This window comes from Astatotilapia calliptera, chromosome 7 (genome assembly GCF_964374335.1).
Source record: "Astatotilapia calliptera chromosome 7, fAstCal68.1, whole genome shotgun sequence".
NCBI classification, from domain to species: Eukaryota; Metazoa; Chordata; class Actinopteri; order Cichliformes; family Cichlidae; genus Astatotilapia; species Astatotilapia calliptera.
The window spans coordinates 64,523,646-64,666,809 of NC_137428.1; the positions used below are offsets into that span (position 1 = coordinate 64,523,646).

A 143,164-nucleotide genomic window follows, 5' to 3' on the forward strand; every position below is an offset into this window, starting at 1 on the left:
GTCCTTCAACCTTCATCTCCTTCAGTCTCTCACAAACACCCCGCCTTGTTGTCGTCCAACCTTCGTTTTTTCCTGGGCAGCACAGCAGCCCACAGGCTTTGATGAGAGGTCTAAGCTAAAATGTCACAGGGATTAACAGGTTTTGCCTCCTGCATCCCTCCGGATCAGTTCTGGCTGCCCTCTGTGCCTCAGCTTCTTCCCCCCCAAAACAGGTGCGGATTGGCATTTCTTTCTGCTCCTCTGTGTCCTATTGAATTTATTTCCAGAGAGGGAGGTGGAGGGAATAACATTCTTCCATGTTTATAGATGAGTAAAAGAGGAAACAGGGTATGAGGAGAGGTCAAGTGAAAGGATGAGGAGGAAACAGGAGATCAAAATCCTTTGAGCAAAATATTTGAGTGAAAATTTGTTTTCTATATTTCAGTTCAGCTTTGATTATTCACTTATTTATATCATTTTGATAAATATTGAATCTTCCTTTACAACAGATGCACAGAAACAGATGTGTGCCCTCAGAATATAAATGCAAAATAATGGAAAAGTTGTCATTTAAAACTCGACTTTAATTTTTACATTGAGTCGCTGCACAGAAGATGGACGCAAGCACTCTGCAGCTGTCTTCTGCAGCCATCCAAATACCGTTGTCTCCAAATGAGTTGTCTCCAGAGATGTGCGGCTCAGAGGGGCCTTCACATAGATAGAGCTGTTGCCATATTAAGCGGCAACAGCAGTGTTCTCTCTGATTGCTTCTGCAAAAAGTTAAATAGACCTAAACGCCCACACAAGTCCACCCTCTATCTTTCCACAAAGATTTTTGTCAGTTGTGGAGCACTGCTGCAGTGAATTAAAGAGCAAGCTACAATCCCATGTGAACAAGTGAAGAATCTAAATACAGAAACTGTAAAAATAGCTCTGCTGTCAGTGTTACGTTAGCGGTGAATGTATCAAAGTGTGAATTCTTCAGTGCTCTTAGTCGTGAACGGTTTATCTGAGGAGAGGGCACGCAATATCAAAGGACATCATCAATGTGATCTTTGATGTGCTGAATATCGTAGCTTCTTTTTAAAAGTACCAACTTCTTTCATTATGTAGTCACTGAAGAAGCTCCGACAGCTGAAACCGGAGTGACTTTCTTAGTCTTAGAGTCCATCTTTTATCAAGAGTGAATGTGTATCTTGGTGCTTTCCAGGAATTCAGTGCTGACAGAAAAATCACACAAAATAAAATTCAACCAACTGAATCATCCTGTTTTTGTGTTTTTGAGTATGAATGTGCTTAGAAAGAAATCTAGGTCATTTCGCCATCATTAATATGCCAGCCAGGTGTAGCACAAAGAGGATTAGAGGGAAATAATGCCAATAGGGCTCTCTATGTCTGCCTCTCCTTCATTCTATCTCTTTCTCTCAAAACCAAACAATCACACTTAAGTGCTCCCCGCTGTACCTCAAAGAGTATTTCCATGACAAGCAGTCAAAATTTGCAATAAAATATTTCTGTATTATACCAAGCTTCAAGGATGAGCTTGTTTAAAACCCATTAAACAAGAAACAGTTCCAAAATTTAACTTCTGACATTGCATAAAATCATTAAAGTAAATTTCAGCACAGACACTGTATAGTTTCCCTGCTCCTAAAACTCACAGGTAGGAGTTTTAAGCAGCAAACTTCGCCTGAAAGACAATCATGAGCCAAACTGTGCCATTCACAAATGTGAATCACTGTATATCTCTGCAAGTTTTCAATATAATTTTGGCCGATCTAGTTGTTGCTCTGCACCCCATTCTAATGCCAAACACACCAGTGCAACTCCACTGCACCCGAAGGTTAACTAGCTAACACAGATGGGCGCAAATACGAAGCTTGATGCAGAAGGCAGAAATCGCATCCGTCTTCGCTGAGTGTAAAAATAGGCTTGCGTCATTTGCCAAGACACAACTTCTGTTTTGAAAGAACATACTCTCTGGCATTATTATGATCTTTGAATAAACACACCAGTAGAGATATGGAGCCATAGACAGGGAACACACGTTTGCAAAGCCACAAACAAACATGAATCTACAGCAAAATTTGTGTTCAAGCCTGGTTCCAAAGGATAGCTCTGTAAAGTGGGAATGGTTTGTGTCACGTTTTCTAGTGAGTCTACATGCTCAACATAGCTATAGTTTTATTCATTTGTATATATCTTTTTAAATGCAACTCTAATTCCAGCATCTGTCACATTCTGGCAGGTTATGAAGTGTCTGTGTGGTAGTCTTCTTGTAAAACTAATCCATTTATAGTTTGTGCTTTATTTTTGACTCCTGTCATTTTCTTGCATGAGTCAGTAAACAAAACAAACACAGCTCTTCAAAGGTGCATCCAAATGTCTCCGTCCAACATGTCATGGTCCCTTGGTCTCTGACCCGGTTGTTTTAGTTTTTTGTGAGCTCAAAGGTCGTTTGACCATCTGTGTTTGTGTTCTTCATGAGTTCTTTATTCTTTGTTAGCACCCAAAGTTGATCTATATTAAGTTGATCTCTATATTGCTTTGTATGTTGAGTCTTCAGTTCTTGTTAGTTTTTGGTTACTGAAGATTTTGTGGAGTTTGTTTTCAGTTAGTTTCCTTTCAGTTAGTGATTCCCTTGTTTAATTGTGTCTTACTTCCTGTTTTATTTTGATATCTGCTGGTCTTTTGTGTCTTGTGTCCATTTTTACTTCCTTCCTGTCATTTTCCAAGTAAACTTCAGCTGTGTCTTTTTACTCCAGGTGTTTCCAGGGGATTATGGTTTGTGATCCCAAATTACATCTTGTGTACATGTAGTTTCAGTCTCCTCTTCAGCCACAGTGTGGTTTATGCTTCTATTTGCAGACTTTGTGTTATGTAATTTGGTTTCCTGCCAAATAAAGGTTGGTTTTAGTTTGTTCTTGCCTGTCTGTGAGTCCTGTGTTTGGGTGCTATTTCTGCAAACCTCGACACACTGATCATCTGCCAGATAGAGAGGAAGAACTGTCATAAGTTTGAAAGTGGCTTGAGTTTATACCTTCCTCAGAAATGTAAAAAAAAAAAGAATATATTTTGGACATAAATGATTATCTGTAGCTTATGTAGTTTAGTCATAACATAAGAAATCTAAAGTGTTGGTCTTGCAACAATATTAAATTTTACAATTAAATAAGAATGGTCTCATATTCTCAGTGTGTTCTTCCTGAGGTCATGTTTTGTTTTTAGCAGTTTTACAAGAAGCACTTTTTACTGTTTTTTTCCTATCTAGCAGGAAGACAAAATCTCTAAAGATTCATTCTCAGAAAATTGAAGTCAGTAACTATCATCAGTGAAGCAGATGTCTGAGGTCTTAGCGGGCCCCGTCTCTAGAGATGAGAGGAAGATCTACTCTGCCGACCACTCAGACCAGTCCACCTCCCTGGATTTATTTCATAAGAGGCAAAGGAAGTGAAAACAAAAGGGAGATGCCTTCAAAAAGCAAAAACATAGGACGAAAAAAAGAAATTAGCCAGGCAGGATAAAAAGCACAGAGCATCCTTAGAGGGAATCCAATGAAAAATCAGGTGGACTTTAAGGATCTTGTGCTTCTGATAAATTAAGCAGAAAAGAAGATGGGGGGGTGGGGGGCATCACTAGGAATGCAAAACTGGGTGGATGAATTGATGCATTGATGCATGACCACTACATGGTGCCATGGTTGTTACTGTTGTCTCACAGCAGAGATGATCTGAGTTCAAATCCCCTCGTTAGCTGGCGTCTTTCTGTGTGGAGTTTACTGAGTTTACATGCTCTCCCTGCACCTATGTGGTTTCCTCCAACTACCTTTCATAGTTTAATTACAGAATCTAAACTGGCCATAGGTACGGATGTAGTGTAGAATCAATATAGATGTGAAATCAGGGTCTTGTTGTGTAGAGCAATCAATGCAAATCCATTCAATAATAAAAGATCACTGAAACAGATGAGCAGGAGGAGGCCGCCAGTTTTACAGAAGTAAGATCATCTCGACAACAAACTTTCTCACCTTATTTCTCATACCACCATTCTTGTTTTTTTTTAAACTCACTCTTCAACTTTCAGCCAATATGAGCAGGACTGCAACTAAAGAACATTTTCTCAGTTAACTTAGTCATCATCTTTCAGTCATCAGAATCATCTCATCATCTCATCTTCATCAAGACTGGATCATTTAGCTGAAATCGGCTCTGTTTTTTCACCAATGCCTTCCCACCAGTGCTCCTTTAAAGCGCTTCTGTTTTCACAACAGACGAATTCTTTTTTACCCTGAACTCACACTGCACCAACGCTATCTGTGCCCACCTGCTGCCTTTTGGACTGGTTTGGATATTTAAATATTCTCGTCTCTGTTAGACTCTCCAGACTCCCACTGCTTTCTGGACTTCTAATTTTCTTCCAACTTTCTTTAACTTTTGTAGCAATATTTTCACATTTGCTTTTTTTTTTCTCTTTTGAGTTACTCTCATCTCATTGTGCAATCCCCTCACTTTTTCATGTGCTACTTTCTAAACTACTTTTTAATTAAGTAATCATCAGCAGTGATTTTTTTTTCAGATCCTTTATAGCAATAGCAGAATTAGCATGAAAATGTAAAAAATGTCCCAAAAACACAGTGTATCCACAATAGCTAATTATATGGTAGCAACTAAATGCATTTAGCGATGTAGACATGATCAAGATGACCTGCTGAACTTTAACTCCTCCAAAAAGAGAAACTTTCAAGTGACTGACTGGTCTCTGTCTCTGAACGCACCATTCCACATAAATCAAATCAAACTCAAACTGCTTCTCTGAGCATGACAGTAAGTTCGCTTTACTCAGATGGCCTCCACAGCAACCACATCTCAGTTCAATAGAGCATGTTTGGGATTTGGTTGAAAGGGACAGTTTGCATCATTGATGTGAAACAGAAAAATCTGCATCAACTGTGAGGTGTTAGCATCTCATTATAGACTAAAATTTTAGCAACTTTTTGAATCTATGCTGCAAAGAATGATTTCGTTCTGAAGACAAAAGTGGTACCTGGTAAAATCAATGAGCTGTAAATGGGCCTTTGCTCAGTATCTGTTTTTTAGGAACTAGACAGAGAAGAACAGGACATACAATGAAGAGGAAAAAGTAAAAATAAAGGGAAAAAAGAAAAAACATGCATATGACATTTTAAAGTTTTTATTAATGTAATGATGTGTTCAGATATTATTATTTCTATCAGTAGTTTTCCTTATCTGCCATACTGGAATCGACAAATAAATTTTTTTACCCATACGTTATCTTCTTGAAAACTGTAAAGTGTGATTTTCTTTCTTTTTGCAAATTTGCAGAAAAACATCAAGGGTGTGACCTCAGTGGAATTCATACAGACTTCTTCTTTTTCCTCTGTTAAATGCCACAGGCATTGCCCCAGTTGGAAAAAAGAAGGGGGGATGGGGGTGCTGTACCGTTTCTCTTCATTATATTATTTTATATTGTATTATATTATTACAGTCTATAGTTTAGCCATTTATCCTGTGTTGGAGTGATAGACACACTGCAGCTCTCGGCACATGGTATAACCAAGCTTTTTAACATCCTGAAGAGCACACAAGGACACGCAAGGTCTGAGAGCAGAGGATGATAATGTATTGGTTAATGGATGTATCATTGCTAGATGTACATACATTTTCCACTTGTAATGATATACTGAGACCTCTGACACCCAAGCAGAAAGGAAAATGTTCATCAGAAATGGAGGCTGCTAGAAACTCTCTGTCAGCACAAGCTCTTTGGAGAACATTAATGCCTGCAATAGCCCACAGAGTACCATCAAACAAAGTGACCTGTGGGAAATATTAGCATTATGGCCCTGCTGAGTGTAGCCTCAGCAATCATAACCCAGAACAGATCACAGCCTTATTTGTCCAGAGACAGGACACAGCAGGGGTTCAAGCTGAGTGCCCTATCATGGCTCATTCACCAAAAAAGACTCGAGAAAAATGTGGAGACCAAACTGGCAGGATCCCACAGAGCGTGGAGCATTGTGTGGATTAAGAACATCATAAGAGGAGACATTTGGGCTGGAAGCAGTATAACCAGAAACCTTGGGCACAGACTAAATCTATGAAAAACTAAAAGCTTTTTAACAAGTAAGTTTGGTTGGCTGTGTGTCTTGTTTTTTTCTGAAATAATCGAGCCAAGGGGGGAATAAAAATCCTTTTGCAATTTGCTATGCTGGCTGCTGAGAGAGAGAGAGAGAGATCAAGGACACTGAACAAAGAGGCAGAGAAGTAAGCAGGGAGAAAAGACGTTCTTGTGTTCCACTTGCAGTGAGACAGCAACCTGTTCAGCACTTTGTAGCTTGCAGTCACTTGCTACTCGGTTAGACTGTAGAGTTATACCATCAAAGAGTTTGCTGGGGCTGCTTAAAAACGACTCTCTATGGCAGGTATCAAAGCTTACAGCGCTAATTAGCTCTCAATGTGTAGTTATTTGCTGCAGGAGGCAAAACTTACATAAACTTCTTGGATTTACATTTTTTATCACTCATGTTGAGGTTAATTGCTCATTTCATTGGCTTTTAAAGTCAAATTTACATGCAAAACCCCAGGGTGAGGAAAAAAGGTTGGATTTGTACACTAGCTCACATGTAAACATGCTCACGTGTAGTGAAATGCATGTTCGGTTCTTTTCTTTTGTTAAAAAAAAAATCCTATCTAGTAGGTAACAGTATACGGAGCTTGACATTTGCTCATACTTTCACGGAGGTTTTATATATCCAGTATTGTTCCTTCAGCTTCTCATAGTGTGTATTCATTATGTCCACACAAAGAAGTAGATACACAGCTACACATGTGAAAAGAAATTAGGGCTGGGCATGAGGGAGAAATCCAAATTCAAAGTAAGAAAGAAGGAGCACAGTTCATCAGTGATACAAACACAATGCTTTATCTCACACAGCAGGTGTGTGGATTACCTTTTAATTGGATCTTGGTGTGAGACTGGAAAAGGCAAAGGCCTATTGTAGTCGCTGCTGAAAGGGGGATGACAAAGCAAGAAAAGGACAGGGAATGAGCAGAGGAAGGGAAGTGAGTTACAATCTTGCATGCTTTTGGGAACACACACCCAATCACCACAGGAAGAGTGTGCTAAATGCAACCGGCACACTTTTATATAGACCTAAACACATTCAGGTATATAAGCATGAGCACAGGGCTAGCGGTTCTTCCGCTTGTCCTATTAAGTCACAATATAGGATATTAGCTGTATCACTGTATCAGTTGGAAAGGATGTGCCTTTGTCCCCTCTTATCCACTAGAGTTAAATGATGTTGCACCTAACCCCACGGAAGTGGGAGCCCAATATCTGCCATTTGCAAAACTATACTTTCACATCTCTATTGGTGTCTACTTAAAGCCAGGTGCAGTTCACCTCACCTTTACATCACTATCATCATACTATCAGAGCTCCTCCAGACCTCCGGGGTCAAAGCAGAGCACACAGAACAGCACATGTGAGAGAGGCAGATGACCTCTTCCTGCAGCTCGTCCACCTTCACCTCCTCCATGAGCTCCACCAAGTATCCTAAGGTGGCTCAGGGCTTGGCAAGGAGCGCAGAGGGTAGGGATCTTGCATGCAAGGAGATCCTCCTTCATTCTGGCATTCTTAGCGCTAAATCTTTGGTATTATGAGACAGGCAAGGAAGGACTATCTAAAAGAGCTGTCTTTGCTATAAGCAAAAGCAGCATAATTAACTAACATCAATGATTAGCTTCAACAACCATGTCAAATCCCCTAATGTAGAGCGCAAAAATAAAGTTTATTACCTACTGCAGACTTCTCAGCACTTAGTCAGGCCTCCGTTCTTTTTTCTCTTCTCCTTTCAAAAAAAAGGAAAAAGAAACAATTGTGCACTTAGGTTGCCTGTTTGTACAATATTCTGATAGTCTTACTGTGGATGTACTTGACTCACCTTTAGAGCACTCTGGAGTTCAATGTAAGACCTCTGCTGTGGTGGAGTCCTTCAACCAGGTACAAAAATCCCCCCAAATCCCAGAGGGAGAGTCTGTCCCAGATTTTGAAGTGAAGCTACGGCCCATCACTGCCCAAGAGGGTGAGGTGAACCATTCTTTTCATTCCACAACAGCTTGAAATTTTACAAAATGCCCTTTGCATCTTGCAGAATCTCTCCTCACATTATATTGCAAGCAAGTGCCCTTGAGACTATAAGAAAAGCGTGCACCAGCCAAATTTAGACACTTGCCCATGATTTGCCTGGAAACACTGGATGACACAAACAAAACTCTACTGGGAAACAAAAGTTTCATGTGATGTGAAAACTTTAGGTAAACATTTTTTCTTACTGAGCGAAGGTACTGTGGGCTGCATCTGATAAAAGTCCTAACAAAGACCTCACCAAGGACAGAAATACTGTGATAAAGACTTTATAGTTCTCATCACCTCTATTGAAAAAGCATTTGCTGCTTATGCTGAATACCAGTGCCTTTTTAGCATAAAATCTACGCGTTTTAATCTGATTCACTCTACCTCTACCTGTAAATTATAGATTAAGAGAGCTGCAGAAGTTCGCCCATCACAATATGCAGAATACTGCAGAGTAGCCAGGCTATTATCATTCATGGAATGACCCTACAGCTACTTGTCTCAAAAGGAAAGCAGAAAATGATGATCCTAAATCATTTAATGTTATGGCAACTGTTATAGCAAAATATAAATCTTAACCTGATCTGTCTTTTTGTCATTCATAGGTGACAATGCTGCATTCAAGGCAAATGTGACTGGGAATCCACAGCCCAGTGTGAGCTGGGAGCGAGCTAGTGGGTTCCCACTGTCTGTGGCAACAAAATCTTCCCATGACAACATCGACAAACAGCATATACTGAAGGTTTGACACTGTAAAACTACATGAGTTACCCTTGCCTAATTGAAATTTGATCTACAAAATACTAGTTAGACCTGCCATGATGTATGAAAAAAGGACCGGAGGCAGATCTGGAGGTCGCAGAGGTAAAGATGTTAAGATTTTCATTAAGAGTGACTAGGATGGACAAGATAAGAAATGAATACATCAGAGGTTCAGCTCAGGCTGAATGGTTTGGAGACAAAGTTAGAGAAGTGTGTCTGAGATGGTTTGGACATGAGCGGAGGAGGGATTGTGATATATTTGACCAGGATGTTACCAGGCAGGAGGAAAAGAGGAAGATCGCAGAGAAGATTCGTGGATGTAGTGAAGAGGGACATGCAGACTGTTGGTGTGACAGAGGAGAATGCCCTAGAGATAGGATAAGATGGAGGCAGATGATGGGCTGTGACAACTCCTAAAGTGAGCAGCTGAAAGTAGAAGAAGAAGAAGATTAAATTTCCCCCTTTTTATGTGATATTTTAAAACATTAAGGGATTTTGTTCACTGTCATTGTGTTGCTGCTGACTAATGTTAAGCTTGTGTTATATCTGATGAGCATCCCTGTTTAATTTTAGTCATCTAACACTATACATGTAAGTAGTATTTACTGTAGCTTTGCATGTACTTGTGTACTCTGTTTTCTCAAGTTTTTCACTGAATGTTACTCTATTGACAAATAAATCATGCCATTATTTTTTTTAAGTTAAGACTGTAATTTCAGCATCATTATCTGGAAGTGTGAATTCAGGGTTTAGGGTATCTAGTAAAAATGTGTTGCTTTAAAAGGTGAAATACTCTTTCTGGGCATGGTATCTCTGTACAGCCTATCATTTAGCTGAACAGCTCCCCGTTTTGGTGCTGTCAAGTGAGATGACACACCATGCATCATGAGGAAAAGTAGATAGGACGGGGGAAAAAACTCTCACTGAACCTTTTATCTATAACCACTCCACAGTGGATTTAGTGCTTTCTCTGTACCAGCCGGGGAGCTTAACTGAAGCTTAAATAGCTATTATAAAGCAATTAACTTGTGGGTGCTGACATATGCATCTCCCCTTGCCATCTGTTTCTCTGGTAAGGGATGACTGTTAAGTTCCAATACTGTGTGTTGAGGAGTTATTCCTATCATGCCACTGCCTTCTACTGCTTAAAATGAGTACTGCAGTGGGATAAAAATGACCTGAATGACAGTGTGACAGTTTGAAACGTCTCACTGTAACTAGACACGTTGCTTTTTCCTTCATTAGTCATTTACCTAATGTCTAATACCTTCTCTCCAAATTAGATCAAAAATCTGACCTTGGAGGATGCCGATGTCTACAAGTGCACTGCCTCCAACAAGCACAGAGATGCTGCCTTCTCCATATCACTCAGTGTTACAGAAAGTAAGCCAGCCATATCGTACAGCATGGGTTGTTTGGAAGCCATCAGCACAGTTTGCCTCCAGTTTTCTCCTAGTGCCACAGGTGAAAGTTGCTTTCTCTTTGTTTCCAGAACCACCAATGGACTTCAAAAAGATGCTGGAGGAGCAGCAGGAGCACACGCATGTTGTCTAATACTAGCTGTGACACTCCTAGAACCTGTCAAGGTGTGATGGAGCACTCTCTGATCAATTGCCAGATATATGTTTTTGCATGTATCCAGAAATACCCACAGGACAAGATCTAAAGAGTTTCTGGTGGGACTGAGGAAGATTCTTTTCAGCTACTATCGCACATATTCCTATTCTATGTCATGCATGCAAACAAGCATAGTATATACCTGTATAACTGCTTCCTGTGTAACATATTTCTTCTTTTGCAGAGGTATGGAGAAGAGAAGAAGAAGCCACCTACAGAGGAGGAGATGTTAAAGATCCTGGCTGGAGCTGACAAGAAGGACTGGGGGGGATCTGTGCCAAGTATGGCTTCAGCAACATCAGAGGCATTCTCAAGAAGTTCAAGGAGATGAAGAAGAAAGTGGAGGTGGAGGTAGACCTGTGATGCAGAGAGCTTGCACACATGACACAGGATCAAATAAAGATGAACAGGTTTGGGATATGATATTTTAAAAAAAAAAACAGCTTAAAATAGAGCAAGGGAGAACTGAGAAAAGTTTACACAACTTGGCGACAAAGTTAAGTTAGTAAAGCAAAAGTCAGCTGATGTGAAGATGGGAAATAATTCAAAATGTCATTATTTAAGTATTTCTACATTTGATATGTTTTACAAGATGGTGCGTGTCTTGAAGCCCATCACTGCCAAAGTTGACATCGTGTTCAACACTGTCTTGGAACTGAAGGATCCAAACATCAGGATCAGTGGTTTTTGGTAAAGCACATCAGTTTTCTGGTTCAGTGTCAAAGTCTTCTTATTTATGAATGTTACCATGACATAAACCACTTGCGATTTCTCCCCTCATCTCAGCGTTGTGCTTGCAATTCAGGGCGCAGAGCTGCAGTGGGTCCAGTACTCTCATGGGAAATATGAAGTGAAACTGATGGGAACTAAGCACATGCTATGCATTTCTATTGCGTGCACCTGAGTGACATGGGCACCTACACTCTGCAGGTTGGAGACAAGAGACTTTCGGCATGTGCAGAGTGGAACTCGGGACTCCTTCTCACTGCTCATAATACAGATTTTATTGTATTTACTGTCCCCATTTACATACTCCTTTTTACATGCTTTCTTTACATTTGTCATTACTTAACACCATGTCATATTTTATCCCCTCCATTCAGTGTCAGTATTTATTTGACCCAGAGATCAGACTTTCTCACTTAGTTCATATTACTCAAAAACCCTCATGTCAACCCCCTCCCCCCCAGATCCATAGCTAGTTGGCTTGGAATCCTTGGATATGTTTACTTGACTGATCAATAAAAACCCTTCTTGTCTTCTGCTTTATCTCATTCAAATGAACTGCTTAAAGTCGTGTCTGACTTAAAGCCAAAAAAGAGTAAATGAGCGACAGACTGCTGTGTTTGAGGTCCATCTTTCCAAGAAAACAGATCGACCCCTAATCTGGAAGGTTAGTGTAGTTAGTGTGTAGTTCAGGAAGAGAATCATAGAATTTAATTACACTTTTACACTATCATATGATATCGCATATAGGATGAGACTGAAAATGCTTTTTAAAGATAGTTTCCTGAATTTCTTAACATCTCAGTTACTCTGTCTGTGAAGGTTCTCAGTCATCCAGGTCATCGTAGTCAAAGGAGCTTGCAAAGAAAAGCGTCTGGACTTCTTTAAGTTGCTTGAAGACGTTTCACCTCTCATCCGAGAAGAAAACGACTACAAGAAGACAGCTCCTTGGAGGACAGGACCAACTTCACACCCGATCAGATCTGCACACTGTTAGACCTCTGCCTCACCACTACATATTTCAAATACAACGAAGGCTTTTACAGACAAAAACATGGCTGTGCCATGGGCTCCCCCGTGTCACCTATTGTAGCCAACCTTTACATGGAGGAAGTGGAAAGGAAGGCTCTTGGCTCTTTCAAAGGAAGAGTACCCAGCCACTGGTACAGATATGTGGACGACACCTGGGTCAAAATCAAGACACAAGAAGTGGAATCCTTCACTGCGCACATCAACGCTGTGGATAAGAACATCAAGTTCACCAGGGAAGACACAAAGGACAACTGTCTGCCTTTCCTGGACTGTGCTGTGCACATTGAAGAGAACGGCAAACTCAACATCGAAGTTTACCGGAAGCCCACACACACGGACCAGTACCTCCTCTTTGACTCCCATCACCCTCTGGAACACAAACTTGGAGTAATCAGGACCCTACACCACCGGGCAGAACATGTTCCCTCTAAGCCTGAAGGGAAAAAGAAGGAACACACACATGTAAAGGAAGCACTCAAAACGTGCGGCTATCCTAAATGGGCGTTCTTAAAGTCAGCAAAGAGGCACAGAAAAGAAGACCAGACACCAGCGAGGGAGGATAAGAAGGACAGACGCAACAACATTGTCATCCCCTATGTAGCCGGTGTATCAGAGACACTCAGGAGAGTTTTCTCCAAGCATGACATCCCAGTGTATTTCAGACCCAGCAACACGCTCAGACAGAAACTGGTTCACCCGAAAGACAAAACGCCAAAACACAAACTTAACAATGTGGTGTATGCTGTACAGTGCAGCGAGGAATGCTCAGACCTCTACATTGGAGAGACCAAACAGCCACTTCACAAGCGCATGGCACAACACAGAAGAGCCACCTCCACAGGACAAGACTCAGCAGTCCATCTGCATCTTAAGGATAAAGGACACTCTTTCGAGGATGCCAATGTTCACATTTTGGACAGAGAGGACAGATGGTTTGAAAGAGGAGTGAAAGAAGCATCTATGTCCACTGTGAGCGACCATCTTTGACGACACCAACTCTCTGCCATCTATAATCTATAATCCAGTTTTGAGATCCCTTCCCAGACGCCTTAACGCCCACTCACATCCTGGGCCATCTGACCTCAGGAATTCGCATGATAAGGTGGGGCCAGGTTTCACAATGAACTCACCCGAAACTCTGGCTGATTGGGACCCACGCCCAGTTTCCCACCTTGGCTCAGGGAATTAGAGGATCATCAGGGGGTCCTTTTGTCCCTCTGTGGGGGGAAACTCCCACTAGGTTTATATCTGGGACTCTCCACCATTTGACCTTAGAACTGAAGAAGCTTCTCGGATGAGAGGTGAAACGTCTTCAAGCAACTTAAAGAAGTCCAGACGCTTTTCTTTGCAAGCTCCTTTGACTATCTCAGTTACTCCAAAAAAAAGGAACCCACAGATACAGCATACTGCCATTGTTTGAGGAAATATAAAACACTGGAACATAATGTGGAAATAGTTTTCCCAGAAGTGTTTTTTGTTTTTGCAGGTAAAGGAAAAGGGGAGGGAAAGAGATGAAAAGTCTGATGTCTCTCTGTATGAGGATGACCTCACCTACACCTTAAAGATTAAGGATATGAAAGCCACTGACACTGGAAACTAAACAATCAGCACTGGAGACCTCACTGCCACCTTGCTGCTTTTTATTTGCCAACACGAAGAAAAAAAACTAGTTTGTCTTGTTTTTGTTGTTTTGTTTTTCCCAACAGAGCTGTCTTGTTGGAGCTAATATTTCTAGGGAAACAAACCTTCACAGTTGAGATATGAGCTGCCACTGCCTTGTTTTCCTCCCCTGAGATTAGAAGCTTCGCTCCTTCGTAGCTATGCAAAACAACATCATCTTCCCTGTTTTTCAAATGAAGATGTATGGGGAGTGCAATAAATCCTCCCTCCTAGTGCTCAGTTGAAAGTAATCCAACCAAATCCCTGCTCACAACAAGCTCATTTATTACAGCTCTGCCTAACAAGACATTTACTTGCCCAAGGTGCAAGTTGGGGCATGTAAATATCTTTACAAGGACACGTGGCTGTCCTCTGGGTTTGGACCAAGAGAAGCATAGCAATTGAGGTTGTGTTAATTATAGTTATTCATGAATATGAGTACGCTCTATCTTTTTTTTTCTGGGACTGAATATAAAGAACAAGCCTAATAAGTGCAAGAGCATTTAAATTCTGTTCATACTTTCACCTTGTAATCATCAGTGTCTGTGCTTCTACTTCTAAAATTACTAAAACTTTGTAAGTGTAGTATGCTAATAAAGTCCACATTAGCGCTAAAGTGCCTCTCTTATTTTCATTCTTCCTCTGTTTTAATTCTATATAGGCATTCCCATCAAGTTTACCAGAATGTCTGTGTGCATGAGAGAAGCACAGCCCGCCTGGAGTGTGAGATGAGCTCCAAGGACGTGCACATTCACTGGCTGAAGGATGGGTGTGATATCACAGCAAGCGGGCGCTACATCTTCATGCGTGAGGGGAAAAGGGCTGAGGTTATTATAGAAGAGTGTCAGCTGGCTGATGAGGGAGAGTACTCTGTTGTCTGCACTCAGGACAACGATGCACACGAATATGTCAAGTCTGCTAAAGTCACTGTGGCTGGTAAGAATTCTGCTCTATAGAGAAAAAGAACCCTTAAATTTTCTTGGACTATAAGGTGAAAGTGCATGTGTTCCTCCACTGATCAAACAATGCAGTAAACTGCAGTTACAGCAACAGAGAAATAGAAAAATAGCACAGTGCTGTTCAGAACAAAACAGAGTGTCAGTGCCAAAAAAGATGCTTTGTGGAAACAAAACACAGGCCTATTGTGTGTATTATTATAGTACTGCACAGCCACAGAGTAGTGGTGAGAGTAAGTGCTCCAACTGTTGAACTGTTAGCCACAGATTCCTATCAGGCAAGCACCCGGTGCTCTCCCTTGCAACACTGCAGTAGAAAGACTTGCGAGTATGGCGATCTATCTTCTTCACTCTTGTGTAACTTCCCATATTCTTTTGTCTCTCCCTTGTTGCACTCCCACACATCCTTCCTCCTCTTTCAGGCTGTTACCCCTGCAGAATTTTTATCTGAGCAGACTCCACCATGTTCACAAATTGCTTACTGCTCTCAAATTCTGTAAGTATGTTTTACAATAGTCATGCTCGTGACTTCCACCTTTCAGCTTCTGACAATAAGATGGATCATTTTGGATGTAAAATACTACTAGCATATTTTAGAGAGTAAAATGGATGTTTCTTTTGCAGATTTCAGCTAACGTTTTTGAATCAGCCAAAGCCAAGGCAATGGAAAAAACTGTAAAAATCTAACAACACAGCATAACTGATTAATAATTAATTCTATGAATGTTAATTCTCTCTAAGTTCTTTTTCTCTGTGTGTTGCCAGAGTGTTTTGCCTCACTGAAGAGTGGTATGTCAGATGTTCAGTGTTCGACAGGGTCCCCTGCAGAGCCGAGTGTTGTTCTTGCTGATGAGAAGGTGGATGGAGTATGGCTGAAGGATGGGGTGGAGGTAAGAGATAACGCAGAACTGGATAAAAGACTTGTTAGCTGTTAATCCTGAAATGTAAATTTGGCAATTTTTTTTTGCCTTTTTCATCCATCCTTTTGTGTTAAATTCAACAGTTTTCGAAGCTGAATGGAGTTCAGGTGGTAAAACAGGGAGCTGTGCACAAACTAATTTTCTCTGGTGTGAATGAGTCCCATGAGAGCAAGTACACATTCAGAGCTAAAGGGGCTGAAAGTGAGGCTGTGCCCAGTATTGCAGGTTAGTGCAGTGGTTCCCAAACTGTTTTGCTAGGTCCCCCTTTGTTTTACAAGAAAAATCCTCGCTCCCCCCCGAAACCCCCACGCACAAACACATCCTCCAAACACACACGCCCATGTTTTTTTTTCAAACTCCATTGTGGTTTATTTCTATGGGGAACAGCTGGGACAAATCAGACCTAATGAGACAAGGGGAAGCAAAACTAGGCACACTGCACAGGGACTTTCACAATAAAACAGGAAACAAGATTCTTTATTTGTCACATGCATAGTTATACAAGTACAATACTCAGTGAAATGTATCTAAACTTACAGCATCTGGTATTACAAAGGCAAATCAGATCCTAAGCTTACCTGGTATAAGGATGGTGTGAAGGTTATGGAGGATGAGAGGACCAAGGTGGAGAAGACAGATAATAGCACCTCATTGGTGCTTAGCAGGTGGATTAAAATAAAGGGTGTCATGCTGTATCATATGCAGATACAGTTGTTTTTTTATTTACTTTGGATGTTTACTTGATGCGTGAGAGAAGATTAGTGGCGCATTTATGCGTTGTCTCAAGAGCGACTGTGGTGCTGCTGTTACTGACGTGCAACTCATTGTGATTGGTGGATGAAATCACACAATCATATTAATTTAAAGCACTTTTTGAAATGGAGGTTTGTATTTAACTAACACATCGCTTTCTTTAGACCGCCCAAAGCCTCCTCAAGGGAAAGTTGAGTTTCTTGAGCCGTAAGAGAAGTGTATCAAGATGAAATGGAAGGCTCGAAGTGACAACGGGGGTAAGCAGGTCACCAGTTTTGTGATCGATCGCTGTATGGTAGGCAAGAGGTCCTGGAACAGGGTTGGAGAAGTGGATAGTAGCATTAATGCCTTCACTGATGATAAAGTGGAGGAGGGCCATGCATACTAGCATTGCATCAGAGCCATCAATGAAGAGGGAATGAGTGACCCTCTGGAGACAGAGGAGGCCATGGTGGAGAGCCCATAGGTGAGCACTAATCATGATCAAAATCAGCCCAAATAGGTCCAACTAGAGGTGAAAGGTAAAGAGAAATGCTTTATGGTTTACAGTTCACTGCAGTTCCACTTCATTGCCATGCTAAAAGTTTCATATCCTGGATTTGAGATGTCTATTGACATCTGTTTAAAATCCACTTATCCAGAGCCTCCAGGTACAGCATCACAGCCTCATGTGTCTAATTTAACTAAGAACACCATGACAGTGAGTTGGAGTCCTCCAGCCAGTGATGGAGGAGCTTCAGTTCACGGCTACATCTGTGAACTGAGGAGAAATAAAGGCTGCAAATCCATAAGGAGCTACTCACTGGTCAGGCTTGGAGCAGCGTGCCAAGCCAAGCAATCTCATGCGTCACTGCAAATTTTTTATTGAAATCAGTGGTACCGTTACAAGCCGAAGTGCCCATTTTAGCATTTTATCTAATAACTCCTGACTCCTAACCTAGCTTCCTTACTGATGCTACATTCACATCTATCACATTCAAGCCTTTATTACTGTTTCTAGAAACCAACTTCATGGTGTGCGGATTGGTGGAAGATATGGGGTATGAGTGACTAGTGTAAACAGGGCTGTTGCAGGCACTCCCAGCAACGTTTCTAATCCCATGCCGGCTAAAAATCCAGCACGTACGTCTTCCCCTCACAGTGTGTTGTTTATTTTCTTTCCTGAATCAGCAGGATGGAGCCCATCGGTATGTAGGCTCCCATATTGAAGCTTTGAGTTTTGAATTTGTGTCTTAACCACTTAGTCATTTGCTTTATCACCTATTTTACTCTAAATGGATACCGTGCTGTATTAAAAAAAACTTGAAATTAGCAACTTATCCAGTAATTTGGAAAATGTTTACTCAGATCAAAAATTAAGTGTAAAGTTTTGCCATTTCTAATGTATGGTTTTGCTTTTTTTATGCCCCTGTTGGCCATTAAAAAAACCTGAGCAATTCACTTTATATATGTGGAGTTTATGTTCCTTTTATTTCTGTACCTAAATATTTGATTTATTCAACAGTATACAAATTTAATTTTCCCCTGAAGCAGCTCCCGGCCTAGTGAGGAACCTGAATGTATCTGATTCCACAAACTCCTCCGTTTCTCTAAAGTGGACTCCTCCATGCCAAGGAGATGAGCCTATCAAGGAGATGCTAAGACGTGGAGGAAAGCCACTAAGATCCCTGTCTCCTGTACTGCCTTCACAGTGGTGGGACTTCAGGAGCAGATGAGGTACCACGTCCGTGTCTGAGCTGTCAATGAAAAAGGGGTGGGGGAGCCCACTGAGCTAGCAAAAGGTGTATTGGCCATAATCGTGTGGTTTTCCAGGCTGGAAAGGCAATTTGCCTTGACTTCAGCTTCACTGTAAGACTTCATCAGTGAAATAAAGTGGCTAATATTTAACAGTTGTCTTTCTCTTCAGGAGGATGTAATAACTGTACCTCGAAACACAAACCACAAACATCCAGTCAGACACATTTATATCCAAGATGGCATTCTCACCACAGGAAGACAGGTCATCACAAACACCAAGAATCACTCCCAGTCATTCACTTCTTCCACTCAGCAACTTGACTCTGGCATCTGTTCTCCTGAAGAATAACTATGGAGAGGCTCACTATAAAGTCCATGTCAAGGTTATAGGTAAGTGACGAATGCTTCATTATTTACTCCCCACTTTGTCCTTCTTTAATGATTGTATTCTGTAACAAGAAGTCACTTCAGATCCATTTTTGCTGTTTTGATAGCTTTATACAAACTTCCAGATCTGTCAAGAGAAATTTACAGTAATTTCTTCCTCTTGTTCTCCTGCTGCTGTACTCAGATGTTCCCCAACCGCCAAACAACCTCCAGTTGGTGGAGGAGATCCTGGACACAGTGGCTCTGCAATGGGATCACACCCGTGACCTGGCTGATGAGGATCAGGCAACACATTATGTACAGCTTCCTGGTTTACTGTGACCGAGTGTGTTTTCATTAGCAAGTACACTGTTACTGGACTGCTTCCAGGAAGGAAGTACTATTTTTAGGGTCACTGCACAGAATTCAGTCGGTGACAGGGATCCCTTAGATTCAAAGCAACCTTTCATCATCGCCAAGGAGAAAGGTAACAGTAGTTTATTTCTCAGTCTCAGTCACGCTCTTTACTCAGATTTATTTATGTCTGCTGTGTGTTTCCAAGAGAGCATCAACAGCCTTCAGGGGAAGGAATATGCATTACCTCAAAGTCATGTTAAACTTACTTTCCTGCTGCCGCTGAAGGACTAAGCCGTTCTCAAAGGACATGACTGCAACATGAGCTGTGCCTAACAGGGGCTGCCAACTCCACTGGTATGAAAGACATGGCTACTGATGTCAGCAACCATAATATATGTGAAGCAAAATTTAAAACATCTGTGCGTACAATCTTTGTACACACAGATGTTTACTTCTGTTGCCCACAAGTAAAAAAATTCTCCCCTTTGTAGGCTTGCTGGTATCAAGGGGAATCCATGATCTCTGATTCCACTCACTTTTGGCACCGCACAGTTAATGGAGTGTGCACTCTAGTCATCCCCACTTGTGGAGCTCAAGACAATGTAGAATACACTCTGGTGCTGGAAAACCCTCTGGGGATGGTCAAGTGTACCTGTAACCTAGTAGTGTATGGTAGGTTCTACAATGAGAGAGGGTGGAGAGTGAAATAATTAATAATTTATAATGATATTACCTTACTAAATATATATCTATATGTTAGGACTTTCAGATAAAGATGACAAGGGTCTGCTGGAGAGCTTCCTGACTAATCAGAAAAACAAAGAGATGCTTATTTTGGAAGGAGTCTTCTATAATTGGCCACTTCACTTGTTCTTACATTGCTGTTGGCATTTTCACTCATTTTGGTTTGACTAAGTTCTGTATATCACTGATTATAACTGTTAGGCATGTTGTAGTTTTCTGTTTTCATTTTTTTCAATTCTGGTAATACTTTTAGCAAACACTAGAGGTCAGACTCTCACTCTTCCTTCAGGAGTGGCTAAATGTTTGGTATGTTTGGGGGTTGCTCGTCATTAGTCAGCTCATTCAGCCAGAGAGATTGTCTTTTATCTTTAGCTCACAAATGCTTTTCTGTCTTAAAAATAAGAAAGAAAGAAAAGAATAGAAAAAAAATGTTTTTTTCTTCCTCCTTATAGGTGTCCAGTTCTTCCAGAATAGCTTGTTTCACGGGACTCCGCATCAGGCCACCTATTTAAAAAAAACCCTCCAGTTTGTTGCTCTAGTTTTTGTGTGACCTTAAGATTCAAACGAAACTAAGTTAACTCACGGTACATGTTGCACCACATCCACAACAGACAATAGTGTGAGAATAGTTTTCTGCCAATTATGCAAAAGGCCACAATTTAAAGCTCACTTATCCCCATAGCTTACTTTGCGGATCTGTATCATGTAATTACAATGACCTGTGCTTGAAGGCAGGCTGGAGCCGTTGTCAGATATCTTTCTTTTCTTGCACACCCAGCATTGCTTGGCGTATTGGACTGTGCTTTAAAAAAACAAAACAAAAATCAAAGTTGCCTCAAGATGCATTTCAAACAAAAACAAGAACTTGTGTACCTCAAAGTGCTACAGGGCCTCAGGTACAACTACATTTTTAGGACAGTCTGCACGGATCCGTTTTCACTTCTTCGTTTTTGGTTGTCTTTTGTTTTGGGGTTTGTTTGGCTTTGGGTTTTTTTGCTTAGTTTTTTGTGTCTTTTGGCCAGTGACACCAATCTGCAGCCGATTTGAGGTCAGGTGATCAACTTTGCATGCCAGCTGCTTGGCCACTGCTTGCATGCTAACTTACTGTATTGCCTTACAATGCAATGCCTGTATAAAGGATGTGTATGAATCCAACAGATTCTACTTTCAACCATAACGTCCACTTAGCCACAGTGTTATCCATTCCTTTTAAATCCAGTGCTTTAAAAAATACCAGATTACTTTTAATCTGCATATCCGACAGTCTCTTTAAAAGACATTACCTCAGAGTGGACTGCTGCTGCTTGAGACTGAGTGTGGTCTGGTAAGGAGCTGTCAGCCTGACAGAGAGGGGTTACAACCCCTCTCTGTCCTTGCGTCACTATTGCTGGCGCCCACAACTCCATTTGTATAGACCCACCAGAGGACTGGCAGTCAGACTGCCAGGTTCAAATCAATTAAGCACCAAAAGGCACTAAACTGACGTCACAGGTACCTTCCGTTTCTCCCCTATTCAGCTAAGCCACAATAAAGTTGAAATACCGTGGAGTGAAACTTTGAATGGTTAGTCTCGGCATTTCAAAGAAACTAAAGGCTGCTGCGCTCAAACGGAACTTGATTCTTGTGCATTTCTAATAGATTTCTTTGATGTTTTATTGCATCACATTTTCATTAATGTGATTAAGTTTTTTTTTTTTAAAAAGGACTTTCTTCACTCTTCAGGAGTGACATTATTTCATCAGTTTCATGTATATTTCTTGTCTCACGAGGTCTGTTTTTATAAGGGCCATAAAAGAGATACTTTATTTCTTAGAAGACTGGACTTCTTTGATGGCAAGACTTTGGCTGCAAATGAATGGGACACATTTGAAAAGAACTGGCACGGATTCAGCAAGACAAAATTCTTAAGATGTCTGTGTGCATGTTGAGGAAGAAAATACAGACAAGGTAAGGTAACAGGAAGCTGAAATGGAAGAGAAACAGAGAGCCTTGTCGGTAGAACTCTGAGTTTTCACAGGGTTAACTGCTGTTGAAAGCACATTTCCCTCGGCCAGACAATACTGCACAGCAGCTACTAGAACAGAGCTCTCTGTTGTCCTCCAGTTCATTCTGTCTGTAATGGCACTTTACTGCTGAGGACCATCAGCTTCAGTAGAAACACAAAAAAACCAAAGAGTTATAAACATCTGCTGACATTTTCAATGCAGTGATCCTAGGAAACAAAAACAAAACAACAACAACAAAGAAAAAACAAAAAAAAAAACAAAACACATTTTGCTGAACTTGCATTGTAATTGCATTTATTTCTCCAATAGTTATTCACATTCATAGCAGTTTCACTACAGGGAAGAAACTATTTCATCTCTACAGTCATGAAAGAAAGAAATCACAATAAAGTGAAAAAATCAAGGACAACAAGGTAAAGCACGTCATTGAATTAAAAGAAAAGTGAAACATTCTTTCAATAAACGGAATTCAAATTCTGCGTTGCAAGGGACCTTAAAACAAGAATTAAATAATCTGTGGGAAACAAATTTGGCTTTTCCCCACATTGACAGGCAAAACATTTTGGGTTTTCATTTTCTGCAAATGAAAGGATAACACTTTAAAAAAAGATTTATACATCAAGGTAAGTAACACTTAATTAAAATGAATGTCTTTTAAAGAAAACACATGATTCTCACATGCTGATTTGTCACTTTCAAAACACTAACTTTTCGAGAAAAAATGAAAGGAAAAATGAGCATATACTTTAGAGGATACAGTACACAATAATCCTTTGTTAATAACACTTTCACTGCTAGGTTTAAGGAGAGATCAACTGGCCTTACTTTGGGTACAGAAAAGTGCAGAATATGGGGAGGGGGAGGGGGGTAATTTTACAAAGATGTTTATTTCCACATATTTCTCTTAAGCTCATACTGATGTTGCAGGGCTGTCAGCTGTAGTAAAAAACAAAACAAAAAAACATTGGTGTTGATGTGGAGGAGTCACATCAGCCCACTAGTCATGCATGATAAATATACAAACTTTACAGCTATCCGTTTTGAATGAAACCCACTTCGTAATCATGAGCACAGTGCATTAGCAGCAAAGTCTTCAAATCAACAATCACAAGAAACAACAGCAAAAAGAATTCAGCAAGAAAACTTCTAATCAAAGAAAAGTGCTAACCTATTCAGAGGACCAAGTGAAACCACAGGACTCACTGTGGAGACCTCTGACAGCTCTCTCTGGTCCCTTTTATATGCGCACACAAAGCTTTGAACAACGGGCCGTTGACAGACTAAGGTAAACTGATGCGCCTGCTGGCCTGCCATCTGTGGGGGAACAGGGTGGTAGCTAACAGCTTCCCCTCTGTGTCATATTTCACCTTGTAATCTAATTCAAGCTACAATATCACCCAATAATAACCTTCGTCCTCAATGAAAAAGCTAAAAGCAATCCTGCACCAGTGGTGGTGGTGGTGGTGGGGTGGGGGGGGGGGGGGGGGGTGGGGGGGAAGAGAGATTTCTGTCACCTGTGAAACAACAACAGCTGGTTTGACACATGAGAAACCTCTAATGTTGACAAGTTCCACTCAGTCAAATGAGTTCAGTTTTGAATTATAATTTAAGCTTGGTTTCTGGAGCCCAAATCAAATAAAAGCAGATACTTTAGAGAAGAAACAGTTTGGCCAAGAAGAAATATTTCAAAAATAAATGCTCTGTACTGTAGGAACAACAGTCAGGAGGCTTTGTGTAGCAAAGGACAAAGAAGGAGGTGCCCACAGAAATTGCCCACATAGTAAGGATGAGTAAGACTGCTTGACTAAGTCCCTGCATGGTTTACTTGAGGCCACGTACTAGAGTCTGTGTTGGCTAGCATCTCTACTTGCACTCCACTTTCTTTTAAGACTGCTATCAAGCTTCGGTGGACGGCTTTTAGCACAAAGGCGGCCGATATTAATTGTTGACAGAACGTGCTCCATCGGTGATGAAAACAGGGAGAGAACTGCAGAGTCAGAGTCTGCAGTGCTGGGAGGACAAATTAAAACACGCAACAGAAGAAAAGTGGTCACACGACCAGACTGATGGAACATTTCTGACTGACAAAGCAGAAACATTGTGCTGACAAGCATAGTGACAGGCTGAAAGAATATTGAGGAACTTTCTGGCAAAGCAGTAGTCAAGAATAGCCACTTGTGCCAAGTGTCTTTCTTGGTCAAAGCAAAACTGCGATACTGATATTGATAAAAACCTTGATGACAGTCAACACCATTGTCTGCCTGCAGATCTGTCATGGTGGCTAAGGTGATGCCTAAACACCTTTTGAAGTGTTTGAATGTGTGTGGGGTTTTTTGTGGTATGTTTTGTTTTTGTGCGCATGTAGCTGCTGACAGCTGTTGGGGTCAATGACCCAGCAGAAGAAACCCATAACATGGGCTTGTATTTTTCCACGGTTGCTTCATAAACAATATATACACAGCATCACATCTGAGAGTTTCATTATTAAACTAGCCTAAAGTTCTTAACTGACAGTAGATCTGCAGTCTGTTACAAAGCTGCAGTTCTGAAGAGGCGATGGGCATGAAGATGGTTTTAAGAGCATTGTGATAATACAATAAAAATACCCAGTAGTGTGTGTACTTCATAGAAACTCTGTTGGTTCACAGCATTTCGGGCCTCGAGTTGGTTCTGATTTGCCACAAGAACACACAGATGTTTAAGCAACAGCTAAGAAAAAAAAAAAAAAAAAAAGCAGTGTACGCACTCTCACACATATGCAGACGCTCAAAAACACGTGCAAGTGTAGACATCTGAAGAAAAAGTTGCAGTGTAATTCTTAAATATTCAGTAAGACACTGAGTTTTAAAATAAAATAAAAATTGCAGGGGACAAAACAAACGAGAGGTGAGAAGCAGAAATATGTAAGAGATGAAAGACAAAATAGGAGCCAGCCTGTTAGGGATTAGCTGTGGTGGATTTTGCAGGATTAAAGCTGATGAAGTGTCCTGTGAGAGGGAATTATTGGGAATAATGGGATAACTGTTTCCTCACATGACATGCCAGTTCCCTTGTCTTCCCTATTTTTTTCCCCATTTTGGTTTTTCAGTTTGTTTTGGCTGCCTTAAGGACAAAGCGCACACTTTTGTGCATGTATGCGTGCATTTCATTATAAGCGAGTGAGCCCTTTCCCAGGGCCCTGACAGACACACACAGAGTTGATAAACAAAAAGATTCCATCCTGTAACATAGCCCTTCTTTTCAGTCTTCATAACATTGCTATTAGGCCAAATAAGCGCATGTCAGCTGATCCATTCTAGCAATAAGATCCCCATGAACTTTTTCCAATAACTAACACAGCAGGAGCTGTGGGTGTCAGGTGTGTGTACGTGGTAACATCTGCACCTGCGTTTCTTAAAAAGCTGCTGGTGGGGAAAACAAATTCCTGGTGGACTTAACACCAAAAGGAGAAGCAGGTGCACACTACACAGCAAGTAATAATGTGTGCAGTAGTCTGCTGTGACTATGGTATTTAGTGTGTTCTCTTTGTGACAGCGGGACACTGACAGCAGTGTGAATCTCAGGAGAAAGCTAAACTTCTTCCCCATCCAACATAAATGTTCAGTCATGAAACTTACAGTACACACTGGTTTGTTGACACCCAAATTTCCCTCCCTGAATTTCAGCCTTATTGGTTTACTTTTTATCATTTTTTAAGCTGTGCATCTAGTTATTCGAGGACATCATGGAAGAAAAAAATACTTTAAAAAATACGTTGATGATGACTTATGAAAGTGTAGAGGGGCAGGATTGTTATAAATAATATCAAGGGGATGGCAGATAACGAAAACAGGTTTGGACAAGCTTTTAGAATAGCACCCTTAATTAAGGGGAATACAGAGCAACAGAGAATGGAAAAAATATGTATATGTCGGTATTAAAAAAACCCTCCCTTTTTAACAACAACAAATAACAAACTAAATGTTAAATAGTAATGCTGGACAACATAAAGCATACGTCTGTGCTGGGAGTGTGAGGTGTGTGAAAGGACTGTGTGCCAAGCGAGGTAAAAATCAAATACATCAACGCACACAGACCCCATTGCTCTCCCATACACACTCCTTGAAGGTGCCCAGTGACATGCTTCCATTAGCCAGTTAAAAGTATGTAATACTCTCTACATAGCAGGTTAATATTACTGCACTTATCACCTTTGTAACTAGGTTGAAAGCCATTCTATCTTTAGAGGAGGCAGGTAGGACTGTTGTTGGGTGAGGCAGAAGATAATACTACTGTATCTTCTTGGTTAGAGGACACATGTGAGATTACAACGCTAATGGGGCAGAAGGGTGATGTAAAGGCTGTAGTGGCCCAGCGGTGTTTGAGCACCACACTGAGATGAAGGCTGGGGGCTGGGAACCTGGCAGTGAGATGTGTCCATAATCACATGGTTTGGAGACTGCTGCAACTCATGTTCTCTTCCTGGCCACCTCCACGTCCTGGCACTCAACAGCTGACAGTGCTATGAGCATCTGGGCAGCGTAGTAGGTGGCCATGATGATGGCTCGCGAATGGGGCACAGGGAAGCAGAACTTGTTGACTGCAATGGTGAGGTCGGAGACCATGAAGAGCACGGCACCCAGGCAGGCAGACAACTTGGTCCAGGTCCACAGGTCATTCGCCAGCTGCAAACCTGCGATGGCCCTCCAGCCCATGAAACCAATTAGGGCGATGTAGACGGCCACCAAATAGGTGAAGGGGCCAGAGAGGTAGGGGTACAGCAGGATATAGCACAGAAAGGATACAGCAGTGATCACCAGCCCAGCACGCACGTTAATGGGCTTCATCCCAAAAGCAGAAGAGTAGAGTATATGGGTAATGGCAAACATCAGAAGGCCTGTAGAATATTAAATAATACATGAAATCATAATAATTAGGTTTTAATACAAGTTGCTTCCATTGAGTTTTATTTAGTCTTTCTAATGGTTCTGATTAATGTTTTCAACGGGCTCAAAAGGCCAAGAAGCCAGGGGGAGTCAGGTGATAAAACAATTCCTGAACCAGGGGTTATGTCTGTTAATATTTGATGGCTGTTTACAGAGATGTTTTTAAATGGACACACCTAGACATTTATTGTTATATGGTTGAATTACATCTGATGAGATAATTGTTAAAATGCAGAGCTTTTCCTCACCATGGACAAAGTAGCCCTGCTCCTGCCAGATGAGAAAGGCATCACCCAGAGCAGAAAAGATTAGACCAGCCAAGATCTTGCGGGCACTGGAGTGAGCACAGAGAAAGGTGAAGCCATGAGCCAGCAAAAACACCCACAGGCAGAAGATGGGCAGGCATTTGATCAAGGCGCTGAACCAAGATGGGCTTGAGGTGGGCAGCCACAGGACAAAGTATACACAGGTTGCTTTGAAGAATGGCACCAATTTAGGGCCTTCACTCTTGACCTGAAAGTAAAATGAATAGTTACATTAATAACTGAAATATAGTTGCAAATACATGTGATGCTCTTATAATCATCGACTTAACCTCTTAAGCCCCAAGCCTACCTGATGTCCTGCCTTTTGCCCCCGTATCTGGGGGCGTTGGGGCTTACGAGGTTAAAATAGATGCATTTTCTGTTTGAGCTGCATAGTGTTATATTTGTGAATAAAGGAGGGAAAAAAACAAGTAGTGAGATTTAAAACTGCTGACTTTGTGTGGCCATTAGTTTCTTGCCGTCAGCCATACGTACACGTGTCACTGAAACCAAACTTTGTGGGAAAAGGCTGTCGAAGGAAATGAGAACGCTCCCAAACTGTGACTCCTAGTAACCTTTAAATTTCTCCTTTTTGCAACTAATTTTATTATTTTGTTTTTCTTTCTCGTCTGGTTTACCTTCTTCCTCGTATATGAAGTTACTGAGAACTGTGAAGTGTAATCATCACTCAAGTTCCTCTTTCCAACTGTGTTACCAGTCATATTTATTTTTGTCCAAATAGATGAGGCACACAACACGCATACAAATCCAGAGTATGAAAAAGTTTCACAAAACCCCTGGAATGATGAGCCACCGGTGATTCTGAGAATCACTTTTGAGGCAGGCCTGTGGGATCAAAAGGCAAAAGAAAAAAGAAAGTGGGTGAGGTGGAAGGGAAAGGCACTGAGTGTGGGTTCACTAGAGGTGAGATCGCTGGACGAGAGAAGAGTATATGAATAAGGCGGGAAGAAGAGGAGGAACAATGGGTCATAGTGCAGCAAGGAAAAGTTTCAAAAGACTGGGCAAGAACTGCTGGTTTGATGTCCCAAAGGGCTATTTTACAGCGTGTTTTTTTGCATCCTACCCTGATATATTCAGTGGTAAGCAAAATGATGTAAAAAAAAACCCAAAAAAACCCCCCCAAAAAAAGCCCTGGCATGGTTGCAAAGTTCAAAAGAGAAAAAAAAGGAAAGAAAGGGCAACTAGGACAAAGAGAAAGGAAAATAAGAAGAAGCACAAATAAAGAAGCCTTAGGGGGAAAAACAAAAAAAAAAAAACAAAAAAAAAAAACAGTGAATGAGCTGGTGTACCACCATTCAGATGACAGCTGGATGTAGTAGCAGAGGAGGAGTAGGATAGAGACTGAAGGATCTTACAGTTTATTTCTGTGAAGGAAGGTAGAAAGGAACAGACCAGAAATGCACAATTCTTCAAAAAAGTAACAGATCAAATGACAGTACAGGATCAACTGAAGTGTTCAGTTTATTTTAATTCAATTTTAGTTGTATACTGCCAATTTGCAACAACAGTAGAATGAACGAGACTTATATAGCAAGGTAAACCCCTACAATATTAACTGGAAAACCCTAATGATCAGACGATTCTCTGTGCTGAAGCACGCGGAAACATGGAGAAGGAAGAAGGGGGTGAGGTTTAAGTGACCGAGTTTAGGTGACACCAAACCTACTCTAGAGTACCTGATAGACTACCAGCAGGAAAACAACAGGGATCTGATGCACAAGTTCATACAGTCATGACCATATTGAGCTAAAAGTAGGACAGCAAAATAACTATTGCCTGGGTTCTCCAGTATTAAAAGCAGGATGCTGAGAAGATCATTTGCATGTCCCCTGAAAGCATGCCAGACTAGGAAGGCACTTTGACCATTTTTCTAAATGTAATCAACAGTCTGCTTCAGGGAGGATGCAACAAACACATTACTTCCAAGGGCTTGTGTGGTGCAAGGACATCCATTGAGAACGAGACAATAGAGGAAAAAGGCAGTAATGTATCTGTCTAAATTTCCTGAATTATATGGTCTCCAGGAAAGCCCTTGCTTGGAAACAGGTTTCCATCAGGTAGATATGCCAGGAGTGTGTTTTAGCACTCAGTTAGCTATATGTTTATCCACTGCTTACATGTGTTATATGATCCTCCCAGGAGCTCTGCAGACCTACTAAAGCTTCATACACAACATTATTTGATATTGTTCCATAGTCACAATATAAGTTTTAGCTAATTATATATATATCCTTAAGATGTGATTGCAGAGTGTATGAAGATACCTAGCACACGCACACAGAGCTTCTGGATACCTAGTGGTCTGCGTGCCAAGATTGGACATTTACTTTTAAACTCACCTCTTAAGCCGCTTCAGCATATGGATTACAATACTAAAATTACCCCTGATTATTACTTCAAATTCTTGCATTATAAAGTACTTTTAGTTAGATGTATCCTGTAAAAATAAAAGTTGTTTCAGTCATTTTTCTTTGAATATTTAGGTTTCCTACCAAAATGGCCAAAAGAGAAGTAACAATACTTGCTCTGCCACTTTTTCACTCTGACAAGATTAAGATAAATTTCAGCAGTTTTGTTTTCTGCTTTCACAATACATTTAAGATTAATATCAGTCTCCTCTAGGTACAAGTGTAATGCTGTTTTCCACTGCCATCAAACCAGGGCTAGGTATATAATGGGAACTAATGCACTCCTTTCCATTATCCACTTTGCTGTACTTGTACAGTGAACCTATCTATCACATTAAGGCCACATAGGTGGCGAGGCAAGGAGACGGCCCTGGCAACACTCCCAGACTAACCGATATGAAAATTCTACTTAAAAAGCCAGGGTTGTCTTACTTTAGGACAGAGCACAAGAAAACACCACATGCCATATCTGTTACACTCCTGGGACTCAAGGATGACTTTAGGTATTCTCATTACACATATAGCAGTTAGTTCTTATTAAATAAGGTCCAGTGAAAACAGTTTACTATGCTCAATAAGGCAGTGTCAGTTTGATTTCTATCTACAGACAAGACTAATGATTGGTTTGGCACTTAAGAAAGGAAAGGAAGTTGGGAGGAAGTCAGTGACTCCTATAACCTTTAGTCTGTTCTATGCTGGGTTTGAGATATTTTTCAGTTTCGTTTTTTATTCTTTGCCATCCAATCATGGCATGTACACGCTAAACAAAATCCTTTAAGAAGGAGAAAGGCATAACTAAAATAGGATTTGAAACATTTATAACATAATCCTTTAAGTCTTCTAATACAATTAGGCTTCAATTTTGTTACAGTGTTCTATAAAAGAAGTTTCATTTTGCAGACTTAGATATGAATCCAGATTATGATAGTATCAGGAGTTCAAGTATTAATTTCTGTCATATCCTAAACAATTGCTGCTGTAATATTTCCCCACCCCCATTAAAATGTGATTGCACAAATTTTTCCATCAGGAAAGCATAATTGCTTGTGGGAATCCATAAACTGCTTTATACCAGTTTTAATGGGTTTCTTGCTCAGATGATCAGCATTGTTCTCCTGTTCAGTTTCTTGTACTTGACTGAAATTGGTGGAGTTATGTAGCACACTATCATCTCAACTGTAAACCAGTCCACTCTTATTCGTGGAGGCGTCAGTTTGTCTGTGGGAGCACTGAAGACAGGGACATTAGTGATGGCTGTTAGTCCTGTAATAGCCGGCTGTCGCCAGAAAAAAAAAAAAAAAAAAAAAAAAAGGAGAACATAATACCTCACTTAAGAAGCAAAGAAAATGAATCATTTCGTCATCATTTATCTGTCTAAATGATCACATTATAAATAAAGGATGTTTGCAAAAGTGCAGGACCATATAAAGCTGAACAGCTACACACACCTGCTCCTGTCCTCTGTTAAACAATAATACTGTTAATGATTGACTATATTTGCATGATTAGTCAATACACATCGACTGACCTTTAAAAGGCACCTCGTATCCTAAACCAAAGAAAAGACAATTTGTTCTTTCTTTTTTGTGTCCTTTTGAAGTACAGAAATATGGCGCCTCTAAAGTCTGCACAGCTGGCATGTGAGTCTTATGACAATGTTATTTCTACGAAGCATCACACAACTCTGTTTTTTCCATCTTTGAGCTGCTTTAGCTCAACAAAGATGACTTGAAGACATTTGGGGATGCAGACTAGAAAGGAATACAACCTTACTGCTGCACTGTATGACGTCTTGAGTTCCTGACGTAAGAGTAAAAACTTCAGTTTCTGATAAAAAAAAAAAACAACAAAACAAAATCCCCCCCACTGTGGGCACTGGATGTGCTGATGCCTCTACAGATGATCAATATAGCCAAAAATAAGCAAATCAAGTTAAGGCAAGCAACGTGAGTCAAAGTCTTTGGGCAGTACAGATTGGTTTCAGACTGCATGTGCTCTGCCTGTTTGAATGGTTCCTTGACATATCTAGATTTAAAAATGTTCATAGAGTCCCTTATAAGGACAACATTCTGCTCACTGTTGTAAAACTGAGTGTAGTACTGTGTTTAAAAAAAACATACCAAAGAATCAAGCAGGAACTGTTGAACTGCATCTAAGTAAAACTGAATAATAGCAGCCTCCAGTGGGACAATAATCACGTTTACTTCTGAACAGGTACTGGCAATTATCAGACACTAACACACCAATATATTATAATTTTTCAGCATCAGAAAAACAACCCTGAATAAAAGCATACATCTTTTTCTCAGCAATGTTGGGACCCTAATAGAAATAAAGGAAAACCAGGACCTGCACAGTATCTTCATCACTAAGGAAACTAGTCTGTATGGCAGGCATTCCTCCACACAGGCTTACACACCCGGGTTTTCTACAGGCCAACTTACAATGAACCGTCCTTCATGGCCCCAGCAAAGGGGGTAAAATTTCATAGCAGCTCTGCTAGAGCAAGATGATGCTCCACCTGCTTAAATTATTCATGTAGTTATCAGCTTTTTTGTCAAAATGGACGATTTCCAGGTGAGGTCCATTATTGAGCCAATAGATACGCCAAACAATAAACTCTATATAAAGCACAGCTACAACAAGGGAGATGAAAAGAAAGCCAGAATCGACCACAGCTCGGCGCATGCGTTACTGGAGGGTAAGGAACGGGGGAAAAAAAACACAAAAAAGGTCGTGGCATGACAGCTTTTTCTTTTTTGTCAGGGATAGCCTTTCGAAATTTGTGTATGTTCAATACCGAGAAGGAACAAGCGAGCAGCGTCGCTGCTGTGCCAAAAAAGGGAAACGGCTAGACGGAAACAAGAAAGTTTCTGCCTTGTGTCTGCACAAACACATACAGAGGGACACTATTTAATGACGAGAAAATGAGATAGCTGCGTGAGTTACCGCGAGCACCTGAGCGAACGGTTTTTCATTTAGCAGACGCGCTTATTTACTGGCAATTAAATAATGAACCAGAGAGCATGCGCTGGCCTTCCGAGATAAAGTATGACAAGATATGAATAACAACGAAAATGCCCCAGTAAATGCTTGAATAGCAGCTCGAGGCAGTCGACAATGCACACATTAAGGATGTTATCTTCGGAAGTCTCGTTATTGTATCACTAGCTTAACTAGCCGCTGTTTATTCCTGAATGTTTTAAATGGCCATTTGAAACTGGTACTTACCACTGTTACTGGAGAAACCATTTCTCCCTCGGTGCTGCCCGTGCCGCTTAAAAAGGATACACTGATTCGTTTGAGTCTTCTTGTTTATGTTTTACTGAGGAAGGCGAGATGCCGATTGTTTTTGTCCTCGATCCTGTGGGCGGTCCGACATCAGAGAGGCAGTGACAGGCCTTTCAGTGTTGACCAATAGGTGCAGAGACTGGTCTTAGAGGGCGGGATTAGGCGTCAGGCGACGCCCTGATAGGAGGAGTCGGGGTTCCTTTTACATACCGGAGCAGATGGCCTTTATTTACATTCTACGGAAATGGAGCTTGATTTGTCGAGCTTGGTTTTTGATTGCACATTGACAGTTCAGCGTTAATTGATCATATTGAGCGTTAGAGATGAGAAAACATTACTGCTGTATGGATGATGAATTGAAAGCTATTAAGCTATTAATAACCACTTTTCTGCCGGAGCATTTTCAACTCTGACACCTTACGCTCCTCTTTTTTTTTGTTTTAATTCAAATTCAGTTTTATTTAGTGCCAAATCACAGAAACCGCTGCTTCAATTTGCTTTAAGGTCATTGTCTCCAAACCATACGCCATGACAGGCCTCACTACTTTCTTGTCAACCTTCACTGTTGCTGCTGTCCTACTGTCACAAACCACTCTTGTCACTCCTCCCCACCTGCTCCAACCTGTGTGCGCTCCCTTCTTCAACTTTCTTGTGCACTGTCAATTGCTTTTTATGGCTGACCCCAGGTATTTAAACTAGTCCACCTTCACTACTTCTACCCTCTTGCATTTACTGTAACACCTCTCTTTCTCTAATTCACACATGTATTCTGTTCCAACTTTCATTCTCTTTTCCCTGGAACATACCTCCACCTCTCCAGGATCTTGTCCACCTGCTCTCACTACAGATCACAATCTCACCCACACTTTGAAGTCATCTATCACCCCTACCACCTCACTACAGTCTGGCTTCATACATGTTCTCCACCACCTTCACAGGCATCTCTGCGACTACTTATGTGATACCAGTTTCTCATTTTCTCTAGCTCCACAAAGCTACAGTGCAGCTTCTGATCTTCTCTACACTTCTCTATCAACACCCTCAAAGCAAACATATTTTATTTATCTATCATTTTTTTCTCCGCTTGAAGACATACTGCTACTCACCGATTGTCAACTCCCTTCTTAACCAAGCTTCCACAACCGTTTCCTAGCTAGCTAGCTGTCGTGGCTCATCAGCTTTATGCCTCTGTAGCAGGGGCGATTTTAGCCCATTTTGGGGGGTGCTTCAGCACCCCCAAAATGAATCAAAGCACCCCCAAAGATTTCTTACTTTTTTAAAAGATATTTGCTGTTTGTGGGACACACTACTAAAAATATAAAAAGCATACAGTACTTAATTGAGATGGAACATTTTAACAACAAAAGTATAGATAACCCCTCCCCCCTCCCAAAATGGTTTGTTCCAGCTCGGCTCTCCCCTGCTCTGGCTCTAGCGCCGTTGCTGTGCCAGAGCGATAGTGGCTGCAGCGGAGGGGAGGTGGAAGTTCCTTGCAGGACATATTAGCTGCATTTAACTTTCGGTTACTCTTTATATAGTTAGGTAGGGGTCAGGCCATGTTTCTTTTTAGCTGAAAAACATTACACCCAGGTAACCTGCAGTGTTGAAAACTTGTTTTCCAATGATGTTTGCTACCCTACAAACCGTCCTCCTCTGTAGTAACATCAGCGATATTTGACTGTCCTGTTGATCTCATTGAAATGTATATAGCCTATTTAAAATCTAAAACTTAACATTGTCCGTAGCCTGCCGTTGTTACCACTGTTGCTACAACTGTTTGAAATGTAATGAGAGAAACTGTTTTTTTTGTCATATGTGTATGTACCGATATTGAACCCTAACTGAAAACCTAACTAGCTAACTGACTAGTTAGTACCTTGGGTAATGTTGGATCAGTGTTTCAATATTTATATCCTTTATTAGATGTACATGTGGTTTGGTTATTTGCCTTTTGGTTGAAAGTACACTGAGAGAGGACTTTTTTATTAGTGATCTTAATAGTATTTTTTTTTATCTAATTGAATACAATCTATTTGTGTATGATTGTCAGTCCAAAGAGGGAGAGAGGAAAGAGGGGAGCATGAGGAGAAAGTACAAGGTCAGGAAGAACCAGGTAAGAAAACAGACAGGGAGTACTAACAGGCAAAACAAAAACTGTTAAACTGGCAAAGAAAAAAACCCCCAATTAATTTTACTCATACAATCTGGAAGTTGTGTTCTCTCTAGATTAAAGCTGCTATACAGAATCTGCAAAACAAACTGGGTTGTCAGCCCTGGCACTGCATTACCATATTGAGCTTCAGTCAGAGGAAGTCACGGTTGCCAAAGACTTTTTGAAGCTCAAGAGTGAGGCTGGTGCCATTCCAGATATGTTAACATTGTACAATCTTCTGGATAATCAGATCTTCCCCACACTGAAAACTGTTATTCAGGTTGCCCTAACAAACCCAGTTAGCAGCTGTGGTTGTGAGAGGTCTTTTAGTGTCTTGAGTCAGCTCCATACCTGGCTGAGAAGGACCATGGGTCAAAGCTGACTCCAGCACCTGGCTGTGATGTCAGTTGAGAAAGAGATGCTTGAGAGACTTGACCACCAAAATGTGATAGACAGATTTGCCAACCTCAAGGTGAGGCGACATAGGTTAAAAGAAAAGAAAAAATCTGCAGAGCCATAGTAGTATCTGCAGTAAAGATCTTTTCATACATTATACCATAGGCCAAGGTGTCTCAATTTTCCTAATTTTTTAATAATATTTTGTACATTTCAAGGACTCTTTTATTTTTGGAGTGTATTTTTTATGTATCTGTATTATATTATACATACACTTTAAAAGTGAATCTCTGTCCAAAAAATGCACTCAGTTTACTTTTTACTCACTATGAGCATCATTTTCATCATCAGTTTTTTTTTAAATTCCAATCCATTCTTCTTTAGCAGCATATTAATAACCTTTATCAGATTTGATGGTTTTGTTACAGACTTGTCAAAAAAGTGTTTTGCTTTTCTTTCACAAATGTGGGGATTAAATTGTGTTAAAATGTACAAAACAGTGATGTCATGTTTTGTGACGAGGACCCAGGCACAGAGAGACTTGATGAATTTAAGAATCTTATGATTTAATAACGAAATTTGCAGACTTGCACAGAGAGGGTAAAATTATGATGACTGATAATGGAGATGAAGACAACAGACGATGAGGACAGGGAGGAACAGGGGTTTAAATGCACCAAGGAGACAGTCAGAGGGAATTTGGGACAACTGGAGACATTTAGGGATGCAGGGACTAAAAGAGACAAGGAAGAAGTCTCATCGTGATGAGTAAAGTTTACCTTGCCTGGATGGGCAGCTCTCTGGGTGCTCAGCACCCCCAAAGCTCTGATCCTTGAATCGCCCCTGCTCTGTAGTAACGACACCTCTGTACGTACGTCACACTCTTGTTTTTGAAAAACAGTACCAATACACTTCTTCTCCATAGGCATCCACTCACTCTCCAAGATTGTTGTATTATCTTTTGTAAGCCTGTCCTCTTTTATTACATGATTTTTATTGTAAATATTTCCAACACTGGAAACAAGTTGTAGCATCTCTTATTTATTTATTTGACGAGGAAAGAAAAGACACGTGGAAACAGCTCTGTTGATACCTCGCATCAAATTTCTAGTGTTCTAGATTTCCACAGTAGTGGCGACACCATGTGGTCTGCAGCTGTCAAAACGTGTTCTGGACGGACATTGCGTAAGGAAACTATGGGGCCGAAAACGGAAGTGCTCCTCATACATGTATCCGGCAAGTGTATGGAGGAACTTCTGGAAGTCCCGTTATGCGAACAGACAGTCGGTTCCTTTATCCACGATCAAGATGGATCACCGCTTCTCAAACAACGAGTTTCTATAAGACTGCATCTTATAGTGTATATAAGATGCAGTCTATGGGTTAGGAGGACCATGTGACATTTTCAGAGTCATCGTCCTGTCTTCAGCGGACACGCGTCAACAAAAATAAATATTTGTATTTGGAAGTTAATTTGTTGGGTTATTATTTTGTTCGTGAAAATGAATCAAAAACTCGCTCACATATAAAATATTACACGAATACACTTCGGACTAAAACGTTTTCTGACTCGTACTCCCACAAAGCCGGATATACGCACAAGTGAGTCATCTTACTTCCGTTAGTAGCTCTTCGGACCTTTAATTTTCGTTCTACCCAGCTGCTAGTCTCTACTAACACCCGGCGTCGGTTGTGCTCGATTTATTAATTTTTTTGTTATTTGGAGGTTTTTGTCCATCTGTAGGTGCTGAATACGCAAATTTGGATGGGGTTTCCCTTAGTTTGGTGCGTTATCAGCGCAGAGCGGAAGTTCGCCTTTCGAGCTTTTTGGTTAGCTGACGTTAACGTTGCCAAACGTTAGATTAGCTAACTTTGCTAACGCGTGCTATTGTGAAGAAAGTAGGATTAACTACTCTGTTTGCAAATGTCCTACAGTAGACTGTTACTGATACAGTCGTTTGTTACAGCTGTCTGGCTAAGTAAAGTTTGGAAACGCCTGAAAGCTAAACAGTCATTCAGCACTCCTGCTTGAGTCTTCAAACAGCCAGCCTACATCGCCGACCGAAATGATGGATTTTGATAACATATTGAACATCGCCTCACAAAACCAGGGCCTCAGCAGTGTACAGGTGAGTAGAAGGCTCTCACTGGCAGACGTTTTACTCAGGCCACTGAGAAAACTTAACATCTGTGGGTATGTGTGTGAAAAAACAGATCAGGGAGGGTCTGTTAATGTAGCCAACTTTCATTGTCGTCATACTGTATAGACGTGTACAAACATGCTACATTTTATTGTGACATTAGATTACCATTTTTGATATATCATTATGGGGAGGACTGTAAATGTTAAACAAGAGTGTACACTTTCCCCATAAACTACAACTTGTATTGTATGTGTTCTTCTCTTTGAGCAGAAGAGATACAGTTTACAAGCTGGACCCCCGAAAAAGGACCCAAAGTCAAAGGGTGTAAATCCTGCTGCTGTGCAGGCACTTCTGAAGAAGCAAGTCACTGAAAACAAAAAGAAAGGTATTAATGATTTAATAACTGTTAAGTTTCTAATGCAGAATATTGGGATTTATTAGTTATGGACTGTTGTATACAGATTGTTCTTCATTCATTTTGTGTGTGTGTGTGTGTGTGTGTGTGTGTGTGTTTTTTCCTAGAATGGGAAATGAAGAAACAGAAAGAGGAGCTATTAGCCAAGAGGGTTGAGTTAAAGTCAGACCGTAAAGCGCGTGCCATGGCCTCCCGAACTAAGGATAACTTCAAAGGCTACAATGGTGTCCCAGTGGTAGAGGTTCCCAAAAAGAGGAGATCAAAACATGATATGCAGGAAGATGACTTGAATGGGGGAAGTTTTAGGAATAATACAGTTGACCCAGAGGATGATGAGGACAACTACGAGTATGAACAGACAGATTCAGAGCCAGAGTCCGAGCCCGAGCCACTGAGGCCTGGGAGAATAGCGGGAAATAGTAGCAGTAGTAGTGGCAAAACCTCTTCTAAAAAAAACAATGGGCCGCCCAAGCCCCCTGCACCTTCCATGAACTTTGCTGACTTGCTCAAATTGGCAGAAAAGAAACAGTTTGAACCAGTTGATCTAAAACCCAAAGTAGTGAAAAAGGAGGAAAGGCTGCGCACAGCAGATGAGATAAAGGAACTGGAGATTGAGCGCAAGGCTAAGAAACAAGACAAAGACAAAAACTCAAAGGCAGACAGAGGAAGAGATGGGAAGTCTCAGTCTGGTTATAGTTCAAGTCAAAAAAACACTTTTGAGAGGGAACAGAAGAACAGCAGACCACAAAAGATCTGCTTAGAAAAACAAAGTGTGCCCAGTGGGTCAATAAAGAAGTCACAACCAACAGTATTTAATGATACAGGCCTCTCTTTTTCCAAACTCTCTGGTAGTGATAGAGAAAGAACCAAGCTGTCTTGCAGTGATAAAGAAAAATCCAAGACAAGCTTGTCTAATTCATCAGGTGTCATAAACAGTAAAGTACCTTCAAAAGCCATGTCATCTCAGGTTTTAGCCAAACAAGGGGCCCCAAAGCCCTCGTCTAGCCACAAATCCAGCACCTTAAGTGACCTTAGCTTCAGAAGAGAAAGCTCGTCATTACTTCAAGGAAAAGTTTCAGGTATTCCTGGGAACAGGCCCTCTGGTACAGCTGGCACAGGCCAGAAGTCCAAACAGGTGAGTTCTCAACAGATTAAGCCTAGTCAGGGTAGCTCCTCAAAGCAGGGACCCACAAATGGAGACCCCAAGTTCGGAAGGGGAGAACCACCACGGTCTGGAATGAATTCTGCAGCAAAATCAGGTGGAAATTCAGTGATGAGACCTTCTTTGAGTGGCCCCCCTAAGGCTGGGAGCCAGCCTCAGTCAAAAACTGGAGGAACATCTGGTAGTGTGCCAAAGGCCAGGCCTGGTGGTAGTGGCCTTCAAGGTCATCCTGGAAGTATTGTATCCCGACCTCAAGGAAGTGGACCAGGTCGGCCTGGCAGTGGAGGACTTGTACCAGGAAGACCAACTAGCAGTAGTGGATTAGGACCTGGAAGACCAAAGTGCACTGTAGTGTCAGAGACCATCTCATCCAAGAATGTTGGTGGACCCAGGCCAGGCATGCCACCTCGGCCGGGGATGCAAGGCATGCCACCTCGGCCGGGGATGCAAGGCATGCCACCTCGGCCGGGGATGCAAGGCATGCCACCTCGGCCGGGGATGCAAGGCATGCCACCTCGGCCGGGGATGCAAGGCATGCCACCTCGGCCGGGGATGCAAGGCATGCCACCTCGGCCGGGGATGCCACCTCGGCCGGGGATGCCACAGAGACCTATGATGAACAGGCCACCAGGTAACAATCAGAGTGAAAATAATGATATGAAATTAAGTTAAGTTAATCATGGGTTCAGTTACGGACACTGTTTAGTGTTTTAGTCACGAGGATATTTAGTAGTGTTACAAATAGCCTGACGAACATAATCCAGAAACACTAAGCACCATACAAAGAACTTCTCTCTACATTTTAAATAACATTCAACATTTGAACTCTTATTGCAATGGTTACCTGTAACAAAACAAGCAAAAAGTATTTGTAGGTCAAATGTATAGGTCATATAAATGGTGAGTATTTCATATTATAGTGTAATATATGTATGTATGTGTATGTATGTATGTATGTGTGTATATATATATATATATATATATATATATATATATATATATATATATATATATATATATATATATATATATATATATATATATATATATATATATATATATATATATATATATATATATATATATATATATATATATATATATGAATATGAGAGAGAGAAAAAATATATATGAGAGAGAGAAAAAACAACTTCCCGTAACCCACAAGCAACACAATACAAAGGAAATTGTATTATACATTGTGCACACAGTAATAAACCCATCAGCGTAATATTGTGTTGACTGCTGCAAAACAGCTCTTACCCACTGGAGCATGAACATGGGACATCTGGGGGGTGTTACATTGTGTCTGTGTCAGGACACTGACTGTGGATTGTTTGGACCGTGTGGAAAAGCATCAATTCCAGCAATCCTAAGCGGCATAGGCTAGAATTATTATATCATATTATATTATATTTAAAATTGCTAACATTTGCTAACAGCCTGAAAAAAAACACAACAGTCTGCTACAGGGCAAAGGGGTTGTTTGCCCAACTGAATGAAGTGTCAGCAACACTCACAGCCTTTGTCCTCATTATTGTGTCGCAGAGCTGCGACCTACCTCAGACAAAACATAATTTCAGTGTCTTCTCCCTACTATGTTTATATTGACAAGGGAAAAATTTGATATGCCGCATTTTGAAAGTAATTTCTATATTCATTATCCAGGACCGATGCTGCCACCTATCACATCTGCATACAAGAGGAAATATGAGGATGAGGAAGATGAGTATGACTCAGAAATGGATGATTTTATTGATGATGGAGGTGAGGTGCAGGAGGAAATTTCTAAGCACATAAAGGAAATCTTTGGCTATGATCGAAGCAGGTAAGGCGTGTCACTACATGGTCTGATGTAAGGAAAAATCCATTTAATTGAACTGAAAATCAAATTCTATATTTGTTTTCAACCTCTGCAGATACAGAGATGAGAGTGACTATGCACTAAAATTCATGGAGAGCAGCTGGAAAGATTTGCAGAAAGAAGAAGCTAGGAGGTAATAAGATTTTTTGGGGGGGGGGGACCTCAGTTTCTTTTTCTGTCTGTGTGCCATTTGTCCATAGTGGTCTACTCCTTTAAAAAAAAAATACAAAATAATGTTTTGTTCTGTATTTCTGTGATTTGCCACTTTAGCCTGAGAATGGCTGTGCAGGAGGATCTGGAGGAGGAAAGAAGGGAGGAAGAAGAGCTGAAAAGAAAAAACGTCAAGAGGAAAAAAATGAACTGAGGCCTCATTGTCGTTGAGAGGAATAAAATAAGATCATTTTCTTCATTTTGCTGAGAGATGCGACAAAGGGATATACAAAACCCAGTGACTGTCCACTTTGGGTGCTTTGTCATTGCTTCTCTCCCTGAGATTAGATAAAACCTAGCAGCATCTCAAGAAAACTGGAGAGGAAGAATTTTAGTAAAAGAAGGCTTAAAAAAGACAATATGCACAAATTATTCAGGCACTAGGATTAAAGTTCTCACATTGTCCTTTCTTATTTATTTTACCTGCTGAGTGCAGGGATACCTACAGTCCCATCTGTTTAAAAAAACAAACAAAAAAGATTGGCATCAACAACTACAGTAATGGAAAAGTGTGATTGATTTCTTTCTTTCTTCTTTCTTTTTCCTCTTTTTTAAAAAAACAAACAAACAAAACAAAACGCTAACATGAAATGTTATATAAATGATGACATGCTATTTTTGAGGCGAAGTTGTTGCATATTTTTCCAGACTTTTATTGTAAACTCAGTAAAATGTAGACGACATTACCATTTGATACTTTGTTTTATCTTTGCAAGGATCTGACTGACAATAATGCATTAAGGCTTTTGTTTAGTTTTATGTCTGCATTTTCAGAGTATGACAATCTAAAGCTTTTTTTGGACTGCAAATGCAATGCAGCAGGTAGTCAATGTTTTGCTTTGTATTTCTGTGGAAGAGAGAGCAAAAACGATTTCCTTCCCTAAATTGTGTCGAGTATTTTTGTTTATTTTATTTAAAGAAACTGGCATGGTCAGTATGTAAGGTTGTGCTCATACAGTGTGGTAATGGCGTTACATATGTTTTTGTACCTGCCACTTTGCCGTAGTTGATGTCACAAGTGGGCGGGATCCGTCGCCCTGTGTCGCCTGACTACTCCTTAAAGTTTGCGGAAGTTTGTTTTTTAGAGTTCAAGTGGAAGCAAAGTCTCAGTCTGGTGGAAATCAAAAGAAACGAGGATTATTTTTTATTTTCTTTCGGGGAGTCGTGCTTTAATAGATGGACCTCACGTCAGAGAAAATCCAGCGGATTCTTTCGAAGGTTAGTGATTTATTACTAGCTGCTTCGAAAGATCCTCTTAAGTTAAAACTCAAAACATAATTGCCGGGTAGTATAGCAGGCTAGGTTAGCTGCTGTCTCCCTTCACTAACTAGCCGAACCAGCTCTGTTACTGAAGTCTGAGAGAAACCTGGATGGCAATGAGACGGGAAAAAAGAACAGAATGGTAACCTATTTAAAATAGTAATGAGACAGGAAGGGCAATTAAAAAGTGCTAAACTGAGCTGCTTTCTACTCGTGTCTAACTTTGCGTGGACTGCAGTATTATTGTGCTTCACTTATTGTTGTTTGTGCCAATGAGAATTTCCATTGTAGGTGTGGAATACAGCAATACGCAATGACCTGTTGGACCCTTCAAGAAAATGTCAATATAAAAGTAATTGTTGGGTGTTTTGTTGTCAGAATAAATGTACGATGACAAATGTTCTTACAGCCACAAATAAATTAATTAATGTAAATAAAAGATTACTGTAATGACCCAAATCTGTAGAGAACTGATGTGGTACAATATACCTCATGTGTGTAATATATAACCCAAATACGAAACAGTTAAGTCTTCCTTCTCTGCCCCCTGATATTAGTACAAATTTCGTGATGTTGCTGTTGAGGAGTTGGAGAAAATCAATCGAATCTATCCTGGGATGACGCTATCCACAGGCACATACAGTAAGTTCTTACATTAAACCCATTTACTGCTGACCTTCGCACACAAGAACATTAAACTTATACTATCTTTACTGATATTTCAGCATTTAGTGACAGCACCCAAAAAGACCTTCTGAAATTAACTGGCACCATCCCGGTCCAATATGAAGGTGTGGCTGACCCAAACTCTTCTCACTTGCCTCCCAATTTTGATAGAAAGAGTTGTATAATTTAATAGCATCACTAATTTGAGCATGAGGTCATAATTTTGTACTGACTGAGGTGTCTCTGTCCAAAGGTCGCTCCTACAACTTCCCCATTCAGCTGTGGCTGTTGGACTCCTTCCCATTCACTCCTCCCATATGCCACTTGAAACCCACTTCTAACATGGTCATCAGAGAGGGCAAGCACGTTGATGCCCATGGACGTATCCACCTACCTGGCCTTCACAACTGGGATCATGTAAGATCTTGTACTGTCTGGTTGAAATTTAAAATTAAAAGCGGACAAGGTGCTGAAATGTTGCTGTTTCGTTTCCTCTGTAACAGCCAAAGTCATCTGTGGTGGGTCTTCTGAATGAGATGGTTACCAAATTTCAGGAAGACCCTCCATTGTCCTCAAAGACCACAACAGACAAGAAAGATCCCCATGAGCTCCTGGCGTTTGTCTCCAATTTCCGTATCAGTGATGGTGCAACTCCTAATATATAGTTTTATTATAATGATCACTAATGAGACAAGTAGTTCATAGTGATGGCTTTACTAAATTTCAGGTGGAATCAGCCATCACGATCAACCAATCAACAAAGTCTCAGTTATTGGGGGAGGAGATTTAGGAATGGCATCAGTGATGAGCATTTTATCCAAGGTAATCACCTGATTTTATTGTATTTTTTTTAATAAACTGTTATGTCATACAATTATTATTTCACCAGCTTCAGATGTTAGCAATTCCTATTTTACTATTCAGAAGTGGTTTATCTTGTTATTTGCTTTTCATCCAGTGTAAAGTGGATAAACTGGTTTTCATTGATGTCGCTGAGAGTTCCACCAAGGGTGGCAGTACAGATCTGGAGATTTTCAGTCTGCCAAAGGTTGAAGTATCCAGAGGTACGTCACACTGCACCATCAAATAACCCAGAGATGCTTCTTTGCTGAGTCACCAGTGATGTCAGTTTGATTAGAAGGGAGAGGACTGGCACTGTGCTTGTGTAGAGAGCATATTTGATGACTCATCAGGAAAGAGGAAAAAGAAAACATTTGAACAAGAATGGGAATGCCACAGTCAATGTTTGCTGAATTAACAATGCCTAAGCTTTGTGTTTTTCTTTTACAAGTTTTGCTGTGACAGGTCTGCAGGAATTAATTACAATTGTCTCTGCTGTGCTAGATATCTCAGCCTCTGCAGGCTCCAGGGTGGTCGTGGTGACTGCAAACGCATGGAGCAGTGAACAGTCGTATGTCACAGTGGTACAGACCAACGTTGACTTGTACAGAGGAATAATTCCCAGTCTGGCACGTCTCAGCCCTAGCGCAGTGATGCTAATTGCATCACAACCAGGTCGGTAACAGCAGCAGACACGCCTTCTACTGACTGCTCGGCTCATTATATAAATAACGTACGGTCACTCACTCTCTCTCTCCAGTGGACATAATGACCCACGTTGCCTGGAGGCAGAGTGGCTTGCCTCCAACACATGTGATTGGAGCAGGGTGTAACCTGGACTCGGAGCGACTCAGTCATGTCATGGATATCAACCTGAACACACACAAACCAGCCTGGGTCATAGGAGAACTTTCAGATAACAAAAGTGAGCCAGAAAGAAAGGACTGACTATTTAAATATTTGTTGGTTTTTTTTTTTCCTTCAGTGAGTTCCTGACCTGTACACTGACGGTTTTTCCATTTACAGATATGTCTTAACCCATTTATTCACCTCACGTGTTTTTCCCCCAACCATTTCAACCATAAGCAGTAATGCTGCACTACCGGTTCAACTTGTACTTTCTTTCTATTCTAAGGACTTGGAAAAAAACACCAGTCACCCAAACAATTACGTTTCTGTTTTTGTCTCACAGTTGCTGTGATGAGTAACTCTGGGTTGAACTCCAGTGCATCACCTGAGATTGCCCAAGGATCCAGCTCTACCAAACCACTGTTAGACAGGTACTGGAATGAATTATTATAACTTTGAACAAAATGTTATAATAACTGTAAAATATTATAAGTGCATTTTTGATCAATTAAGTAAATATTTTTCTTTTTAAAAAATTGTTTATTTTAATTTGTGCCTGCAGAGCCTTTGAGATCATGAAAAATCGAGGCCAGCGGTCATGGTCGGTGGGCCTTTCTATCGCCGACATTACAAATAGTGTCCTGACAGATAAGAGGAAGGTGCACTCTGTCTCCACACTTGCTCAGGTAGCAACACTAAGTGGCTTGTTATTGAAGCAACTAATTCAAATAATGTGAGTGAGTGTGTGTGAGAGAGTGTGAGTGTGTGATGCTTTCAGGGCATTGTAGGAAAGGTCATTGATTATCTTGTTCTAAAAAAAAGCCTTTTCTGTTTACTTTAGGGTTGGGGTGGCATAGCTGTAGAGGTGTTCCTCAGTCTGCCGTGCATTATGGGAGTAAATGGTTCCACACGCCTAGCTGGAGTGTCACTGGGACAGGAAGAAGACTCCAAACTAAGGAACAGCGTTACCTCCCTTTCCAACCTCATGGCTCAACTTAGGATATGAACGATACGAGCGGTGTGGGCGTAGCTGTGCTACTTACTACCCCGTCCTCAGCGGGTGGACTGTGTCTGTGCTGAGGTTGCATGTGGTTTCTCCTTGCACTAAAGTTTTTAGGTTACAGGCGTTACTTCTATTTTGAATTTATATAAACCTAATCACAGCATTTGTTCATCCATTCTCCTCAGTGTATAGCAAATCAGTCAATACTGTCAATGTACAGACAGCATTTTGTGTTCCCAGTAACCACATCTATGACAAGCCGTTCATTTTGTCTGGGTAAAAATGACAATTTGTCACAACTTGATACATGAATGTACAGAAACTTTCTGCAAAAACATAAAAACTTGTGACGCTTGTAGCCTTTAACTGTTTTGTCAAGAACAACCAAAGTTGAAGACAAGAGTGCACTTATACCTAAAATGTATGTTTAACCCATTCCAACAGGAGAAAAATCAGGGTGGCTGCAGATAAAATATGAAGTACGAATATTATACGTACTGTAGGATGCTGGCGTTGAATCAGTGGATTATGTTGGAATGTTCTTTCATATTTAATATTAAGGAACTTCTAAAGGTCTAAATTTAAATCTCGTGCCCTAATGTACTTTGTGTAAAGGAATAAATAAAAAAACTAATTTAAGCACCTTGATATTGAGGTATATACACTATATGATACTGTGGGGTGTGCAATAAATATCTGAAAGCAGTTGTGAATTGTCTTTGCAGAAAAGAGGAGAGAAAAAAAAAAAAAAGAACAGATAACCTGGGTTTGTCTCTTTATAAAACTCATAGTTGCATAACTGCACAAAAGCTTTGGTCTGAGCCCAAATCTCACTGATGCCAAACAGATCCATAAAAGGAGTACTGATCCACAATTGGTGGGCAGGTCACATGACAGAATACTCCAGCAAGCCAAAATATACTTGTGTGGGAGCTAAGGTCCAAGTTGTTAGACAAGAATGTACAGTGAGTCTGCAAACCTAGACCAAAGACTTTAGCACTAATTTGTAATTCCATAAAAAAAAAAAAACCCATTAAGAACAGCAAAGTCTGTAATAACAAATGTCAGTGCAAAAAAACAAAACAAAACCCAAAACTGATGTTTACATACAATGTCATAATTGTAAGAACATAAACATGTTTGACTATACAGTAGTTCCTTGTATTTTATATTATGGCTCAACTTCCATTTCTCAAAAAAAAAAAAAAAAAAAAGTCCTTATAGCAATTAAATAAAACACTAAAGTCACCAATAGCTCTAAAGTATGTGAAGAAACTCAGATGAATTTTTCTTCCTGGTTTATATCAGTTTTAAACAGTGAGATATGGGATTTGCTCATGTATAAGTCTCTGAATATGTGCACATTCATAACCAAGAATAAAAGGAAGAACTATTAACAAGCAGAAGTAGTTTCCCAAAAAGCATCTCGGTCTTTGAATCTATTCTACCACTGAACACTAGATGGCGCTACTCTCAAATAAAGTGTCAATGGATTTTACTGAGAAACTGCTGATGTGATGGAATAAAACCTCATTTTAGTCTTTCCTTAATTAAATTTGATACATGCATGTTTATATACACAGTACATTATTGCTGTGAGATCAAGTATTAGACAAACAGATAACACTGGAACTATTACTTTGAAAAACAAAAGCATCCAAACAAAGAAATTAAAAAGACAAACAAAGTACCCACTGCTACCTGCCTGGGAAATAGCTGACCTGACCAGGCTTCATGTGATATAAACTTCAGTATTTAAAGCAGAGAAGTATCACATCGTTTCATATTGCTGCTGGTGGATACAGCTTTAAACTCTCTGAAAGGTTTGCCTGTGCACTGCATTAGTGGTCCTTTTTTAAATCAAGTACTGACCTAAAAATTCTGTAAAGAATAATAACAGTTTCTCATTACAGTTTGATATACTGTTAGATATGTGAGCCTGCTCACAGTTTGATATAAATTCAGCATAAATGTACAGGCTTTGGTTGCAAGGTCTCATTTGGCAGCCTCAAAGCCCTTGTGTTAGAGTTGCAACCCTCAGTGCACAATGATAAGGTTAAGACACTTTGTTGGGACACTGTTAAACAGAGAGAAACAAACCAATGGTGAAATGCGCAGGTTGTATGGACAAACAGTCTGAAAATTTCTTATTACAATCCAAAAAACTGAAACCTCATTTTCTCACATGACAACAAGAGCAGGCAAGTTAACACTTTTTCTGTGCAGCCAACAGAATTTAAATACAAATTTGACACCACTGCCCATAAAAGAAGGTGCAAGAATCTAATACACGAAGCATGAGCACATGAGCACACGCGAGCACACACACAACAAATTTAAAACTTACTGGCCTTTCACCTTGAAAATGTCTTTGAAAACTAGACAAGCAGTAACAGAGAATCCCAAGCATATTGTCAAAATCAATAACTCAGTAACATTTGTATAACACTTTAAAATGTCACCGACTTGGGCAACTGATGTCCACTTTGAGGCACCCTGCAAAAGTCTGGACTGGACTGGACCAAAGCTACTCCTACTTCTGACTGTCCTGAGGATCTTAAGTGAGTCGGAGGTGACCCGGTGTACAACAGCGGTGCTGGGAAGGCAGAATGGTCTCTGGGGCCCCTGGAGAAAGGCTTAGAATAACCGGGTGACATGGCTTTGTGCGGGTCTGAACAGCTGGCAGTGGTGCATTGGAGGGGACTAAGTCTGTCGGCAAAACTAGGTGGAGGAGGGGCAAGGATAGGATCCTCCACCCAACTGCCCTCTCCTACATATTCTGGTTCTTGTGGCAAACTGGGAAGGGCACATAGTGAGGGAGGGGAAGCAGAGTGATGCATGTAGACAGGAGGTGGAGGCAGAGGGTACACAGCAGGGTCATATTCTCTGTTGTATGATGGGTTGTTGTGCAGGCTAGGGATTTCCTCAGGAGTGGAGCTCAGCACTCTTTCTAGATTACGGTCATCTTCATCAACCTCCGAAAGGTTGTCATACTGTGAGGTGTTAGAAGGCCGTCTATCTCCTGCAGATACCGGGACGTATAGAGAGACTGGGAACTTGATTGGCTTTGGGGGAATTCTGGGAGAGGAAGACGAATCTGTGAAGGCACGATTGGGGGAGGGTTTTGAGGGCAAAGATTTTTTCTGCAAAATGTCAAGTGATGTCGGAGGTTTAGGGTATAGTTTTGGGGATAGCTTAATTTGATTGACCAATGGTGAGGCTGAGCGGGGGGAGTGAGAGCACTGCTGGATACCCGGGCCAGTCCTAGCTCCCAGATGGGGCGAACAACCTCCCAGTGGCATTTGGTCAATCTGGTTAGGGAAAATGAAAGGTGGAGGTGGTAGATCAGGGAGATCCATGATTTCCTCCTCAGCTTCCATTGTATGCATATCCAAGGGAGGGGGCTCATAGGGTGGAGGCCAATCCACAGGTTCTTCTTGGATCTCTGTGACTGAGGTCTCGTTTTCCTCGTTGCCCCTCTCTTGACTAACTGCTGGGAACAATTCCTTAACATCTCTCCTTACCCCTACTTTTGGAGGGATCGGAGGATTTCGACAAGGCCTCAGAGAAGATGGTGTCCCTTGTGTGTGAACCACAACAGGGTCTGGTGAAGGCAAACTAGGTGTGTTTGGCCTGGAGAGGCTTCTTGATTCCTGGGGCTCTTCAAGGGAGGGAGGCTGATGTGGGGTGATGCCAACTGTTTCCTGGGTATCTGTACTGGGCTGGCTCTCAGACTGCGGACTTATTTTGACCTTCACAGAAGAGTCAGGCTGCAATGGGAGAAGGAGAACTGGTCTCTCTTGACCCAGAGGCTTCTTGGGTAACTCATCTGACTTGGCTAAAAAAAGGAAACAGAATTTGTGGGTTATTACAAGACAAACGCTGTGGACAAAGAAGCTTAGGATTGGGGGGGGGGGGGGGGGGGGGAGGCCTGTAAAAGAACATAGGTGCACCTGGAGGAGGTTGGTCCAGCTTTTTACTGCGTAGTTCAGTCATTGCTGTCTGCAACTGTTCAACTACAGCATCATCAGGCATGAAGAAAGAAGCAGCCAGCTGCTCCTGAAGAAATTCTCTCAGGTCCTCTAACTGAAGTTTCTGCAGGCGCTCTGATTACACACACAATACAGACAAAGGAGGAGCAAAGTAATCTATGAGGATAATCTCCATGAGGTGAGGAATAGAAATGTTACTGTTAAAAAGAGTAGTTAAGCTCAGATGTAATGTTTAAAGATACCAAGTAAAGAGATGCCAAGTAAAGAATTGGCCTGTTAAAGGAGTTGTTTTGCAAGAAATCAACCAATGTGCCGAGCCAGTGCTAGAGTATGCCACCCAATGAAAAATCAGCTTTTGATTCTTCTCCACAGCAACCGACTACTTCTGTTATGTAAGCCATCCAGTTAGGAAGCAGCCAACCGAGAGGAAGCGTGCGATGTAATCCACACCGTAACACACACTCGTGTAGCAACAGCAGCCGCGGCCGTATCTAGGGATAAAGCGCGGCATGGCACAGCCTCATACTCACTTTTGTGTAACTTGAGGATAGTGTAAGCCATAGCAGATAGCATCTTCTCCCCTTCCAATATGTAGATGTCCCATAAACGCAGGGTGAGGGTGAAAGGTGTCTGTTAATTTAAGAGTCAGTCTCATCAAAACATAATAAAACTGCCATAGGTGTAGTTCTAATTTAAAAGTGAAAGTAAAAGAAAGCATTGTGAGGCACTCATTAATGGGACTAGATATAACCCCCCCGAAAAAACAGTGAAGATCTGGAGGAAATCCAAATACTCACTCTTTCAATGAAGCACTGCAGAAACCATTTTGTGGTGTAAATCCCTGTTGTCATCTGCTCCTTGTCCTGTGGAGCAGGAATGAATGCGAAACTCTGCCTTAGAATTTGTTTTCAGTTATAAATCTCGCTTTCCAAATACTCTGGGATCTAAGATCTGCAACATGCGGTCCTTTGCAACATGAATTAATCAAAAAAATGAGAAATGACCTGATTGTTTGAAATGAGTCTGAACTTCTAAGGTTTCAAAGAGCTCAATTACTCTTGTGGATGGAAGGATGGATGGAAGGCATCAGTCATCAGTCTGCTACTCACCAGGTGTTTCTTGAGCTTAGGCAGCATTTTGGACAGGATTAGCTCATGATGAGCCTGGAAACGGTGAAGCTTGGGAAATCCCGGGATGAAGAACCCTAGCGGGGAGGGAAAAGAATTAGTCAGCAGACTATAAATTGTGTATGGCAATAGCAGAGATGTATTATATACAAATTAAAGAGAAAACGATTACTAAAGTTAGTAAAGCATCCTTATATTTTTAATTGGTTTTAAACAGTACAGTTACTTCCCAGACATTAATTAGCTGTGCTTTCCTGTTTCCCATCTCTGTCTCACCGTGCATGGAATGCTTGTTGTCGGTAAGGAGTTGGGACAGAGCCCAGAAGGCATCCTCCTCATTCAGGTACATGAGCAAGATGGCAGCGATCTGACTCATCCCCTGGCAGTAGCTCACCTCCTGGGGGAAGACAGGAGCAGAAATGGCTTTAGTTAAACAGAACGGGCAAATGAGAGGAAGTATTCATAATTTAATAGCACACACACACACACACACACACACACACACACACACACACACACACACACGCTAAGAAATGAGGGAACAGAGAGCATCTGAATGTCTTATGAGGTCTGAAGACAGACTCTGGAAGTTTTACTGTACACAACAAGATGTAGTGTTGGTATTATCAGCACTTCAAACCTGGATTGTACAAATATGTACACTAGCCAATCAAAGACTCTCAGTAATGTCATGCATCCAGCTTCAATTACTGACAATATGACTTCACAATGATTCAGTGACTTAAACTAAACTAGCCCTTGGCAAGCACATACATGCAAACACAGACACATGCTTAGTATTTGTCCATATTAAGGCTGATTTATTGTGTAGCTACCAACGGACACGACAGAATATCCTTCCAAGGAAAAGCATAAATACAGTTAGGGTTATGGTGAGGTTAAACTACACATTCCCCACATTCTTCACTACCATCACATAGGCAAAAAGAACAAACATGCCTCCCCCCCTCCAACTCTCTCTTCCCTTTTCTCTCTTGGCTCTCCTACTGACCCAGTTTCTTCTGAGCAGTGTGTGAGAAGAGGGGAAAAAGGAAAAAGGGAACGACACATGCCCATTTCCTCTGGCTCAAACACCTCTACCACACAGGAATCGACTACAAAAACCAATCAGAAAAACAGACTTTGGCTTGCCTGCGTGTGGTGTACTCTTCAAAAGTCTATTGCTAAATTTCTGCTAGTTGAAAAGCGTAGGAATATTAAAATCTGTTCAATATGAATGCAAATGATAGATGTAAGTGTTCAGACACAGGATACAAATGCATACGAGTGCTGGTGATTCTGTGCATGTGTGTAAACTCTGAATTTCACCATGCAAAGAGAAACACTTGGAAAAATACACTAAGACCCTCAAGCAGATGCATGAAAAACTCATTATCTCTGCCTTCAGATCCACAACTGTGATTCAAAGACACTGGTGCAGAGACACTGTTAAGATGACTGCTAAGTGAAAAGTAACCAACTTGGCTTCTATGAGAAATGAGGATGTGAGGTTTGTTTTTCTAAAAGCTGCGCTTAGCTGGAAACAAGGCATCCTCTTACATTAAGACAGAATAAAATCTTAGAACAAAAGAGAGTGAATTGGCTTAATATTTGTCCTGAAGCTAAAATATTGTCAAAAGGGGAAGTTGGTCTAATAGTGTGAACAACGGTCTATCTGCTACACTGTGTAGCAATTAGGCCAAGCCAGTCATAAATAAAAGATCTCTCCTAAGGCTTTAAACAAGAGTGACAACAGATGGGTCTGGATAGCTCGGCCTGTTTTCCACTGTACAGAAACTAACACTCTTGATGGATGTGCTGCTTGTTCCTGTGCAGCTAGTGTACACAAGACTCCTCCATATTATGCAACACAATGTTACCGTAAGTACGGACACAGATACACGGACAAATTTGCTCACCGTGTTGTAGACAGAGTAAGCAGCTAGTACGTGAAACAGCGCCTGTTGCCTGGAGAGAGAACAGAGAAGCCACCAGTTAAAACAACCAAACAAACTGAAACGCTGTGTCGGAGTAAAGCGGTTCAATTGAACCAATTATTTTATCCACCCAGTCGCTTAATCAACCCTCAGTATTGTTGCTACACATTTAAGTCTTAATGTGTGACAGGACTTCTTTTATGGCTGAAGAAAAAAAAAAAAAGACCAAAAAGTTAACTTTTATGGTTTTCTTTTCGTAATGACCTTGTGAAGTAGAGAAGTATATATTTTGTTCATGATATGTGAAAATATGCTGTCATATATGGAAAGCCCCACAGATGTTCCAGAAATTACATCTGATTACAACTGCTTCAGACCTTGAACACAGGCGGCCAATGTGTGTAGGCTAATGTGTACAACGTGCACACGGCGTAGGGATAGTAACAGATCTAATGTACGCAGATGTAGATAGGACAATGCCTCCACAGGCTTCTATAGTAAATAGATGTCTTATGGACAGGGACAGAGACAGGAAAGGAGCTTTAAATAGCTGTCAGTTTCTCAGTGTGTGTGAGACAGCTGCTGACTTGCAGGGAAGGAGTGGGCAGCCAGGCAGGATGGAGCGGTGTTTTGGTCTATTTGGACTCGGTGGCTTTGAATTGGAGGGGAAGTACATTACAAAGGGCAAAAACAGAGCACTCAGTTACACACTCAGAGTGAAGAGTAACACATAACAGCGCCTTGCCCCAAGCAAATACAATGAGAAACACAAGAAGGTATTTAGTGTTTGGAAGGTAAGTCTGTGTACATTTGGTGATATAAGTTTCTGTTGTTGCAGTGGTATTACAGTACATGTGACGCCAGCGCACATTTCTGTATAATGCCATTTCCTGTGGGGCTTTGCGCACTGACAGGAAGGCTAATAAAATGCAGAGAGGAGGAAACCACATCTTTGGTTTTGTGTGTGTGTGCATGGCACTGTGTGAGTGCGTGTGTAAGTGGGGAGGGGACAGGGCTACTGCAACGTTTAGGTCAGAGGTCACACCCTGCAGGAACCTCTGTCAGGGGAAACCTGGACATGTGACCTGACAAAACAAAACAAAAAAACCTGACAAGGCCACTTGTAACAAAAAAAAAACAAAAAACAAAAAAACAACAACCAAGGTTTAACAGTTTGTATGTGTGTATAATGTGTTACATGTGGATACAATGAAATACTTCAGCTTCCTCCTGAGTGAAGCTAAGAACTCACTTGACTCCAAAGCGATCCATGAACATGATGTGGTTCCTGAAGGTTCTGTTAACATCCAAGTCTATCTGCTTAATTTCTGTGGAGAAGTTACGAGCCTGCTGCTTCATTTTCTGGATAACAGGGGAATGACATTTCTGTGTGTAAAAACCAGGACACAGTTTCTCAAAATCATAGAAAATTGCCAACAATTTTAATAGCTTACCTCATATTTACCATCTTGTTTCACCTTCTCTATGTCTAAAAGCAAGGCCCAAGCTTGTCCTCTAAGTTGGAGAGGAATACCTTTATATACACGCTTCGCCAGCTGAAACAGATGTGACAGAAACACATGAACACAGGCTCTTCATGAGGCGGCAAAAACAGACAGAGGGACAGCGTCACGTTTGAATGCTTCTTGAGGTGTACGCCTTTTAGCTCTCTTGATTGACACGGATTCATCTCATACACTCATGTACTTGTTTTTTTTTTTTTAGCCATCTCCTCACGATAGTCTGGTAAGAGGAGATGGATAAAGGAGTGAGCTGTGCTTAAAAGAGGAATGGAAAACAGATTATAAAAAGAAACAGAAATAGTACATCAGATAGCCAAGCAGAAAAAAGGAAGCATGGGCTAAATTAAGACATGTTGGTGTCTGAATGTTGATGGGTGACTATCGACCTTTTCACTGCTCTTGTATTTGTCCCATTTCTTCACCATCTTCAGCCATTTCTCAACTCGCTCGAGCTCCTGCTGCTTTTGCTGGAGAGAAGAAAGACAAAACAACATGTGGTTCAGTGCATGTGAGAGTCGGACATAAATAGATCACTTGAATGGTAAAAATATGAAGTAGCTATACGTTAAAATGTTCATACCTTTTCTTCAAGCACACTTGGTGTTGGAAGCTCTTCCTCACTGGAGAAGGGCAGGAATACACAATATGTATCAAAGCGGTAGATTAAGAGAGTAATCTACATTTTATAATGATAAAAAAATCATCATAATCTGAGAAGTAGCATAGACAGAACGATGGGACCAATTCAATGCAAGGGAATGTGCACAAATTTAAAATAGTGCAAGGTAGAGACCAAAGCTTCAAATGTACTTACTGCAGGAAGCCAAAGCGGTCTGTGATTTTATAAATGCTGTAGTCAGCATCCTCCCACGGATCAATACTGACACCCTCCTGCCTGCCCTGAAACACAAACAGTTCAAATCATGCATATTTGGACAGATCCATTATTTTCCTCTTTAAACCCTGCGAGTCAGTGCACTACATTTTAAATTAGGAGCCTGAGACATGAGCCTTGACATTTTCTGATGATGTTCTGCCTTCCTGACAGATGCAATTGAGACTTAGCCCATGCAAAGGTAGGGAGCGTGTGAATGCTGATCTGTGTAGTATCCTCCAAATGAAACGTGACAATCTTCTGTGGCTACACCTCTACAAATGCATTATGCTTTGCAAAAATATTCTAAGTGTAACCACAAATTGGTCACTATGGAAATGTTCACAGTCACAGGTTTTCCTGTAAACACCTACCTTGTCATATTTAGAGATGATTTCAGCCCGTTCTTCTGCTATTAATGTGTCTATGTCCTTCTTCATGTCAAAATCTATAAGAAAACACACAGAAATAGATTAAGAGAGTAATCTCTCTTAACCTGTGTATATGCCAATGCATTGGCATTGGCAATATTGACCTAATATTGAGGTAAATATTGATTTACTGCTGATTGGTATGGTAGGATAATTACACACTTGATCCATGATATAAAATGTTGCTTGAATGTAAAAGAGATAACTGTAAGATAAAACTGCTACAATCTCCTTGCATTAAACTTAACGAGATCCCTCCATAAAAATATGACACATACAGAAATTGTGGGGTAAACAGCCTATGAGTGTATGCTGGAGTTGGTAGAGGGCTTGAAACAGCACGAAGCAATGCAGCGCAGCAGCGGCACTGACATGTCAGAGCGAGTAGCAAATTTCGAAATGTAAATGTGGAATATAACGGATGAGGCATGTTACATGTTTATGACGCAGTGCAGTTAGAGTTGGCTGTCTGAATTAGCTTGCATGGTATTGTCCAATGCAATTCTTCACATTGACTTTTTGAAGAGTGTTTGTTTTAAAAAGGTTACACAGGAAATTAGTATAATAAGTCAGCTCTTTGGAATAATACTATGTTATACTGATTCTCGACACATGCAGCCAACAGAAACCTCAGGCAGTAGATTTTTCGTAGCATGCCAAGCAGCAACAGGTGTGAATGCACCTGTCATCTCACACAAAGACCCTTTAACTTTTCCCTGCAGACCCTTACTCATTGTGCTGACAGGAGACATTGCATTTGAAGCGATCTACAATTCACAAAACGTACAAGTTCAGGATGCAATTTGTTTCTCAGGTGTCTTCCCACACACATAAAAAGGTATCCAGTGCTGCTGAAATATGAGCACTTCTTGGGACTCTCCTACAATTAAGCCTAATAATGGAAGAGGTTTGCCACAGTAGAAACAGGTGCTCAGTGAAACCAGACCTCTGAACAAATGGACTCTGTTGCTCTTTGCTTTCCTTTTCAAAATTTCCCTTTTCTCATCCACCTCAGCTTGAGCCATTTCAGGGTTTTGATGGCATCAGCATACTTTCTGAACAGCTGTGTAAACCGTCTGTGAGGTGAGCTCGGTAACCAAAGTCTTATCTTACCTATATCACATGATCAGATAATGTGGTCTTACTAGTGTATTTATCATAGGCTAAATAAGTTGTAAAGAAATAAATTAATAAAAAGCTGAGCACGTTAAGGCAACTATTGTTGTGATCTGGTGCTATATAAATAAAACTGAATTGCACTGAATACTTTAACTATGCACACAATGTTTTTTAACATCGGAGTTGATGTGTGGAGTGTCATGGCACCACATTGTAAAGCTACATAATTGTTTTTCTTAATTAATCGAATTTTTAAGCCCTCTTGATTTAATTGTATTTTCACAATTATCAAAAGTTTAATTTATGTTTCTCTTCTAAGACATGCACTGAATTTAAATGAATATCGAGGACTAATCTTATTTTAATGCAATGACTTAGTAGGAACGTCACACAACACGGATGTGTAAGCAAGGTTATGCCAAGAGAACGTGCTCTGTTATTATGAGTTCAGCTTTAATGGTACTGCCAGTGAAACCTAATTCAAATGCATGAGGAGTTAATTGATTTATATGCCAACAACTTTAACACTTATGGTCATCAAAGTGAAGATTGCTTTACTGCATTTTCACATGTTTATAAATGTAAGTTGTAAATGTATAAAATATATATATACACACTCCGAATATGTATAACATTTCATTATGCTTTGTACAATGGAATTTCACTTTTTAAAAGTCCTGTTTGCTGAGGGAATTTCTTTAAAAATAAATAAATAAATAAATAAATAAATAAATAAATAATTAAAGCATCTGTCGGGCTTCATCATTAGGTCTCAGATGCTTTCTTCCTGTGTTGAGTCTCCACACTGCTGATAGCATTGTTTTTGAGCCAGGAAGAAAAGGAAACTAGTGACTGCCACTCCTTCAATAACAGGTTCAAGGAAAACTACAGAAAGAGTGGGACAAAATTCTTCTTCCTGCAGCCATTAAACAAATATTTCAACTCTTTCAGACTTGGACTGTGTGATCAGCAAGAAAGATTTCAGTAAAACTGCAGTTGATCTGTCTGTGTAGGTTCTCAGTCATCCAGGTCAAAGTAATCTAAGGAGCTTGGAAAGAAAAGCGACCGGACTTCTTTAAGTTTTCTGAAGACGTTTCACCTCTCATCCGAGAAGTAAGATCATATCACACTAATACAACTGGTGATTTGCTTATGACTCATAAGCAAAATACAAGAGAAAACAGCTGAGGCTACATCCGTGGCTGCATCAAAGTAATTTACTTTACTGCCCTTTTTAAGTGGTGAACAGGAAGGTGGTTACTTGTGGTCGGGATCAGGGTGTCAACAGATGGAAGCTCAATGGAAAATCTGATTAAGCAACTGAGAAGGTCACCAAGTGGGAGAAACCTCACACGAATATCACACCTGGGGGAGTTAATATGAACAGGGATGTGTCATTTGTCTAACTGTGTAGAAAACAGAAGGAATGAATAAAGGTTATGTGTTTGAAAGAAACAAAATCGGCCGCTTGAGATAGTGAGAAGATAGTGAGCAAACAGTAAGCTGGAATTTGAGATGGTTAACACCGCTGAACATTCAGAAGAAGAAAAACAAAACAAACAACTGTATGGCTACGTTTTGACAACCATGTTGCTAACAGGGTAGAAACTAAGGCTTAGATGACATCATTTCCTGTTATGACATAGGGCTCTAAATTAGGCTCACATATATAAGCTCACAGTGCACAGTTGTAACCACAAAGAGCTTGCAAAGCATTCTGAGTCACAGTCAGCTAATTACAAGGTCTTCAGCGGTGATGCCGTGATGCGGCAGTCAAAACTTCCTTTACTGATTTATCACTAACATTTCCTATCTCTAAATGTTGCTCACATACTCTAAAATGTCATGGATAAAGCCATAACCAGCCTGGCTTTTGCAAGGAAAAAAATTAAGCCAAGTAGCTTTATTTCAAAGACTTACTGGTAGCACACTTTTAAACAGCTCTCCGCACTGAAAACCAAAAGGCCATTTATAGTTCTATCAGCTAACTGCGGTTCAAAAACTAAAAGATATATTTAATCTCACAGGAAACAGAACACAATTCTCAAATGTTATTTAAACATATTTCTGTTTCCCTTGGTTTCTGATCATCTCTCTTTTGGCTTATAATCAATCTTAATCCGAGCGGATTCCGATTTAAGACAGAGGATTATACAAGCGCCAAGTAAGAATGAAAGCTTGGGATTACAAGTAGTCTGGCAATAACTTACCGTAGGGCCCTGGAAACTAACCACAAGCGCTAGACTCCTATTTAGATAGAGACACGATGACATATTTGCAATATGTGCATGTGGGTTGATATCTTGAACTGAAGCCTTCAAGTCAAACTACCTCAGACAGTTTGTACCAGCACAAGGGCAAAAACACAAGGGAGACGAGCTAAGGTCAAATTTGGAAATACTGGAAAAAAGTTGACCTGAATCCCGAAGGTCAGATTCGTTGTTAATATCTGATATTAATATTGTTATTAATATCAAATTTTTACGTTAATGTATTTTATGTGACTGTCACTCAAAACACTAACCTCACTGCTGATGGCGACGCAAAGCAAAAGACGCCAGATGTTTCGTTCTTTTGAGCACACGATTAGTCAGCGCTGCATGGTCAGCCAAAGGACACTCAGATCAGACAAGCTTGAACCATGCACCAACTCAGCCTGGTTACCTTGCAGAGTAAACTCTCACACTCACTCTTCAGATGCATATTTTATTATAAACATGTACTGTAAACCACCACTGTTCCTGCAGAGGATCTTACAACCTCACTGTCAGGGTACTAATAAGCATAAAGTGTCAAAGACAAACACATTTTTAATGAGTCACGACTAAGATGTAAATGATCTAAATCTGATGCTTTATCAAGGGTTTCTCACTTCCCTACATCAAATGAAAAAGCAATTCAAATTAAGAATATGGTGGAATTATACATCTGTTGCTTAAGTTTATAATCGTATTAATTACTACAGTCATTAGCAGAACAATTTATGACAATTAAATTGAAAGAATGTCCTGTGGTGCATTCCATTTCCCCCGTCATTACATTAGCTCAGTGGTGTAGCTTTGTGGCGGCTGTGAAGAACAAGTATGTCATTCTAGTTCAGAGAAGGGAAGCTTACAAGCAACCACATGGCTTTAATTTCCACATGAAGAACGCTCAAGTCCCAGATGGCAACAGAGCTCCAGTTTTGTAATGGGTGTCAGACACACAGTGTATGCATGTAAGCACGGATGTGTCCAAGAGAAGCAGAAAAGAGCTGGAAAAAGCAGACAGAGAGCAACGGCCACGAGGTGCCCTCCCTACTTTAAGCAGGGGCGAAGAAAGATGATCATCCAGGGTCAAATTAGATGGTAATAGAGGCCAACTGAGAGCACTATTAAGAGATGAGGAATGTCATAGAAAGCTTAGAACCTACTTAGAGAACAGGAATCATTATTACAACAAACACAAGAGTGACTATTTTTGCCTCTAAAAAAATAAAGTTATGAAACCTCCATTAAAGCAAGACCAAAGCAGCTGAAACAAGATTATTGTATACTCAAGGTGAGTTAATCAGAGAGAATTTTTCCTAAGTACAATATAATGGACATTTAGCTACCAAGTCATATTTTTAGAAGCCACGTTTTAACATGCTCAAAATATGATCACATTAATATAAAAAACAAGCTCAGATATCTCAGTATCATCAACAGCTTCTATATATGGCTCCATACTAACAAACATGTTTGGCAGGTGTGATGGTGCATGGACAAGAGCCATTTGTTTCACCGTGCCCATGCCAGTAGCATTTTTCTCAAGGCTTGCTCATAGTGGCTACTGACTCATAGCAAAGTAAAATAAACTGTGTACTAAATCTTTTCTTGACTGAGCTGAAGCAAACAGCAAGTCCATACTAGGAATTCAAAGGACAATTTGAGACAAGAATAATACCACCCACCTTAGGCCACTTAGAGAAAATCTTACTTTTGAGAAGCTATGGTCTCCTTAACAAAAGATTCCCTGTCTTCCTTACTGTCTGGGCCCTTTCCCCTGCCGCCCCATCTCACTCACTTTTTTGTAGTGTTTATGCATAGAAAATACAGACACAGACGTTGTGGCCCAGGGGGAAACATCCAGAGCTCAGGGACTGAGAAAAAGCACAAAGGCTCAGAATAGCTTGCTGTCCCTAAGGACTTTTTTGTCCTGCTGCACTCTATATTACCCATGTCCCTCTGCCTTATCGTTTTTCCAGAGAGAGCCACACAGAACATAGATTATACCAACATTACTCACCATCCAAATGTGCCCTTTTTCCTTTCATGACAAAGAAAAAAACAAGATGGAGCAGGAGGAAGAGGGCTCACCTCACCTTGTATCACTCAGACTGAAAGCAGTCTCTGTTCATTACTGTGGCTTGAGAGCAGGAAGGGGGGGTCTAATTATAAAAATGACCACACAAAGTTTTAGATGCTAGAGAAGCAAGCCCATCGCAGGCCTGTTTCCCAGAGTGCAAGCAATTTTTTGAGGAGTGGTATGAGGAGGACAAGAATGTCAAGGGAAGAATATTTATAAACACAAAACCTCAGATCCTGCAGAGAAAGCCACATTCTCATAAATGGATCCTCATCTTAGGAAAGACACAGTCACAACATAAGTGGTGTAGCTAGAAAACCCCCCAAAACCCAACGTATATCCACACTTTAAATAACTACTGTTGTGGTAATGTTAGTAAACTCATACGTGAAGCTGAATGACTAATAAACAGAGAAAAACAGGTTTTAAAAAAAGCAATGCTTAAATCATGCTGATGATAGACAGATCTCATATTTAACCATTTACAAAAGCAGCTTGCTGCACAACAAGCGTCCTTCACCAAATTAAGAGCAAACGCTCAGGTCACATTACTAAGTTCAAACGTAACCTCTGATACAGCTTCCACTCTTTACAAACCATTATATTTTGCCCACCACAGCACAGTGCTAGGTTTTGGAAAGCCAAATAGATTAAATAATTCAAGAAGGTGAACACAAAGAGAGGATGTTACCCAATGAGGAAGAGCCGACCACGGCCAAAGTCAAAAGCTGAAGAAAAAAAAGAAAAAATGCCAGGCTTACCGTTACACACGGCGCGTGTGATTCGGTCAGTTTTAAGATTGTTTACAAGAACAGAAAGAGAGGATTATGGAAGGGGGACAGCATACACTGGAAGGACACTTAAAGCAGTTCAGCAAAACGAGGTTAAGTATTTGGGGCAAAAACTAATTTAAAGTGGCATCTAGAAAAGACACAAACAGAGCCAATCATAGAGGGGAAATTCCAAGATGGTCCGTTTTAGCCATTCTACAAAAAACAAACAAACAAAGATTTCAGCTATTATCCCATGAACCGACCACTCGTGTCCTCATGGGTGTAGCAGTTTTCAGCCTGAGTGACAATTTACAATCTCAACAGTGGTGTGACCTCAATTTCACTAATGACGGAGTGTGGGAAAAAGAATTGGGATCATTTATAGACAAACTAGCTCATGCAACTGTCAAAATGAGTTCTCGCAGAAACCTAGTTTCTTGCACCATGATTGTGATAAAGTAACATACTGATCAAATGCTAAAATGCTGTATTTGAGACTTAAGGATTATAATAGTGTAAAGTAATTTTATTACACTGGTATCTATAATCTATTTGCCCTCTTATAACTGCCTTCTTAATATGATCATCCTTGTGTATTAATATAATTTTAAAAGGTGCTAACAATCGCAGTCTTCATAAAAGCATCATAAATGCCCCACTATTCTGAGATATTCACGGACTATACTATTAAGTTCCAATCCACTGGATGACTTTGGCTTTTCTGTGCAGAGTTTTCAAGTTCTTTCTAGGAGTGCAAGCACAGGTTTGGCAAATGAGGAACCCAAGTTGTATGTAGGTGTGAGTGTGACTATGTTTGTCTGTATGTAGCCTGTAAAAACACAGAAAAGCTATTCAGGGTGTGCAAAGGTCTATTACGCAATGCATGGTGACACAAACTCCAGGATCTTGTCACCCTGAAAAGAAAAATGTAGAATACTAATGGCTGGGGATATTGAAATATTTTGAGGAAAATCTTACTCATTTCTGTCCAAAATAGCTTCTGTGACATCTACCCTACCATAGATTATGATTGAATAATACTGTCAGATGAAGGGATTTTGACCAGCCCATTTGTGATATCTCGACCTAGCATGGCTCACAACACAATGTGCGAGACATTTTCATACAGATCAACAAGCAGTGTTGCAGCTTCTGGTTCTGATGTAGCTCTCATTTGAAATAGGCCGGACAGCTTTATGCACGATACAGTAAATAAAAGAAAAACAAAAAATTAGACATTATTTTGTTGGTTGATAAAAACAGACCAACACCTGGACTTGCCTCAAGTGTGCCTCGGAACAACTTTTCATAAACATAGCTATAGCCTATACTACTAAGCCCCCACACGCGATATGGTACACCTCCCCAGCTCTGACCACGATTGCATTGCAACAAGATGATCAGAGATTACCTGTAGGTGGTTTAATCATGTGACAAGGCCACTGAAAACCTTTCACGGGTTACACTATTGGGGTAAAGTGTTTCTTTTTCTTCTTTCTTTAAAAGGCTGGCAAAAGGCTTCACTATTCGGTGCTTTTTGTGACACTGGCCCATTTGTAAGCCTTTGGAATCTATCATAAAGCCGCCATTCAGACCAACAAAAAGACTATTGTTGCTTCTCTGCTGTAATAATATTATCCCAACAGAAAACAATGCAAACTCCTGGCTGAAAACGAACATGTGAACCATAAACAGACGTAAATGTTGTATCAGAGTAAAAAAAAGAAAGCGTCTGTGTTTATGGTTTATTTGACTAAAGCCAATTATGATCCTTTCCTCCAAGTGCTAACCAAGGGATTTACTTATTATCTATAATACCGCAGAACATAATACTACATAATTGCTTTTAAGTCTGCTAAGCAGGGATATAAAACAGCAAATTTATAAAAGCTTAATGAACACATCAGTGTTCTAAAAAAGGCAAATTCTAGTGAGTCATTAGGAAAAAAAGACAAGGATAATAAAATAAGGGCTCACATGCTCTGCCTCACATGTGGCTGACATCCTGCTTGCAGTCAGAACAATGTTTAAAGGGAAAAGTTTTACTCACACACATATCCTAAAGTCATCATGTGCTGTTGGACTCTAGATCAAATTGACGGTTTGAAAACGATGAGATCCACGTAATATTCATTTTTGAAAATGCCATGCCCTATCTGTAAGTGCACACAGATTTACAGATTTATTTTTCTCATAAGGGAAAATCTAATATTAAAGGGTGGTTGACTTATTGCTATCTCAAAAGCTTTACAACATAAACCAAATGAAATCAGTTCTTAACTAAAATAATTAGGAACAGATGCAGGAGATAATTAAAGAGGCAGGAAATTGTGACGTATGGGTGGGGTTCTCACAACAAGAAGCAAAAACATAGAAACACCTTTCTGATATGAACAGAAAGCAGCATCTTTAAAAAAAACACAGCTGTGAAGTGTGTGTATGAAAACCTAATATAGCACTGACTTAATACGCCTGTACAATACTTCTCATGCTATTACCAAGTACATATTTAAATTAAAGAGGTAATGTGCACATCTGTAATATGAGTCTGCAATCCAACACAGGAGAGCTAGAGCTGCTGGACATCTTTCACTTGAGTCTGTCTGTCTGTAACCTCCCCCCACTCCACATTTGAACCAGCCAGACTCCCATTAACCTTCCAGAGGGGGGACCAAACACGGTGTAGCATGACATACAGACCAGCTACTGGCCTACTTTCGGATGCTGGAGTCTGCTTTCTGAGTGGTGGGATATTCAGAGTAAACCCCAGCTGGCTCCAGTTAAAAAACTATGTCGCTTTTCGGACATAAAACGACAGGACATTGTGTCGAACACAACTATAGTTCCCGATTTTGACACTTCTCTCATACCTGCGAAGCATACATTAACACAATGCGGAACTTAAAGATGGTAAGAGCGAAACTGATTAAGAAATGTCTTTGCTTCGTGAGAAAAAACCCCAGACTAGTGGTGTTCGGGTGAAACGCCAGATAATTAAGGACACCGAGTCATCTTCCCTGTTCTTAAACACTTGTCTTGTCACGGTTAACACGTAATTTAACAGCTGGAAAGCTCGCGAGAGTGATGCAAAATCAGAAATTCCCAAAAATGAATACCGCTCCTACACTTCTCTTAACCACAGAGGGTTTGCGAAGTTAGCCAACTTCTCTCACCATAAACCGTATCTGTTCCCTAAAAAAACCCTAAAACATTCACGAGCACAAACCTTCACTTCCATTAACGGTTAACACGAGCGCTTTCTAACAGCCCTGCACGTGCGACTAGTTTTAAAACGAGTGAACAGGGGTTCATTTACTGATCTCTAGCTGGTTGCGCAAGTTGTGAAAACATAACAGGACAGGAAAAGACAGTAACAAACGGGTCGTTTCGTTACAAGCGCTAATCAGATGGAGAAGACAACACAGTGTGTCAGAGACGCTAAAGCTGTCTCCGCTCACCTTTTGAAGTGACTTCTCTGTTGCCGCGCTGTACAAACTACATCCACTATTCTCATTCTCTCCCTCGCTGCGAAGGGGAGCTGTCACACCGACGTTGCCACCGCGGTAAAGGCTCGTCCACGAGTGTCGACTACCTCCGCTCAAATCGATGTTGGTCAAACGGACAACCCCTCCACCCCTTCCTCCCTCCTCACTCAGCCCTGCTCCACATGCCGCGAGCGAGTTGGCTGCAGCTGTCTGACAGGCTCCACACCAGTGACAGCGTATGACGCACGCGCATGAGCAGCCGTGGGATCCTTACGTCTCCGTGAATCCAAAGTTTGGACGTGTTTTTCGTGTTTGCACGGAGGAACGTAAAGGCGAACACACGGTAGGCTGTCGATTTTAAGTGTATACAAAATGTCAACAAGGGAGCTCTTGCGTCGTTTCCCTCATATTGCGTTCATGTCCTGCGCGTTCAGAGCGGAAATCTCCCCAGCTCGCGTACTGAGCTTGCGTACTGAGTTGTCAGAGACGAATGATGGAAGCGCTAAGGAAGGCTATAACAATAATGCATCTTAACGCACTGGTGTTCTTAGAGAGTTTGTAGAGTATTTGACTTAAAAAGATCTAGGAAAATGAATGTGAGAAACTCTGTCCAAAAAAAGTCATATTGCGCCCTCTGTTGGATAAACAGTAGCTATGCAGGTGATACTGAAAGCTGAGCTGCATCCCATAAATAAGGTTTGGGTTTTTACATATTTAGACAAGCAGACATTTGATCTTCTAAGAAATGCTCAGTGATCAGGGATTTTATTTTTTCCCTCCTTCGGCTGATGCACTTTTTTGGAATTGTTGCTATGGTGATAAAAAGCAGCACCAGTCTCCATCTCACCCTGTCCATATCCTCTTCTGTCACACCAACTCTTCTTGACTTCATTCATGAATCTTCTCAGTGGTGTTCCTTATTTCTTTGTGCTTTGCAACTCAATATTCAAGTATATAGTAAATGGACTGGCACTTGTATAGTGCCTTTCTATTTAATTTGAACATGCAAAGCGGTTTATACTTCAAGTCTCACACTCATGTTCATACAGTGTTTTTTTTTTTATCAATAACTAAGCAATTTTATTTAACACTCACACTTTGATGGATCCAATGCCAATACTGAAGGGTACTTCGACAGGGGTACTTCCAGATTTATTTTTTTAACCTCCTAGGACCTGGCGTCCACATATGCAGACATCACATTTTGGGTTATTTAGACTAAAATACTCAATTTTGCTCTACATGGGGCTGATATCCACTTACAAGGACATTATACTGCTACTGTTCTATCAAAATTCTAAACGAATATCCTCATATGTGGCTCTTATTTTTCTTAAAAACAAAAATAAGGTAAAAAAAAAAAAATCTGCTAATTCTTTGTTTTTACATTGGCCCCAAAATGCCCAAATATCAAAGAGAAATTAAAAATGCATGCTGTGGAAGAGTTTGGGTCTTAGGAGGTTAAGGATAAATAAGAAAAGTAATAGATGGAAATTTAATTATTTAGATCTGTGGTCAAACAATGCCTCACAATATGGCCTCTCAAAAATGTTGTGGATATATGATTCAAGGGAGGAATTTTTATATTTAATGCTTAAATGTTTATTTCTAAGCTATCTGAAAGAACAAATTAATAATTCCAGGATGCCCAAATGCAAAATGTAAAAAGAAGTTTCCAAGAGAATCCCAAAAAAGGTTTATAATGACTTTTGCAGCTGGTTAAGTCCAAGATTACATCAGTTGACATGTATTAGAAGCATACCAAAACAAAGCCTTTGTTGATGGAACATCAGAGCAGAACTTCAGCAATAGTGAGCTCTGGACAAAGTGTCAGAGATGGCAATGTTTGGCAGCAGTAAAAACACAAATTTCTTCCAGACAGAAAACTTTTCAACAACTGTGACACAATGGCAGAAACATTATAGATTGCAGTTGCTTCATGTCCTTCGGAGCTGGTCAGTAAGCAGACTCTGATGCAGTTGAGGTCAAAGCAGAAATAGTTCTTTAGACTGTAAAATAACTCTAAGCACACTAACAAATTAAAAATTAAAAATGACAAAAACAGATTATAATCCCTTTAACATGGTGCAGCTTTTTGGTAGTCTAGTCTTGGTGTTCTTCTTTATTTTTTCCCTTTTTAACTATGTGCAGGCCTACTATATAGGGCACCAGCTTTACCTTTCTACCAACAACTTTGCTGCACTCACTGCCCAAAGCAAATACGAGCATGCACTAAAATTTTCCTGGACTTGAGTAGAAGAAAAACAAAGGATATTTGACATTTTTCACTGTGACATCAAAATTTCAAATCTAAATGGGCTGATCCAACAAGGAGAAGGGTGGCAGAGCATCAAGACACACCTCCTGCTGTTACCTGATGATGCATATCTCTTTATATTTTAGTTTGAATAAATAGCTCAGCAGCAGAAGCTACATTCAAACCTGTGATGGACATGGCTTTTCCACCAGGAACAACAGTAATGAGTCTGTTTAAGACAGTGCCCCAACTACTGCCAATGCTTTATCCAACAAAACAACCCATCCACCTTGTCACCTATACAAACAGTGGGTGGCTTAACATAAATTCATTATCAGCTATCAGTACACTGAGAACTGAAGAAAGCAGTTTATTTCTATCAAACATACACTTTCCCCAACATTATCTCCTCATTCCATGTATTGGATATCAGTGTGGGGCATTGAAGCTTGCCAAGAACAAACAATGAACTCGTAGATACAAGTGGCGTTCCCAGTGTGGAGCAGTGAATGGAATAACATTGTTAGTTGAGAGATATTGAGTAAAGAGCCTCTTTGACCTACAAACTTCATGGAGGAATGGAGTTTGATTTCCTGACACGTTTAAAGAAAAGTAGCTTACATGACCAGGGCAAATTTTCATTTTGAGGATGATCATAAACTAACCAGCTCAAAGATCAACAATGAAGAACTCCACCCACCTCACCATCAAGGGCAAATTCCATATTCTGCACCCCAAACACTCATTCAAAAGCTGAAATCAGAGCTCTTCCACAACGGATCTTACAATTTGACAATTTTATATAAAGATCATTTATAACTTTGCCATAAAATTCAGTTGTACACCTGTCATACTGTAATAAGCATTAAACAGCCTTATCAGCTCTAACAAGATTGCACCATGACATTATATTCAACCCCATACACTACTTAACAGCCCACATTTCACCTGTTATGGCATGGTCATGGTGTCACTGATCCCATCTCCAGCGTAATGTCTTTGCACAGGTTACCAGCTGTCATAGTTTCTGTAGAGCGGGAGTCCTCAGGGGGGCGCTGTTTTAACCACCTTTATATACGGAGGCCGCCGAAAATTGAGATATGTGACGTAGCAAAATGGGCAGTCCGTGTATACAAGTCTGCGCTCTCATTCATAAGGAGTGTTAAACGTTAGCAGTTCCTGCCGACAGCCAGCCAGAGTCACATCCTCCTCACAACTGTAAGTTTTGCTCTTCCACGCTGACAACAAAGCTTTGTGCGTATTTTCTTTTTCTTAGTGCGTAGCGGCCTCTCATGACACTGTTTTCTTTCTCCGTCTCTCTTCTGTGCTCCTTTGGAATTAGTTGGGGAAAATGCAGAGCTACGTGCGCTACGGGGGGAAATATTACAGGCTAGACAAGTGAAATCTGTGACTGTCAATTTGTTGCAGTACCTTGTCGGCGTAGTGTGTGGAGCTGTGAGGTGTTTGCATGGCGTTCAGGCCATTTCCCTCACCCACTCACGCAGCTGCAGGTTTTCTGTGTGGCAGCTTGGCCTACAGAAACCAGAGATCAACTTCAATGTAAGCATCCTGCCTAAACCACTGAAACGGTCCATTGCACTCAAAGCTATTTTAACAGCAGGTCATGGGAATGCATGTCAAAGAGGCCTCTACTGCATATCTGTATGAATATAAACATTTCACCTGTCATGACTTTTCTTTCTTTCTTTGTTTTTGATATTGCTTCTCATGTTAGACTCCCCTGGTGATTCCTATGTTCTTGTTCCTAACATTTATGTCGGCAAAAGTCCAAATAAAGGCCTTTTAGTGGCCATCGCATTATAAAACGCATGTAACTGTAATGTAGAGTAACGCGGACGTGAACCTTAGAGAGCAAATTATTTGATTGCACCAGAGGACACATGTAGTGAAGGGTGTGGGTATAAATGTCACCTACCTGTGAAGGTCAGCAAAAGCTGGCTTGTGGTGTCCTTGTTGTAGGAGCGTGTTTACATTCATAAACTACAATAAAACACAATTTATAGGACCGGGAGGGTTAATTATTTGTTATTATAAATAAATAACACGTACTGTGTTTATGTCCAGGTTACACACTGGTGACCTAATTTCACTTAGACCACGTGGGAGGATATTTGATATAATTTTACAAATGTAACCGGCATATGTGGGCCTAGCTTATGAGCCTGTAAGTGTTCGGTAATGACGGTTGGTTTTATGGGGTGAGTGTGGTGTTTGCAGCCATAATGATAATGCAGACAGTAGTACAGTAACTGCATAAAGACAAGGGCTAGTTGCAATGGTTGCAAAGACCTAAATGTTTATCGCCGGTTATACGACATCCACAGCAAAGGCTATGTTTTCAGTGGCTCCTTTGTTACCACATTTGACTGTGCTGGGTGGCACAGGACGATTCTTGAGTACTGTGTTGCCAGTTTTACGCGGCATCTAAGCGGCGCTGTGCTGCGACCTTTCCCCTAGTTTCTGCAGCACAGGGTGGATCATGTGATGTTGGAAAGTAGCTGGGGGGAGGGGACTGGCTGCTGAAACGCTGCTCTGTGGATGCTGTTCCTTCAGAGGAGTGGAAGAAGCGACGTGTACTGCTTTCAGAGTGCTCTCATTGAATGAAATAAAAGTGGACCCTGTAACAAAAAAAGGAAAAAAGATAGAAATCCTTTAAAAGAAGATGGTCTTTGCAGAGAGACATCTCTTTGGAAATAAGGGCTTCATTAATTTTCTTCTGAATCTGTAAAACCTGAATCATGCTAGTCATTTTCAGGTTTATTCCATGGTAAATTTATGACAAAGCAGATGATCTGTGTATTAGAAGAATTATTTGAGGAAGTCTTATAAACTATGTTTAAAATATAACAGAATTTGTGCACAGCTTGTCAAGTTCATTCATGTTTCTTCTAAGCCAATAAAGCATTTTTAATTCAGTTGCTTTCTGTTTGTAGCAAGAAACAATTAAATCTAAATAAAAATATATATCCAGGGCGCTAGCAACTGGTTCTCATTTGTTCATAAAAAAGCATCATGTTAATTGTTTTCTTGGTTGCCTCATAAATATACAAACTACAATGGAGTCTTTTATAGTAAGTAAGCTGGAAGACCCACTTGTTCAAATACAATAGACCAGACATTGCTTTGATCAAGGTTACTTCCCAGTGTTGCCTTTTACTGAGACAAGTTAGTTTCAAATTTTTCCAAAACGAATGGGTGGGGTAGACAATTATGGTAGCTGAAAAGATTTACTTTATTTATTTATGCAGCCATATCTTGACTAGGGTTGACGGTTTTAAAACAAGACAGGCCTCATGCCAAACATCAGTTATGTTGGACTACCAGTATAACCAGTTCAGAGTTCAGACATTTGTAAGGGGTCACCCACCTGTGTGTGGCCTCTGATCTCAGTTTGCAGGAGCCTGTTTAGTTAAAAACATACACATGACTTTCATTTTGTGAAGGACGCTAATCCAATCACAACAGTTGCTAAAAGGGATACACAGTTTTTTATGATCCTTACCAAGCTGAGAGCAGTGCCCATTGTGAATTCTTTCTAATGCAAAAAAGTAATAATAATAATTAAAAATGATTTGTGCTTTAGTCACAATTTCTATTTTTGAAGTGGGTTTTTAAAAATATTTGTGTCGGTGCTTCCTCACATGACAGATGGATTGCTTTGTGCTTGTGCACAACTGCTCCACATTTAAAACTAGCACTAGTTTTGCCTTTAAACCTAGATTGTGTGAGTGACTGTGCAGGTGTCAGTGAAACTGCATTCAACTGTTTTAGAAGTCCAGCAGCAACCCTTTTAACCCTGTGGCTGATTCCCTGCAGATAAACAGATTACATCTAAAAATGGTAGATAATCGGCAGTGTTGGACAAATGCTTTCAAGACACTGATAGAAGCTGAGGGATAGTTCTGATATTTGGCTTACACCAATCATTCACAGCCTTGTCTAGAGATCAACACGCTGTGTTGAACCTTGTAGTGTGTAACCACTCTTGAAGTTACTATCTGTGTTTAGCTGTGTGAAGAAGAGTTTGTAGGAACAAGAATGAAGATTTGGATCAGTTGTTGATTGACATGGTCCTTAAATCTTTGGCATAAACTTTATTCAAACTCTCACTTTGCTAATATTACTGTTTGCTCTTACTGTCCTCAGTGACCCTGTACATCAGTAGCCACCATGGCAGAAGCGCACCAGGCGGTGGCCTTTCAGTTCACAGTCACCCCTGAAGGCATTGATCTACACCTGTCTCATGAGGCTCTTCGCCAAGTCTACCTCTCTGGCATCCACTCCTGGAAGAAAAGATTTGTTCGCTTCAAGGTGGGAGGCATTAAAATAACCAAAGAGCAAAGTTCAGAGGTTTTATGTATAGTAATGGCTATGCACACAACATTACAGCTCTTTTCTATTTAACATTACAAGATCCCAAGTAATTCTTTGTTGTTTATTAGGTTGCTCACACTAGAAGGTCATAGACTCTCACACAAACAGTCAGCTGTGACACTAACCTTCCTGCCCGTTCTTTGTGTCCTAGCCTTTGGCCTAGTTATCTGTTTACACACCGCCATAGTGAATGACTCAAACCCAAAGACCTGCTAGCATTTTCACACATTCCTCTTTTGTTTCATGTATGTAATTAATGATTTGTCACATGTATCCTCATGACTCATGATAACATGTTATGAAGTAATTTAATTTTATCTCCTTGGCCCTATATGACCTCTTTAATCCCCAATTTGACTTACATTTCCACAGAATGGGATAATGACTGGTGTGTACCCGGGCAGCCCAGCTGGGTTCTCCATAGTGGTTGGGTCCTACATGGCTTACAATAAATTTAAACAGCTGGATCCATCTTTGGGGCTGTTTACCAAGCTGGGTCAGCATATGCCCATCAGGTAAGCTGATCCCACGGGGTGATATCCTGGTATTATATGGCTTTTTGTACATTTTTTTTCCTATTAAAAAATAATAACTTTTATTAGTGTTTTCTAAAGTAGATTGTTTCTAAGTATAACCCTAACTACCATGCGCATTTCTTTACATAGTGGCACAATGATAAGTGAGAAAGCAGGTAAACAAATGCAGTGGGAATTAGCTAGGTGTTGTTTGGCTGGAAGCAGGTATTTTGCCAAATGCGTTGGCAATGGAGTGTGTTTGACTCATACTTAAAGATGTTACAACATTTGCAATAATGCGCATGCTTCATACAGGTCTGTGTGTTACATGAGTCTGTAAACTAGTCTGTTTGCTACACATTTTCTTCCAGCTACCTGCCACAACTGATTTTATAATTTGCCAACAATGTTGATCATGTTTAGTAATACTGTGCAACCATGTCTTGAACACGCAAAGCCTTTAATGTTTTTCTTATCCACAGTGCTCTCAAGTCAAGTCGGCTGTTCTTTGATGGTGTTTTTTTTTTTTTTTTTAATTTATTGAAGAATGTCTGAAATATTAAGAGTACTGGAACCTTCTTTTTTGTTTTAGTAACAAGTACAACCTGTTGGTGTTAAAATGTTTGAAACCTTTAAGTTACAAGTACAGAAAAATCTACTGCATGATCAGATCTGTCCTCATTAACCTTGGCTACACTACATAACAGCGGTTTAGGACTTTACTGCTGACAGTAAATTCATCAAAATGTTTTAGTCCTCCTATCAGAGCAAATAACATACATCATTTATCAGTCATGAGTCAGTCTGTCTTTGCTGACTTTGGACATCGCCAAGTCAGGAAGTAGCTGTGTGACAGTAATTGCCCCATGTTTTCACTACGCTGTTGTAGTGTAGTGCAGTCTTAGATTGCTCATTTGGCCAAGGTTGATAATTAATTGTTTATACAATGACTTTGAACATCATAGCACTTTACTTATTCTTCAGTTAGATTACTAACTTACAAAAACATACTTAGTCTTGTAAAGCCCTATTAAGCAAAACCATAATTTGTGTCCACTCTGCAGTTAAAATTTTAACATTATATTGTCCTTCCTCCTGTTTCGTTCTCTGTCCACAGCCGATATATGTCCACAGACAGCCAGAGGATAGTCGGAGGAATTCTAGTGGGCACGAGCCTGTGGGTTACCATAATAATGATTATGAGGACTGTCCTCAAGTCCTTGCTGTCATGGCATGGATGGATGGAAGAACGTCATGGCTCCTTGTCCTGGTCGAGTCGCATTTGGATGGTGAGATAATGTGCTCCATTGTTCCAGTCACTGAAGAGGAGCTAATTGGTAGAATGTCATAGAGATTGACCTTATTGCCTTGAATAAACAATGCTGTTTTTGCAACAGTGTTATTAAGCACTTGTGAGTGTCTTCACTGGTCATATGCTGAATAAAATGTTCTACATTAAACAGGGCTGAGGTTTTATACTATATTTTAAACATTATTATAATCATGTGTGCTTGTTTTACTTATAAGATGAGTTCTAAACAGCAGGTAATTATTGCTAAATTATAATGCTATTAAGGTTCAAAAATTAGTCACTTGCTATGACAATTAGGTCCAGGCAGAGATACAATGCAAATCTTGTGGAGGCCATACTCAAAGTGCTACTTGTGTCATCTTGTTATTTACTGCTGGTTATGTCTTTGGACTTTGCCTCGTACCTTGCTGGTTTCCAGGTGAAGCAAAACATCACTTCAAACTGCCTTATCTCTCTGCTTATCCAGGTTCTAGTGAAGGTGTTCTCTGGCCGGAAACCAATGCTGTACAGTTTCCAGAACTCTCTGCCACGACTACCTGTTCCTTCTATCAAGGACACCTGCAAAAGGGTAATTTCTTATCTGGTGTTTTTATCTACATTGATGATCATGCTGATAAAGGTGCTAGGCTTTGGACTGGCACCAAAGTTGCATTTTGAAGAGCAAAAAACTTCTAGGTTTTCATTGAGGATACCAGTTAAGATTACCACCCCCCCCCCCCCCCCCCCCCAAAAAAAAAAAAACCAAACAAAAAAAAAACCAAACATGCAATATACTGGAACTGCATGTAAACAAATCATTTACACATTCCCTCAGGCTTTGACTCTGTGGTGCAGGGCAGTGACTGGAAAGTGATCTTCTTGCCTGTGATTGTCTGTCTGAGAAGACACTGTGTGCTCCTTTTTTTTTTCCCTGCCCTTTGTGCTCTTTGTTAAGTCAGATACTCTTTGCTTCACTCTTTCTTACCTTGATTTTTCTGGTGTTTTCAGTACTTGGAGTCAGTGCGCCCACTGATGGATGATCAGCAGTTTGAACGAATGAAAGGCCTGACTCAAGACTTTGAGAAGAATCTGGGTCCGAGGCTGCAGTGGTACCTTAAACTCAAGTCCTGGTGGGCGTCCAACTATGTGAGTTCCTCTTCTCTGACTTTTCACACTGTCATGATTCTTAGGTCAGTCTTACCCTGAAAAGCAATGCATTGAAAACTTCTGTTTGTTCCCCCCCTTCTCTCTGCCTGTCACAGGTCAGTGACTGGTGGGAAGAGTATATTTACCTGAGAGGCCGTGGACCTATCATGGTGAACAGTAACTATTATGCCATGGTAAGGCAACTCCACCTCCGTTAGGTAATAGTGAGGTAGTCTCCTCATGATGGTCTGAGTGTTTGAAGGCATTTTGTGTGTGGGTTTTTATTTTTTTCCCTGACACCTGGCTAAATCCCAAAAGCTCCAATTTGAGCAGTTTTCATTTTAACGTGACCCGTTTATCACCACTTTGACCCCCAAAAGCGTGGATGGTTGTGAATTGCATACAAACCCTTTTAGCCTTTTAATTATTAACTCTTTGTGTGTGATCTTTAAGTTTTGCAGAGTAATCAGCAGTTATCTTGTGACATACTTGTTACACAATGTTGTAAAAGAAAAAAAACTGTAACGCAAACACTCGAGCAGCTTCACGGCACTATCTGCAAAACGAAACTCAACATTTGAGACTAATTTATTTATTGCTACTATATATATACTGGATAAGAACAGCACAAATAACAAAAAACTACGACCTCTGAGTTTATGATTTTGAATGAATGGAACGAACACTTTCAGTTTGTTTCTACGTGTGAACTGTCTAAAATGTAACTCAACTGTCTTCCTTTAACTTCGATTTTCATATTTGGCTTTTGAATGAGAGTATTTCTGTGCTACACACATAATCTAATTTGTAACTTAGTGTTTAATAACTTGAAATCTTTCTATGTACCCTAATGATATGCATTCTGCAACATTAACCCTCGTGTGTCCACGAGTAATAATATACTTTATTATAATTTCTCAGGGCAAGTTATAGCTGAAGTCTTGTAGTCTTGGAGTTAAAGACGTCAAGTCTTCAGAATCCTGGCAGCCAATCACCTAATTACAGCATCTGTACTTTGTGGATGGGTTGACTAGCCGCAGTGTCTGCATAAATCTAAACCTCCCATTTTTTTACCTGGATCAGTGACAAAGTCAGGACACTGCAAATGTGTCAGTTGTGTGCAGTTGTTAATCGTAAATCTGTCACTAAAACCGGAACAAAAATGGATCCATGCTCTTGCTTACAAACCCTCTTTATACTCTATGCAAATTGTCTTTGACCAAAATAACTACAATGAATCAAAGGCCAGATTGCATTTGTATCAATTCTAGCTTTTACCTGTTGTAAGAACAACACATTATCTGAGGTTTGATTTAAGCTAGCTGCAGACTTCAAGTTCAAAGACCAGTTTGCAGACTGAGTTGTACAATCTAGATCACACCTAAGATCATTTTCTTTGGATTTTCTTTTTTAAGACAATACAGTATGAATAGGCAAAGTGTAAATTGACATAAAAGACACATTTTCTCATCATCTGACATAGTAAACAACTCATCCTCTTAATTAAGTCACAACTCCAGTGTGTCCAAAAATTAAAACCACACGTGCTGCCAGATGTATAGTTTAGTGGATAACACATTCGGCTAACATCTCGAAAAGTCTGTGGTTTGAGACAAGTCGAAGCGCAAATTGCTGAAAGTGTTGGAAACGAAAGGCATCTAGTGAAAAAAAATTGTCAGATGTGTAGATTATTCTCTTGTGAGTAAGAGAGCAAGAAGGAAGGAGTTTCTATACTGTCCCTGTTCCCAGATGAGCCATCTCAGTCTTTAGGCTTACATATTTGAAAGACTAATGGTGCTACAACAGGTTAAAACAAAACAGAGCTGCAAATGTTTATGGTATTGTTGTAATATTTAGAACAACATATTACTCAATAAATTAATCAGCTATCAAAAGTACAAGTGCACAGCTTTAGATAAGACGTTGGCAACTTGCTTAGTGTGATCTATCGGTGGAACTACAACAATAACAATGCCAAGAATTTAGCACAGGATTCACTGCACTACGGTACACACCTCACTCCACATTGAGTGCACCTTCAAAACTGGTCACACATCTGTGTTTACCAACGATGAACAAAGATTCAGTTAAAACAAAGCAACAATCTGACTTTTTTAATGCACAGGTTAAATGTGCAGCTTAAGTGGTAGTTATTATGTTTCTGTTGCCTCACAAGCTGTAGGAAGATGTGAGAACTTCTTATTGATCATCTCTGTTTCTCCAGGATTTCCTGTACGTGTTCCCGACCTCCGTCCAGGCTGCCAGGGCAGGTAACGCCATTCATTCTATCATGCTGTACAGGAGAAAACTGGACAGAGCTCAGATCAAACCTGTGAGTACAGAGCTCCTCTGTTTGACATTTAATGATTTGTTGAACTATGTGAAGCGTACATAGTTGTAATATAAATTTCCTACTCATTCACACTGGCTCCATGTAAATATTTAACTCATACTTTACTGATTAATAGGTATTATCTCAGTGTGTTTTCCTTTTAAGTTTACAATGAAAAGCTGCTTATCTTTTAACGACCATTTCTTGTGTGCTTTGATGTAAGTTTGTTATCCACAGTCTCACGAATTATTATATTTATACTCTGTCACCCTCAGCTCACCGTAACTAACCATGCACTGTGCTTTCTGCTTGCTTGTTTGAAGTGCAGTTGTAATTACCAACAATGCAATATCACAGGCATTTTCTAAAAGCTTAGTAAAGAAACTAACCCACCCCAGTGCCATTTATTCCTGCATCCCCGTCAGCCCCTTGCCTTCACCAAGCTGCATGATGCCTAAGTGCAAATTCTTACACTTGCACAATAGCAAAATATGTTGTGAAAATGCCCACTTACCTTTCACCAAATCCAACTGTATGCATTTATGCAAAGACCATTGCATGAGCTAGCTCTGTTACAGACTCACACTCGATTGTCTCTGTTTTACTGTTTTGTGCCGGACGCTGCGTTAGATATACTTGCTGGCGAACAAGGTTCCTCTGTGTTCAGCTCAGTGGGAGAGAATGTTTAACACCTCCCGCATCCCCGGTGTGGAGACAGGTAAGAGGAGGGCACGTCTCCATCGTGCCCTCTCCCCCCTCTCCCCTGTGACCCTGGTCATGTTCATTGCAATAGCCTTTGGAAACCCTGATTACTATACTCGTTCTCATCAGCACAGCCCTGTGCTGTTATTGGCTTTAATACATAGGAATGTTCACATTTGTTTAGGTGATACATTATGTCACAATATTCTAAAAGCTTTCAAATTTCTCTTAAAAAATACTGTTGCATCAGGGCTTTGCTGGTGTATTTGAGATAGTAAGCCACTGGTTTCTGGACTCCGCTCATGTCTCTTTCCCTGGAAACCTTGCTTATCAAACCAATCCTCATCACTCCCACTGCACTTCATCCAGTCTCCTGGTCATGTAGGTGTGTGTCTGCTGCGGCTCTCTCTGGGATTTTAGTAAATTAGTTTGTCATCTCTTTGTGTTTGACTCTCCCCTTTTGCTTTTCAGCTCATGCTCCTACACACTATTCCCATGTGCTCAGCCCAATACGAGCATATGTTCAACACGACTCGTGTCCCAGGTGTAGAAACAGGTAGAGTCTTTAGCTGGCGCCTCCTCTACTCCAACTGTACTTTTCCTCAGGACATTTGTCCATCAGTTTGAGTTGGAAGTCTGACCTCTATGAATTGATAATGCATGTGTGCTGCTGTGTGCACATTCTAGGACTAATTTGCATGTCACTGAAATATAGTTCATAAGTTTTAGAAGACAAACAGTCTTAGATAAATAAATAAAAGAAGTATATTTTTCATGCAAATAAAATATGCAGAATATGTATTTACTATAATACACAGTTTACGAAAGAATTATAAGAATAATGTTTTCACAGTCCTGGAAAACATTAAGTACACTGTTACTGCTGCCATAGGAATTAAAGGAGTTAGTAGTAGACAGGTGCAGTTAATCAAATGTGATTAATTTGTCATTAACAAGTGTGATCACCTGTATAAATTTAGAACTTGTTGTTTTCTTTCTGCTTGCTGGTCTGGAATATTCTGCTGTGTGTTAACACAGTCTCACAGTCTTCCCAAGAAGGGATGCCTCAGCAAATTAACCCCAAGATAAGAACGTGCAATGGTCATAGAAAGTGCAAAAAAACACAAGAGCTACATCTCAGAGTCTACTCTTAGTTTCCATGTTAAATGTTAAAATTCATGACAGTGCAGTTAGAAAATAAATATGAAAATAACTGTGTCAGGACCCAAAGAGAGCTATACATTAATAAAAAATCCTGCAAACTGCAATTAACTAAAACAATGCTGTCAAAAACAGTGGGATGTATTCATTTGTTTTAAAGTACATGACTTTACCTGTTTTTAAAATGACTTAATTGGAAACTTTATAAAAAAATGGATCAGATTACATTGTTCTGGCCTTGTAGATTGAATTTCTGTAATACATAAAATTATTCTTTTTAAACGTAATTTAAGAAGTAAAGTAAAGCAGTGAAAATCAGCAAGTGTTTACTTTGATTCATATTCATTCCAAACTTTTTGAGGTGCCGTGTTTACAGGCACAATGACGTGCACGCAACTACTACAAAAAATAAAAGCTTCTTAGAAGAGGTAAAAATCCTCTAATCAAGATTACGAGCAGTTAAGTTTAAAAACTCAAACCTGAAAGACTCGAGGCCAAGACAATAATAAATGTACAATAATAATAAATTGTGTTGCTTAGCAGCCACATGGGACCCAGCAGAAGGTATTTAACGCTACCTTTTTAGACTGAAGGCATTTAAAAAATAGAAAAATGTAGTGTGCTTTTAAAAATAAATTTAATAAAATAAGTTGTATTCAGTGTCTTTGTAAGCAGAAAGATCTGAGTTGCTGCAGTGATTAGAACGGCTTTCCAATTCAGCCCTGTGGTATACTGGGCCCAGAATACTCATACTGATGGAGGTCCTTACTATAAGAAACTACAGTAGGCTAAATATTATTATTTGGCTTGTTCTTGGTGTAAGTATTTGTTTCCCTTTATCCTACCAGTACCAAGTACATTGCTTGTTTGAGTGCTCAAGCTCCAAATTTGTAGTAAAATAACACAGTAGCAATGAGATTATGCAAGTAAAGCTTTGAAACTGGCTTCCCACATTTGTTCACATTGTTGTTCAAACAAGCATTGTGTTCCCAACTACATTCTTGTTCCCAGTCCTTCCCTTTTTCATCCCACTTGCTGCACTCCTCATTTCAACCCGCCTTAGTTTTTGTATTGTGTAAATGAATTATGTTTTTCTTTTAAAAGAAAACTGGATATCACATCTTTTTACTTCTGGGGCAAATTACTGTTCACTAACATCTGTATTGCTACCAGAAATAAAATAATGCAACATCCACTTGATATTTGATATTTCTATAATTATTTCTCCTTGTTGGCATTAAACAACATGCATTTCTGATTATACACACAAGTCACCCACATGATGTGTGGTATGCAAGTTCTTTTATTTAAAAAGAAAAAACACAACACATGTACAAATATAAATATACCCTTCTCCCCCACAACCACAGATTTTCTTCATCTGTCTTTCTTGTTTTCCTGTTTTCTCTCTTCCTGTCATTGTTCTTTCTCCACTAGACACCCTTCAGCACGTGAATGAGAGCAAACACATAGTTGTGTACCATAAGGGACGTTACTTCAAGGTGTGGATGTTTTATGATGGCCGGCTGCTGTTGCCACGGGAGATCGAGCAGCAGATGGAGAGGATCTTGGCAGACAAGTCGGAGCCCTTGCCAGGAGAGGAGAGACTAGCAGCACTCACTGCAGGGGATAGGTGGGTATCATTGCAGAATAAGCTGGAGCCAGGATTGATGAGGTCACACAATTTTACTTTTTAATCTGTAGCATGACACGAAGTACAGCAATGTAGGCAATGCGTGGACATTTACAGTGGTCATAGGCTGAATCAGTGAGTTTGGTATTCTTCAAAAACTCCTGGTAGAACTTAAACTTTATTTTGAAAGATATATTTTAAGAAATTAAAAATGTGATTGCAAATTGCTATTTGAAATAAAGAAAATAAACCTGAAATCAAAGAGACATCAAAGTCATGTTAAAATAGGCTAATAATATGGGCCTGGGCATGTATCATATTTCAAGCATGGCAACAAGATTAACCACTAACTTGTTTTGTTTGAAGTGCAGCTGTAATTAAAAAGCAATTTAATTAAAAGCGATTTCACAAGCATTTTGTAAAAGCTTAGTAAAATACATTTTTACGGAGTAATAAAGAGTGTGGTGTTGACGGCTCACAGTTTTCTCATACTGACAAAGAAAAATGTACGCGTATTTATGTAAAATGACACTTAGCTCCAGCTTTTATATGCTTTCTGTTAGAAAGATTAAAAGAACATATTTTACACTCATGCAGTTATGTCTATGCTTTACTTTTTGAACATATTTTTTGTTTTTACCTTGTTAGGACACCGTGGGCAAAGGCCCGTGAGATGTTCTTCAGCCGTGGAAAGAACAAGCAGTCTCTGGATGCTGTAGAAAAGGCAGCCTTCTTCCTCACCCTCGATGATACAGAGCAGCGCTACGATGCAAAAAACCCAGTCAAGTCTCTGGACATTTATGCCAAGTCCCTGCTCCATGGAAAATGCTACGACAGGTGGAGATAAACTTTATAGATTTTATGGCCAATTTTCAGTAGGTTTGTGGCATTAACCTGTTTGCAAATTAACCTAATAATATTTTGTAACCCTTCAGGTGGTTTGATAAGTCCTTTAATATGATAGTTTACAAGAATGGTACGATGGGACTGAATGCAGAGCATTCCTGGGCAGATGCTCCGATTGTTGGCCATCTGTGGGAGGTAAGTCACTGGTTTTGTGGAAAAAAGTAAATACGGTATCTCGTAATATCACAAGAAATATTATATAGTTAAAGCCGTAAATATTTAGGCACAAGTTTTGTCATTTTAACTCTGCACCACTACAGATCAAAAGAATCAGAGCAAAAACTTTAAAAGTAACCAAACCAACAGTCTGATGCATTCATGTCTTAGTAAATGAGTAATTTACTGGTGAGCAACACCAAAACACCTGGACGACTACTAAAGACAACCAGTACAGCCAAGTCAGGAGGTAGACGTGTTATTGTTAAAATTGTTAAAATCTACCATCTAAAGATGCCTTCATGAAGGTAAATGCAGAGGATTTGCAAAAAGTGCACTTGTTATACTTAAGAACAAGGTCAAGTTATACTTGTACGTCATAAAACATCTAAAGGACCTGCACATTTCTGGAAAAAAAATGTAGACAGATGAAACCGAGCTTAACTTGTACCAGAATGATGGGAAGAATGGGAAGTATGGAGAAAGAGAGAAACAGTTTATGATGGACATGTATGGCAGCCAGTGGAACAGGGTTACCTGACTGCTGAATTCAGCATGCCCAGGATACCTTTCTGTTATCTGGATTCACTTACTCTAAGCCTTGGCAATCAGGATAAGCATTCACATGAAGCTGGTTATCAGCTTGTGGTGCTGCTGGCAGCATCTAACCAATCTAAGAGTCATCATATGATTATTCTTCTACAGAAAATGATCCCTATGAGTGTCACCTACAAACTTACTACAATAGCTGCAATTCCAGTAGTGTAAAAGAGACTTGGCAGCAGATTAGAATGAAGCAGAAGAACATTTTCTAAATCAACAAATTAATGCATGGACATTCCTGTGACAATGTGACGCACAGTTTGTGCTTTGTTCAGAAGTTTTATTAAGACTTCACAAGCATATAATATATATCCCCAGCAGAGAATCTATATCACATGCTGTGAATAAAAGAATAAGTGCTTCCAGATGACGGAGTCTCTGCAGACTGCAGTGACGTTTGGCAGTAAAGTTTGAATATGAAAACAAAATTCAAACATAGGCTTAGTTTACATGCAAATTTGATATGTCCCTTTTTAGGATCATATGTTATAGAAAAACAAATTACTATTGCAAAACTGTGGCCAACAAAGCTGCTTCTGAATTTATTACTGATGCTCATCAGGGAAACAGACTTTAGACACTACTGAAACACTTTAGACCCTCCTACACTCCCCGCACTGTCCAAGAGACTTCTAGGAATGGTGACGCTATTTTCTGGAGAAAATTGTTCAGTAGGTGGTGATTTCATACCTGCTGGTCTGGAACAGTTCACAGCATAAGTTACCATGGCAATATACCCTGCAAGAAGTGAACTACCGTAGATCTCAGGCCGTAGATCTCAACTTAATAGAGCGTGCTTTTAAGCATGCAAGCCGCATCTGAAGGTTACTGCTGCAGTAAATGCCTAACACAGCATCTTAAGTGACTCAGTAACTCATTCAGTTATTTACTGATTTTTTTTTTTTTTTAATCCAAGTGTTAAAAAGGATTTTTAATTTAAAATTAGTGTACGTGGTGGTGTACAGAAGCAAAATTGCAAGAAGACATTGCAAGAAAAACAGCAGAAACTTTTGAGTGAGATGAGTTAAAGTGTTGACTCTCTTGCAGCATGTACTTTCCATGGATCCAAAGCTGGGATACACTGAAGATGGTCACTGTGTTGGGAAGCCCCATCCTAACCTGCCCGGCCCTCAAAGGCTGCAGTGGACCATCCCTGCTGAGGTAGAAAATCTTTTACTTTACACCATAATTTTATATTAGCAGAACTTGGATTCCCTCTTGTGGAAGCATAAGCTAAGTACACCAGAGTGGATGTAATTAACTATATAGATGTTTGTTTATTGGATGTTATTTTTTGGATTTAAATAGCTTCTAAAACTAATCTAATAATTTAATCATCTTGACGTTTCTTCATAAAATGCATATATATAAATAGATATTTTTGTCTGAGTAAAACATACAGTTATGTTCCCTTTATTCCTCTAGTGCCAGGAGGCCATCGAGAGTTCTTTGACAGTAGCCAAAGCTCTGGCAGATGACGTGGACTGTCACATTATCCCCTTCACTGACTTTGGAAAGGGGCTGATTAAGAAATGCCGCACCAGTCCTGATGCCTTCATCCAGATTGCCCTGCAGCTGGCCCATTACAGAGTAAGTTCCCGCATCCTACCATTTTTTTTTTCCCTGTTCATATCCTTATCTGAAATAAGTTTTTTTTATATATATATTACAGAAAATATTATAAAATCAATCTCATATTTAAAAGTGTAGATGTAACTTCTCAGAAGCCAGCGCTTTCCAGCCGCATGCAATTAAATTAAGTTCCAGCAGAGGGCAGTCACAACTAGCTGGCCAGCATAGATTTGTAGGCAGTCAAGCAGTGTTTAGTGGATTTAATAGCGAATTAAAACTTTTATTTTTAATTATTCATGTTGCACTTTAATTAATAATATGACACAAAACATTGGTGTTGCACGTTAGTTGTGGTATGTTTCTTAATTTGTCACACCATTTTAATTAATAGCTAATAATAATACATAAACCTCCTAAAAGCCGCAGGCCTTTGTAATCATTTCTACTGTTAATGCATAAAAAAATATATTTACATAAAATGTTTTCTCTTTTTAATCGTGATTTAATTAAATGTAATTCTACTCTCTCAACAGGACAAAGGGAAGTTTTGCCTGACTTATGAAGCCTCCATGACTCGTATGTTCAGGGAAGGTCGAACAGAAACGGTGCGCTCCTGCACCGTGGAGACTTGTGCCTTTGTTCGTGCCATGGTCGGAGATGAGACAGTAAGTCCCCTCCTTTCATTTATGTGCTACCGATTTTTTTTACTTGTTTTTTCACTTTATTATTGTTATTGTGTTATTAAACTATTTGTCATATTTCACTTCTATTCCTTTCGTATTTCTTTCTACAGAGAGAAGAGCGTCTCAGGTTGCTCAAGCTGGCGGCAGAAAAACACCAAAACTTGTACCGTTTGGCAATGACAGGACAGGGCATCGATCGCCACCTTTTCTGCCTCTATGTGGTTTCCAAATACCTCGGAGAGGATTCACCCTTCCTGAAGGAGGTATGAGCTTCTTTTCACAAGTTTTGTGTGTTACAGGTACTCGAATAATGCCCATAATTGCTCTTATAAACTTTTTCATACATAGAAAAAAGTTACGAGCGAACGACCAATACAATAATGTGTCTTAATCTGTGGATTTCACAAATCTTTACATTTAGGTCCTGTCTGAGCCATGGAAGCTGTCCACCAGCCAGACTCCTCTGCAGCAGGTTGAGCTGTTCGATCTGGTCAGACACCCAGAATATGTGTCCTCTGGAGGTGGTTTTGGTCCAGTAAGTTGTCCATCAGCTTTCACAGTGTCTTTAACAGCTGTTTGTGTTAGTTTTCCTGCAACAAAACACATAAGGTTGTATAATCCTTAAATTAGAAAAAAAGTTGAAATATTAAAGCAATAAAAATGTATTACTGTGTATGGGATAAGCTCAGAGTCTACTCTCTCGCTTTCTTTGCCCACAAGGTGGCTGATGATGGTTATGGCATCTCCTACATCATTCTTGGTGAGAACCACATCAACTTCCACATCTCCAGCAAACACTCAAGCCCAGAAACTGTAAGTTCACTAATTTTCCATTTTTTTTCTTCTTTAATGGCCATTTTAAATGAAAAAGCTTACTGGAATCTTCTGCATTTCTTTCTTCTTTTGTTTTTTTAGGACTCGCATCGTTTTGGGACCAACATCAGACAGGCCATGCTGGACATCCTGGGTCTCTTTGAGCTCAACAACAAAGCTTCCAAGTGATGGCTGTCTTTGCTGGTGGAAGGCTATGAGTAACATATATTCAAAAAAAGGTTGTATAGAGTCACTTGTTGGTTTAGAGGTTATATTTATGTTAATTGATGTTACAAAAATAAGGATGATTGAAAGGAAGCATTATCGTTAATACGTTTGCAAGGCACTTATGTAAGCTGTATATTTAGGCGTAGCGAGTAACCGGTGGTGTTGGGTACAGGTAATGCACAGATCAAAGTTGGTTTTGGTTTTTTTTCACAAGACTGTACATACCGGTGCCTTACTGACCCACTAATGTAAAAAGGGCAGAAAGGGCGTCTGAGATCAAATCTGCATTAACATATTTCAGCTAAAGGCTTGTTCAGTGGCATCATCAAATACTTGAATTGCATTTTAAGTTGCATGATGGTGCAATATCTTTATTTCTGTTCCCATCCAATGCGTTAGCTTTGTCCTTAAGTTTCTTTAATGTCTTGCAGTTGCAGCTCCTGAAGCACTGACCAAAGCAGCAAACTTGATGTTGAATTTCATTAAATTTGCATGCTGTGTGTGCTCTCCATTATTTCATAAAGTGAGGTTTAAAGAGAGGATGATTCTGAACGTTTAGCAGCTATACCCAGTAATTTCACACAGACAGGAGTAAAGTAAGGTGTCTGTGATTGCAAAAGTTATAAACATTCAGCTTGGATCAGAGTAGCGAGCCTTACATCACTGTAATGTTGAATATCAACACGTTGCTACTGTCTTTTCTTATTCCAAGTGCACAGCCAGTGTTTTTGTTCAGGTTTGGCATCTATGACTCTTATTAAGTGGCGACAAAGGCACATGATTTTTTCTTGTTCGTTGTTTTCATACTCAGGTTTTGCTAACTTGGCCTAGTGTCCTAGGGTGCTGGCTACAACACTGAAAACGAGTGCTTTTGCTAACATGTAAATGTGCAACACTAGACGTTGAAATGCAGTACAATGCCAATGTGATTCCAGTGAGATGGTAGATAGCATAGCGTGAAGTTTGCTGTTGAAGTGAGAGTTCGTAAGACAGGGAGGTGTGCGTCTGGATTGAATCTGACAGCGTGAGGTCAACAGTGACTTTACTTCTTTTGTGAGGGGTTGAGGGGGGGAAATCGCCAATTAACTGTACTTTAGCTCTGTTGCGCACTCCATCTCTGACCCTATCATTCAAACCTAGGAACTCCAGACTACCCGTACAGCCTTTTGTCACCTCAAAAAAAATTCTGTAAACTTTTATGAGCAATCGGATTGTTGGTTATATCAAAGCAGTGTTGCAGCTGTTGTTTTTAAGTCAAGAAAATCACATGGTCGGTTTTTTGGTCTCTTCAGTAAAGTTGGATATCATTTCTTCTCTTCAGCTATTTTTTAAGAAATGCAAGTTTCTAGTCATGTATAGGAATGCATTTTTTAAATAATGTATATGTTGTCAGTCCATCATATTTATTTTTTCAGGTTTTAGCTTCTGTATTTTAACACATCTTGGTTATTTGACAGCGGATCGTCACAAATGATGACCCCTAAGTTAAGGTTTTGCTGGTTTAAGAAAAAACATGGATAAAATGCTTCCTTTTCTTTTGTCATGACAGTTTTGTTATCCCAGACTAGTTTTATCTAGACCTCATGTTTACACTGCTGCATGTTTTTGAAGATGAAGCTGTATATGTTTGCCTTTAATTTAAAGAATTGTTAAAAGACAAGCAGCTGATATACCAAATTATGTTTGAACAATAAAGTAAATGTCAGATGGCTGCATCACCTCTGAGGTGTCCCTTTTTGCTTATTACGCTTAATACATATCTCTCCAAAGAAAAGCATTTTACTCACCACACAGCCACTGTGGAGGCTGCGAAACAGTCATTGGAATTGTTCGATTTATGGCCAAAGACATGGCATCAGTTTTTAGAATCAAGTAAAATAAAGACTAATAATCTTTGTGTATTTATTCCTCAGCATAATTTAGCTTTAAGGAGTTTTTGGAGTAGATTTGCTCATTTTAGTTTAGCTTTTATTTCAGTATTTAGTCTTTTTGTAGTGTGAGTGCTATTGTTGGTTGCTCTCTGAAGTTGTGTGTAATTTACTCAGCTACATACGGTCACGGGTCACTTTATTCAGTATACCTGTTCCAGTACTACTTATTAATGAAACTAATGAATCTAGAGGCTTAGTGTGGCACAAAGCATCTTATCTAAAGAATGTTTACTGCATGATCACAGTAAATCGAATTGAAAAGCACATTCAAATGTAGGCCAATTTTTAGCAAGTATTTTTTTTCCCCCACTCAGGTGGGAAAAATACTTTCTATATTTTTAAATTTCTATATTAAAATTCTGAGCATATTTGATACAGTGTATCAATATTTACTGTTATTACTGTAACAGCGCTAATGTTTTAATTCTCCCATTAGACAGCACTAAAACATAGCAGTACTTTGAGGTAAACCCTGTACACATTCATAAAGGTTTTACTTACTTGTCTTCTATACTGGACATCATACACCACTAGTAGTGCAGGAAAAATGTGTATTCCTCAGCTGGTTGGTGAGGTCGGTTCCTGGAAGTTGCTGGAACGAGGAAACCGGTCACAGAAAGAGCAGTGCATCAAAGCTACTACTACTAATTAAAAAATAGTTATCATATTCAGGGATTTCCAAAAGTTATTGTGTTTTATCCTCCAGCGACCATGGATAAATAAAGTCATAAAAGTGTATGTGTTCCTAAAGTGATATATTTGTAACCTATTTCAAAATCCCCCTAAGCCCAAAGGTCATGTACTTTGCACCATGACGATTGTTTATCCCTTGTTTGCATTTTACTTTAACTGCAACCGTCTCACCCCCATCTGCATCTAAAGGTCATAGCTATGTTCATCAGCTTTTCTTAGTTCTGACAATTTGTAAACCTCTTGAAACTGGTCTGGTGTGAAAATGAGATCTTTCCTTCCTTAGCTTAGTGTTTACTTAATAAAAAGGAAGCTGGGTGATGGCATTAGCCTGCCATCTGGACAGGTGGTTGAGCTCAAGTGGATGGCACCCAGGAATCAGTTCCGTCTCTGAGGGTATTAATAAGTCCCTCCACTAAGGCTGTTCAGGGTGCATTCAACAATTAACCTAAATTAAATTGAAGACATTTAAAGGCATTGCATGGTGACAGATTTCCAAAGAGGGGCAGGCAAGAAGTCATTACACATGACGGTTTTCTTTCTCTGTGCACCTGCCTTAAAAAAAAAAGATTTCGCTTTCAAAGCCACTTCTTTGTCTTTTTCAAAAGTGTTTTTTAAAAGCATAAAGTCTGTGCAGACTTCCTGTGCATAAAGGAACATCTGATTAGTATTCTAACAAATGAAAGAAGGACTTTCTTCTCTGCTCAAAATACAAGACCCTCACTCAATCAATTACAAAACCATGAAGCTTTAACCGCTGGCTTACCTAATTGGCAAGATGGAAAAGCCATTCACTCGGGAACAGACACTGACACCTAAAACCTTGACTTGCACTTTCTAAAAGTAGACTTTGAGAAAGATCTGTGGCCTCTGCTTGTCACCATGTGCCACTTGCGCCAAAACACCCTCAAAGAAAAGAGGGGAGCCAGCGTTGCCTATCCTGTTTTATAAGCTATTTATGCATGCAGGGGTAGAGATGATTCCATTTTGTCTGGCGGTAATCACTGGCAGTTGTTAACAGTAGAGAATAACATTGTTCTAATTGCTGCTACCGTATGTAGATCATTCGTGTCATTCATGATTTGGGTTTTTGGCAGGACAATTTGTTTTTCCTGCACTGCTCAACAACTTACATAAGGCTTGGTTATGCCCCAAACTAATTGGGTTGAATGTTAAATGTTGATTCACTGACCAAGGAAAAATATAATAATTGGACCTCCTGCTAAATGTTAGTTTAAGGGTGGATGTCTTTGACCACAGGATTTCTGGCAGGATCTGTACTATTGTTCTGTGAATTAGCATTAAACTGGAACTGACGGTGGGAAATCCACTGTTTAGAATGACGGATCAATATTGAACATATATGAAATTGATTTATTGTACACACAACTTGAATTCTTGAAACAACTGTCTAGTAACTGAAAATAAGGAACTTTAATATAAAGTTCCTTTAAGGTTTAGCAAAGAAATTAACTCTGTAACCTCTGCTGTCCCTTGGAGGAGAGTCTTCTCAAGTCTCTAACACTGCATCTTCATCACCTCACAAACCATGGAGCCATACTAAAACGTCTTGTGAATTTTAATCTGGCTGAGAACTGCACCCAGACTTTAAAAAGTGCCACATGAATCTGAGTGTTTAAAGTGCGGGTGTAAACGGAGATGGTGAGTTCGGTGGCCGGCTTGGAGGGACTCTGAATGTCTCCATTCAGCTGCACCTGTCTAACTGCACTAAAGGAGCCGGGACTGGGGCCCCAAGGTGGAGCTCAGCCAAGTGGCAGCAAGAGAGGAAGGTAAGGAAACGGAGCTCAGCGGAGGCTGGGCTGAATGTGAGTCCCCTGAGAATCTCTTCCACCGCCTACTCGCCAAGGTTATAAATAACTTTTATTAGGTTTACGTGGAATTAGCGCAGATGTTATTTGTCAGTATCTGCTCACAGATATAGACATAGACCTGCTGGCATGGGGAGAAGAAAGAGGGTAAAGGGTTAATATCAGGGCTTAGCATAAGATTACATGTGTGCAAGATGACAAGGATATTTGTTAAAAATAATAAATTTGAATTCTGAAATTAAAAATGTGTTCATTTTACATATTTATTATTGTTATGTTTAATTGTGGTTTTGAAGCATGCCCCAGTATCCCTGGCATGTAAACAAACAAAAAACAATCTATTGACCACTATCCTAAAATGATGTTGTTTTATCTTTTGTTTCAAAACAGCCCTGACCTATTGAGGCATGGTGTCCACTTGACCCTTGGAGTTGATGTGCGTGGTATCTTGTATCTTGCACCTTTAAGCCCTGTAAGTTGCGATTTGGGGCCTCCATAGATTGGACTTGTTTGTCCAGCCATTGGGTTGAACTATAGGAAATCTGGGTCACAAAGTCATTGTTGTGATCTTCAAACCATTCTTGAACCATTTTTGCTTTGTGTCAGGGTGCATTATCCTGCTGAAAGAAGAATGCAATATCGTTTCCATGAAAGGTTGTAATCAAAGTCTGCAACGATGCTGAGGTAGGTGGAACGTGTCAAAGTAACATCCACATAGATGCCATGACGCAAGGTTTTCTAGAAGAGTATCACACTGCCACAGTTTCCATAGTGCATCCTGGTGCCGTGTATCGCCCAGGTATGCAATGCACCCATAACTGGCTGATCATGTGATGCAACTCCTACATGAACCCTACCAAAGCATTTCATAATGTGATTTGTTAGTCCACACCCCCTTATTCCATTGCTTTGGGTCCAGTTGATGCTCACATTGTAGGTGTTTTCGGCAGTGGACAGGGGTCAGTATGGGCTCCATGTCCACTTACCTGTCACTAGTTCACTGCTGTTGCTTCCTTGGACCACTTTTCATAGATACTAATCACTACAGACCAGGAACACCCCAGAAGCACTGCAATTTTACATCACAAGTTGGACAAGTCTTCCTGCTTCTTCTTTGAGGACAAATTGTTCACTTGCTTCCTAATATATCCCTAACAGGTGCCATGATGAAGAGACAATCAGTGTTATTAACTTCACCTGTTAGTAGTCATAATGTTGCGCCTGATCGGTGCAACTGCAGATTGCCACTGCCTGCACAGTCAAACACAAACCAGCATCAAGACAGAAAAAAAATGTGCAAACTTCAGGATTGGATTTGAACTAAAAATTCTGAAGTAATAATAATTAAAATCTGGCAGCTCCACTTGAATGTGGCCTCCAGTATGTCATGAAGTAAATGCAAACTTGATGAGTTAAGTAAGAAAATGTAAACTTTATTGCAACTTTGTCATTCTATGTTATCTGATTTACAGAAGAGAGAAAAACACTTGTAATGGCACAGTCATTGTATTACGGTCATTGCTGATACTGCAATAATCTAGACACCTGTGTCGTCCAGATTTGTGGCATATTAAGGCACATGGCTCACTCAGTCTGTAGAGGGAAGGAATAACACAACAAAGCTTTTCCTGCAACTCCTACATTAACCTACCAAAGCATTCCATAACAGCATTATATAATGGGAAAAAGAAAAGCTCCTCACATGAAGGGCTATGGGAAATCACAGTGTGTCCATTGTACATTCTGCCCCAGGAGACATTAAGACGTTAATGTGTTCACAACATACTGCGTTGCACTAAGACATCCGGTGATCTGATAGGAAACTTCATTAGACCTGAGTGTTTGAGCTGATACAGTCAACTTTTTAGATCAAAGTTACACAATCAATTTAGTTGAGATAAATGTTAAGTTTCCAGAGTTTGTATCCTCACTGTTTGCCATTTAAGATTTTCCTTTATGGAACAAATTGATTAAAAAAAAAAAAAAGCAACACTGACAGTTGACTATAAAGAGCCGAGCTTCAGGGTATAAAGATTACGTCTCTTCTTGGACTGATTTTAAACATAATCAAAAAATAGAATCAGTCTCATTTACATTTCATTTGCTTAGAGCATTAAGTCTGGGTTCAAACAGCTTTTACAAGTAAACAACTAAACTTAAGAAAGTGATAGAAGTGTAAAGATAGTCCAGAGAGTAGGCTATGTAATGGTACACATGAGGAGAGAAGCTGAATTACTCACGAAGGTTTATGTCAGGTGGGCCTCTGCACATCTGTGCTTTCAACAATTCCAGCAATTTCAGGTGAATCCTTCACAAATACTTTGTTTCTCTCCAAAAAGCCAATTTCTCATATGCAAACATGGTATGCTTACAACTGAGAGCATTGTATTTATTTGATGTGGCTCAACATTTGGAGAAATATAAGTTTTGTACTTTATTTTTATGGTGAGAGTAGTAGTAGGTAGAAAAGTACCATCATATGACACATCGATCATATGTCCCTATCAAGTAATTATAAACTGAAGACACTCAACGTTTGCATAGAAATTGGAAAATAAATTTACCGGTTTCAGTAAAATAGGCTTAAGAAATAACAAAAATACAACTTTTTGTTTTTCCATTTCGGTTTTTGTACAGAATAGACAAATGAGAAATCTCCAAAAGAGTGATTTTTAGCACAATTGGAAGTCAGATTTTGCATCTTTTGGACCAAACTATCTTTATACCTGGTCCAAAGTCTTTCACTGAGCCTCACAGCTGCTGCTGGTGGATTCATACTCATGAATGGGAGTGATATCACAGTCAGATTATCAGATAAAAAGGGTCTGATTACATGTATTTATACAAAATCTCCTTTTCACCCATGTGGTGTCATCAGCAAGGTTGTCTTTACAACTTAATTCGGCTCACATGTAAGAACACATCAACAGTCAGTAAAGAAAGAGGCACTCACTTAAAAGCGCTTGATACAGCAGGTTAAACTCTAATCTAAAATTTAAATATATGCAAAGTTACGATGAAAGTGGCTTGGCCTCAAGTTCATCAGCATACAGTACAAAGGGACATTCATGGATGTCTATGACTTAACTATTCTAAGAATATGAACTATGGGGTGATAGGCTGTTGTGTCTAATGACTTTGTAAAGCAATTCATATACGTTACTTGAGGTACATTCATCTTTCATAAAACATCGGCCCTTTGGCCTGATGAGTTCAAGTAAGAGCCTTTCCATAGAGTGAGCAAGACATATGGTACCATGGTGCTTGTATGTAGCTTCCTGTGTTAATTTCCCGCCAGTAAGTGTTTCTCTCAAAAGGCCCTTTTAACCGCCTTCCTTGTCTTTCTGCATCTTCATTTGGTCTTCTTGAGAAATTCAGATACTTTTAAGCAAACAAGGAGCTTGCTTTGTTCCTCCTTATGAAGAGAGCCAACAGCAGCTACAAATTTAAAGACTGTAGAAATGCAGTATGTAAACACACATACTTCTCCAGAACCATTAAAAAAAAGAAAACAAACAAACAAACAAAAAAAGCAGCAGAGTGGATGAAAAAGTCCAGAAACAAATCACTAAGAGGTAAAACCATTCAGCATAAAAAAAAACAAATGAAAAGAAGACAAATAACATAAAGGAAAAAAATATTTTGAACCATAAAGTGCAAGTATAAAAAAAAAAATGTATATACATGTATGTATATATTTCTACAAATCGTCTCAAGGCAGCACTTGAGGCAGGGTCAATGGTCTTTAGTAGAAAAGTGCAAGTTAAGAACAGCACAAGTACCTAAAAAAAGAATTTGATTCAAAACAGTAACAGGATAAATCACGTGACTCTGTGGGACAGTCATCCGAGTCAGCTTCTCCGTAAGAAAACAGCCACCTCCGTCAGGGGGACAGGGTAGTCGTGCAAGAACGTCCCCCCGTCAAACACCCGTGCGTTCTGACTGTCCTGCCATTGAAAGCCCCCGTCAGGTAAATATATATCCCTCTGCACTGCCCCCTTCTCCACCACGGGTGCCACTAAGACCTGAAAATAAATACGTATAAGGGAGATTGCACATGCGTGACATCAGGATACGGCTGAAGTTGCTAAAACATGCCAAGTGCATTAGATCCCACATCATCAGAACTCCATTAACTGACCTCATCTCCGATGAGGAACTGGTCATTGATGGTAAAGGTCATGGAGTCAGTTGGATTGAGCCACCACATTGGGCGATAGATGGGGTTTCCCGTCACCTGCCACTCCTCTGCATACTTTTCAATCAGCGGTGCCACATCCCTCTGGTGCCTTGTTAGGTAGTTCCGAGTTAGGTTTAGCACCTATGGATTACCATTTGAGACACGAGAACGAACATTATTGTGGATTACAGTAAAAAGAAAAAGAAAAAACAAAAGAAAACAACTAGGATTGTAACAATCGAATTAAAATCCATCGTTGCCTTTTTCTTGGGCAGTATTTTCATTCAGAACCACTTAGGCCTTTTTCACATCGTTCATCCAAAGAATCTATTTTCAAGAAATCTGGATCAACAGAGTAACTGAAACCAGTGACCAGCCCTTTCCTAAACTAAATCATCCACCGCAAGGATTTCAGTACAAGAAAAATATTGACAGTGAGGTCTGCTAAGGACATTTGTGCCATCTCTACACGCAGACTCAACTCAACAGTCACTCATTGTTGACTTAGTGGGTTTAACTCTGCCAAAGCCTTTGTGCTGTCTCCCTTTGCCCAAACGACTTCAGCATTTCTGGAAGGGTCACATCCTCTTCAGAGTCTCACGACAAAAACAAAACTTGACCGCCTCTATAAAAAAATGTATTTTTATGACTTGGGATTGAGACCATTTGTAGGAATGAGCCACTGGTTTGAGTGAATCTTTCCCTAATTGAGAAGCCAGGCATGTGTGTGGCTTTGAGGTTTTGCTGCTATTCGATTCCAACGTATTTGCTGCTGTGACCTGTCTGTGACCGACTGCAGGCTCACACATTCTGGAAATAAAGGTGCACCACATTTAAAACTGTAGTAAAAATGTCTATAAAAGAGTCATTTATCATGGGCAATGCAACAGTCTATCTCCACTAAAATATCTCCCCGCTCTCACTTCATCTGGGTTTATGAACTGAAGACCATGCAAGAGACCAAAATGGAAAACATCGCTGCTGTCAAATGCCTCGCCGTCCAAAAAGGCCTATTTTTATCTTTGTCACACAACACAAGTCACAACTAATATATTTTGCTGCTTTAGCTCCCTCCTAGTGGAAAAAAATTCATTTGATCACTCCCACTCTGTCACACTTGTCAATTACTCATGGAAATCTTAATTGCCACAATAAAGTATTTTTCCAAGACTTGTCCTCAAATTCATTATCATTCCTGCTGAAGTGGCCCTTGAGAGTGAGAGCGAGCCATAAATCTAGAATAGGGATTGTAATTCAGACCAGATGGACTCGTAACCACAGGTGAATGAGATGAGGAAAGGCGGGAGGGGAAGGGGGTTAGGGAGGGCATTACCCTTCTTCCTCTGCAGGAGCATAAAGCGTTTTTTGTTCAGGAACCTGAGCTCTGGTAACACATTGTCAAAAGCATCAATACCTGTCATCAGAGACTTAAGGCTTTGTTTTCCTGCTGTGCATGGTGAATAGTGTGTTCCTCATTTCCCATGGAGAGGTTCATGGTTCAGTCCTGCCCCTCCTGCTGAGGGGAGAGTCAGATCTGAGTTTTGATAGATCAGGTCTCAGCAGTCCTCTAGCTCCTCTGCAAAAGAATCGGTGGGAACTTCTCAGCGCTTGACCCTCAGAATTGAGGGCTGGCTGTTGGGCCAATGAACCACTTCTCTAAGGTCCCTTTTTCAACAGCAGCATGTGGGAAGGAAGGATAATCTCCCACCCCCTTTTAGAACATCTAATTGGCAGCATTCACACCTCACTACACTTGATCTCTCCACAGTAAATCTTCACAAGCGAAAATCTGGTTAGCAAGTCATGAGCAGAATGTGAACCTGCTAGGTTGTCACTAATGTGGATGACACAGCTGTAATGGCACCAAACGCAGGCTGCTGCCGGGTGGCTACACGAGGCAGACCGGTAGTATACCTGGCCCTCCCCGAAGATCCAGGGTGGTGTGTGGAAGCTCATAACAGGAAGAAAGGCTGCAATCTCCAGCCAGCGGATGAACAACTCCTCATCTGTGACCAGGTCTCCAGACAGAGAGCCACCTGTGCAGAGGCAGAGAAAAGACAAAAACAGTTAAACAGTGGGTACTCGTGTGGCTTTTTTAATTTGCAGATTTAAGACAATGCAATATGATGTACGTTGGCTTCTCTATTTTGGAAAAAGATCAATTTATCCTTTTAGATCTGGTTCATGTTAATTACTGGTGTTTTGCAAGCTAGTGTGGGCTATAACATTGTACTAAAACTATCTTGATACAACTCATACCTCATATCTAATGAACAATTTAAGATGTTTCACGGCAGTTATATCAGGCCCATGTTTTACTGACAGCTCCCAGCTTTGTCCAAAGCAACACTAATCAAGCGCTTTTTTCAGTTCTCACAAAAAGGCAAAAATATCACTATGTGATAAAAAAGGGACCCATAGGTTCTCGTATTACCTACTGCATCAGGAATGAGGAAGTTGTATCCCAGCAAAGTGTGGTGCAACAGGTTGGGAATGAAGGCCTTAAGACCCATCGGGCTCCAATCAGACTGCAGGGGGGTCATCCTCACAAAGAGTGGCTTGTAACTGGACCTGAGACACAGAAAAAGTCCTAATAAACACAAATGTGCCTTACGGGAAGCAATGTCATTGTGCATTAGCTGACAGATTACCGTGTCCCTGCAGTCATAATGGTGGAATCTCCTATCCTGGTGGCCAGGTCAGCCAGCAGGCTGATGTACTTGTCTCCACCCAGAGCTTGCGGTGGCCGCAGTGCCTGCTCCTCAAACAGATTCCCCTCGCCCCCTTCCAGCATGATGTACTCCATCCCTAAATGGGTTTGAAGGGCTCCTACCCTGTCCAGGAACCAGCTCACTGCTCCTGGATTTGTGATGTTCAGCTTTACACAGAACTTTCCTCGCCACTGACTCATCACAGGGATCTGGGTAGAGGGACAGAGGCAACTGCATTCTAATTGGTGTTTATTTTACACTGCTATTATTTTCTCTGTGGATAATTGACTAATTATAAACCGCAGTGCAACTGCTGCTGCAATTATAGATTTCCTGGTTTAGTCCTACTGCGTTTGCATTGCATTGCTTTTTTAATTTGATCAAACTGGAGCTGATTAATGCAGAGAGTCTGCAATGCAGGAGGAAAATATCCCCAAATTTCTGTCTGGTTTCATGTTTGACCGAATAGAGTGTTTTAGTAGCGTGAGGAAAGTTAACTGTCAGGGAAAACTGTACTTAGCATGAAATAAAAATGTGGTGGGTTCTTTATACTGCCTCCCACAACAACAAACTAAATGAAAATACATAAATCTCAGTTCAAAGTTCAAATGTGGATTACTGTGGACGCAACTAAGTGGTTTACAATATGATAGTGTGTGCCTCTCATGCCTCACCAGCTGTCCCTGAGGGGCTGAAGGGAGACTGAGCCAGTAGGCCTCAGTGCCATCAATAAGGGAGGTGTGGAACTGTGTGGTGTCCACCCCCAGGAAAGGGGACATGGTGATGGAAATGTTAAGAAGCTTGACAAGTGGGAGGTCCCTGGTCAGTCTCTTGGACATCCCCCTTTTCCTGCTGTTGAGGTAGTCATGGTCCTGCAAAGTGACAAAAAGACAGACAACAATTTTGAATTAATAGTTTAATGGTGCTACTAGCATACACCTTTGCAAAGTTGCTTTGCAGAATTGTAGCTTTGAGAATGCAACTTCTGTCAGAACCATTTGACATTTGCTAGAGTCCTTTGGGAACTTTGCATTACATAACTGTGGAACAAGACAAATCATATGTAAAATAGCTGTGGGAGGAAAGGCTATATTAGCTCATATTGTTTAATTTCTTAGATCCCCCCCCCCCCCACTAACCATTCATATCTTCTGCTTTTTTTTAATCCAGAAAGAAGTAAAATGCAAAGAAATTCAAATAATGTGTTAGACTCTAGGCTTTTATTCTAAAAATTTACTTTAATTTCTATGTAATAAAATTAGAAATAATGCAAACCTATTAATAACCAAATCACTTTGATGCCAGTTCTTGCAGAGTAAAATGGAAACTGTAAAATAAAAATTAACAGAGTGACTGAAAATGTATGGACTCTTGTAAAACTGGAGTGAAAGGGGATCATTGTTGCTAGCCACACTTCTACACAGCCTAATGTGTTAATTCTGTAAGTTTCCATGCAGGATTTTATGCTTGGCTGGTTCTTTATTGAAGTATGAAGGGAGTGAAGTGAGGTGGTACCAACAAAACTGGTGATTAATATCCTTAATATCCGCCATCCATCATGATTGCATATTATTCTGTATTATTATTTTGTTTCTGTTCTTTCACAACTACTGAAAATGCAATGGAAACATTACCAGTGTGTACGTATATAACAGGATGCCTGGAAATAACCTTTTATGGACTGATTGCATTTCTGCCTGCATGGTCTTCTGCTGTACAGTCTGGGTCATATCTGAGCATCAAGCTGGGATTACTTGCTCTAGTTGGCTAAGGTTCCTTCAAATCTCAGCACACCCAGTTCTTTGCCATCCTGCAGTTACCACACTCAGAGCAACCTAATACCTATTAGGAAAGGCTCTGTTTGTCTTCTCTCAACTATATTTGTTTTGTAACGGAACACCACCAGGTTCTACCAGGTGTTGACACGGATTGACTTGACTGTGGTCCGGTGGTGTCGTTACCAGGCAGTTTGCAATAGCATTTAGGGAAGGGAACTGTATGAATGTGCAGCTGAAAGAATATCTGAAAACATATTTGATGATGAAGTGCCCCATTTACATGCTGTAAGGCATCACAAAGTGTCCTGAAGATTTGATCGGCATTTTGTGGAACTAAGTTCTGTTAGGCAAAAAACCCCAAACAAACAAACAAACAAACAAACAAACAAACAAACAAACAAACAAACAAACAAACAAACAAACAAACAAACAAACAAACAAACAAAAACAAAACAAAAAAGGAAAAACAAACCTAATCTGGCTTTTGTTTTTCTATGTTGTAACATTTCACTGAACCTGTCCTCCCTCCCTTGTTCCCTGCCTCCAGTGCTCTGGAGATCCACTTAAGAAAACTCCTTCATCTCTATCTCTGACCAGTTGTGGGCCTCTGACCAATGAACTCTTACCAGATTTACTACCTGTCAGGGTTCCTGGGTCGTTGACTTAGTGATTTCAGTTTGTTCATGTTCAGTTTAGTTCGCCACATTAATGTTCTCACTTCCTGTTTTTTCCCATGTCAGCTTGTCTCTTGTGTCATTAGTCAGATTATGTTCAGCCCTGTACTCACCTGTTTCCAATCGTTGTCATCATTCAACCTGTGTATTTAAGTTCCTCGGTTCCACCAGGTCTTTGTCGTGTCATTGATGTTGTGTACGCTGTCCGTGTTTCCAATCCAATAAACCACCAGGCGTCACCTACCAGCGAGTCCTGCGTTTGGGTTCCTTCTTCCTCGCCTCCACACAAAACCTGACAGAATGACACGACCCGTGCCACGAAGACACGATTGGAACCCAGCGGACTCGGACCTCTATGAGCGGCAGGAGGCAGCACTTTCCCGTTGGGCAGAGGAGTTCAGGGGAAAACAGCGGAGAGAGACCATGTCTTCGAGGGGACTCGCCTGGCTCTGGGCAGGCCTCGCAGACGCCGCGTTCCCCCACCTGCTGCCTCACCTGCACCGGAGCATTTGCCGCGGAGAGTGGGCGTTTCTCGCCGTGTTTCAGCCGCTCCTTCTCTTGCCGCTCCGCTCCTCGCTCACACACCCGCCGCCTTATTCACTGGACCTCCAACCTCGCCATGCCACAGTTGCTCTGCCTCCCAACTCTGCTCAACGGAGGCTCCCACGCCAGAGGCTCAGTTGTTTACCCTGCCCGTTTCCTCTTCCCGGAGAAAGCGGCGCGCACGCCTCCATAATATGGACCATTTTGAGCAACTCCCGGTGGTGAGTTCCAGTGATTGTTTTTCGCACTCTTCGTCTGACTCTTCACTTAAAAAAATAGACTCATCTCTGATTCATGGGGGGTTTCCCTCCTGGACAATGATGTGGACTGGGAAGATTTTTTTTTTTCTGCTCCCCCAAGGACTGTTCAGTCAAAGACTGTGAATAGTGGTGGCAGAAGGACCAGAATAATCCCTGATAAACCTGGCAGTATCACACACCCAGTCATTATTTCCACCCCTATCAGTCAGCCTACACCCAAACCTGTGCCAGCTCCCAGGAGGAGGGCAGCTGCGTCCCAGTCCACTCCTGCACCCGTCCGTGTTCCTCGGGTGGGTGTGACTGGCGTCCAGTCACCTTCCATTCTTGTCCCAGCACCCAGGCTGAGGGCAGCCAGAACCCAGCCTGACCTCCCTAGAGGTTCGGAAAAGCTAGCCTCTCCCCCTACTAGTCTACCTCTTCATCCACCTGATCCAGCTTTCCCTGGTTAGGCTAGCGGACCTGTCCCCTGCTCGGGCACCAGCTTTACTAGCCCAGGCTGCAGCTTTATCCCCTTCACTAATTCAGTCGTTAGCTCAGCCATTAGCCTCACCAACCTCTGTTGATCCTTTAGCCTCCCCAGTCCAGACCCCTGTAGTTCAGTCTCCTGTAGTCCAGTCTCCTCCTGTCCAGTCGGCCGCAGCTCAGTCGCCTCCTGTCAGTCCAGTCGCCTCCTGTCCGGTCGCCTGTAGCTCAGTCACCCATCCTCCCACCGCCTGTGGTCCAGTCAGTTCAGCCTGTAGTCCAGTCTCCTACCCAGTCACTCATTCACCATCCTGTTCAGTTTCCTGACCTGCAGCCACAGCATCCAAAGCCAGCTGTGAGCTCTCTAGCTCCTCAGCCAGGGGTTTCCGCACCCGCTGGCGCCCACGCAGTCGCCTGCAGCCGCTCCTCCGTCACCGCCGGCTCCTCGTCCTCGACGGATTCGGCCACCTTCCAGGCCGCTGACTGGACCTCGTCGCTGGCGTGGCCGCCGCCGTCTTCCTCGCGGCCGCCCACCGGACCTGCTCAGTGGCCGCCGCCGCCCACCCTGTTCCTTTTTTTTTTTCTTCTTCTTCTTTCTTTTGGGGGGGGGGGGGGTACTGTCAGGGCTCCTGGGTTGTTAGTGATTTCGCCACATTAATGTTGTCACTTCCTTCCCCCCCCCCCCCCCCCCCCCCCCGTGTCAGCTTTTGTCATTAGTCAGATTATGTTCAGCCCTGTACTCACCTGTTTCCAAACATTGTCGTCATTCAACCTGTGTATTTAAGTTCCTCGGTTCCACCAGGTCTTTGTCATTTCGTTGATGTTGTGTACTGTCCGTGTTTCCAATCCAGCCAGTTCAGTCAAGGCTGGACTGGGACAAAAAATCGGCCCGGGCATTTTGACCCCATTTTGACCGGCCCACCAGGATAAAGATTGAAAATGTGACGTCATTCAGGGATAAAACCGCAAAGGATTCTGGGAACTTGTGGCAAGAGGTACTAGCGCACGCAGGCTTTCAATTGAACTCACTTACACAGCGATAAAAAGAAACCCAAAAAATGGCAAGAAGCTGTTGTATTATTAACTGCAATAGCCGGTCGCATGACAGCCACAGGAAGCCGACGGGTAAAGAGATCCTTTTTTTTTTTTTTTTTTTTGAAGTGAAATTTTTTTAAGCCATGTTTCCAAAGTAAGAGCCGATGGATGGTCTGGATATACCAAATATAACGTCTCAGAACACCCCAGCTCACATGTTAGTCTGCTCCAAGCATTCCCACAAAGGTCAGAGTTTTGTAGTAGTTAATACGTCATTTTTCTTAACATAATTGGTGATATAGGTTACAAGCAAGTCTGGCGCTGAACAGAAATTGTCGCGCTATGCTCCTTTGTTTATTGTGCATAAATAGTGAATTGTTCTGACACAATATTGCGTTTCGCTTCTGTTATAACCATGGTACACTGACAAAAACATATACTTTTATTCACAGGATAAAACAGTTGTTTTGTATCACTAATTGTCCATTGCGATTACAATATTATTGTCACTGCTACATTTCTGTAATGCTACTGTAACCGGTTTCTGCTTCATCCCGCTGCAACAGTTCGGCCCAAACAGACTCCTCGACTCTGCGTTGTGTAGTGTTTTTAAAAAGACAGTCTCTGATCGATCGTTGCCACTTTATTTCCTAAATGGAAACAACGGTGTATTATCAGTGCACAGGCTCGCCATACACCACTCCGCACAGCACACTCTCGTATGGCTACGGCAGACTGGCAGCGATTACTGCAGCAATATTACAATTTCTAATATACAATAAAATAACAGCAACAACAAATGTACCTGAATGGAAACAACGGTGTATTATCAGTGCACAGGCTCGCCACACACCACTCCGCACAGCACACTACGGCAGAACATCTCATTAGCATTCCGCTTTAGCATACAGTTTCACACATTAATAAACAAATGAAAAGTACATAAAACTGGTGTTGGACATGTGTCCACTAAGCACTTATTACACTCGGTGCTCTTCAGCTAATCAAACATGTTTTATGTGTCTGTACTACTTAGCTATATTGTGTGCGGAACAATACAACTCACCTCTCGTATGGCTACGGCAGACTGGCAGCGATTACTGCAGCCAGCCACACCGAGAGGGGGGGCGCTGTTTCCCCATTACACTGATATTTGTGGCAAGTGGAATAATACCACATAAACACTGTTACACTACCAGAAATTATTTCCACTACTAATTAATTACCGTTGAGCTTAAAGGTCCTATTAATAAACTGTTAATGAATGTGTATTTATGAAGACGATTTGTGAGACTGGTAAACTTATGATATGTACAATAGTCTTTCGTTCTACACGGTGCATTTCAAGGTCCTGCACCCATCCGTCGGTAAACTGTACCCGGGCATGTTGCAGTGACCTGAAGTTACTAAAGTTCATGAGTGTATGCACTCACTCCAAGAAGCGTATAATTATAAATCTGAGCGTGGTGAAAGTTGGGCAGCACGCTGATGTCTTTTGTCCACTCTTTCACTCCTTTGATTTTTTCCTCGTATCTTTTCTTTGTCTTTTCGCCGTCTGTCTTTGTACGGACCGGCATTGTTCTCCTTTTGTTTTGTACATTCCTTTTTTGTGCGGCAAAGAAAAAAAAGAAGGTATTGGAACCGGAGAATGAACGTTTTGCGGTGCTGCAAATGTTTGCATTTGATGCGGTACTTGGATTGTTTTGCCACGAGTTCCCGGCATGCAATGCGCGAAAATCACGTGATTGCTAAAGAAGGGGGAGGGTGCAGCCAGCCTCCTCGGCTGTAATTGGTCCAGCCCAGAGTCGATCATGACCAATTGGCCAATCCAACACCTTTCATTATATATACCCTTCCTAAAAAAAAAACCAAAAAAAAAAACCCATCGGCCCATAAAAACAAAAAATCGCCAGCGGCCCACCGGGCAAATGCCCGGTATGCCCGATGGCCAGTCCAGCTATGAGTTCAGTCATTTCAGTTCAGCCAGCTATCTCAGTTCAGTCAGCCCTCCGTTGCATGTCCTGTTTCATCCGCTCATCATAGTAAACCACCAGGCTTCACCTACCTGCGAGTCCTGCGTTTGGGTTCCTTCTTCCTCGCCTCCACACAAAACCTGACACAACCTCTGTGGTTGAAGCAGTGGATTATGAAAATCTGCAGCTATGCAGCGGACGAAATGAAGATGAATGAAAAAAGAATAATATACACATCTTAATTCTAGTCACTGGGTTAACAAACTTTTCTAGGCTTAGTAAAAGAAGAGAGCTTCTACTGAAAATAGAAACTCCATGAACTGGCTTCTCATTTCAAGACCTCGTATCAACAGACTAGTAGAATTGAACATAAAGCATGGCCCCTGCAGCCAGCTATAATGTCAACACACTATATTTGTAATGTTTAAATAAAAATTTAAGCTAAATACAGCTGATGCCTGCATCCGCAAAACTTCTATCTCCATCATTTGATACCTGCAATGGCAAATGGCAGCAGCACCGCAGCAGGTGGCCCAATCCACCAGGAATGTCCACTTCAGTGCGATAAAGCAAAGGTTGCATTCGAAAATGCTGAAAACAGCAACCTTTTATGATGCAGTGCTGACTTTTTATAATCTATTTATTAATATGAGAGCTCACACCTGCCATACAAAAACTGTCAAGACACTGAGTGTGTTACCAATCCTTATCCACTATTTGTTAAATCCTGTTGGTGGGTTAATTTTATTTTTTATTTCATTTAAAAGGTTTAACCAGTGGGATTTTTATCCGACCCAGATTGGGTTTGCCTTAGCAGAATATTTTCACAATGAAAACTTCACTCTGTCACAGCCTTTAAAGGCTGGGAGAAGACACAGCACAGTTCAGTAGTCAGTGTGTGTCTGCATCATGTACCATATCAGAAAGGAGGGTGGTGGAATGTTCATTGAGGCTGATGACTCCCTCCCCAAGCTGGTGTCTCTTCAGACGATTCGAGAAAGTCCTCATCTCCCGCTCCACCTTCGGCCCTGAGTCCATGTTGGCGAGCAGCTTCCAGAATGGCAGCCTGCGGCACACACACAGGAATCAGACTGGAACAGTTAAACACAGTTGGCTCGCGAGACTAAAGTTTCAATCGGTGCTCACCAACCACACCAGTGCACCGCTGTTATAATAACCAGAAGTGAAGCAGAGTGAAATTTACATCTGGTCTAATCTAAATCTAAACTGAACTAACCGCAGTGCTTTCATGTTGGGCAGCTCCCTGCTGTGCTCCGAGAGCTGTTGCACTGCTTCCTGGTGAGCAGCTTTTACATTGTGGGCCACACACACAGTGTACTGCAGAGGGAGTCGCTCCATACTTGGAAGTGACTGTAGGCAGAACTGCTGTCTGCTGTCCAGCCCGAGCTGCAGGGGGATGTCAGGAGATACAAGCACTGCGACACCTGCATGGTAGGAAGCACACAGGAATGGGCGTCGGTCATTAGCTTACATTATGCTTGTGGATGAAACCTTGCTTTAAGGAGTCAGATAAACAGCTGCAATATAAAGTCACAGTCTAGGTCATACACTCATGCGAAGGAAAAGTCAGGTAATTCAAACAGTTATGATTTAAAGAGGCAGAGATCAGCGCAAATAAGACAGTCCATTGCAAATTCCACTTATATGACATAGTGCATGAGTGTTACTGAGACCAGTATGAGTATGACGGATGGAGTGTTGTGGGAGGTAGAGTGCAGCCTGTGTCAGCTGATATTGCTCCACTCAGATGTAAGAAAAACACTCCCCAGAATGAGATATAGCAGCACACAGTTGGATGAGTTTACCCTGAAACTACTGGCAAGTTCTAAGTAGGTAGGTTACACTGCAGACCAGTGAAATGAAATTCAGGTAGCCTGGAAAGTAACACTGAGGGCAGGGTTAGAAACATTTTTTATTTGTCCATTATGCTTGCTTCTGGGCAAACACGAGCATTGAATGTCCCGTGCATGTTCCCTCTCCGAATAACAAAACTTACCAGAAATATTGAAGATTTGAAGATGATTTTTGTCTACTTTATCCTTCTAAAACCTTGCAGTTAAGGGGGCCTCTTTAGATTTCTGCTACTGCATGCACATACAGTCCATCAGATGGCTTGCATAATGACAAGATTATGTGTAGCTGAAAATTGTATCTGCAGATGTAGTTGCCCTGGAAGGAATGCCCCATTCATCTCAGGTTACCCTAACCCTAACCACTTCTCCCCTAACCTGACTCCCACCTTCTCCCTCCCAGCTTTAACAACCTTCAGTTCCTCTGTGCTCTGCTTGGCTATGTTTCTGTCCCATCTAATAAACTGAGCCATTAACACAGACCCTGACCTCGTATTGAGATTTTGCAAAAGCTGCTCAAAGTAACCAAACTGGGGTTTAAGATTTGTGACCAATCAATGGAAAGATTAGACAGTCTGAGAAACTGGTGAGACCTTGGCTCATTTCAGCTGCTCTCTCTAGTTTCAGTGGGCTTACTGTTCTCATGGAAGCAGGGACCAGGAGCAGGCGGGATACTCGTGTACCAGTTTATAATCAGATTAATAGTTTCAGAGATCAGTATTTAAAAGCCTTGTGAGGAGCCTTCAGCCTCAGGGTAATTCCCACGTGTTTGCAATGGATAATGTCAAAGAGATACTGGTAACACCTCAGCTGCCTCTCACAAGGTATTAGGTCAACATCCACGTGTTTGTTACAAATTTATAAATGGCAGATAAATGCAGATTTTATTTAGGAAATATTTATGATAAACATTTAATTTTATGTATTTCTGACATACAGAAATATTTTCAATAACAAAGGAGTTGAATGGACGCGATAGAAGAAAGTTGATAAGGCAAAGGTGCTTTGAAAGAGTATGGTGGTGTATGATGTGGTTTGCAGAGAAAATTATAAAGATTTATAGAAGGATGGAAGTGGAAAGAAAGTAGTGGAAACATACGCAAAAGGACTACACCAGACAGCAAGAAGCCTCGTAGACTAATGTGCTGCTGAAGCTGCAAACAGTGGCTTTTACTAAAGTGCATACAGAGTGGAAAATGGAGTTGAATTTGCCTTCTCAAGTCATAATTAATTTTTGTTGGAAATGACACTGCAGAGCCTCAAGGAAATGAGACAAACTGATCCTAAACTGCTGTACCTGTTATTCCATCTCGGATTAAACGTGCATTTTTGAAAGTTAAGTATACCAAATCCTGTCGTCTGTTTATAAAATCTTACTCAAAACACTATGAACGCACTGGTGTGCCTTTTTTCCTGTCAGGGAGCTTCTCATTTAAAAACAACCCCCCACCCAAACCATTCTAATCCTGTTTATTTATTATGCTCTATAAGATGCAACGTATGCTAGCAGGATTTATGATCATTTTAAAGAAAATGAACAAGATTTGAAGCCTTAAGTTGTTCCCATAGTGGTGTACCCAGGAGGTGAGGGAGATTTTTAAAGCAGCTTCTTAAAAATTCCCCAAAATTCAATACATTTTCTTTTTTCTTTTTTACTAGCTCTCAAAAAGTGACATTTTGTGACTGGTGGAAAATATGCTCTCGCCTCGCCTCTCGTTAATTTAAAGATTACACACGTTTGCTGTACAGATCTGATTGACGTTTCTCAGTTTTGTAGCTGTTGACACGCAAATCAAACAACTATCAGATATATGTGGACATACATGAATTTTCACGTACACGTCTCTCAGGCACACCTTGTTCAATGTGCAACTGCAGCTTTCCAAGAAAAACAGTGCTGAGCTTATAGGACCATAAAGACTCTTTGCTCACTTTCACTCAGTCTGACCTCAACATCTGTAGGTGGTAGCAGACCCTGTGCACCTTCACCAGGGTCGGTAAGGTTTTAATGTGGCGCCTAGGATCCTTGAGAGTGCTGGTCTGAAGGAAAATGCTACTCTATGACTCCCTGCTGCTGTGGACCAGATGAACTGCACTCGTTTACCTGTCATAGTTTTACTGTTCTTTCTGACAACCGTGCAAACTTACAGACCTGACTAGGGGTTAAAAAAATGTGCATTCAAACACTAACCCTGTGTGTGCGAGTTTGTGTGTGTTTGGCATGTACTTCTTTAACAATGGAAATTTCGTTTTTGTGCCCGACCTCAAGAAATTGATGGCCACAAAACTGGGACATTGCCATTGTAGTAAATTTCCAATCCCACTTATTGAAGAAATAATGAAACACTAAAGAGGCTCTCTCTGCTCTACTCCTATCATCAATCAGTTTTATTGTTTCAAGGGTGAGACACTGTGTTCTGTACAAACATTACAGATGTGTCCTTTTCACTACCAGCAGATTGGATTAGACAAACTCTAAAAACTGTGAGAGCTGATATAATACTTTTTGTTTGGCTTCAGTGGTGACGTTAGCAAACCGTTTAAACTCATATTCTGACATTCTCACTTGAACAAAGATTTCACTAAAGCTCAGGGTTAAAGTAAGGAAAGGGAAATGACCTGAGCAACCACAGACAAGTTACGTGTCTATATGAAGAGTACAGAAGCTGTCCCGTTGTTACACCCTTTAAAAAGTCTTTCTTCTGTTTCTTGCCTGTTGTCCTTCATGGAAAGTATAAGAGGTCAACTGTGGAAAATGTTGTGGGGTGATTTTCATTCAGTAGTTCTCTCATACAGGAGATGACAGCTTGCTTTTAACAAAGCTTCAGCTGGCTAACGGTGTCATTCTTGAAGTGTTTCACATCTTACTTTGCAGGAGTGTCGAGGTTTCGGGGCAGCTGCCCAGGGACCTCGTCGTGACCTATTGAGCAACGCAGATGAGTGTTTTGGAGCAGTGTCCTACGTTTGGCATCTTGATCTCGGATTGGTTTAAAAACCAATAAGAAAATCATCTTTAAAACATTTCCAACGAGAAGATATTTAGTAAAAATTAAGAACACAGTTAAGAGAGCTAGATTTCTTTTCTGATTTCTTTTCTGATTTCTTACTCTTTGGTACTCCGTAAGCCTTATTTGCGCTTTCAATTACTGGTTAGGAGAAAGCGAGTGTATTTAGTCTTTGCATCTCCAAAACATTTGTAAAAAGCTTACAGCTTGGATACCTTGCATTCAGATTGCTGAATGACATTAAAATTTTTTGATAATTATCTGTTTTTCTTTTGTGGTTTCCTTCCTTCCTCTTCTATTGCTTTCCATGAAACTGAGTAATGGAAACATGTTTTAGCTTTAACTGTTCTATCCCTTGTCAACATAAAGCTCCGTTATATTAGAGACAGAAGTCACGTGTGCATGTGGAGGAAGTGGTGTAATATCTTGTTGTTGTTGAAAAGTTGTTGCGAGGAATCTTGGAGAAAGCGTGTTCTGTGTGTTTCTCTTCATGAAAAAAAAATCTATTAAGAAAAACTAGATTCATTACTGGCTGGCTGAGCACAACAGGAGGGGGACATTTAAAGTAGTTACACAATCACATTTTTAAAAAACTAACAGGTTTGCTCTGAACTTTCGTTTGTAATAACAATTCGGAAACTCACGATGCAAGCCAAACTTCAGCTCAGTACAAAGCATTTGGATACAGGCCATGGAAAAATGAAGTCTTTTATATATGAGAATAGAATTTCTGGCAAATAATTCACCTCTCACTTGTGTGCCAACATCCAACAATTATTTTACACATAAATCCTGCTGTGTTAATTAGTCACACACGGGACAAAAATGGCTACTTTGCTTTCAAATCAATGTGTTTCAAATAATCGTTTCCGCCGCTTGTATTCCCATTACTGCTAAAGATCTCATTATATTATAATCTATTTCATTTTGTTTGTTATTTTAGGAGACAAATAAAGAGACAGTTTTCATCTGTTACTGGTTTGTCTACTTAGTATTGTTTTAAGCCCACAGGCAGCACACAATAACAATCTTTTTGAACACATGCAGTATTCCCATGTCAAGCCTTCGGACCTCTAGCTGTAGCCCTTTTAATATGCCATTATAATGCATGTGATCTAGGATGCTACTTTGCTAATAGCTAATCTGTTCTTACTAGTCCAGTTGTGTTTTTGAATGGATAAAGACAGGTGTGGCTGTGATAAGTTCCTCCAGTTGGAAACGCTCTCAAATGTCACTCTGCTGCATGGTGGCATGCTGTATCTCTTTCATCCAGTTTCTCTACCTTGGCTTTACTTTGCTACTCTTTACCTCTCTTCTTGATTCTCTGTTTAATATGACCAATTACCATACATATATGCTCTGTTATCACAAATATTTCAATCTGTCTGCCATGGTCTTTAACTATCCCAAGGAGTCCTCTTAAGTTTTTAATGTCAGCCACAGCTCTATACTGCCCACAACATTTATAACTCTAGCTATGACTAACTAGAGTCAGTGTAGACAGGCCACTTGCAACGATCAGCGGGTTCAAACAGCTGTGAAGCCTAATGTTACGTTAAAACTGCATTAACTGTATGTTTGTTCCTCCAAAGCAGATTTATGAAGACAGCTCAGATGAAAGTGTTGTCAGTCCATTAATAATAAATAATATTAACCAAAAGTAAAGACATGTGGCGATTGTTTTACTTTTTTTTTAAAATTACTATTGGAATACTGCCTTCCCAAAATCTCCTTTTTTTAAACGAAAAACAACACTGGAGTTCTTGTTTTAATACACATTACAATACACATTTATTGGCGCAGACATATCGCTGCATTTCAAATACACATGAACAGTGTGTACTGTGTGTCTATGACTGCATACGGTGCTGTGTGCATGCAGCTAACTCCTATTGAGAAGCACTATCCTAATCACGGTTTGCTGAGTGTTGGTGGACACAGCTGGATTTAAAAGCAACTTTTCTTGAGAAGAAACTGTTAGCACTTGGAAAGGGGTGAGGAGCTGTGCATGCTAATAACCAGTGATATATGATATAATTTCTTCTCTATATTTCTGTAAGTATTTTTCCATCTGCATTCAATTAGACTTGATTAAGTGCAAAGAAAGAGAAAAAAAGCAGGAACAAATCACTTTTCTAATTAAACTTTCACACGGTTGTGTAACCTCACAAATCTCTATAATGATATCCACACATGAATGTGGATTTTCTTTGCCACAAAAACTTCTGTAATTGTTTCCTGTCCCAATACTATTATCCATAAAAATGAAGCAGTTATGACTCAAACACATTATAAGATTTATAGCTGAATTTTCCATAGTTTTTTTTAATTTGCATTTCATTTATAGTTCAGTTCTGGCTTCCAAGCTGAGTTTGCTTATTTTTTAATAGTATGACAGGTATTTGTCAGTGTCTCGACTTCAATAACACTGGAATACACGTGACATTACAGCCATAATAATGTTAAAGCAGCAGATTCTATTAATGTAGTCATCCCAAAACCTTTGCATTTGAATTTATCTCTATATTCTTTGATTAATGTATCAGACGTTTACACTTAGCCTGGCTTTTTAGTTCCATTTTAGTTAACTGGAATGTTTTTCCACGCTTTTACTTTGGTTTTGGTTAACTATAATAACCTAGTTCACAGTCATAATCACATTGGATTTTAATCTGAGATATCATGTGGTTCTTTGGACTGAGCTGCTGGGCAGATAAGGAAGATAAACGCAGCTAATGAAGACTGACAAAATGCTCTTTCTATACAGATGAGAATAAAGTGTTGTTATTTTGCCCGGAGCAGCAAAATGAGCACAAATTCATTTTGATGCATGTAAAATGCAATATTTTTGTACAAAATATAAATGTAAATTCAACATGTAGAGAGACTATAACAGGGGTCATGCAAATAAAGGGTAGATACTAATAGAGTATGCAAACTACTCTGGAATTAAACCATAACTGGATATTAACTCCATTCCTCTTGTTTCTGTGTGGAGTGTGCATGTTCTCATTGTGTGTACTCTGTGTACTCTGGCTTCCTCCAAAAGTCCAAAGACATGCAAGATGAGTTGGTTGGCGACTCTAAATTGGCACAAGTGTGAATGTGAATGAATGCCTGTCTCTCTGTGATAGCCCTGCAACTGACTTTTGATCCTTCCTTGGTGTACCCCACCTCTTGCCCTATGACAGCTGGGATCGGCTCCAACCCCCCGTGACCCTGAATTCCATTACTAGAAAAAATGAATGTCTGGCTGGCTGGCTGGATGGATGGATGGATTGATTTGTCTGGCATGTGACGTGATGTGGTCTGAGAAGGTGTCCATTTGCTGTCAGTTCTGACAGTAAAACACAGTACATCACTGGACTGCCTCTGAAACTCTGTCTCGTATGCCTTTTGTAAAAGTGGCTGCTAATTCACAAATGTACCAAGTTTACACCGGAGAGAACAGCTCTTTCGTGCAGTTCAAGCAGGTGTAACATTTCTACTTGCAGCACAGGACCACACAAGTCTGAAGGTTAAAGCCCTTGTTGGTGATGAAATGTTCTGTAGGTTACACAAATTACTTCTTTAACTAAATGGACCGAGAAGCTACTAGTTTGTCACACATCAGACTGATTATGTTGTTGGCAAATAAGGAAAATACATGAAACTTATGTTCTTGTGATCTGTTGGACTGGTGTCCAATATCTGAAAGCAAAGTGAGAAGTGTTGAAATGCTTGGAAAATGTCTTTGATCATGGAAAAACCTTTTCTCTCGGGCCTAATGTGCACATTATGCAAATCCTGGAGCCAAACAAAGACATCCTTGAACTTTAAAGCAGGATATCATGTTAAATATACCTTTAATGCTCCAACAGGCATCATTGTCATTGCTGAGCATCAGTTTGCTATGTTTGGGGCTATGTATCTGTGAGAGGTTACTTGGCAACAAATAAACAGTTGATCTCATTGGGATCTCATGCTATCTCTGGCTGCATGTGTGTGCATGTGTGTTTTCCTCTCTGTGGAAAGCTAAGCAGATAAACAAAGGGTTACGGGGGTCCTAATAATTACTGGCATCCTTTCACAAGGTGGAAAAGGGATTTAAGTCATGTGACTCTCAGGCGAAGCCTGTCACTGTTACATAGCAAAAGATATATGTGTGTATATGCGGTTGCATGCGGTTCCATCAGCATGTAAATGACTGAGTGAAGCTAGTGCTAACAATCAGTGAAGTCGATGATTATTTGTGTCGCCTTATTGGGTGATGTCACTGCGTTCCCTGTGGCAGGTTATTTGAGTTTTGTAGTTACTCACAGCTAAATCCTAAACCATTTACAGAGCTCAAAGATATTCACTTAAGGCCCTACACCTAAGGCCTGCATGTAGAAATGAGAATATGTGAATATTAAAGATTTTTTGAACAATGTCAGTGTGCTAATAATAATAATCATGATCTCAGATTGATATCGAAATTCGATAGGAACAAAGATTAGTTTATTTAAGCAGTAGCTCAGAAACCAACCCAACACAAAGACAAATTGAATCTCCATAGTCCATGAGATTTGTGTAAACGCACATGCACACACTCTCTGCAGACATTCTTCATCAGTCATATTAACCATTCACATCCGCTAACAGCCCCTGCCTCTCCCCCCTTTACCCCCGAGGATAAAATCTAACACCCTCAAAATAACCTGGTGAGTTATAAGAGTCAGCAGGGCCTCCATCCAACCTGCTCTTTTAATAGAAACAAAAGACAATTACTCTGGTATTCCTAAGAGTTAATTTAAGATGCTACAGGTGGCTTGATTGCCTTTGTACTCTAATCTCTGAATTAATAAACTGACATGCCACAGCCAGCATCGTGTTACACTATCTATGTGGCGAAGCCAACTTATCTAGTATGTTGTGTGTGTTTTAGGGACGCTGCTTTAGTACCATTTTTGCCAGCTAAAGCATAAATGCTTACATGAGGGGCTGAAAAGGGTAGGACAACACAACAACATCCACAGGGCTTCCCTCGCGCCCTGGGATTCACGCCACACATGGTATACCCACTCATGTGGGATCAAGTTTCAAGAGTCCTTGTTCTTGTTCTAACGCTGCACCAATAGCAAGCGTGGCAAACTGCCAACATCCTTACTGAGGAGACCTTTTTTCTTGTAATAACATAGCCGTGGAGAAGATTTCTAAATCCATTTCTAACGACGAGATCGAGAGCAAATCCCATCAGTGACCTCTTACCCGATGAGCCAAGGAAGTAGCGCTCCAGGGCAGAGCCGAACCCAGAGGGATTGTCCTTCAGATCACTGACGATGAAGGGCTGCATCGTGGTGTTCTGATCGTTGATCGGCCAAGTCTGACCCCGAACACTGGCACCCCCGTACCAGGATATGTTGGCCATGGAGAAGCAGTCCTGAATAAAGACACGCATGTGCAAATATACATGCAATCACACATTAAAGGGAAAAGGGAAAGAAAACCAGAGTGAAATGTTTGCAAACAAGAAAAAATAAAAAATAAAACAGTGATTAACTAATTCGATTAACTTTATAAAAAGTCATATATTATTAAAATAGTAGCTGAATTAAGTATGGAAAGAGTAATGTTTGTGAGGAGAGGGTAAAAAATTTCTTTTGGTTTTAAAACACTTTAGCAACCTCACTAAAGGGCACCAACATTTTGTCAGTATTTGACAAAATAATAAGAAAAGAAAAGAGAATAGAACAGAAAGCTTTTGGTTGTCATCACTGTTCTGTGGTAAATATAAGGAAATTAGAAGTACAGCAGTTGATGCATTAGGGCAGCAACTCTCAAGAACAAATTATTTAAGAGCATCTAAATATTTTAGGAGACTTACAGTCCATAATAAATTTCATTTCTGTTCTCAAATTAGGATTTTACTTTAATTTAAACAGCTACAAATGTAATAACATTATTCATAAAAGCATTGTATTAACAGTTTTTTGACTGGATGAGTTAATGTAATATTTGAAATTCAGTGTCAGTTAAGGTTGCATCTGGTATATCAGTGAATAAAATGCAGGGATTGAGCGTCAGAGAATTTTATTTTATTTTTTTAAACAAATGCTTCCCCTTCTGTCTTCAAGAGACAAATACGCAGAACTTAAGTTAATTTTTTCACGTCAGCAAATCTGGGCTCCATTAAGCAGTTTCAAAACAGGTGCCAAGTAGTCACCTGAGAGGCTCTGGGCAGGATTTTTGGAAATTATGAAAATAAATGTGACTTTGGTTTAGAAGATTTTCTGTGAGCAGTCACACCACATGACAGGGAGTTATGTCGAGGAATGTTCCAGTGGGGACAGATTAACCTACCCAAACTTTGCAACAGTTAAATGCTTCTGACGATTAAGGCAGGGGAAAGTACAGTAAGTACTTCACTCAGTGTAGTTAATTAAATGGCTTTAGAAAGAGACAGGAAGAAGCATAACAAGTCACCTACAACGATTTGACAAAATTTTTTGTCCCCTTTCTGATTTATTTATTTCTTTATTGTCTATTTGTCACACTTATGTTTCAGATTATCCCAAAAAATTAATATTAGACAAACAAGCCCCTCTTACTCTAACTCTAGTCCCACAGAATGAGACATTATCCACAAATGGAGAAAACTTGAAGAAGAGACAGGTCTACCAAAATTACGATGAGAGTGCACTGACAACTCATCCTGGAGATCACAAAAGAACCCAGAATAGCATCTAACTTGCCTCAGTTAAGGTCAGTGTTCATTATTCAGCAATAAGAAAGAGATTAGACAAAAATGGCATCCAATGGAGAGCTTCAAAATGAAAACCACCGCTGACCAAAAAGAACAAAAAGACTCATCTTGCATTTACAAAAAAAAAAAACATTTTGGCAATCCCCAAAATTTTGGGAAAAACATTCTGTGAACTGATGTGACAAATGCTTTTTGCAAAGTTTGCATCCTGTTACATGTGGCTTGAAAATAGCAGAGTATTTCACTAAAAGAACATCCTATCAAGAGTCAAACATAATCATGAGGGTCTGTTTTGCTGCTTTAGGACCTGGACGACTTGCAGTTATTGATGGAACCTTGAATTCTGCTTTTTCAAGAAAACCTCTACCAGAAAATCCTGAAGGAGACTATTCGGCTATTCACTGAGGCTCAAGCACAGAATGACCAAAATACACAAGCAAATCCACCTTCAAATGACTACAAAAAACTAAAAAAAATTAAGGTTTTGGAGTGACCTAGTCAAAATCTGGACTTTAATCAGAGTGAGACACTTTGGCGTGACCTTGAAAAGTCAATTATGCTCAAAAACTCTTCAATGTTGCTGAATTAAAACAATTCTGCTCAGAAGAGTGGGCCAAAAACTACTAGGACGACTAAGACTTATCACAAACACTGGATTGGAGTTCTTGCTGCCAGTGATACAAGCAGTTATTAGGTTTAGGGGGCAATTACTTTTTCACATAAGGCCAGGTAGGTTTGAACAACTGTTATTTGCCACACATTTTTTGTGCTTAATAAATAAAATCATCATTTTAAACTGTATTTTGCATTTATTCATGTTATCTTTGTCTAAAATATGTGAAATTGTAAAACTAGCTTGATTATCTGAAACAAGTACCAAGTGTGACAAATATGCAGATAAATACATTTTAAAATGGAGGAAAAGAACACTGTATGTGCACATGTTTGTTTCACGTAGTTTAACATAATTCCGTGGCCATACACTGGAGATCAATATAAAAATCCAGTTAAATTTAAAAAAATTTATACAAATTTAAAACATTTATCCGGTTTTTTGAAAACGATAATCACGTATGCAGCAAGAAACACATTTAACTTTTTCTAAAAGGAGATTTCTACCATTTTGAAAGCTTCTCTTTTCCGTTAATAAGTTATATAAACAGATTGTGAGTGAAATACATTTTTTCTTCTTGATTATTGATATAAAATATATACTTTTAAAGTTCTTATTCTATAATATTTGACGGAGAAACTTTGCAAAGAGACCTGCTTATAAATTGTTGCACACTGTGCACCAGAAATAGGCTGTTATCAAAGCAAGGCAATGTCATTCCGCAAACTACAAACTACAAAGGGGGACATTAATGTTCCTAGCCTGAAGAAAGTGCAAAACTGGGTTTGCACTCCACATTTTGCTGTGATTTGTGTATTTCGTGTGCACATAAAGAGAAACATTACCTTCAGCTCCACATGACAGTGTACCGGTGCCCAAGTCATGCTGTAACACTCCGTCTCCGTATCCTCATTCGCTTCGAGCGAGATCTTCACCTCGGCCACCGAGTCCCAGGTATAGCAGAACTCGGTCTTATTGAGCCAGCACAGGTTCCTCACGAAGGGAATCTCTATATCGGGGTTCCCTACGTTCCCGACGTCAATTTCCACGTAGGTCTTATCCTCAGTCAGGGTCTGTATGAGCAGCGAGTGGGTTTTTCTCTCCCAAATCAGTCCGCTGAAAGTTCCCCTAAGGATCCAGTTTTTGTTGGGCTGGTCCACCACTTGCCAGTATATGATCCCGATGGTCATTACGAAGAAGACGGCAACCCCGAGACAGGCTATCGCTCCTTTCCAGGTCTCGTTCATCTCCTTCAATCCCGTATCCCATGTTACCTCTGGGATGGGGCTAGGGTTCCTATTTCGAGCGTGGGGCATGTTGTTTTTGAGATCAGCAAAGAGTCAAAGAGTAAAAATGCTGCAGAAATCTCTGAGCGTCAAAATCATCTGTTGCTTCATCACGTCATGGTGTTTTCAGTGAAGCTACAGTGTGAACCATTCTACTCTTTATCATTACACGGTTTACACTGCTGTTTTGGGTTTTTGCGCAATTGTGCCGGCAACAGAGACCTGTCATGTGAGGAAAGCTGTGAGAAAAAAAAAGCCCAGCGCAGAAATAAAATGATATGAATGAATAACGGACTTACCACATACTGCTGATGTTTTAAAAGGATTGGATTTGTAAATAGCATTGGGTGCAGTGAGCTCTTAGGCAGCCTCAAGTAGGGTTTGGCAGCAATGCCTGCGAATAGCTCATAAGACGCTGTCTTGCTTGTCCTGCACTTTCTGACGTAACGCCGGGTAGTTTCTTCAGAGGAAAGGTAGAGAGGGGGAAATAGGGGATCAAGGGGGCCTGGCAGAGTCTTGGAAGTGCCCGCCGGGGTGAGGAGGCCACGGGCAGCCTGGAAGGGAGGGACCCCCATGCGTGCTCCCAGACTCTCCCTGCGCTCTCCATGCGTAAAGTCTGAGCACACTTCTCAACTCTTGGTTTGGTAGACGGCGAGGAGCGTCTATTGGAAATGGCAAGGTCGGGGAACATGCCATACCTCATCCAAATGAGATCCCCGGGTGTTTCAATGAAAAGCAAAGGGTAATGTCAAGGACTGATGGTGAAATCATGAAAGAAGCGTTCAAACATTTAGGATCAATTATATTCCAAATTATTCAAGCTTCAAGCAATTAAAATAATAAATACAAATTTAATTTCATTTTGTTTTGGTGGGTTTTTTGTCGTTGTTTTTTGTTTTGTTTTGGGGGGTGGGTGCACGTTATCTTTGGGCTCATTACCACAATGGCCAAATATGTTTTTTTCCTCTATTTTTAATGACAAATAATTATGTCACTTGTTGACTGGCTCTACAGACTTTGCAGGGATTAAAATGGTTTTTGACAATTTGTTAGTTTTGCTGGTTACAAAATGAAATGAGGCACCTGTTATTTATCACACATCTCTGCTGTATCTCCAGGGCCAAAGTCATATAGCTCAAAGCAAATACATTACAGTAAACCTACTCCTTTATGCATTATGTGCATAAGTTATACCAAAAAGCTATATTTTGAATATATAAAAAAAACATCAAAAATCAAATATAAAATGCTGGTCTAGGTGTTCCTCCTTAGTTACATATATGTATGTATGTATATATATATATATATATATATATATATATATATATATATATATATATATATATATATATATATATATATATATATATATATATATATATATATATATATATATATATATATATATATATATATATAAAAACTACCACACATAAGAATATTAAAATAAATGCATGGCACAAAAAGAAAAGCCAGTACAGAGCAGACAATGCAAAACAAGATGATGGCAATGATTAAATGAGCTTGTGGCTTTTACATCCAGATGTGCCTTTCATTTTCAAAACAAGTGTCACTTGTTTTGAAAATGATCTGCATTCCAGCATGTGACAACAGCTTGCACTTAAAATAAGTTGTTTAACCAACATTCTACGATACAGTAGCCAAAATGTTACAACCAAGTGTTTTGTTTAACGTGTTGCTCTTTAGTATTGTGACTTTTGCACATTTTAGATACAGCACTGTCACAAAAAAAGGAATCCATGGTAGATTCCATGTGTGTTTTGATATTTAAAGACCTGTGTGTCATTAAGTGTGTGAAGTTTAGTTTGTTGTGTGTGCTTCCGTTTCATGTGATGGGCAAAAGACATCTGAGGACAGAAATGCTGCAGGTGATGGTGTGATTGATTGAAGGTGGGATTCTGACTGTCAGCATTAATTTTGCCTTGAGTTATAAAGTCAGCATAGATTCACTGGACTTCTGGTCAACCCATACTTTTATATGGTGACTAATCTCAGTGGACACTGAGATTTGTTGATGCTGAACGCTGCTCTCACTGAAGCATATTTTCTGTTATGCAGTAACTTTTTGCAACCCAAGCTGTACACTGCTCATGTACATTTTAATTTATCACTCTCTATTTATTTCAACACAGCTCTTATTGTAACATGTTTATGGCTCTTTTGGTATCAAACAAAACTTTTATTGGACGCAAAAATGAGACGAGAGGAATCACAGATCAGGAACAATGTTGTTACGTTTGTAGGCTGAGGTCTTCTGTGGTGCAGTGCACCAGATATCCCAAGAGTGTTGACTGACATACCTTGAAGATCAGTTGCCCCTGTCCTCATTTATGCATGTCAGCCACTCCTCCTACCCCCCCGGTCTATCACATAACTCTGGCAGGGGCAGAGACACTGGATAAGTCTGTGGGAACCCGTGTGAGCGCTCTACCTAATCACCTTATTCCAAATGCAGTCAATTTAAAAATCTCTGGAAAACTGCATGCAGCTTTATGATTACATATTACCATAGGAATGTAGAAGAAGATTGTCTTGTTTTATTTTTTTGCAGTGCTTCTATAGGCACCTTGTTTGAGAGACAAAGAAGCTGAACAGTCAGTTGATCTTTCAGCTTACGTCTTTCTTACAGTGACTGAATGCAGCAAGTATTCAGGACCTCGGGTGACATATTTGAACTGCTACCTGTCTCAAACTGTTTCAGATTCTGCATTTTTAGACTGTGTCTTTTTGCATGTGTGCATGCACTGTACTTGAAGATTGCTCATGTGTTTTTGTGTTTTCACGCTTGCATTCGAAACCCTGAAATTCAAGTTCAGCGGTGGCCCTGTCGCAGCCAGGCTCTTGGGTCAGAGGTCAGGTTGGTAACTTCAACGGAACATCCGGGAGGGGGGAAGGGTCTACATTTACACGCTATCCAGATTGCCCATGACACTGGTTGCTATTTATAGTCAGAGGATTGCTGCACGGCATGCACCCAGTCCATTCGAGTGTGTGAACATGGGACAAGAAAAAAACATAGGACTCTGACCTTAACTGGCCACTACCTCTGACCACTCATTTAGTGTTGATGGCACAGGGGCAAATGTTTAATTAGGTGTAGGATGGACAGGCTAATGATTTATGCTTGCGGTGTCAAGTAGATTTAGTACTTTGCTTAGAGTTGAAATGATTTAAACCTTCAGTCATGTTCTTCAAACATAAAATATAAAACATCAAATATGAGATTATGTCAGAAAAACAGGAAATATCAGGAAACAGTGGTTGTGCACAATAGTTACTTATTTGGCCATATATATATATATATATATATATATATATATATATATATATATATCGTCATTGTGGATGTTGGGTATCGAAGAATGTTGGGTGTCGAAGAAAAAAACAAACAAAAAAAAAAACACCCAGCATGCCCCTGCGGGCGGTTTATCCTTCAAGCACGCAGAGGCGTGCTGGGTGTTTTTTTTAAATTTTTTACATATATATATATATATATATATATATATATATATATATATATATATATATATATATATATATATATATATATATATATCACCATGGTAATAATTTATGTTCAGTCATTATCAGTTGAATTCCCTGATTTGCTACTTAATCAAATCAATCTAACAAGACAACTCTATGAGCTTAAGAAGTGGTTGTGGGTGCTACATGTCACAGTCAGCTTGCTCTTATGTGTATTAAAACATGTGATGGTAAATATGATTAATTCTAAAGTTTTGTATGTTGTCATTACACCAGGAACAATGACGAAAAGTCACTGGAATCTATGGCAGGCCCATCTAGTAGTTGTTAAGATATTTTGGTGTGAGCTGTGGCGGTGGAGCACCTTCTACCTGTGCCACAAACAAAATGTCAGTATAGACTGGACAACTTGTTAACTGACCACTGATGGATGACAAGCCACAGTGTCTTACTGTGTCGTATCTCAGAAACATCTGCTATAAATTGTCAACAGGTGATGAAAATGCTATTATAAACAGCTGCTGCCAAAAATGATAATTGGTTCCCCTGATACAGTTTTGCCTCATCCCTGAATGTGGTGCATATGTAGCTGAGATATAATGTACGAATTGTGAACATTCTCAAAACTGTATTGTACATAGGTTATACTTTTTTATTGTGTGAACTTTATTTTTGTGGAACTAAGGTTCCGTGTGTTATTGTTGAAGTGGGACATTAATCAGTGTAACGCCACCTGCGGCCATATTGCGGGTGTGGGGTTTCCTAGCCAGAGCTGTACGGACTCCACACTGGGTGAGGAGAAGCCTGCTGCCGCTGTGTGACACTGATTTTGCTGCTGCACTCTGTTTTATAGGAATAAACCCTGTTTCCAGCCAGTCCGTGTTTGTTGTCACAACGCAGTCGACCATTTCACATCTGCTACATAAAAGTGGTGCCGTGACCCGGATGCATCTGATCAGCCGCTGCCGATTGCTGAGGTTGAGCTGAACACTTCCGACACCTGTAATATAAGTAAAATTATTCTGTGGGTCAGCAAAAAATTTCCAGTGTTCTGTTAGTAGGCATTTCTCCCAGTTACACCTGTTAGAGTCTAACTGAGCCGTGTTTACTTGTGTTGTATTTTTCTGAGTGATAGGTATTTTTGTATTCCTTTTGTTTCTGATCCCCTTTGTAGTTATTGCTAACCTCCTGTAAGCAACATGGCTGGTAGGGGCCAAGACTCCTTTAACCTTTTCACGCCAGTCGCTGGGAGAGGTTGGAGACTGTCTGGGGCAGATGAAGTGAGAGACAGGTCTATAATGTCGCGTGATGAGCCAGCAGAGTCAGATGACATTATTGGAAATAAAGCTCATGAGCGCCAGTCCTCAACCCCTGCTTTGAGCGACGACAGCACACACAAAGAGCTACGTGAGCTCATTGGTGAATTGGGAACCCAGATAGGTGAATCAATCGCTAGCCGGCTACTATCCAGTCAAGTCCCACTTGGTCCAAACCAGACAGCTCCAGCCGAGTCCCCCAAAGTTAAGAGCCCTGACACCACTCTCGACCTCTCCAAAGTGAACTTAGTGGTCCGACAAGATATCAAAGACCCACCTATGTACAGAGGTGATGATGCGGATAAGTACTCTGTTCATGAGTGGATAGACATGATGGAAGTGTACTTAGAGAAGAGAGGGTTGTCTAGAGCCGTGCAGGTGGATGAAGTCTTAAACCACCTCCTCGGCAGAGCTAAAAACATTGTTAAGGTGGGTTTGAAAAGTAACTCATGTTCTGGTGTAGTGACCAACCCTGAGACCATCTATGCCATACTCAGGCGTTATTTTAGTGATAGTCCTGGCTCCTGTCAACCACTGGCTGACTTCTATGCCACCCAAGCAGTTGCAAAAGAGACCCCAGTAGACTATTGGGTGAGGCTTAATATCGCTGCTGAGGCAGCTGACAAGCATTTACAGCGTCAGGGAGGCAAAATGGAGAACATGGAGGCAGAGATAGCCATGATGTTTATCAGAAATTGTCCTGATCCCAGCCTCGCCTGTGTTTTCAAATGTAAGCCCATCAGTAAATGGACAGTAATGGAGGTTCAGGAAGTCATTGATGAACACCAAAGAGAGTGTCATGCAAAAAAGAAGAGCCTGGGCTCTGCCAGACCCCATCCCCTCCTCGTGGCCACTGCGACAACCACAAGCGAGTCGCCTGAGTTTGAACTGAACCATGCCCAAGTAGGTACAGTAAAATGTTCCCAGGACAGCCCGGGTAAGGCTGCTGGAGCTGCCGCTTCAGACCCAAGTGCTCTAGACCGCGTGCTCAGTATGCTGGAGAGGGTGTTAGAGCGCTCCAACCAGCCTGTCCACCCCGTAATTAGACCACAGCCTCTAGCCTCAGCCAGGTTCCCTTCGTGCCAGGTTTGTGGCAATAGCTCACATTCCATGCGCACTCACTGCATGAGAGAGAGGAGATGTCTAGGTTGCCTGGAGGTTGGGCATCAGAGGAAAGACTGCCCCAGAGCAGCTGAGCCCATTACCCAGCAAAATAATCCCCAGGGAAACTAGGGTGCTTGCACTTGAGAGGGGACAGTGTGAGCGAAGAGTGTGAAACCCTCAATCCCAGTGATGACATACAGACTGTATACAAAGAAAGCCTGAAGTGTGCCCCACCTGGTACTGTTGTACTTTCCCAGAATATAGTAAGACTTGATGAGGCAGACAGCCTTTTTTACACAAATGCATTGGTGAATGACAAAGTCTCTTTGCAGGCCCTTCTTGATACAGGTTCCATGGCGTGTACCTTGAGCGAAGAGGCGGAGCGAGAGTTAAAGAGCGCTGGGGTCGCATTGGAATTAAGCGACACTCGTACCGACATTGTGCTAGTGGGCTGTGGTGGAGTTCAGGTTAAACCCAAGAGTATATGCGAGTTGAAAATGGAAGTGTATGATTGTACGTTCAGAGTGCCTGCCCTAGTGGTCCCCGGTCAGAAAGATCAGTTGATTTTAGGGACAAATGTTATCAAACACCTCCTCAGACACTTCAGGCTGTCCCCCCATTTCTGGCAAGTCCTGAGCAAACCCGAATCAGCAGAAGCACCTGAAATAGTGCAGTTTCTGAATATGCTGTCTGGCATTAACCGGTGGAGGGGTGACAAAATGCCAGATGTCATTGGCACTGTCAAACTAGCTCAGGCAGTGACTCTACTCCCCAAGCAAGAGCACCTTGTATGGGGCAGACTGCCAGCGTCATCACCCCTTTCCGAGGGCAGCGCCATTCTGGTTGAACCACCAAAATCGCAAACTCATAAAAAAGGTGTCATTGTCTGTAGAACTGTGGTTTCTATGAGTGGCGATAGGTGGGTCCCTGTTCGAATCCTGAACACATGTGATAAGCCTATCACATTGAGACGAAACGCTAAGGTAGCAGATGCTTCCGCTTGTGTAGCTGTTGAAGATCTCGAAGTGGCTTCTGACCAAAACCCAAGTGAGACCCTTAGGGTCCAGAGCCAGACAGTGTGTAGCGACGCACAGAGTAGCCCTCCCTCCTGCCCTAGCCTGCGTGACAGCTTGCAGAAGATGGGGTTGGAGGACCTAGACCTCGACTCTTGTGAAGTCTCAGACCACTGGAAGGCTCAGGTACTGCAACTGATCCACAGGTATGAGGATGTCTTTTCCAAGGGTAAGCTGGACTGTGGACTGGCAAAGGATTTTGTCCATCGCATCCATCTGTCTGACGACAGGCCGTTCAGACTTCCCTATCGGCGCGTCCCTCCAGGGCAGTACCACAAGTTGCGACAGGTGCTCACAGAGATGGAGGAGCGAGAGCTGATCCGCAAATCCAACAGTGAGTGGGCGTCCCCACTGGTACTGGTGTGGAAGAAGAATGGAGATCTCAGAATATGCGTGGACTACCGCTGGTTGAACGCACGCACAGTCAAGGATGCCCATCCCTTGCCCCACCAGTCAGACTGTCTGGCAGCCCTGGGAGGTAACGCAATTTTCAGTGCCATGGATCTCACCTCTGGCTTCTACAATATTGAGATGGCAGAGGAAGACAAAAAGCTAACGGCCTTCACAACACCAATGGGGCTCTACGAGTTTAACAGACTCCCCCAAGGCCTGTGCAACAGCCCGGCGAGCTTCATGCGTCTCATGATGGGCATATTTGGCGACCAGAATTTCCTAACCCTGCTGTGCTACCTGGACGACCTGCTTGTTTATGCACCCAATGAAGCAGAGGCTCTCAGGAGGTTGGAGATTGTGTTTAGCAGACTACGTGCCCATGGACTGAAGCTGGCCCCCAAAAAATGTCATCTGCTCCGAAGGAGTGTGAGATTTCTGGGCCATGTTGTGACTGAAGGCGGGGTTTCGACCGATCCTGACAAGGTTAAGGCAATCACCGCTATCTCAGAGGCTGATCTCATGATGGAGGACGGGGTTACGCCATCCCAGAAGAAGATAAAGTCGTTTCTGGGTATGGTAATGTATTACCAACACTTCATACAGGACTGTTCTAAGATTGCCAGACCCCTTTTTACCCTGACTGCCGCTCCTAAAGGAAAGAAAGTAAATGCCCGAGGTGCTGCTTCTTTCCGGAGGCTCAGCCCAAGTGATTGGAAGAAGGAGCATGTTGACTCGTTTGAACGCTTGAAGGCTGCACTCCTTGACTCCGTTGTGCTTGCTCACCCTGATTTCAACAAACCATTTATCTTGTCGACAGACGCTTCACAGGACGGCTTGGGTGCTGTGCTGTCACAAGTCCAAGAGGGCGAGAGTAAAGCACGTCCCGTTGCATTTGCCAGCAAGGCCCTCGCCCGTGCACAGAGAAACTATCCCGCCCATCGCCTTGAGTTTCTGGCGCTAAAGTGGTCTGTCTGTGACAAATTCAGCCACTGGTTGAAGGGGCATAGCTTTACCGTCTGGACAGACAATAACCCCCTAACATATATTCTCACGAAGCCCAAGCTTGATGCATGTGAACAGAGGTGGGTGTCAAAGCTGTCCCCCTACGACTTCAGCATCAAGTACATTCCTGGCAGTAAAAATGTCGTTGCAGATGCACTGAGCAGGCAGCCATTCGTTCACAACCGTGTTAGTCAGAGACTCATGACTGAACCCTATGCAACCCTGTTAGAGGAGTCGCAACAGGTCAAAGAAATCTCGGTTCAGGATGCATTCAGGCTCAGTGCCAACCACCAAAGTGTTGAGTGTTTGGCCCCTGCAGAGAGCCTAGGGTGTTGTTCCCTGACTAATGATGAAGTTTCCGCAGTCTTCGCAGGCCACGCTGAGTGGGACCAAGGCTCAAAACAGAGAGCAATCTCCTGGTTGACTCAAGAGCTAGATAGGTTTCCCTCACTAGGCCAGAACACCTTGTCTGCCTTCTCGCTCCAGGAGCTACAGGAGGAGCAGAGAGCAGATGTGACACTGTCTCAAGTCATTCCGTTCGTCGTACGTGGTCGGCGTCCATCACGTAGAGAAAGAGCTCACCTGTCGCACAGAACGCAAAAGACGATGAAACAGTGGGAAAAGTTGAAAGTGTTGGATGGTATCCTGTACAGAGTGAGCAAAGACCTGCTCACTGGCAAAAAGCGCCATCAGTACGTGACCCCATCCACATTAATCAGTCAAGTCCTGTCAGGTGTCCATGATGATGCTGGCCATCAGGGCCAAAGCAGAACTCTGTACCTAGCCAGGCAGAGATTTTTCTGGATCAACATGGAGCATGACATTCGCGAGCATGTCAAGTGCTGTAAACGTTGTGTTGTCAGCAAAACACTCGAGCCTGAGGGGAGGGCTCCTCTTGAAAGCATTAAAACTACCGGTCCTCTTGAGCTCGTCTGCATAGACTTCTGGTCCGCAGAGGATCACAGGGGCAAGAGTGTGGATGTTCTAGTAGTGACTGACCATTTCACCAAGATGGCCCATGCTTTCCAGTGCTCAGATCAGACGGCAAAACAAGTTGCGCGCCAGTTGTGGGACAGATATTTCTGTGTCTATGGCTTCCCTCAAAGGATCCATTCAGACCAGGGCGCCAATTTTGAGAGTGAGTTGATCCAAGAGCTGCTGCAAGTGGCCAGGGTGCAGAAGTCAAGAACGACACCTTACCACCCTATGGGTAACGGTCACACCGAAAGGTTTAACAGGACCTTGGGAAATATGATCAGAGCCCTACCTCCGAGGGAGAAGCACAAGTGGCCTCAGATGTTGCAGACATTGACCTTTGTCTACAACTGCACTGCTCATGAGTCCACTGGTTACGCACCGTTCTTCCTAATGTACGGGCGTATCCCCAGGTTACCAGTGGATGTCATGTTTCACAATGTTGCAAGGGACAATGATGTAACAGACTATGACAGTTATGTCAAAAGGATGAGAGATGACCTCAGAGAAGCACTCGCATTGGCCCAGACTAACACCGGAGCTAGTCAGCAGCGTCAAGCAGACCTGTACAACAAAAAGCAGAAAGGTGTTGACATTGAGGAAGGAGATCGTGTCCTTTTGGCAAACAAGGGCGAACGGGGTCGTAGGAAGTTAGCTGATAGGTGGGAGTCGACCATCTACACTGTGATCTCCAAGAACCCCACATGCCACACGTATCGCATCAGGAACGTCAAGAGTGGACAGGAGAAAGTTGTCCATAGGAACTTGCTTTTGCAGGCTAATTTCCTGCCCATAGAGTCCGAGGGCGAACCAGAGATGTCTTTTGCCAGTGAATCAGAACTCGGCCAGGAGCAGAGTCAATCTGATGGAGAATCCCCTGTCGCTGATCCTGAGGACGATTGTACTGAACGCACAGCCCGTTGGGTGGCTCAGATGACGGATGACTGTGTCCCGGCTCCTAGAGGACCCCAAGAGTGTGACAGTATTGGAGACAGTGTCTGTGCGCAGTTGGATGATGAGGAGCATCAGGACAGTGACAGTGCCAGTAGTGAAATAGCTGCTTACCCTGAAGTAGATGATGACAACAACAGCAGGGCTTGCACTACCCCAGTTGAGGAGGGAACACTACCAAGTATCAGTTACCCTGAAAGTCAGCCAGTCAGCGAGGTTGGGAGCCTCGTGAAACATGGTGGTGTACCCCCAAGTAATGCAGCAGGCCAGATCAGGACGAGAGTGGGTCGAATAGTGAAGCCTGTGAATAGGTTAATCCAGACTATGAAGCAAAGAAACCTACAAACAGGCAATGTAGTGAGCAGCTTTGCCAAGAACTTGTTTCTGTGAGGGCTACTTGTTTTATATGTTGGGTGATTTTCATGTCAGATGTTAACACCTATTTTGAGATTGTCTTCAGCTCAGAGTACTATTCATCATATAGTAGCTGTTACCGTGTTGTTTGTTCAGGATAGTGTATAAGGCACTTTCTCTTGCGAGTAAACATTAGGGGGTCTGGCCAACTTTCTTCTGTTTACTTTCCCCATGAGTTGGGAAACATATTTGTTGCACGTATCACCGGGTAGTGAATTTCCAGATCACTGACAGTTACGAATTGTTATATGTGACGCTCAGTTGCTCACCCTTACCTAACGGGTTTTGAGAAGTTCAGGGGGGAGTATGTAGCTGAGATATAATGTACGAATTGTGAACATTCTCAAAACTGTATTGTACATAGGTTATACTTTTTTATTGTGTGAACTTTATTAAGGTTCCGTGTGTTATTGTTGAAGTGGGACATTAATCAGTGTAACGCCACCTGCGGCCACATTGCGGGTGTGGGGTTTCCTAGCCAGAGCTGTACGGACTCCACACTGGGTGAGGAGAAGCCTGCTGCCGCTGTGTGACACTGATTTTGCTGCTGCACTCTGTTTTATAGGAATAAACCCTGTTTCCAGCCAGTCCGTGTCTGTTGTCACAACGCAGTCGACCATTTCACATCTGCTACACATAACACGCATAACATGCTGTAGTCCAAACCTACTATATGAGCCTCGCCTGTAACAGCCGAAGGCCACTTTTAACTCAATTCTAGTTTGAAAGCATTCTCTCATTCATTGCTGTCTGTCTTTATTTTTGTTTCTGTAATTCCTAATCATCCGCTTTAATGTATCTATGCAGTGAGATGCTAACGTGCTACTAAGGCGCTGTTTTTGTGCAAAATTCACTGAATGTAAGGTATTTGGCTGATAAAGTGTCTAAAAAAACCCCTCATTACAGTAAATGTAATAGCTTAGGTAGTGCTGCTTTCACCTTGTGAGTCTGTGTATGTTGTGTGTATGTTTGTGGACAAATTGTGGTTCTAATGACAAAGACCTACTTTTGAGGACTTTTGCGGGTGCTTGTGTGAATCTATTTGTGGACAGCTTTCGTTAGCATTACAAACGTGCATGATGCTGTCATGCATCTTTGTCACATTAGCTATCACATAGCCTGTTTTACCCAAGCAACTGTTTAGGGAATGAGCTGGACCATTCTTCAAGAAGGTTTGAAGTGACTTCAGAAGGAATTGCTAAAACAGTGGATCTCGTTACGTGCAAAACTATTGAATTCAGCTGACAAACTTTTCCATCCATGTCTGGATCTTTAATTTACTGTTTCCTTTTTTCTTTCTCTTGCCTGAGAGTGGCAAGAGAAAGTGGCCTGAGAGTCAGAGGGGGAAAGTTTCCATGCTGCCCCAGTGCTCACTCTTGGCAGGACAATGCCACAGTAGACTGAACTGTTTCCGTCTATCCACCTCTGCTATTAGAGCGCTCCCTCCTCTACCCTCGAATTCTCCCAGCTTTTACTGTCCCAAAATATACAATCTCTGCTTTGCTTTTGCTGTCTTTGTTCTGCTCTCTTTCACTCAGACACAGTACAAAGTGATAGTGATGTTAAAAAAGTACAATTTCAGTTATTGAATGACCATTGCTTTAAGAATGAATTGTAGCTATAGCAGCTACATGCACAACTGAGTATTAGTTACAATTGTTGCAAATACAAATGTGATAGGGTTTGTGTATGAGTGCTTTTGCGTGTGTGGGTGTGTCTACTGTAGCTAAAAATGCAAGACAGACAAGCAGCCACCGACCAAATCATGACTTATTTAAAATTGAATGATAAGCATAATCAGCTACATCTATTTTCCCAAAGAGCCAATTTTAAACAGTGATGAGAACAGTTGTGATATCCCAAACTCTGTATTAAAAAAGCAATAAAAAAAACAATATTTCAGTTTGTGTTCTTACAGCAGCCAGTGAAATTAGTTAATGAGCACTGCTCATAAAATTAAGGGACCACTCGATCATCGCAGTAGAACACAAAATCAATTAAACTCAAGCATGTCAATCTGTCCACTTAGGAAGCATAACTGACTATGAATCCATTTCAACTGCTCTGGTGCAAATAAAAGCATAGATGCATTGGGGATGCAACAAAGAGACAACAGTCAAAACGGGAGTGATTTTGCAGTTGGTCATGGTCAAAAGCTACTGCTCTGTCTTTATCTCCCCTGACTGCACAGGCTCAGGAGTGTAAAGAAGATACTAGAAGATGGCCTATAGCAGGAGGTGATCTGGACAAAGGTGCGGATGGCCATTAACCCAGGAGCATGACTGATTTCTGCTCTTTTTGGTGAAGACTGGAGCAGCAATGCCAGAATCCTACAAAACTGCCTCCAGGAAGCTGCTGTCTCCATGAGGATGGTACGAGAGCTCATTGCCCTTTAGTGGGAACTGTGCTCACGACACAGCACGGTGCAGATTATCTTTCTCCAGAGAACACCAGAACTTTCAGGGCCACCACTGGCACTAGCACTGGCATCTTCAAAGTTGAGAACTAGCACATGACAGAAGTGAAAGAATCTGGAAACACTGCAGCGAATGTTAAGATGCCTGGAACATCATCATTCAGCATGGCCAGTTTGGCAGTGGGTTAGTAATGGTCTGAGGAGGCATATCTTTGGAGGGTCACACAGACCTCCATGTGCCAGCTAATGGTACCCTTACTGCTATTGGATTCTCAGACCCGCTGTCAGGAATATTTTTCACAAAGCTAGAACACAGATGCAGGATTGAGCCACAAGACTACTGTGAAATGTTCTCTGCTTTCAGCTACAATGGCAGAAAAATATGCAGGAATCACTGTAAACATATCTGGTATGAAATATCTAACCAGCCATTTTCTTATGATTATCAAATTCAGGATTGCATGGGGGTCATGTTGCTATGAGGCAACAATGCTTAACGCTGATCCACTGTGTTGACCTGAATTGTTTATTTAATTTAATTTATCTGAATTTTATTAGGAAATCTCAGTGATATTGATGTGAAAAAAGTAAAATGCAGGATATAGATAATGATATTTAATATAAAAACACCCACAAAATACAAACAAACAAATACCGACTAGTGGCATATCAAATAAAGATAAGATAAGATAACCGCATCCTTCTCCACATTCGTTACAGTGATTTTAAATTCAACAATTGCTATAAATATGCATAAGTTTTGATTTTTCTGCAAAATACTCTTAGTCCAAAGTGTATTAACACTGATGATTAATAAAATTATGATATAATTACTGAAAATAGTTATCACATGGCATTAGGATTCACTGCCCAGGTGATATTTGCATTGCGTTTATAAAGCAATGGCTAGCGCCCATTTGGTCATTGGCCCATTTATGTGAATGCTACTTTGAAGGACCAAAAGGATGCGCTGCCAACACCCAGATGCCAAACACGAGATCCCCAGAGGTGAGTGAGCCTGGCATAAGAAGGATTTTCAGTGATATGGTGTGGCTGTTTGATGAATACTTCCTCCTAGTTAATGTCTGTCATCTTTTTTATTCTTCAGATATCCAAGTGATGCATTGAGATTGAAACAATCTGTTATTTACTTTCAGTAGAAATACTGCTGTGTATAAATAATAAAACAACTACTAAATGAATTTGTAGGTTACCTGCACTCTGATAAGCTCTGTGTGAATGTATCCAGGGCCGGCCCGTGGCATAGGCCGTATAGGCAAATGCTAAGGGCGCCATCCAAAAAAAAAAAGTTGGTACTATTATTTCTAAATACAAAAAATAATCCCACGTTAATTAAAATGTAAAGTAAAGCTTATTTAATAGAAATATTATTTGTTACAACATTACGCCCCCCCCCCCCTCCCCGCACGGTGCGCCCCCTCCCTTCCCGTATCATGGTTCCTTTTGGATGTCACCACATCAAAAAATCAACACAAGGTGTCAAAACGGCCAAAACTGTCAGGTGCCCAGGGAAGAAAAAAGAGAAAAGAGGAGGAGAAATTTCGTTTTTTGGGTGTAATAGTAGATGAAAATTTGACGTGGAAATCTCATATTGAGTATATTAGAAAGAAGATGGTCAAAAGCATTTATATTTTGGGAAATTTAAGAGATTTATTAGATCATAAAACAATGCGCATTTTATATTTTTCATTGTTTTTCTCATATTTTAGTTACTGTGTTGAAGTTTGGGGGAATACATATGAGAATACTATAAAACCTCTAAACTTATTACAGAAGAAAGTGATACGAATGATTCATAACGTTAAATATAGAGAACATACAAATAAATTATTTATAAAATCAAAATTATTAAAATTAGGAGATTTAGTGAAATTACGGACACTATTAATTATGTTTAAGGCTAAAAATAATATTTTGCCCTTTAAGTTACAAAGAGTATTTTTAATGTGTTCAGGGGGAGAAGATAGCAGAAGGAAATTTTATTTTAAGCATCAGCTAGCTAGGACTGCACAAAGATTAATGAGTCCAACGGTTAGGGGTATACGACTGTGGAACTCTCTTCATTATAATTTAAAGAATTGTATAAGTTTACATTGTTTTAAAAAGTGTTACATTCTTAAAACGATAACTCAATATGAAGAATGTGAATGAAATTGGAGTTCATTGAAAATGGATCCATTATAATTTTTTGTTTTATTTATTTAATTTTATTTTTCTCCTTGTTACTATGTGGAGTGGTATATTTGTTGTTTGATTTGGGTTAGGACCGGAGAGAAATGTTAATATTAGTTTGTTCCCTGATTTTTGGTGCCCACTTGTAATATAAGTTGGAATGTAGATAGGGGGCGGGGTTTAATAAGAATATTTTGTTCTTCCTGCTCCTTTTCACACATGGTTGTAGTGCTTTATTGATAGAAAGTGTGGTTGGTTTGTTTGATCTGTTGTACCAAGTGTGAAAAAAATAAATAAATGAAATGAAATGAAATTTATTGTATTTCATATATTCATTTTTTATTTTTTGTATTCATTTATTTATTCATATATTTTTTTTTATCTTGTTAATTATTCTGATTGTGAATTTGCTTTCTTTAAGTAAAAAAAAAAAAGGTCAAAGACAAAGCTATTCGGTTTCTTGTGAGTACATACACTACACTGCCGATGTAGGGGGGCGCCACCTAAAATCTTGCCTAGGGCGCCAGATTGGTTAGAGCCGGTCCTGAATGTATCAATCTATTATTAGTTGAATCATGAATTTTAGAGCTTATAGAATTTAACCTATTTTAATGAACAATCCAGTGTCGTTATGCACAATAAGCAGCAGCCACTGCATTCTGGCATTCAAGCTTATGTTTTTAAAGCAACCGTCGCACCTCAGGCTCATCAGCATAATGGCTCCCTGCTACAGCGTCGTATCAGCTGTCAGATGAACCAGTTCCAAAGAAACAAACAAGTAAACAAGCAATGAACTCAGCAGCAGCAATTATTTACATTTCTTACAGAAAAAAAACAAAATGAAACTGGACATCTAGTGGCATTATAGGACGCTCTGAAATAGTGCAACAAAATGCCTCATACACTGACGCAACTCTATAATAATAAAAGCCTTCCACACACACACATCCACTCCATGACATCTTAACTGATGGAATCTCCCCTCCCAAGCACAGTGTGGATTGTCAGTGAGGTCCATTTCCTGCCAGGTCTGAACCAGCTGAGCCACAGACTCATGTTCCACTCAGGGGGTCTTCAATCATCTTTACCCTTGGTGCAGGCACATCGTGTTGTAAGAAGAGACAACAAATGTGGAGTCTGAAGCAAAGATAAGAAGATGCAGAGATGGGAGGAGGTCTCCCTCTGCTGATGCCTAATCATATATGTCCTGAGAATATACTCAAAATCTTCTTCTTCTTCTATCAACTGCTCCCTTTAGGGGTCGCCAGAACAGTCATTTTTTGCACATGAACAAACCATTGCAGGCTTTGTCTTTCTTTCCTTTCTGTCCAAACTGCTCAACCCGACTGTTTCTCTGATATACTAATTTCTCAATATGCTCACAACAATGACATTCTCAAAAATGAAACCGAATGCGTGACAAAGTAATTGAATCTTTTCAGTGCTTTTTTTTTTTTTTAGCTGCATAACAGTCCGGTATAACATGGGGATCTTTTAGTTTATTATTCAATAAGCTGAAACAAGGAGCACACATATCATACAGCTCACTAACACCCTAGCATCACAGGAAGGTAGTATATCCAATGCGCTTGCGCATTGCCAATGTTCCCGGAAGCACATCCCTGCACGTGTAGGATTTGACAACCTTGAAAAACTATAAAGTAACTATCAGCGTATGTCTGTCAGTAAGAATTTCTAGGGATGCCAGTAACACGACTGCTGTGAGTATCAAGTGTTTTGTTTAAATAAGAAGCCTCAGTTTTACTCGTGGATACATTGCTAGTCATCTTTTCTGGCAGTTTAACCTAAGAAAGCAAGCTATTGCTAGCATGTCTCCCAGCTGACCTGTATGCACTCTGTCCTGAATGCAGTCGGATTAGTCCACGTTGCTGTCAATAACTGTCAGTGTATTTTAGACTGCAAGTTATGTGCTCACTGTGAATTTCAGATAACTAAGCAATAAGAACTTAGCGGGCGCTAGCCTGCTATGCTAAAAACAAACGGCATAACATGATGTTGGAGTTGTTGTGCAGTCACTTTGCAGGTTGGTGAAATTGCAGCAACTAATCTGCCGCAATATTAAATCATCGTAGGGGTAATGTGACTGTTTACGAGGTTTAACCCACGCTTATTAATACAGGGTGCTGTTATTAGTGCACCGTAGACATTGCACGGGAAATGTGTAGCTTGTATTGCTGAGCTACGTAAATACAAACGATCTTGCCTAATGGGGGACCACCGCTAAACAGAAGCATCATAAACACATTTTTTCTATTTGCTCAAGATCCAATAAAATGCTACACTGCTAATATTTGATCATTTAGGTTTGGAGACTTGGATTTGTCTGTTTTTCCAAGTTTCATGGAGAAGTTATTATAAAGCGTGGCAGTGCAAAACAAACTCTCTGTGTGTGTATTTAATAAAAGATTGTTTCAGTGTCTCATATTCCTTTGAGTCTCCCCCATTTACCGGCTGCATTTGTTTGTGTCTGGAGGAAGACACATCTTTGACCTCACATCCTTAGGTATAGACCAGGAGTGCTAAACATAAAGCCCCGATCCTGGCTGCTGGATTAACTGTATTTTTATAAGTTTTACAGCTTTTCCTGCTGATGACAACCTCCCCCATAGCCATTCATACTATACCGAATCAATGTAAGCAATAAAACAGTTAAATGACAGAAAAGCTCCGTTAAAACAAGAAAATTTCAAACATCGACAGTACTTTTTTAAGTTTTATAAATAGGGACAGTTTGGGCAGTGAGCTGCCAGAACTTTTCTGTAATCTTTCACATTTTTCATGTAGAAAAACTGCAATGTGCTGTCGAAAATGCACTTCTTTATTTTATATTAAGATATCTCAGGGATTAAATGTGTAGGGAAATCTGTTTACACTGATAATAAACTGAGTTTTATTCGGCCAGCTTAAGATCAAAGTGGACCTTATGTGGCCCTCGATGTAAAATATATTTGACATCCCCGGTCAAGACCTCTGTAGTTCAATGCTCTTGATTTCAGACAAAGTTATTCTTGCCCATCCTTATTTCTATTTGTTTTTTCAATTTGTCTTAACTAAGTAAAAGGAAAGATGCGCTACCTGCTTATATGGCAGTGAGTAAAATCTCCAAAGAAATTCCGTTCTACGCATTTGTGTGAGCTGAAAGTTTAAGGAACTGTTCCAGATATTTTTAGTAGAAAAGGGAACCCTCTTGGTGCTGGACTGACCTCAGCTGCTTATCTTAAATCAAACAAAGATTAAAGACATAATTTTACTTGATCATCTAGGTAGCAGTTATTGTGCTTTTCTTTTAGACAATATTATAGGATTTATGGGAACGATATCAAGGATAATAAGAGCCAGCCTGTGCATATCTCCTCAGATATCCTCTCTACCAGCTGGGCAATCCCCAGCTGAGGATCTTCAGACCTAGCTGGTTTCTGACCCTGGTGAGGCCGGGAAAAGAGCAGCCTCAAGACACTGTCCAGTTTCGCATCCCAATGGAGTAAGTCTTTGATTATAAACGTTAATATGTATGAGTTCATTACCATACACCTTTATTTATCACACCGTTCTCAGGTAAATTGATTTTGCAGCACATAATACTTGGAGAAACTTTTACTATGCACGGATTAGTGAGTCTGTATTTATTCTCAAGGTTGCCTCAAGTTTAGACATGGTTATTTGTCCATAAAATATAAAAGTGTGGTTTGCAGTCCATTTTTTGTTTAAGCTAATGGATGCCTATTATTCTTTGAGTAGGAAAACATAAAGGTGATTGCTGGAAAACTAAATTACAGTCTCTCGTGTGTTATATTCTTCTCTATTTTAACCTCCTAGGACCTGGCGTCCACTATTTTGGGTTATTTAGACCAAAATACTAAATTTTGCTCTACAGGGCCTGATATCCACTTACGAGGACATTAAACTGCTACTGTCCTATCAAAATTTTAAACGAATTTCCTGATATGTGGCTCTTATTTTTCTTAAAAACAAAAATGAGGTAAAAAAAAAAATCTGGTAATTCTTTGTTTTTTACATTCATCGGGCCCCAATATTCCCAAATATCAAAGAGAACTTAAAAATGCATGCCATGGAAGAGTTCAGGTCTTAGGAGGTTAAATGTGTTTGTGACCCAACATCAGTTCACTGAGGCTGAAAATTGTCTTTTAGTTTACATTTAGGTATTATGCTACTCTTTTCCCTGATGTAAATAACAAAGACCTCACAATGTCTCAGCTCACACCCCCCTTTCCCCCAGCCCTAAAAAAAAAATCAACAAAACTCAATATTTTATTTGTCATTCACTTACTGCATGCATACTTGATTCATTTCAGCTCCGTGTGAGACTCAGGGAAACACTGCTAATATGACTCAATGTGTAAAACAGCCAGTAAATCCCACGCTTAACTTCCTGTTAATACTACTTTATTTAAATGCATAGTTACTTTTTCAAGCAAATTGTCTTTTATAATCACCAGCACTGGCCTCTAATCACCTCTTTCTGAACTGTAAATGAAAAGTCTTGAAAAAGTCTTTTGGGAGAGATTTGAGTATTTCCTAACATATTAATTTAACAGATCTCACGATAGAGCTTGTTGTACATAATTATTATAACTTATATATCAGATATAATGCCTCTGATCTAAAATACTTTTACGTCAGTGGAATATTTCATTTATAGTTTTATTGCCACAGTGTTTTTTTTTTCCTGTCTTTTTCCACGGCGCCATAAATTACATACTAGTCCATTTGTTTAGTCCTTTCAGGCTGCCGTTGCCCATAAATGCAGGTGCTTATCGTTTGAAGTCTGCGTATTGTTCCAGTTGTAAATTTGTACACACATTAATCAAAAATCACAAATGCTTACTTGTACATACTGGCCCTTTGTAAGCATTCACTCTATCTATCTCTCTCTGTTTAAGTACAAGCTGTTCAGCTCTAGAGCAGATTTCCTTGGATTGAGGATCCTTTTTTCTTTTTTTTCTTTCTCCATATGCGATTGATAATGAACACAAAACAAATGAGTAAGAGTGGTCAAGTGACTAATCCAAGAAGAGAACAAAACAAAACTACACTAAACTTAAAAAAGATATAATGAACATAAAATAAACTTTAAAAAGACCCAATCATTTTTTGCCCTGTATAGGCTGTAAATTTATTTTAGAGTTTAGACTATAGTAGTTTCAGTTGAACGTATGGTACAATGAACATATGTTTTGCATTTAGTCTGCAGTAATTTATTTTTACTGCCACAGTAACGGTCTTGCGGGACCAGTAATATGTCCCTGATGTTTGATATTGTGGCCACCAGGTGGTGTGACAGGCTCAAAAACAGAAAACGGAGGCCTCAGTCTTCCACAGTGTAGATAGTGTGTACCACCTCATGATTATCCTCTAATGAGCTTAGTTGCAACAATGACTTGTGACAGGCCGTCATTTCACTCTCACATGGAGAGTGACGCATGAGGTGAGGTCAAAAGTACTTTTATTTGGCTTTGAACTGGGGCATTTGAATCAGTTTGTACACATCGAGTCTTCACCATTAGTCTCTCAGAGAAGCTGCATCAACAGTGAGACAGAAAGGGAAGGCAAAACTAATCTTGTCTGTGTAGATATGATGTTCTTATTTTGTCAAGTTTCTGCTGTATCTACTGCGTCACTAAACGTGACAGGAGGTCCAGTCATCACTTAATAGTGACAAGCTGATTTTGACTACCGCTACAAGCCAAGGTCACTGAGGTTACCAGCACTCCTGAGGCAATGAGAAGCCCAGAACCCACACTGGGGAGAAAAATTGAAGTTTGAGGCAGATCATCTATGTGTCTCTGGTGGGGTTTAGACCATAATCTGTTCATCCAGGTGCCTGGCCTCCCACTCTGATTCTTGCCTCTTCTCTGCCAAACTCCTAGGGTGCTTATGTAATTGTGTGTGTGTGTGTGTGTGTGTGTGTGTGTGTGTGTGTGTTTTTCTGTATATACTTGTAAGTGTGAGTCCGTTTGTGCGAATGGTGTGTTTCTTTGTGTATATATGCACAAAACTGGGTAAGTGCAGGGTGCGTGTGTGTTTATAAGGGTGTGTAAGGTGTTCTGTTTTTTTCCTCACAGTCTTTGATGCTTGCGAGAGGTGCATGGCTGATTGATATGCTGCTGGGGCCTCAGTGTGTGCTTGGAAACACTGTTATTTTTTTCACTTTTCTTAACAACATCGTAGTAAATGGACCCACACAGAGAGACAATGACAAATGTCACTCCCACTCCCAGTTTATTGATAAGTCTGAGTCACTGTGGCAGTGAAAGCTGTTGTAATTATGATTCTCAAGTGTAGGCGGTGTAAGCGTGGGTAAATTTTAGAGCCGAGCAGCTGTTAATGAGAACTGGTAACTGTTGGCGTTCTCAAGAGAATAACACAAGGTGGCCTTTATCTTGCTGACACCTGGGAGCTAGATATCCATAGTTGTTTGTCTTGCTCTCTTTTGCTTTTCTCTAGTTTTCGTACTTTTTGGCAGTATCACTCACTTTCTGGCATGTCTTCCTCCATCCTTTCCCTCTGTCCCACCCTGGGCCTGCTGTTTATTGTGCTTTTCTTAAGCACTTTGCTATGTGTCCAAAATCAATCCTCCTTTGACACTTGTTTTTTGAGACACCTGGGCTGTGTTCTCTGGAAATTCTCTTTCTACCTGCCAGAGGGAGGTATTTGTTGGTCTTTTTGATTGTTCTCAAACCTTTTGTGCTATGTAAGTATTTCCCCTCTGTTCTATAACATCATCAAATTTCTAGGCTCACACCCACGCACACCTTCTTGTACCTCACCTGGCATGGCGAGAGGCCAGTACACTCTCTCTCACACACATGCACACAAAGAAAAGAGCATGCCATTGAACTTTCAGTTGAGTCTGCTACACAGTCACATTTCATGCTATGCAGACTAATAACTATGAAACCAGACCATGCTGTGGTTTCTCACTCTAATCAGACTTGAGCGAACTGACCCTGTAGTACTGCACCTCACGATTTCTTTTGCCAATGGTTCAGTTCCTGGACCTAACAGCGTTGGAGTCACCAATATATCTGGTCACCTCTTCAACGTAATAAGCACACGTTTGAAACTGTGCCATTTTTTTTTCATGCTTGTAAACCCAAGTTAATGTCATATTAAGTCATTTAGCCTGTAGATTTGTGATGTAAACTCTATTGACCTGTTTCTCGGTAAGAACTTTTGTGACTTTCAATGACCGGCTCTTTGATCTATTTTTGTTCTATTGTCAGGCTGCAGGGCAAATAAAAAAACTCTAATCCTTCACACGCTGCTTTTATGCTCTCAACTTCTCAACTGTCTCTTTTCTCCTCAAGTCTCGGGTTCCTTGGCAGCTTTCCCTCTAAACAAAGTCGGCTACTATGATCTTGATACTTAGTGTTTAGCACTTTATGTGTGTGTGTATTGTCTCTGAAGATGGGAGGGTTAAAGTAGAGACTGTACGTATCTCAACCTAAAATTGACAATGGGCAGGTCAACAATGTGGAGCGGCTTTCATTTGCCTTTCATCTGTGCAAAAGGTACTCTCCTGTTTCATTCTCACCGCTAAACCACTTTGACGCAGTGCACTTTGATGTTCATGTGTGCATGTATGAGTATGTATGGGCTGTGTAGTGTACCTTCGATGTTTAAACTATTGTGTGTGTATATAAAGGCCTTATTAATTTAAGCTAGTTTAATGTTTCCCTGACATTCACCATAAAAGTGTGCTGTTTGTCTTTATTAAGGCATTTTTCTTCAGTGTATAATCCATGTATTATTTCTTGTAAGACCACCACCCCCCCCAAAAAAAAACCAAAAAAAAAAAAAACCCCTGTTAGATTCACAGTTGATGCAAGAGCAATTCAGACAGCAAACAACCAGTGCCTGAGATTTCTTTCCCTAACTCGTCAATAATTCTTTCCATTGGGTTCTGGTGCAGAACCAGTTCTCCTTGATTCTGATCCTCTGGACTGAACGTTTAATAGTTTTACTATGTAAAGCTCGGATATTATCAAGTCATGGTGGATGGAGTCTGTGGGCTGTATCGGCTGGTCATTAGTGACTTTCTTGATGTAACCCCTCCCAGAACCATTAACGTCAGTGGTTCGAATAATGTCTCTGTGGTAGCTTTGTTTTTACTACCACCAGTCTTCTTTTTTTGTTTGTTTTGTTTTGTTCTTGGTGAATAAAAATAATGATGAAATACATGAACTGGTTCTACACTGGGTGCCACATCGGGGTCGAGAGGGTTATATGTGATCATAAAAAGCCTAATGGCTCCTGATGAGATCATAAAGGAAGGGCAATTTTTAAACTGTAATGTGTGTCTGTTACTTGTAAGCTGTAAACCAAAAAGGCTATGAGCAGCCAAATATTTAATGCAGCTCTTTTTTTCTTTTTTCTTCGTCAAACAAGGGGCCAATTAAATGTCTTTTAGTAGTTTCTGAACAAAGTAATCTTTCTATGGTTGTGACAGCAAAATCAAGCTTATACAAAGTGATGTTTATCTTAAAAAAAAGGAAATAAAGCACTATAATATACTTTCCTACTCTAACCTTTGTAGGCCACAAGCCTAATTCAACCCTTCACACAGCGCTTTACTCCTAGACATTTGGGTTTGGTCTCAATCACAGACCTCCAGATTAGCAGATGACCTACTCTTCCTCTTGAGCCAAGAGCAATGCCATATTCTTACAATGTAATGTTTTTAGAGTGGAATCAAAATCAGTTGGTACATTTTTGTGTTCATAATTCCATCAATTTTGACAAGATCCCCAACTACACTTTGTCTTACGGATGACGATCATTTGAGCCACAAATTTTTATTTTGGATTCATCGTTCTGTAAGACTTTCAGGCATTGATTTGTTTTTGTTTTTTTAAAGATAATTTGGCATGCTTCAGACTTTTCGACCTGTTTTGATATCCTTTAGAATGGCTTCTTGACAGTCACCCTTCCATTTAGACTATGATGATAATGCATCTATTATTACTTAAATTAACAGGTTGCGGATCAATGGAAAGGCCGTTCATCTGCTGTAGACAGAGTATAAGTTGCTAAGTTTGCTAAGTTGTCTGTGTAGACCCAACACTGGCCCATCCCTGACTAAGGTGCCTCTTTTGCGATTGAGTGATTCATATGTAAGTATTAAGTAGCTTAACAAACAACGAATATTCCTCTGAAAAAAATAAAGTACTGGAGTGAAAAAGCAGCCAATGTCCAGAAAAACACTTTGAAAGACTTTGGGAAAGCCTGGAAAACTATTGCTCAAGACTGTTTTAAAAAACTGCAAGATGCTCAGAAACAAAATATAAAGAAATGGGGCTGGTTTAAGACTTTTGCACGGTACTATAGTGGAACTTAATACTTGACATATGAATCACCATGACTAGGGATGGGTACCGGTTAGGGCTGCTCAATTAATCGAATTTTAATCATGATTACGATCTGGGCTTTCAACGATCATTAAAAATGACTGAGCCGATTATTAGCACCTCCCTCGTGCTTTACTCTCGCGCTGCTCCGTGTGGCAAATCGAGCGCACCTCTCCGCATTTCGAACAGCGTCACAACAATTAAGAGGACCCGAGGGAAGCTCGGAAAGCTAAGCAGAAGTTATTTGGAGAGGAGAGTGACTGCCGTTGGTTGAAAAGAGAGGTAAAAAAAAACTTCAGTGGTTTGGAAACATTATGGGTTCGCGGAGTCAGATGTGTCAAGTAGACATAGTTTGTAAACTTTGCTACGGTGTCGTAGCTGCACCACAGAGCAACACTGCAAAGTTCACTAAACTTAGATGTTTACATTTTTCATTTATTTTTTATATTGCAAACATATTATAATTTTTTAAAGTCATTATTCAATACATTGTTATTGTTAACCCTTTAAAGCCTGTCAGAGCAGCACGCTCCGTTTTGTGTAACTATGTTTAAATCCCTGTAGAACCTGAACCATGTAAGCTAGCGCAATAATTATTTTGCATATGAAACTTACATCTCATGCCATCAGCTTGTCCTCGGTCACGGTTTCCTTCCATAAAAAGCGCTTGCAGGAACAAAAACATAATATTCCAGAAACACGCTTTGCCGATCCGATCAGCTGTTCGTAACACTTCCCACAGTGAAACAGACGTCAGCGCAAACTATCGCACGTCACTTCCTGCCCGAAACAGGAAGTGACGTCATTTCGCGGAAAATTTAGTTTTTTACTTGTAGGCCTTAAAAGCCTATACTGGTGTTTTTATAAGTCATGTTTGACTTTTCTGAATAGTTTCTGTGATGCTTAGAACTCGAATTGCACTGCTGGAAATAGTTTATTTTGATGCACATGCTGTTTTCTTTGCATCATAGGATTGTTTTTTTTGTTTTTCCTGCAGTGTATATAAAAATTGCTATATCTCCAAAATAAAACTATGAAGACACTCAAAATAAATTTCCTGCTGTTGTAAACTATTTTTTGCAACTTTTTTGTATTTAAAGTTTTGAGGGATAAACCTCTTAAATTTCTCCAAGTAGAAATATATGTAAAAAAACCCAAAATGATTTTACATTTTTTTGTAGTTTATTGCACTTTTTTGCAA

General features: G+C 40.6%; 8 protein-coding genes across 13 annotated transcripts in view; 5 read left to right on the plus strand and 3 right to left on the minus strand.

Annotated features, from left to right (window-relative positions):
* Positions 1–7,499: 7,499 nt before the first annotated feature.
* Positions 7,500–22,473, plus strand: LOC113024975 (immunoglobulin superfamily member 22). The gene is given in 29 exon segments (XM_080303309.1): positions 7,500–7,593; positions 7,829–8,118; positions 8,474–8,528; positions 8,742–8,878; positions 10,182–10,281; positions 10,391–10,443; positions 10,700–10,778; positions 10,781–10,866; positions 11,108–11,233; positions 11,321–11,404; positions 11,407–11,470; positions 11,780–11,835; positions 11,837–11,914; positions 13,772–13,872; positions 14,519–14,868; positions 15,654–15,778; positions 15,892–16,033; positions 16,341–16,550; positions 16,726–17,031; positions 17,203–17,424; positions 18,092–18,184; positions 18,187–18,401; positions 18,468–18,628; positions 18,630–18,688; positions 18,870–18,980; positions 18,983–19,068; positions 19,070–19,151; positions 19,227–19,375; positions 19,513–22,473. Coding segments are annotated over 29 exon segments (3,933 nt in total). The 3' UTR covers positions 19,732–22,473.
* Positions 22,044–33,892, minus strand: tmem86a (transmembrane protein 86A). 2 transcript variants are annotated; one of them, XM_026176460.2, is made up of 4 exons: positions 33,828–33,892; positions 32,662–32,957; positions 26,945–27,209; positions 22,044–26,647 (listed from the first exon to the last, which is right to left on the minus strand). In XM_026176460.2, the coding sequence occupies exons 2-4, from the start codon at positions 32,680–32,682 to the stop codon at positions 26,220–26,222; spliced, it is 714 nt and encodes a 237-aa protein (XP_026032245.1). In that variant the 5' UTR covers positions 32,683–32,957; positions 33,828–33,892; the 3' UTR covers positions 22,044–26,219. The 2 variants fall into 2 exon arrangements, with proteins under 2 accessions (XP_026032245.1, XP_026032249.1); XM_026176464.2 differs by having other exon boundaries at positions 32,662–32,794; positions 33,828–33,859.
* A 2,602-nt stretch (positions 33,893–36,494) lies between these two features.
* On the plus strand, positions 36,495–41,949 carry spty2d1 (SPT2 chromatin protein domain containing 1). Its single transcript, XM_026176457.2, has 7 exons — positions 36,495–36,871; positions 37,237–37,398; positions 37,684–37,798; positions 37,936–39,621; positions 40,659–40,818; positions 40,910–40,987; positions 41,125–41,949. Exons 2-7 carry the CDS (start codon positions 37,336–37,338, stop codon positions 41,216–41,218), a joined length of 2,196 nt encoding a protein of 731 aa, XP_026032242.2. The 5' UTR covers positions 36,495–36,871; positions 37,237–37,335; the 3' UTR covers positions 41,219–41,949.
* A 149-nt stretch (positions 41,950–42,098) lies between these two features.
* Positions 42,099–46,387, plus strand: uevld (UEV and lactate/malate dehyrogenase domains). The gene is made up of 12 exons (XM_026176458.2): positions 42,099–42,282; positions 42,882–42,966; positions 43,050–43,115; positions 43,244–43,407; positions 43,494–43,635; positions 43,718–43,812; positions 43,949–44,054; positions 44,335–44,505; positions 44,591–44,755; positions 45,023–45,110; positions 45,242–45,365; positions 45,521–46,387. Exons 1-12 carry the CDS (start codon positions 42,241–42,243, stop codon positions 45,683–45,685), a joined length of 1,413 nt encoding a protein of 470 aa, XP_026032243.2. The 5' UTR covers positions 42,099–42,240; the 3' UTR covers positions 45,686–46,387.
* Positions 46,388–46,715: 328 nt separating this feature from the next.
* LOC113027050 (uncharacterized) lies at positions 46,716–68,499 on the minus strand. Of its 2 annotated transcripts, none has more exons than XM_080304881.1 (14): positions 68,478–68,499; positions 55,510–55,583; positions 55,076–55,161; positions 54,842–54,881; positions 54,648–54,728; positions 54,193–54,294; positions 53,991–54,100; positions 52,721–52,769; positions 51,078–51,198; positions 50,784–50,878; positions 50,472–50,537; positions 50,205–50,304; positions 49,636–49,788; positions 46,716–49,520 (listed from the first exon to the last, which is right to left on the minus strand). In XM_080304881.1, the coding sequence occupies exons 2-14, from the start codon at positions 55,573–55,575 to the stop codon at positions 48,133–48,135; spliced, it is 2,457 nt and encodes an 818-aa protein (XP_080161007.1). In that variant the 5' UTR covers positions 55,576–55,583; positions 68,478–68,499; the 3' UTR covers positions 46,716–48,132. The 2 variants fall into 2 exon arrangements, with proteins under 2 accessions (XP_080161007.1, XP_026032251.1); XM_026176466.2 differs by lacking the exon at positions 68,478–68,499 and adding an exon at positions 65,246–65,484.
* Positions 65,481–87,380, plus strand: cpt1ab (carnitine palmitoyltransferase 1Ab (liver)). Of its 3 annotated transcripts, none has more exons than XM_026176468.2 (19): positions 65,481–65,615; positions 71,697–71,861; positions 72,297–72,439; positions 73,557–73,728; positions 74,218–74,319; positions 74,739–74,876; positions 74,993–75,070; positions 77,101–77,208; positions 77,839–77,926; positions 80,509–80,704; positions 81,353–81,541; positions 81,640–81,745; positions 83,417–83,530; positions 83,795–83,959; positions 84,475–84,606; positions 84,735–84,887; positions 85,046–85,159; positions 85,345–85,437; positions 85,540–87,380. In XM_026176468.2, exons 2-19 carry the CDS (start codon positions 71,721–71,723, stop codon positions 85,624–85,626), a joined length of 2,319 nt encoding a protein of 772 aa, XP_026032253.1. In that variant the 5' UTR covers positions 65,481–65,615; positions 71,697–71,720; the 3' UTR covers positions 85,627–87,380. The 3 variants fall into 3 exon arrangements, with proteins under 3 accessions (XP_026032253.1, XP_026032252.1, XP_026032254.1); XM_026176467.2 differs by lacking the exon at positions 65,481–65,615 and adding an exon at positions 68,615–68,747; XM_026176469.2 differs by lacking the exons at positions 65,481–65,615; positions 77,839–77,926 and adding exons at positions 68,615–68,747; positions 78,382–78,466.
* A 6,447-nt stretch (positions 87,381–93,827) lies between these two features.
* On the minus strand, positions 93,828–117,825 carry LOC113027052 (SITS-binding protein). Its single transcript, XM_026176470.2, has 11 exons — positions 117,530–117,825; positions 116,790–117,452; positions 113,837–114,008; positions 104,969–105,176; positions 104,647–104,797; positions 97,681–97,878; positions 96,947–97,215; positions 96,730–96,866; positions 96,210–96,331; positions 94,257–94,436; positions 93,828–94,140 (listed from the first exon to the last, which is right to left on the minus strand). The coding sequence occupies exons 2-11, from the start codon at positions 117,258–117,260 to the stop codon at positions 93,967–93,969; spliced, it is 2,082 nt and encodes a 693-aa protein (XP_026032255.1). The 5' UTR covers positions 117,261–117,452; positions 117,530–117,825; the 3' UTR covers positions 93,828–93,966.
* A 16,324-nt stretch (positions 117,826–134,149) lies between these two features.
* The window catches only part of mrpl23 (mitochondrial ribosomal protein L23), a 47,980-nt gene continuing 38,965 nt past the window's right edge, over positions 134,150–143,164 (plus strand). For both annotated transcript variants that reach the window (XM_080304882.1, XM_026176472.2), the window contains exons 1-2: positions 134,150–134,295; positions 135,954–136,076. In XM_080304882.1, coding sequence (XP_080161008.1) covers positions 134,276–134,295; positions 135,954–136,076 — 143 coding nt within the window. In that variant the 5' untranslated portion in view covers positions 134,150–134,275. The remainder of the gene's footprint in view (positions 134,296–135,953; positions 136,077–143,164) is intronic.

Excerpts from the sequence above, each read along its gene's own strand:
- tmem86a (XM_026176460.2), bottom strand. The coding sequence starts at position 32,682 with ATGGTTTCTCCAGTAACAGTG. Across the intron at positions 27,210-32,661 it reads TGGTTTCTCCAGTAACAGTG|GTCAAGAGTGAAGGCCCTAA; the intron begins GTAAGTACCAGT and ends TTTTACTTTCAG. Across the intron at positions 26,648-26,944 it reads GCAGGGCTACTTTGTCCATG|GCCTTCTGATGTTTGCCATT; the intron begins GTGAGGAAAAGC and ends AATATTCTACAG.
- spty2d1 (XM_026176457.2), top strand. The coding sequence starts at position 37,336 with ATGATGGATTTTGATAACATATTGAACATCGCCTCACAAAACCAGGGC. Across the intron at positions 37,799-37,935 it reads CACTGAAAACAAAAAGAAAG|AATGGGAAATGAAGAAACAG; the intron begins GTATTAATGATT and ends GTTTTTTCCTAG. Across the intron at positions 39,622-40,658 it reads TATGATGAACAGGCCACCAG|GACCGATGCTGCCACCTATC; the intron begins GTAACAATCAGA and ends TTCATTATCCAG.
- uevld (XM_026176458.2), top strand. The coding sequence starts at position 42,241 with ATGGACCTCACGTCAGAGAAAATCCAGCGGATTCTTTCGAAG. Across the intron at positions 42,967-43,049 it reads GCTATCCACAGGCACATACA|CATTTAGTGACAGCACCCAA; the intron begins GTAAGTTCTTAC and ends CTGATATTTCAG. Across the intron at positions 44,756-45,022 it reads AGAACTTTCAGATAACAAAA|TTGCTGTGATGAGTAACTCT; the intron begins GTGAGCCAGAAA and ends TTTGTCTCACAG.
- LOC113027050 (XM_080304881.1), bottom strand. The coding sequence starts at position 55,575 with ATGAAGAAGGACATAGACACATTAATAGCAGAAGAACGGGCTGAAATC. Across the intron at positions 54,729-54,841 it reads CAAGTGTGCTTGAAGAAAAG|CAAAAGCAGCAGGAGCTCGA; the intron begins GTATGAACATTT and ends TCTTCTCTCCAG. Across the intron at positions 50,305-50,471 it reads TGCAGTGCTTCATTGAAAGA|ACACCTTTCACCCTCACCCT; the intron begins GTGAGTATTTGG and ends TTAAATTAACAG.
- cpt1ab (XM_026176468.2), top strand. The coding sequence starts at position 71,721 with ATGGCAGAAGCGCACCAGGCGGTGGCCTTTCAGTTCACAGTCACCCCT. Across the intron at positions 71,862-72,296 it reads AAAGATTTGTTCGCTTCAAG|AATGGGATAATGACTGGTGT; the intron begins GTGGGAGGCATT and ends ACATTTCCACAG. Across the intron at positions 74,877-74,992 it reads CCTGGTGGGCGTCCAACTAT|GTCAGTGACTGGTGGGAAGA; the intron begins GTGAGTTCCTCT and ends TGCCTGTCACAG.
- LOC113027052 (XM_026176470.2), bottom strand. The coding sequence starts at position 117,260 with ATGCCCCACGCTCGAAATAGGAACCCTAGCCCCATCCCAGAGGTAACA. Across the intron at positions 114,009-116,789 it reads ACTGTCATGTGGAGCTGAAG|GACTGCTTCTCCATGGCCAA; the intron begins GTAATGTTTCTC and ends GTCTTTATTCAG. Across the intron at positions 97,216-97,680 it reads CAGCCCCTCAGGGACAGCTG|ATCCCTGTGATGAGTCAGTG; the intron begins GTGAGGCATGAG and ends CCCTCTACCCAG.